At 40.9% G+C, this 144,179-nt stretch overlaps 2 protein-coding genes across 6 annotated transcripts; one reads left to right on the top strand and one right to left on the bottom strand.

Moving 5' to 3' along the window:
- The first annotated feature begins 19,766 nt into the window (after positions 1-19,766).
- On the top strand, positions 19,767-63,165 carry NUDT9 (nudix hydrolase 9). Of its 5 annotated transcripts, none has more exons than XM_075544042.1 (8): positions 19,767-20,127; positions 24,945-25,184; positions 28,537-28,632; positions 31,846-31,932; positions 39,969-40,080; positions 45,927-46,073; positions 49,530-49,614; positions 63,101-63,165. In XM_075544042.1, the coding sequence occupies exons 1-8, from the start codon at positions 20,021-20,023 to the stop codon at positions 63,148-63,150; spliced, it is 924 nt and encodes a 307-aa protein (XP_075400157.1). In that variant the 5' UTR covers positions 19,767-20,020; the 3' UTR covers positions 63,151-63,165. The 5 variants fall into 5 exon arrangements, with proteins under 5 accessions (XP_075400157.1, XP_075400155.1, XP_075400154.1 ...); XM_075544040.1 differs by lacking the exon at positions 63,101-63,165 and adding an exon at positions 51,948-52,338; XM_075544039.1 differs by lacking the exon at positions 63,101-63,165 and adding an exon at positions 51,945-52,338.
- Positions 63,166-71,580: 8,415 nt separating this feature from the next.
- SPARCL1 (SPARC like 1) lies at positions 71,581-132,481 on the bottom strand. Its single transcript, XM_075544038.1, has 11 exons — positions 132,062-132,481; positions 95,687-95,751; positions 85,986-86,162; positions 84,618-85,580; positions 83,231-83,279; positions 82,219-82,337; positions 79,850-79,970; positions 78,122-78,258; positions 75,213-75,361; positions 74,634-74,782; positions 71,581-71,971 (listed from the first exon to the last, which is right to left on the bottom strand). Exons 2-11 carry the CDS (start codon positions 95,738-95,740, stop codon positions 71,943-71,945), a joined length of 1,947 nt encoding a protein of 648 aa, XP_075400153.1. The 5' UTR covers positions 95,741-95,751; positions 132,062-132,481; the 3' UTR covers positions 71,581-71,942.
- Positions 132,482-144,179: the final 11,698 nt, after the last annotated feature.

Below are 144,179 nucleotides of genomic sequence, written 5' to 3'. Positions count from 1 at the left end.
TGATCTGGGCCAGTACACTCTTTGGCAAAAGAGAGTTATTCATCCTCCAATTGTTTGCCCTTGTATTCTTCATCTTCCTTTTGTCATTGTTGGTGTAAGGTGATATTGCATTCTGTTTTGATTTGTATCTCCTGGATGGCTAGTGAGCATGACCATTTTTTCAAGTATTTGCTAGCCATTGAATGTCACTTTTTTGTTTACTGGCTGTTCATGTCTTCTGCCTACTTTTTAATTAGATTATTTTGTTTTTCTTTTTAAAAATAATTTTATTGGGGGCTCTTACAGCTCTGATCACAATCCATCCATCCATGTGTCAAGTACATTTGAACATATGTTGCCATCATCATTTTCAAAACATTTTCTTTTCTATTTGAGCCCTTGGTATCAGCTCATCATTGTTTTCTTCCCTCCTTCATGACCCCTTGATAAGTTATTAATTATTAAGGTATTTTTTCATGTATAACACCAATTGCTGTCTCCTTTCACCCACTTTTCAGTTGTTTGTCCCTCTGGGGGTGGGGTCTATATGTCGATCATTGTGATTGTTTTTTTCCCTCTTATTGAAATGTTGTAGTATTCCATGGATATTAGAGATTAAATCTTAATATTTTGCCATTGCTAAGGATTTTATCTTAGTCAGTGAGGTCTCTTCTTGCCCTTCTAATGATGTGTTTTGTTGCACATGAATGTCTTCATTTTATTAGGCCGAATCACCTATTTTGTTTTCTGTGGTGTGTGCTTCCTTTGTTGTATTTGATAATGTGTCTGTGCCATGCAATAGGACCCTTACGTTTTCCCTATTTCTCATTGATGAACTTTGTGGCTCTGGGATTTACATTTGGTCATTAATTTCCTTTTGTACATGGAGCAAATATGGGTCCTGGTGTAGATGGAGGTTCCATTTTGCCAGCATTACTAATTGAAGGGCCCCCAGTAATTTAAAGGCAGTAAATTACTTTGCTTTTGAATTTATTTGATGGCAGTAGGTTAGTGGGTAAGGAGACTATGTTGGTTGAATCAAAGAAAAAAAATCTCAAGAAGGTATAAAAGTTAATCATTTTGAAAAATACTTTAGGTACAGTTGTTGGGAATTTCAGAATATGGCATTCTATGAATTCAATTACCAGTAAGGAATCAACCCATAAGAAAAATATCTGAAGTTTGCTGTCTGAGAAAAGCTTATCAACAAATTCATGAAAGGGATTATAAAATTGTTAGAATAGAATTAGACCAGATATAATAAAAGTAAAGTTTCTTTCTGCCTCTTAAGTGAAACTAGAATTTGAACCTGATGTCTAATCTAAGGACTCTATGTGGACCGTTCAAGCGAGATAACTTTAAAGCCAGATGGAAAGAGCTTGCCCTTATACTCTGCACCAGAACTCAAAAGCTGTTTTCATTTAGTCTGTTTACTGATTTGTGTTATCAGTGACTCATGGTAGAAGGTGTACCTTTGTACTGGGGGAAAGGTTCAGAACCTTTCCTAGATTCTCCATCTTGGTTAATTTTTTCCCCTCCTGCCAGGCTCCTGTGTATATTCATAATAATTTTATTTCATATGTAAACAGTCCCTTATAAGAATAAAAGGGCATGTGGGCTTTTTCTTGTTTCTAACATTTGGAGTTTGAATGAATTTGCTTAAACCAACTCCCCTTTCATACTATTGAGCAGCTAGCTTATCACATCAGCACAGCATTTTGCCATGTTGTTTGCAGCCTTCCCAAACACAAAGGAAGCCATCCCTTAATCTTTTCTGGAGCTTTATCAAGCTGCCAGGACCCTTTCCCTTGCAATCCCAGGTGGACTTAGGCTTATTTACTGTGCCTTAACTCTCTTCTTGAGAGCGACAACCTTTGAGAGTTCATTGCTCTTTCATAAATGTTGAGAACAGAGCCAAGTCCTCTGAGAACTGCCAAATCGACTGCTATTATATAATTGTTGGACCCGTTATGTGTTGGAGTTCAATGTGCAGAGAGGAGACAAGGATAAGGTCAAGACAGGATAGATGGATGTTTCTTTGACTTAGTACTCTTTATCATCCACTGCTGTGGCTGTGTCGTGTTCATGATCCCAGTATCCCCAGTTATTGCACCACATACGATGGCCTCCTGGCCTCTCACTCTAGACAGAGCTCTTCCAAGAGCAATAGCCTCACTGGTGTCCTCCAGTCACCAAACCTTCCACTTGTCACCATCAACTACTACCTGCCTCATTTCCTCTCTCCTCCCAAGTAGATTCCTGGTGACACAAATGATTTGAATACTGCCTAGTAAAGGTTGGTGTTCAAACCCACCTAGCAACACAGTGAAAGAAAAAGCCTGGTGATCTGCTTCTTTTAAGATTTCATCCAAGAACACTCCATTTGAAAAATGGGGTCACGATGAGTCATAATTGACTAAACAGCACAAGACAACTTCTTCCTAAGCTTACATCCCATAACTCCTCCTTGTAATCACTGATCTTCACTCTTTTTAAAAAATACACGAACTCAAAGAAATGAAAACATAAACTTTATTTTGAGAAGTTATTCTATATGCACCTAGCTGATCATGTTGTTCCTAAAAAGAAGCAAATGGTTGATGTAGCTTAGTTATAATGAAGCTTACAAGGGAAAAAGGAGGAAGAAGAAGAGGAGGTCAAGCATTGGCTAATCTTATTCTGATTGGCTGAACCATGCTGCTCCAAGATCAAGTGATATTTTGATTGGGTGATCAAAATAGTCTTTGACCTAAATGCTAAAAATTTGGTTTTGTGACTTAGAAAAACTCTTAAAATCAAAGTAAGGAGTCTGTAATTTTCTCTTTGACACTTCCTCCATTGCACTCACCTGGCAAGAATCCAGCCCTAGTTAACCACCCGCCACCCCATCACCCCTGTCCCCCGCCTCCCCTGCTAACTTCTGCTCTGTGCCTACACCAAGAAGTTGAGCATTCCTGAAGAAAACTAGCCAGCTGTCTGACTGATTTTGTATACACAAATCTAAATGGGTGGTAAATACTCCTTGGAAAGGAATCTTCTATTATACTTTATTTTCCACGGTGAAAAATATATCATGTAGCATGTCCTCTCTCCTCCCACTGCTGACACTCCCTTTTCTACGCTGCATATAGCTTGGTGATCTTGTCGCCACTGACGGAAAATAGAAGCAAAATAGAAACTCTAATCAACCAGCCACCAGATTGGTCAAACTCCCTGCGCAGGATGCCAGGCCCTCTGCCTTTTCTATTTCTATGTGAGACAGAGGCATGGGGGTGTTAACTGGTCTCCTCTAGCTTCACAAGGGGAGAGAAGATCTTTCCATCAGCATCCGCCAAGGCCAACTGCTATTATGCAAAGATCAAACATGCCTTCACCCCCTAAACTTTCTACTAATTCTGACATCAGTCATCCTTCCCATGGCACTGTCTCTGCTAAATTCAATAATTGCAATGGTTATACAAGCACACAGATGAAACTCATAGTTATGGAGTTTATTAAAGAAGTTACATGTTGTAATTCAGGTTCGTGAACAAAGTAGGATACAATTCTTTGATCAGAACAGCCTCTCTTCAGCAGTGGCCCTTTGCACTCCCAGACCTTATGACCATTTGGCCGGTACCCTGCTTAGGCAAGTTTTATCAAGTTCCTTTAACTATGATGAAATAAACCCAAAGACAACCCACTCTGCCAGTCAGCCAAGTCCCCAAGGCGCAGAGCTCTCGTTCGGTGGATCGACAGATCTAGTTCCCTTGATTTAGTGCCTTGTGGCACCCAGCTGTACCAGCAGGCTTCCTGGCTGAAGGCATCAGCTTTTTCCATTTGTGGCCTAGAAAGTCCACACGTCTGTCTCCTCCTGGGCTCCTGGTTCTGTTTTTTTGCTGCTGCTTCTCTGACACTCTTTCTCGTCTCTCTCATCTCACAGGTCTTTTTCTTGTACTGAGAACGTTCAGCACATGAATAGTCATTCCTAGCTATTTTTTTCTGGGTGGTTGTGAGGTCCCACAGTCGATCTCTGTATGGTCCATTTAAATCCTAGAGGGATGACCAAACTGACCAATGTCGATATCAGGGTTCCAAATACCTACTTGCACGGTCCTAACACTTTGGAATGTGCCTTATTTAAAATATTAGTGAGCTAGCCAATCTCTTTGGAGGATTATGAGCACCAATCACTTGGTGGGGTGGGAGCTACAAAGACAATAGCTGAAGAAGCATCATCAATTAACTGTGATTTATGATGGATGAAATGCTCTTGATCCTGATTCTGTATAACACCTTCACAAGGTTGCTGAATCTTACCCTTTCTTTCATTCCTGCTCCTTCTACCTTATGAAGAACTTCATTTTTTAATACACAGTTGACCCCCTGTGGGATACGCATCCAGGGATTCAGGCACCTTCAGGTTAAATTGATTGCAGATTGAAAATATTGGGAAGCAGTCCCAAAGCAAACCCACAAAGCACTGGACTGCTATCCACAAGATCAACAGTTTGAAACCACCATCAGCTCCATGGGAGAAAGATGAGGCTTCTTACTTTCATAAGGAATTAGAGTTTTGGAGACCCACAAGGGCAGTTCCAGTTTGTCCTACAGGGTCGCAATGAGTCGGAAGCGACTTGATGGCAGAAAGCTTGGCTCTTGAATTTGAATACCTCTTTAAAAGTATGTAAGAGTAAAGGTGTCATTTGAGGATTAAGGTGTGTCTGATCCAAGTCATAGTCTTTTCTGTCACCTCATATGCAAGTGAAAGCTGCACACTGAATAAGGAAGACCAGAGAAGAAGTTGTGCATTTGAATAATGGTGATGGCAAAGAATGCTGAAAGCATCATGAACTGTCAGAAGTTCCAACAGATCTGTCTTGGAGGAAGTACCACCAGAGTGTGCCTTGGAAGTGAGGATGAGCGACTTTGTTTTATATACTTTGGACATGCTATGAGGAGAGACCATCTTCTCCTCTATAAAGTAGAGGATCAGAAAAAAATAGGGAGACCGTCAAACAGACGGTTTGACACTGGTTGCAACAATGGGCTCAAACATAACAATAGTTGTAAGGATCGCATAGGGCTGCAGTGTTTCAGGCATAAGGTCACAATGAGTTGACCAATCTTCATGGGAACAGATAGCCTCAGTTTTGTCCCTCACAGTGGTTGGTAGGTTTAAACGGGAACTTTCAGCTGGCAACCAAATACTTAACCACCTACTCCATCAGGGCTCCTTCTCAAAGGCTAAAAGGTAGCATAAAGTGCTATTTACACAGTGTGTATATTGTACTAGGTATTATAAATAATATAGATATGACTTAAAGTGTATGGGAGAATATAGGTAAATTGTATGCCAATGCCACATCATTTAATATAAGTGACTTGAGCATCCTTGGGTTTGGGTATCCCTGGAAATCCTGGCAACAATCTCCCACAGATCCAACTGGCAACTGTAATTCTTGCTTCCCTCAGGAGAAACTTATTTTTTAAATAACAAATGGTTATCTGCTGTGGCAGGCAAGTTATGCTTCAGAGCCCTAAGGATTTCTCTGTGACAATTCTTGAATAATTTTTGACATCCCTGTGAATAATTTCATCAATGTCCGAACACACTCTATCTCCACAACAGAACCTATTTTGGCCCTACCTTTAGTTCTACTATGACTACAGTTCTCATCCTGTCACAGTAACCAGAAGCATATTTCTTAAGCAAAATCAGATACAAGCAGCTAAGAAACACATGGATGACTGCTTGTGATCATTAGCCATTAGAGAGCTGCAAATCAAAATAGCAGGGAGATATCTCACCCAGCATTGATCCCAAAGTCTAGTAAGATGGTTGACAATAAATGCCGGTGAAGATGTGGAGAAATTGGAACTCTCATGCAATGCTGGAAATAGGATGGTGCCTCCTTAAAAAGTTGAAAATAGAAATAAGATTTGATCAAGCTATCCTACTACTAGGTTGTGGAAGTTACATAATCTGGTATCAATGTGAGGATTCAGAGTGAAGGAGTAGAATCCAGTCTGTCCATCAGGTAGTAGCTTGATGACCTCCTTTAGAGGTGTTAAGGAGTCAAACCTGTCCATCAGGTAGTAATTTGATGACCTCGCTGGAGGGAGGACACATGTTCACTCCCTGTGAAACATTCCTGCGGAGAAGACACATGGAGAGAGGCCGATGGAGCCAGACCTCTGGAGCCAGAGAAGCCACCTAGAGACATCTGCCAGTGCTGAGATGCTGACAATGCCACTGGATCCACAAGAGTTCCCACTCACTGGCCTGTGATCTTCTTGCATTTGGCATCATTGTATGTGTTTCATGGGTCTGAAGAGGACTTTATCGATTGGTATTGGACATATAGACTATTATCAGACTTATGGACTTGATCTGGACTGGGCTAGGATGTTTTCTCAATATTCAATTGCCCTTGTATATAAAGCCCTTTCTTGTTTGTTTCTCTAGTCTAAGGTATCAACAGCCACCCCTGAAGTATTAGTCATTGTTATTATTGCATTCCAGGCGTTTCTCAAATTAAGCACACTAGCAACGAGATTCTTGTTGTCTGACTGATTCATGACCCAGATACAGAATCCTATCCTGAGCATCTCATTCTAAAGCAACTTCTGGTATGAACTGTCCTATCCTAGATATCCTTAGGAAAAGTGAGTCTGCAATAAAGGCTTGCATGCAGAGAGTTTGTGACATGGTGCCAGGAAATTGAGTGAGAACCTTTGAAGTATGAAACATGGAAAGCAAAAAAAAAACCCAACAAAAACCAACATGAGTGTGTTGCTTAGCTGGTCACTAATGTGGGTAACAATTCAGCAGGTAGCGTATGAGCAAGAACTAATGATGCTGAAGGAAGAAACTACACTGAATGCATTAGCCAAAAACAGGGCTCTAGGAGTTGATGGAACACCCATTGAAATGTCTCAGAAAGCTGAAGAAGCACTAGAAGCATTCAAGTGTCTATGCCAGGAGATTTGGAAGACAGCTACCTGGACTGGAATGGAAGAGATCCATTATTTGTGCCCATTGCACTTAAAGGTGACCCAACGGAATGGTCAAACTATAGAACTATATTACTTATAGCAAACACAAGCCAAATTTTACTTAAGATCATCCAACATCAGTTACAGCAGCATATTGACAGGGAACTGCCAGAAATTCAGGAGAGGACGTAGAGCAAGGGATATCATTGCTGATGTTTGCTTATGTCTCATTGGCTAAGCAAAGGCATCCATCTTTGTGGACCATAATAATGTGTGGGAGTTCTGAAATACTTCATTGTGTTTATTCATAACTTGTACATGGATCAAGAGGCATTTATGCGATCAGAACAAGGGAACACTGTATGGTTTAAAATCAAGGAAGGTGTGCATCAGGCTTGTAGCTTCTCACCATACTTGCTCAATCTATATGCTGAGTAAATCATCAGAGAAACTGGATTATATGAAGAATACTATGGATTGGAGGATTGGCTTTAATAACAACCAGAGGTATGCAGATGACATAGCCTTGCTTGCTGAAAGTCAGGTGGAATTGAAGCACTTACTGATGAAGATCAAGGGTAATAGTCTTCAATATGGATTACAACCCAATGAAAGGAAGACCAAAACCCTCACAACCGAATCAATGGGTAACATTTGATAAGTGAAGAACAGGTCAAAGTTGTCAAGGATTTTGTCTTACTTAGATTTACAATCAATGCTCATGGAAGTAGGAGTCAAGAGATCAAAAGATGCATTGCATTAGGTAAATCTACTATACAAAACTTTTTTAGCGTATTGAAGGTCAAATATTTTTCTTTGAGGACTAAGGTGTTCCTGACCCAAGCTTGGTATTCTCCATTGCATCACATGCATGTGAAAGTTGGACACTGAATAAAAAAGGTGGTAGAAAAATAGATGCTGTGGGAAACTAAGAACTTAGAAGAGAATATATGCTGACAAATTCTCTATGCTCATATTTAAAGAGTCTGGGAGGCAGACTCTAGTTGAGGAAGGTCTTCATACTCGTGAGTTGGAGATGAATAGCAGTCACATTCTCGTAACCAAAACTTATTTGCAACAATGTCCCCATAATAATGCCAGTCTTAAGATGCTCTTGCAAGCTTATGGTTACTTACTATTCACTTGAAAGATATCTGCCTGAAAGTTGTTTGCCACCAAGAGCATCATACCTTATTGTCCATCCCACTCCCATCTGATACTGATCACAGATTGTTCCCCTGGAGAAGAGCTCAGGGACACCTAAGGTCAAGTCAGTTCAGGGACGACCAAGCATCTTACCTCTAGGACCACCTGATCCTGTCACATTTGTGCCTTCCTTTCATGTGTATGCCCCTAGAACCTCTCCTTCCTATTACACATATGCCTCTAGTACATGCCCTTCCTGTTATGTATGTGTATGATATGACGTGCATGTCCGATGATTATATTAGCCTGTTAAAGAAAACACTCTCTCTGGTTCCAGATTCCATGGAAGAGGTGAGCCCTTGCATGTCTTGTCTGTTGTCCTTTATTTCTTTCCTTTGAATTACACAATCACTCCTTTGGATCCTATCAGTTGTGGAGGATGGTCCTCCCAAGATGCATTTCATTTGAGGTGCTGGAGAATATTGAAAATACCACAGTCTGCTGAAAGGACAACACCAGTCTGTATTGGAATTTGTAATGCCGGAGTGCTCCTTAGAGACAAGGATGGCCAAATGTCGTCTTCCATACTTTGGACATATCATCAGGAGAAATAAGTCTCTGGAGAAAGACATCGAGTTTGGTACAGCGGAGGGGTGGTGAAAAAGAGGAAGGCCCTCAACAAGATGGACGGACACAGTGGCTGCATCAATGGGCATAGGAATAATTGTGAAGATGATGCCGGATTGTGCAGTGCTTCATTCTGTTGTCCAGGGTCGCTCTTGGTTAAAGCCAACAACAACACCACTGTGGGCAATTCATTAGATTCATGGTCTTAATGAATCACATACAGTTTAAATTTTTTCCACCTGAAGGATGGAAGAGGAGAGCATTTATCTGAAGCGTTTGAGTACTCATTTGTTCAGTTGTTTGTTCCTTAGGGTTAAGACTGAAAGCAAAGGCTACTAGAAATGTTTGTCTTTTATTGATTGTGAAAAAATTTTTGAATCTGTGGATCATAACAAACTATAGATAACAATGCAGCAAATGAGACTTTTAGAATTTACTTGGGCTCATGTGAAATCTCGATATCGATTAGGAGGCAGTTGTCTGGATAGAAACAAAGAGATACTTGATGGTTCCAAATTAGGAATGGTGGGTGAAATGGTTGCATTCTTTCTTCATACTTATTCAATCTGCATGCTAAGCAAACATTTTCAAAACTGAACTATATGAATAAAAATATAGCGTTAGAATTCTAGGACAATTCTGATTTAACAATTCTCATTAGCAACCTGTAATGTACAGATAATACAACCTTGCTTGCTGAAAGTGAGGATGACTTGAAGCACTTAGTGATGTAAATCAGAGAATACAGCCTTCAGCATAGATTAAAACTCAATGTAAACAAAATAAAGACCCTCGAATCTGGATTAAATCCCCCCCAATTACATGATCAAAGTAAAAAATTTATCATGGGATATGATTTTTGAAGGATTACAGAGTGAACTTTTATTTAAATTAATACCTGTAAAGATTTAAAATGTTTTTTTTAATCTGCAATAAAAGGTTAAGTAAAAAAAAAAATATGGATACTAGGGATGTAGTTCACACAGGCACAAGTTTATTCCAAACAAGACATGTTCAAACATTTCTCTGTGATCATGTTTGGTACAGCAGAGGGTTGGTGAAAATAAGATGGATTGACACAGTGGTTGCAGACGAGTTCTCTCAGCAACATATTTGTCTTAGTCTCCTTAAGGTGCCTTGAGAAATGGGCAAAAGAAAACAGTGGCTTCTGAAGGAATCTGCTGGGCCCAGTCAATCTCACGTAGAGAATTCAGCTCAGAAGGCAATGGTGACTATATTTGTGTCATTCTTGCACACAGAGCAATCACAGCAGCTTATTATGAAGAATTTCTAAGAAAACTGAAAACACAAGTGGTGAGGAAAAAGTCCCAGGAAACCTGTACTGAGAATTACAAAGCCCCTGTTCAGGCGCCAATGAAGCAAAGGTTAACATCTCTTTCACAACAGAAGGCCTGGCATTTCAAAGTTGGGAGGACCCGCAGATGTGGGGACTTAGACTCTATCAATCTGGATATGATCATGGGTGCTTATTTAGCATTCGACTTAAAAATTCAGCTCCTTCTCGGTGACTTGTCTTGCCTATTGGCCCAATTAAGGCCCTGGGCAATGAGATGAACGTCCCTAATGATATAAAAACACCTGGCAAAAACACCACAAGTGTGTTAGCTAGAATATCTCACCCCCTTTGGGATGTGATGAAGGGAACTTTTCAGCTCCTTAATGCATCACACCCTGATATCACGGATTCCTGCTGGCTCTGTTATAGGGATCAACACCTTATTGTGAAGGAATAGCTGCTTTTGGGGAGTACCCTTCAGAGTAATGTGAGCTCTTGTCGTTGGAGCAAAACTACAGGAACTTTAAACTTGCAAGAGGTCCAAAGCCAAGGTACATGTATAGGTAACCCATCATCTCCATATTTACATCTTTGTAATAATACTTTGCCCGTAAACTCATGCGGGCAATTTTACGTCCCAGATGATGATGTGTGGCGGGCCCGCTCCACTGGACTGACCCCATGTGCTAATGCTCACATTTTAGAGCAGGAGCAAGGTTTTTGCATCCTTGTCAGATTGTGGCCCCATATAGTTCTTCGATCTAATAGAGAAATGATGCTGGCTTTTTCCAACAGTGGCCCCATCCTCAGACAGAAAAGAGAGGCCCTAACAGCCTTGACTGTTGCCCTTTTGTTAGGCTTGGGGGCCGCAGGTACCGGCACAGGCGTGGCCTCTTCGGTTTACCATGAAAACAATTCCAAGAGCTTGAGAATTGCTAATGATAATGATTTGAAGGATTTAACTGATTCTATCCAAGGTCTCCAGGAATCGGTGTCTTCTTTAGCCGAAGTGGTCCTCCAGAATAGAAGAGGACTGGATCTTTTGTTTCTTCAGCAGGGCGGCCTTTGTGCGGCCCTCAACGAAGAATGTTGTTTTTATGCTGATAAAACAGGCCTGGTTAAAGAATCTTTAGCAAAAGTACGGGAAGGACTGGCCAAAAGAGAGCGTGAACGACAGGCCAAACAAGGCTGGTTTGAGGGGTGGTTCACCCAGTCACCATGGCTTACTACGTTGGTGTCCAGCCTATTGGACCCTCTCATAATATATTTATTGATCATTTCATTAGGTCCTATAGTATTTAACAAGCTCATGTCTTTCATTAGACAATAGATTGAGGCCATCCAGGCAAAGCCTATACAGGTCCATTACCACCGCCTTGAAATGTGCGAACAGGGTGGCTCATACGAGTAGTTATGAGAAGACCCCCTGCCCTTGTGTGCTGAACTGGACAGTCAATGACAGGTAAGATTGGCACAAGACATACCAACCTAAGACAGGCTTTGGTTTGCTCCCATCCTCTATAAAGATGAAGGCATTCCATTGATCAATGACTGGTAAGGATGATTCTTGATGCCTGACGACCTAAGGCAGACACAGTTCCCGAAGGAATTTCTCTTGGCTTTGAAAAAATATATAAAAGGGGGACCTGTCCGGCACCATGAGGCCCGGCCATTACTTGGAATTTATTAGCCTGAGCTCTGGGTATTCTTCCAGCCCAGCCTACGCGACAGAGCACTGCAGCTGTCTTTGACATACTTAGCTTGCCAGAGATAGATAAGGAAGTCTCCATCTGTCTGCATGATTCTGTTCTGCGGTCACTATTCCCGGAATGAACTCTGCTCGCAACCTTGGGTAAACATGTGTGTAATGATTATATATAAGCACCTGCATCTTGCTTCCCCCATTATTGTTCTCAGGGAAACATCTGCATCTTGCTTCCCCCACTATTGTTTTCAGGGAAACACCTGCGACTTGTTTCCCTTTCCCTGGCCTATATAAGCTGTAACTTTCCACTCAATAAACAAGACTTGATCAGGATATTGTCTTGTCTCTATTCTCTGTGCCTCTTGTACCCCCTCAATTCCCAATCTCTCCTACAGGATCCACGTTGAATGTCCCGCGGGATGGGACAGAGAATTACTTTTCCCAAAAGAGCAATTCACCTGCTCATTATTTGAGGGTAGGAAAGGCTGTCTTATGAGAGTTTTGTTGGGAAATCTTACTCTGCCCTATGGCCCCGATCTTGCCCTTTCAAGTTTCTGTTCTTCCAAACTCAAATAACATTGAAGGGGTTCTTACAGAGGCCAAAACAGCAGTTTTGATGGGCTATAAACAGAAGTAAGCAGATTCTTCAGGGATGGGTTCAAGAGATATAAACCCAGTCTTTAGAAGTATATAGAGCTAAATGGCAGAGATGTCAAGAAACAATCACCCCACATTCTGACATTTTTGTTTCATAAAGGTTTTATGATCTTGTAACAATACTTTTTGATGTATTCTAATACTTTTAGATGTGTTTTTATATCTTGAATCTCATATTGCTGAGGCAGCACCCGCCTCTCTGAAACAATGGTTTCAGTGTTCCAGGGAAAAGGACAGATATGAATTAGAACAAAGAAGTGACTGTCAAATATGAGCGTTGAGTCTCTAGCACATGGATAATTTTGAAAGTCCAGCTTTGTCAAGGGAGAAAAAGGGTCTTAAAAATTCTTTTAGCATACCCTAACTTATCAAAAACTAGGCCAAGCTTTTGTGAAGATTCCCCTTATAGGAAAAACACAGATGTTATGGGGTGTGGGGGTGTGGAATTCCTTCCCATAAGAGAAGTCAGAGGGGGAAGCAGGTAACTTCTTATCCAGTGAATTGTGGGAAGAGGAAATTGATGACAGTAATGAAAGTAAGTTTTAAGAATGTAGCAACCCAAGTTACATACTTTGGACATGTTGTGAGGAGAGACCAATTCCTGGAGAAGGGCACCATGTTTGGTAAAGTAGAGGGACAGCAACAAAGGAAGGTCTCCAAGGAGATCGACTGAGACTTGGGCGCAACGAAAGGCTGAAGCATTGGAACAATTGTGAGGAGGGCAGAACAGAAGACAGGGCAGTGCTTTGTTCTGTGATGGCATAAGATCACTATGGGTAGGTATCACTATGTGGCCAGGTATCATCATGGCACCTAACCACAATAACCAACCTGTGCCCTCCCTTCACTTGTGACGCTAAGCTGCTCTATTTTCAACTTCTACAAAACTTGCCTGTGTTGTGTGAATAACGTTTGATGGCCTCTTTATGGCTTCCCACTACACTTGGCACATCATCTTAATTCCTTTTCATAATGCCAAGGAGCCGCAGTAGTAGTGTGAGTTAAATGTTAGGCTGTTGACTACAAGGTTGGTAGTTCAAACCCACCAGTACTCCTCAGTGGAAAGATGAGGCTGTTTTCTTCTGGGAAGATGTATAGTCTTCAAACTTTAAACAGAAGTCCTACTCAGCCATAGGTAGGATTATTATATATTGGAATTGACTCAATGATAGTGACTTTTTTCATGGCCTATAAGGCTGTCTTGATTTTGTTCCTGTGTTAAACTTTTTACATAAAATAGACCTCATCATAGTGGTTTTGCCAAGTAGAGTTTTAGGTCTCTCCTTAGTCCAAAGAGAGAGCTGGTACAATACCTTGGCAAAATTACGAAAGACTTCTTGCACTCTACTCTGTGGGTGTGTACTGTAGCCTTGATATGACATATGCCTTTACCTTAGATAAAAGTACAAACTGAGGTACGTCATGACATGGAATTGAGGCATTTGAGTGTACACCTGGTTGCAGCTGATTGGCGTAGCAATAGCTGCCATCGAAAGCATTTATGGTGTCAATGGGTGCTCTTTTCTAGGAATTGCCTCCTCTTCCTTTTCAAAGAATAAAGAAGAAGGTGAATGGCAAAGGGAAATAACCATTTGCTGTCAGATGGAATGCCACTCATGGGAACTCCTGTGTGCAAGGGTGAAATTGTGCTCCACAATGCTTCCAACGGTAGATCTTGGGGGAAGTAAATTACAAGGTCTTACTTTTGAGCCTCTTGGTGGATGTGAACGTCGGCATATTTTGGTTAGCACAGAAATGCATTAACCATTTACCTTGCCAATGGACTCCAATGGGTAAAACAAACAAACAAACAAACAAACAAACAAACAAACAAACCAAAAGCCATTGAATTCATTCTGACACATGATGACCTATATGGAGTTTCTGATACTACCCTTTTATGGAAGCAGACAGCCTCATCTTTTCCCCATGGAGTGAGCTGGTGGGTTTAAACTGCCAACCTCTGGGTAGCAGCCCCAGTGCTTACTCCACAGTGCTACCAGAGGGTGTCTGCCAAATGAGCGAACTTTTCAGAAGACTCGCAGATGAAATGTGCTAGGCTGGGTTCTCTAAAGAAGTAAACCACATGCACACGTGGTTCATAGAGATCTTACGCACAAATGAGTGAAGCGCTGAAGCTCCAAGCTCCCCCTTTTCCTATGCCGGTTTATTTATGATATGCTCTATCAAGTCACCAGCTTCCCTATGCTTCTCAGATGGAGGAAACTGTTGAAAAATATAAAGTACTCAATCACCCAGAGTCTCCCTTCTCAATACTGTATTTACTTGTGATATTTTGGGAATCACCATTGCCACCTCACACCAGTGGTTAACAGCACCTTCTTTACTAACTGGCAGATTGATTCACACTAACAGAGACAGAGGTAGAATTCTCAGTGCCTGGAAGTCTGTCTCCTCAGACTTGAGAATGAATTTAGACAGCTCATCCTTATGATTTTGTTTCTGTACAACCATTCTTGGTACCAAATGTGTTAGGCTGGGTTCTCTAGAACAAAGTTTCTTAAACTGTGGGTTGCAACCCCATAGGGGGTCATGTAAGTGAATGTAGAGTCACACACAAAAAATCAATTCAAAATCAGAAGAATAATGAATATGAGGTGTGTCCAGAAACACATACCTGTGTTGGAAACATCTTGAGCAAAAAAGGATCAATAGTGGAAGAAGTTAGACGCCCTCATATATATGGAATATATGGAGCTCTGGCGGCACAGTGGTTCCTGTTGGGCTGCTAACTGCACGGTCAGCAGTTCAAAACCACCAGTCCCTCTTCAGGAGGAAGATGGGGCTTTCTACTCCTGTGAAGAGTTACAGTCTTATAAACTCACAGGAGCAGTTCTACCCAGCCCTATACTGTTGCTGTGAGTTGTAACTGATATGGCAGTGGTGAGCATGCACGCGCGCGCGCGCACACACACACACACACACACACACACACACACACACCAGTGGTTTAGTGATTGGGTGTTGGGCTGTGATCTACATGGTCTGCAGTTCAAAACCACTAGCAGCTCCTTGGGAGAAAGAATGGGCTTTTTACTCCCCTAAATACTTAACAGTCTTAGACACCCAAGGGTGTTACTATAAGTCAGCAGTGACTTGATAATAGTGAGTTTGAGAGTTGAGATATAATATGTATGTATTATATATCACTATGTAGAGTAATATGTAATATGTAGAGTGATATATATATATATATCACTCTATTTACAAATAGACATACACTTGTAGAAGAGGGTAAATCTCCAGCTTGGTTTGTCTGTAGGTCAGATGTTTGGAGGCTCTTCCTGACTCACATAATTGGCTAACCAGGAGGTTGAAATACTATAGGCTGGCAGAGGCAGAGCCAAATGAATTCAAGGTTGAAAGGCAATACAGCAGGCTGCTGGTAGTCCCTGTGGTTGACAGGCAATATAGTGGGCCATTGGCTCCAAGAACCAGAGGTTGAGAAGACAGAGAAAGGGTCCGGATGCAGTAAGACTAATGAGGGAGACTTCCCCCAGAGTCTGCTTAAAGAGGCATAGGTTACACCCTCAAGGTAACTTTTTTCAATTATGTCCAGGCTGTGACCTGATTAAGGGGTAGCACTCCACCCTAATCTTCCCACATCTTCTTTGCTGCTCACAGAAGATCCCTTTGTGGAGATGAGTACATTATGGTTGTAGTGTCTACATCCTGGGAGAATCTTGGCCTTGCCAGGTTGACACAAAACATAGGCTTCTATTCTGATCTCATTGTCCAAGAGAGTTCGAACGGCCTCATTAGCTACAGGGCATAAGTCCACTGCTATTGAGCTTATTCTGACATGTGGAGACCCAATAGGACAGAATAGAGTTCACTGCTCCTTAGGGTGTCTAAGACTATAAATCTTCACAGGTGCTGAAAGCTGATTTTTCTTAGGCAGAGCAGCTGGTAATTTTGAATTACCAACCTTGTGATTGGTAGCCCAAGCTTATCCCACAGTAAATAACTATTTGTTGAATAATGAAAAAATGGAAAAAGAAGAGAGTTGGGATTCCGAATCCTCTTGCCCATTTATTTTTTAAAAACATTTTATTAGGGACTCATACAACTCTTATCACAATCCATACATACATCAATTGTATAAAGCACATCTGTACATGCTTTGCCCTAATCATTTTCAAAGCATTTGCTCTCCACTTAAGCCCTTTGCATCAAGTCCTCTTTTTTCCCCTCCCTCATGAGCCCTTGATAATTTATAAATTATTATTTTGTCATATCTTGCCCTATCCAGCATCTTCCTTTCCCCCCCTTTTCTGTTGTCTGTCCCCCAGGGAAGAGGTCACATGTAGATCCTTATAATAGGTTCCCTCTTTCCAACCCATTCACCCTCTACCCTCCCAGTATCGCCCCTCACACCCCTGGTCCTGAAGGTATCATCCACCCTGGATTCCCTGTGCCCCCAGCTCCTATCTGCCCCAGTGTACAACCTCTGCTCTATCCAGACTTGCAAGGTAGAATTCGGATCATGGTAGTGGTGGTGGCGGGGGTGGGGTGGGGAGTGGAAGGGGGAGGAAGCATTTAGGATCTGGGGGAAAGCTGTATTCTTCATCAGTGCTAAATCGCTCCCTGACTGACTCATCTCCTCCTCTAGATTCCTCTGTGAGGGGATCTCCAGTGGCCGACAAATGGGTTTTGGGTCTCCACTCTGCACTTCCCCCTCATTCACTCTGGTAAGGTTTTTTTTTTTTGATGATCCCTTCCACACCTCGTGATCGCACAGGCTGGTGTGTTTCCTCCATGTGGGCTTTGTTGCTTCTGAGCTAGATGGCCGCTTGTTCACCTTCAAGCCTTTAAGACCCCAGACACTATCTCTTTTGATAGCTAGGCACCATCAGCTTTCTTCGCCACATTTGCTTATGCACCCGTTTGTCCTCCACGATCGTATCATGGAGGTGTGCACCCAATGGTATGATTTTTTGTTTTTTGATGCCTGATAACTGATTCCTTTGGAACTATGTGATCACACAGGCTGGTGTGTTCTTCCATGTGGGCTTTGTTGCTTCTGAGTTAGATGGCCGCTTGTTTATCTTCAAGCCTTTAAGACCTCAGATGCTATCTCTTTTGATAGCCGGGCACCATCAGCTTTCTTTACCACATTTGCTTGTTCACCCGCTTTGGCTTCAGCAATTGTGTCGGGAGGGTGAGCATCAAAGAATGCCAATTTAATAGAAGAAAGTATCCATGCATTGAGGGAGTGCTTGAGTAGAGGCCCAAGGTCCTTCCACCATCTTAACACTAAACCTATAAATATAGGCACATAGATCTATTTCCCCATCCTCATATATATTTGCATATGTACATGTCTTTGTCTAGACCTCTATAAATGCCCTTTGCCTCTTAGCTCTTTCCTCTATTTCCCTCTATTTCCCTTGACTTAGTCCCACTATCATGCTCCATCCCCACCTGGGTTACAGCTATACCTCTTCCTTATGTTACCTTACCCTTGATTATTCCCTACCAGGCCTGCCACTTCCACTTCACCACCAATTTGGATCCCATGTTGTTCCCTTCTCCCTGGGCTTGGTAACACAACTTCCATACACCCCCCGCCCCCCATCCCAAGTCCTCCTGAAACTGTCGGTCCTGTCGTTTTTCCTCCAGATAGTTCATCCAGCCTGTCTTATTTAGACAGACCTCTGGAGATGATAGCATGCACAAAAACAAGACAGAGGAAAACAGAGCAACACTATACAACAAAACAACAAACCAGTGATAAAAAATAAAACAAAACACATCAAGAAAGAAAAGCTTGCAGTTAGTCCAAGGGTCTTGCCCATTTTAAAAGATGCTTTTCTCAGTGATTGTTGTTAGCTGCGCAGGAGTTGGTTCCCACTAACAGCCCTAGACGCACACTGTGAACAACATTAGGTAGACTTGCTCTAGCCTCACAAGTCTCCTGAGGTACCCTTAAAGTTATGTGCATTTCTTAAAAAAAAAAAAGTCATTTTGGTTAAATAATGGCGTGTCATATTCAGCTAGTTTGGCATGTGGTTTTCCACCAGTTCTGCTGGTATGCTTAGGACTCTCCAGTGGTTCCGGGAAAACAGGTCCTTAGAAGGGCGAGGCCCAGGCAACTGAGCCAAGAAGCAGAGTCCCTCCAGGTGACACGAGGGCTGCTGCGTGTCTTCTAAGTTGCAGTTCTTTAAATCAACTCCAACCTCCCCTTAGGGAACATGCAGCGGGAAGACGAGGACACAAGAGCTTCCTCTGAGGACTTCCTTGGGGACCTCCCTTTCTCTGATCACACGCTTTGAGACCATTGCTCTTCCTGTCTTCTTTCTTCATTTTAATCCTTTCTAACCACTAATTTGTCCTGTCTAAAGATTTGAATTAAGTCTCATACCAGACTGCTTACTATCTGTCCAGTTTAAGTAGACATGAAAAGCTGTCAACAACAGTGAGAGCAAAGTTTATCTCATCCAAAGAACAGGATTTAGATGTTCATTTTTAGGCTGCAAGGAGACATAAACAGCATTTAGCTACCCAGAAGAACAATAGTTTAAAATATTTTTATTATGGGTTTTAAAATAGTCAGTGTTAGAGTGTGTGCCTGAACCACGTGGCTAAAACAGCGGATTATACATTTAAAGGCCAACTATTTGCCATAGTAATAATGAAAATGAAAAATGGAAGTAAAGTTATAAATTGCTTTGGACAATCCAATGTTCAGTGTCCTGGCTTAGTTCGATTGCCAAAGGCGGGCACTCTAACGCAGGTTTCAGCCTTTTGGCGATTTCAGCTTCTTTTACCGCATCTGCTGGAAGGGCCACATCCGACGAAGTTAGGAGTATGGTAACAAAGCAACAAAATCTCAGATGGAGATTTTGATGAAAACTTCTTTCCGTCTTCTCCCAAAATCACTCTGATGAAGTCAATTTTCACAAATGGCAACCCTTTAGGGCAGGGTAGAACGGCCCCCGTGGGTTTCCGGGACTGTCACTCTTTACTAGAGTAGAAAGCCTCATATTTCTCCCGCAAAGCGGATGGTGGTTTCAAACTGCTGATCTCGCGGTTAGCGGCTCAACTCTTATGCACTACGCCTCAGGTTCATTACCACGGATTTATTCAGGTATGACCAAGACGCACCTCCAACAGTTGACTGTATCACTTTCTGTAGAAAAAAGAAATAGTAACAAATTTCTCTCAAATATCCTTCCTTTCTTCTTTCCCAGCTCCTCGTAATCTTCCACGTTTACGATTCTTTCCCATTTTCCTCCGCGTCAACGTACTCGCTCCTACAGGTACGCATGCGCAACGGCGTATCTCTAGACGACCGTGGGCACGGCGGATCCCGCCCAGCCTTTACGGCGTGTCGCGGCGCGGCCGTAAAGCGTCCATTTTGCCCCAGTGACGTGATAGGGCTTGGGTCGCCGCTTCCCTGCCGGTTAGCATAGGGGCTGTCGCACAGCGTAATTCGGTGGTCTTAATTTCCTTAGTCGCACTGGAAGACAAGCTGAGCTTGAGTTTATTCACGAGCTAAACGTTGCAAATCCCTCTGAGAAAGGAGAGAGCGGCCGGGTCCTAGTGCGCGATAAATGCTCGGCCTGTGAGGCTGCGGCCTAGCCGGCGAAGCCGTCCTTGGGTTGCTGATGGCCGGACGCATCCTGGGAAAGACATTAGCTACCGTGTCTGTCTCTGTGGCCTTGGCCTCTGTGGGTGTCTGGTTCTTGGGCAGCCGCAGCACCCCAGCATACAGGTATTCCTCTTCCGAGGGCCGGCCCCTCATCCGGCGACCTTGGAGTTAGTGAGAACCAACTTCTGGAAGACCGGTCTTGAGGCTTTGCTTGCGTCCCGAATTTTGAGTATCTATATACACATTTCGGGGAACCTAAATATTTTGCCGGCCGTTTGAGCGAAGCGACAACCCTGATAGTGTGATGGGTTATCCCACCAGCTACTTCGCGGTAGAAAGACGAGGCTTTTTGCTTCCTCGGAAACCCTAAGGGGCAGAGTCCATATCCACTCTGGGGCAGGAAGTTTTTAAGGAAAGAGTACATTTCTTGATTTCTAATAGTGAAATTTGTGCTCCATAAGCCACCAGCATTATTGGCCTCAGAGAGTTTAAATAGTTTCTGTTTGGGTGTGAAATCCCGTTTCATTTCTTCTTTTTGGTTATATTTCAACCATTCCTAATTACAATTTAAACATGGACATACTTCTATATGGACGTGTCCAAAGTGTAAACTGGAAAGTAAATGCCACTATTCAATTTTCCAGAGAAGATAGGTGTTTGTACCTCTTTTTCTCTCCTTGCCAAGACGGTAACTTACTGAGTTGTAGTTTATCACACTGCCTTTACCTTTTCTCCAGTTTTAATTATTTGTGCCAGTCTCGTTTTTAAGCATAGGCTAGATTCTAGGAAGCTGCCTATAGTAACACATATTTTCTTGCTTGGCCTCTCATCTTTACTTTTGGTGTACTTCAAGATTCTAATTTTTTTGTCCTCATTTTCTGGAAATCCTGTTACCCGTTGGACCTTTGATAGAGCTCCCTTCTCATTACCCATTGCCTTTTCCCTTTTTACTAGTTTTTAGAGATTTCCCTTTATCTTCATCTACCACATTACAAATTCAGATCAGTGCATTCCATTATCATTTCTTTCATTGAATTGAAAATTGAAAAAAGTTTAAAGACCCTTTTTACTCTGATTCTTTTTTGATACGAAAAAGGGGAAATCAAAATTATTGAAACAAAATAGTAGAGACCTCTGCTCCCATAAGATTTATCATTTGAGAAACCCTAAGGAGTTGGATTACCCTGCCCTATATAGTATTGTAGGAGCCCTGGTGGTGGAGTGGTTATGGGTTTGGCTGCCAACCCCAAGATCAGCAGTTTGAAACCACCAGCCAGCTCTTTACGCTCATAAAGAGAGTCTAGGAAACACCTGGCCAGTTCTACCCTGCCATCTAGGTCTTTACACTTCTGAAGGTAGGTCTTCATGTCTAATGCTTCTCCAAAGAATTTTGGGCTCTTTGATTTACATCATAACAAAGTGTTTGTTTTAGAGTCCTTGAGAGACTCAAATCATGCTTCTTTTAGGCATTTTTGGAGTTCTGTCTAGGGCCAAGATTAAGACCCTTTAAATTCTCCTAGTGTAGCCCTTGCTACTTTTGAAGAATGAGCAGGTGCATTATTGTGATGGAAAACGATTCTTAATTTAATTTTCTTGACCCTTTTCTCACGAATACAGTTTTCTTAAAATTTCATCATAAGTCTTTGTGATTGCTCTTCGCCCTTTGAGAAAGTTATCAAGATGACACCTTTGGAATTGCAAAAGTAAAAAACACAATCTTTTGAACTGACCTCTGTCTTGAATTTAACTGGCCTAGTAAATTCTCTCAGAAGCCACTGTTTTGTTTGGACTTTCTTTCTCCTCTTTTTCCAAGACTATGACAGGTATATTGCTGAGAGAACTTGGCTACAGCCATCCACTGATTATAGAGACATGTTTAAAGATAATGTATTTGGAATAAACTTGTACATGTATGAAATAGAGCCCTAGTAGCAATAATTTTTGTCTTACCCTTGAATTGTGAATATAAAAGGTATTTTGGATCTGTACAGGTGTTAGTGGAATAAAATTTATCACTTCTATTTCCTGCATAGCTTCACTATGAGTTGAAATCGACTTGTTGGCAGTGAGTTTTTGTTTGATTGGTTTCCTGAGTTACCTTTTTTAGCTCAGTGGTTCTGTTGCTTTTTGGGTGTTTTCCCTTCTGTGTTTCTCAAACATATGAAGGTTTTTGGTTGCCATTTAAAGTTTGACTAATGTAGGCAGAAGCATTTTTTCCCCTACATGGGATTGTTGATTGTGGATATGAGGTCAGTGTACTGGGAGGTTGCAGTGGATGGTGTATGAGCAGGCAGTTCTACCTTTGCGCAAGGATGTAACAGCTGTGGAACTGTCTACAAGTGAACGTAGCTGCCTAACTTTTATTTCCTCGGTGTCAACGGTAGTTGGAAGCCTAGATTTCTGCTATATTCTATAATGTAAGATTCCGAAGGAGGTCCTTCAGTTCCTTTGAGAATAAACGTTGGACTTGATTCTAGCGGGTAAATACAGCTATTGGCAACTTTGCTTTTGGAGGGTGTGGAGGAAGAAGGACTGAGTATTCTTCACAGTTCTGTCTTACAGCCCCACTTATAAGTGACTGAAGGCTTGAAACTTCTCAGGGCTTCTCAGTGAAAGGGCATGCTTGCATAGCCTTTTGTGCATGTTTTTAAGTTTTTTTGTTCTCGTGGTTTGTAGCGCAACATGATTTTATCCAACTTCCAATTCTCTGAAATTGTTTAAAATTTCTCTTTCACAGCGGTGTCCTGTGCTGTCTTTTCTGCTATGGCTTTGGTTACCTTTTGTACATCTGTACTTTCAGTGGGATTTGAGGGTTGAAAGAATAAATGTGTTTTCTTCAAGTCATGACAACATGATGTCTTTGACTGGGTTGGAAGAAACTAGGTCTTGAGTAACTGGTATTTTATATTTTAAACCTTCATCAGAAATTGCTTCAAGTCCTCTTTGCTTTCATATCTCAGATTGTTAATAAATCTTTCTCCAATCTTGATGCTACATTCTTCATACCAACCAGCTTTTCAGATTATTTGCTCAGCAAACAGATTGAATAAGTATGGGGGGGATATAACCCTGTTGCACACTTTTCCTAATTTTAAACCATTCAATATTCCAATATTCCCTTGTTCACATAACTGCCTGTTGATATGTGTACAAGTTCTGAATGAGGACAATGACGTATTCTGGAATTGCCATTCTTAAGGTTTCGCATGCTTTGTTATGATCCACCTAGTTGAATACCCTGGCATAGCTAATAAAACACAGGTAAACATCTTTCTGGTATTCTCTGCTTTCACACAAGATCCGTTGAATGTCAGCAATGATTTCCCTTGCTCCATGTCCTCTTTTGAATCTGGCCGGAACCTCTTGCAGCTTCCTGTCAGTGCACTATTGCAACTATTAGTTGCATGATCTTCAACACAATTTTACTCAAGTGCGATATCAGTGGTGATGTTCTATCTATACTTTGAACATTCTCTTGGGTCACCTTTCTTTGGAATGGGTACAAATATGGAACTCTTCTGGTCAGTTGACTAAGTAGCTGTCTTCCAAATCTCCTGGCATAGAAAAGGGAGTGCTTCTCTTGTTGCATCGGCTTGTTGGAACATTTCAATGGTAGGTAGTCCACCCATTCCTGGAGCCTTGATATTTTGTTAATTTACTTGTGGCAGTGAATTTCAGTTTGCTCCTTTTGAGACTCGCTTTTTAAGGAGCTCTGTTAGGTGGGTCTTGAGTAACTTTTTCTCTAGGGTTAGGTTAGCCCTCCCTGTACAGTAGTTACTAGGTTTGTCCAGTCTGCTTGGTCGGATAGCCAATGTCTTATTCTTGTGTAAGCTCCAGTAGTTTAGCTCAGTGGCTGTCCTGGTAGCTGTTGATTCATCGATAGTTATTCGTAAATAGTTGCTCCCCCCCACCCCCATCATGGTTATTCGTTGTTTACAGTCTCATGAAATTGAGTCTTCTGTGTGTGGAACTACTATTTGACCCCAAACTGAAAAATTCTAGGAAAGAAATGTATACCATCCTTTCTTTTTATTGTTTATTTTTCTTAGGTCTGCCCACACTGCCTTTGTTTCAGCAGTTCTAAAAACAGCTTCCAGGGCAACCATTGAGCCATTGATTGCTAGCTCTTTAGCTTAGAAAGAATACTAGGCCTGTTTTTATCACCACTTTCCAGAAAGTGTCTTTAGGAAAAAGTCAGATAATCAGTACTTAACTAATTTGGTTCCTTCTTCCAGGACAGTGCAGTCTCTTGCTTACCATCTGAAAGCAGCAATTTTATATATGCTGTTCAGTTTTTTCATTGTTTATGAGGATGGACTAATCTTCAGCTATGAACTCTGCAGTGGCCTGAAGTAGAAATCAATGAGTGTTTTTAGCAATATATCCCTTTGTGTAGAGTTAGACAGTCTCCTTTTGCATTTTTTTTGTGGTTGAATTCCATAACAAATTTTCCCATCTCAACAGTTAACACAAAACAAAAATCTGCCCCTTTTTCTAAATTAAAGTAAATTTAGTGAGTAGATTCCAATAAATAAGATTGAACTATTTGTAGAAAATTTTTATATTTGAAAATATTTTTTCACAGACTTTGAATCCTTATGTACATATGCATCAAATTTGAATTTTCTCAATTTTAAGTCTTTGAAAATTACTTTTGGATCCTTTGAAGCCCTTATAGAGTTGGAATCAATGGCGGTGGGTTTGGTTTTGGCATTTGAAACCGTGGTGACACTGTGAGCATTGGACTGCTAACCACAGTGTTTGCATTTAAAGCCTGCTGGTCACTCCTTGAAAGAAAGAGGCTCCATGCTTCTATAAAGATTGATATTCTCACTTGCTCTGAGTTGTAGTCAACTTGATGTCGGTGGAGTTTTTTTGAACTACATTGAATTTTTTTTCCATGTTTCTTTATAGAAAACATTTCCTTCTCTTTCCCACAGGAACTCATTTTTATCTAGTTGGTTTCATCTTAATTCCATCACCATGTCAGATTCTAATGATGCCAAAGAGAATTCCCACAACAAAGCTCGGACATCTCCTTACCCGGGATCAAAAGTTGAACGAAGCCAGGTTCCTAATGAGAAAGTAGGCTGGCTTGTTGAATGGCATGACTATAACCCTGTGGAGTACACTGCAGTTTCTGTCTTGGCTGGACCAAGATGGGCAGATCCACAGATCAGGTGAGCTACTTAGTCAGCGGTAGCTGACTAATATTAGTATGACTTAGAGAGAAGATACTGGTTGTATTTGTAGGCTAATATTTGGATAACTGAAAAATCATCGTATTTAGTGTTTAGATTTGTCATAATACTGTTTTCTCCTTGCTTAAATTCTCCTCAAAGCTAGAAGCTAGATAGGCAATATTTATGCAAAAGTGGTTTTATGGTTGTCCTAAATAGGTAAATCTTTTTTGATAAAGAGTTTTATGTTTGATGAAATAACAGGTGGTAGTATGTTTTGATTTGTTCTGTTTGAGTTGTCAGTAGAACATCTTTTGAGCTAATTTTCCAATAAAGCTAGATTTATTTTTGAAGTAGTGAAAACATGTAAAGGGATAGCGACCAAGTAAAAAGAAGAAAAAAATCTCAAAGGAAAATGCTTTGATTAAATTCACAGAAGTACTTTTATGTTTGTGTTCTGTTGATAATAAATATTAGTCTTTGTTGTTGTTGTTGCTATGTGATCGTGCACATACTAGACATCAGATAGCTCGATACCCCATACTGTACTTTGTAAGCATTATTTATTTTATTCCTACAGTCATAGCTGTTATCTTCATAAGAAAAGAAATTGGAGGCGCAGAAAGTTTGTCACAGTGGATGGTGTAACTTGGACTTCAGTTTACCCTGATTTCAGAGTATGTGCTGCTAAGCACCTTGCTAAATTGGACGCGAATTTTAGAATAATTTTACTTAGTGGACAAGTTTTTTCTAAATGTAGCCCTCTTAAGACATTATTTAGTCAGTTGAATAGAAAGTGTGCTGGTTGGATAGATCCAGTCTTAGTTCAATAAGTTGATCACTAATTTATTATGGGCTACAATTTTACCCAGAGATTTTACTTTCTATCCAAATATTTGTTCGTAACTTTATTAGAGTATTTAATTATTAATTAGTCATGAAAATAATGTATGAAGAAATTATTAGCTTTTAATGAACTTCGTTTCCTTTTATTTTAGATGGTATGTATACTAAATCATTTACGTATTATATATACATGTGTACAATTAAAACTCATGATGCTTGCAGGAGTTCTATGTAGCCTAAAGTTCGGGGATTTGGACCATTTTCTTATTTTTCAAATATTAAAGTGATATCAATGTCTGAATCAAACCACGCTGCTAATATTAATGTTTTGTTTACAGGTAGCTTCACAATGTTTTTCCCCTTATAATAAATTTTAGAGTCCCAAGAAGAACCCTGGTGGCTTGTGTATTACTAGTTAGGCTACTAACTACAAAGTCAGCAGTTCAAAACCGTCAACCACTCAGTGGGGGAAAGATGAGTTCCAGTCTCAGAAACCTACAGATGCAGCCCCATTTTGCTTTGTAGGGTTGCTGTGAGTCTCAGTTGACTCAAAGGCAGTGAGTTGGGTTTGAGTAAGAGCACTCTAACTGGTTTATACGTTGGTGATTTTTACAATTTATATTTATTAGATAGCAGAGTGGCTAGATAATTTGAGAAAATGTCTGAGTCATGCAAATTGGAAATTAGCCTCAAATCAAATATAGTTTTCATATTTTATTTTTTAAAAGCCTTATTGTGAAGGTTTACAGAGCAGATCAGTTTTCCACATATATACATATTATTTCATCTCATTCCATGCAGTTCCTTCAATGTACCATACTCAGCCATTTCCTCTCTATATCTCCTATTTCCATTTTTTCTTACTTCTCAACTCTTCTGAATTTTCTCCTTGGGTAAATGCTGTCCTTTTGATCTTAATGGCTGATTTTTGTAAGGTATGTGCCCCTCCTTTGTGTTACTGTTTTCTGTATAGACTTGTTTGGCTGAAAATTGAGCCTCAAGGATGAATCTTTACTACCATATCATAATCAAGGGGATCTACCTGTCTCAATCTGACTGGGAAACCCGACCTTTTTCTGATTTGAATTTTGTTCCACATTTTTCTCTTATTCTAACCAGGACCTTAGGATGGGCACAACTATGTTCTTCTGGTCTCATGGTTGTAGAGACTGATGTTTGCACAGCCCCTTCAATCTGTTGGACTAGTTGTGTCCATGTCATAGTATTTTCTCTACTACTCTTTCCCACAGATGGGTTGAGACCAGTAGTTAGACCTAAGATGGCCATTCGGGAGCTTGTAAGACCCTCATTGTTGTTCACCAAAGTAGGCTATTGACCATTATTTTTGGTGAAGCGTGTTAGGCCAATTGACTCTGGGATCCCCTAATACCATGGTCATGAGCCTTCAGGAACTGTGACTCATTCCCTAAATGTTTTTGGCTGTAATGTGCAGATGACACAACTTTGCTTGCTGAAAGTGAGGAGGACTGGAAACATGTGCTGATGAAGATCAAGGTCGGCAGCATTTAGTGGGGGTTGCAAATCAGTGTAAAGAAAACAAAAATCCTCATAACCAAGCCCATCAGCAACATCATGATAAATTGAGAAGATTGAAGTTGTCTGGGTCCACAATCAGTGCTCATTAAAGCAGTAGTCAGGAAACCAAACGATGTATTAGACTGGGCCACTCTGCTGCATAAGATCTCTTGAAAGTGTATGAGCAAAGATGGCCCTTGAAGGACAGTTGGGCCCCGACCCAAGCCATGTATATTCAGTGGACTCATGCATCTGTAAACTTGACAGTGAATAGAAAAGACAAGATGATTGAATTGCATTTGAATTATTGGGCTGGTGGCGAAAATTGAAAGTACCGTAGACTGCCACAGAACAAAGATATTTGTCTTAGAGGAAATATAGGCAGATTGGAAGTAAGGATGCCGACACTTTGTCTCATGTACTTGGGACATAATATTAAGAGGGAGCAGTCCCTGGGAAAGGACACATCATGTGTGGTGAAGTGGAGGACCGGTGAAAAAGAGGAAGAAGACCTTTTATGAGATGGATTGACCCAGTGGCTGCAACAATGGGCTCAAACATGGTAACAATTATGAAGATGGCACAGGACCCTGCGGCATTTTGGTTTGTTGTGTGTAGGGTTGCGGTGAGTTGTAACTTGCTCAATGCCACCTAACAACTACAGCAACAATAATCTGCACTTTTGTTTAGCATTTGAGAGGAGCTCCACTTCTGCTAGTGGTCATTCTCACGAGATACTGAAACGGACAGTAACACACAGTTTTGGAAATTGTAAGATGTTCTGGTGTTAAAAGAAACTTTTTTGTTGTTGTTAGGTCCTCTTGAAGGTGTAAGATAGATTTGTAAATGAAAATTAATTTTTAAATTACTACTACAGGAATATATTATTTTCAATAACAGATTGATTGGTATTATACTCTTGGTCATAATGAGTCATTATTTCTTATTTGCACTGGTATTCTCATTACAGTGAAACGAGCTTTTTTCCCAAGTTTAATGAAAAGGATGGACATGTTGAGAGAAAAAGCCAGAATGGCCTGTATGAAATTGAAAATGGACGACCTAGGTAGGTCCTATGAATCCAGCTTCTTATAACAGTGAGCCTTGATAAAATAGAAAAGATAATGAACATTAAAAAAAATCATTTTATTAGGGGCTCATACAATTGATGTATCCATACATACATCAGTCGTGTAAAGCACATTTGTACATTCTTTTCCCTCATCATTCTCCAAACATTAGCTCTCCACTTAAGCCCCTGCCATCAGCTCCTCATTCTTCCCCCTCCCTCCCCGCTCCCCGCCTCCTTCATGAACCCTTGATAATTTATAAGTTATTATTTTGTCATATCTTACACTGTCCGACATCTCCCTTCACCCACTTTTCTGTTGTCCATCCCCCAGGAAGGAGGTCACATGTAGATCCTTGTAATCGATTCCTCCTTTCCAATCCACCCTCCCTCCACGATAATGAACATTTCTTGAGAGTTAGTATGTGCCAGGTATTGTACAAAACTTCACGGTGTCTTGTGGGTGAATTTTTTTTATTCCATTTTACAAATAGAGAGTAAGCAATTGTAAACAGTTTAAGTGGCAGAGGCAGGGTTTGAATTTTTTTGTAACTTTACTTTTGAAGTGGTAAGTAATTAAAGGGTTGACAATTCTATCTTGGAACTTTCTTAATTAAATGAAATAGCACACCTGAAGGTGTCACTATCCATCTAGCAGTCAGTTGCATTAGGGTGGCTTTAAGTGTTGCTTTGAGGTTACATTCCAGCAGAGTTTCAGACGTGGACAAGTTTCAGACAGACTGAGAAAGAGATTAGTGATCTACTTCCAAAAATTAACCATGAAAACCTTATGGATAATAACAGAATGGTCTAAGATTGTTAAAATTAGAGGGTCAGCAAAAAGGAAGTAAATTCTCCATGAGATGGATTTGCTGCAGTAGTTGCAACAATGGGCTTGAACACAACCATTGTGAAGATGGTGCAGGACCAGGCAGTGCTTTGACTTGCTAGGCATAAGGTGGTCTTGTGTCTGTTCTTTGTCCATGGTACCAACAATATTTTTAACTGATTTAAACATGTAAAATAAAACCAAACAATATTTAGACATCAAAATTTTCTATACTTTAAGAATGATTTTCTGTAAAATTTTAAAATTATCTAAAAATTTCCTAAAGAAGACATTTTAATAGCTTGGAATAGAAATAAAAAAGTTAACTCATTCCTTAAGTTGTAGGGAAGAACAGAATAAAAAGATATATAATAAATTCATAGAGGTATAGCTACAGGTATGTGTATGTGTAAATACACTAATTTATAATGAGCAGGATGGAAGCCAGTGTACTTAGATGTTAAGTATTAAGGTAGTAGTCGAACTTTAAATAGTAGATGGACTTTGGGCCTCTACTCAAGGCCTCCCTTAACACAAGAACACTTCTAATAACCTGGCACTCCTTGATATTCTCCTTCCCGACATGCTTGCTAAAGACAAAATAGGAGCATAAGTAAATGTGGTGAAGAAAGCGATGGGCCTTGCTGTAAAAGGATCTATGTAGTGTCTGGGTCTTGAAGTTAAGTAAGCGGCCATCTAGCAGGGAAGCATAAGCCCACATGGAAGAAGCACACCAGCCTGTGTGTAAAAGAGTGGGGTTGGAGTGGAGATCCAAAGCCCATCTATAGACGATTGGACACTGCCCCCCTTCCCCCCAGAAAGGTTACAAGGAAGGGACAATTCAATTGGTGCAGTATAGCACTGATGAAACACACATCATTTCTCTATTTCCTGAATGCTTCCTTCCCTATTACCATGATTCAGTTCTACCTTACAAATCCCTAGACTGGAGTACACACATTGGTACAGACAAGCATTATCTGGCATTCCGAACAATCTGGCATTCCGAACAGATAAAACCTTCAGGAACAGTAGTAGGAGTAGCAATAATAAGAAGGTAGGGGAATGGTGGGGGTGGCTGGGCGAGGGAAGGGAGCTAAAGGGGGACTCATCATAAGGTTGGATATATAGTCCTCCCTTGGGGGGACAAATAACAGAAGGGAGACAATGGGCACTGTAAGACCCGAAATAACAATGCTTACTAATATATTTTGATCAAGGGAGGGAGGGAGGGAGGGAAAAAATGTGGCTGATACCAAGGGTTCAAGTAAAAAGAAATTGTTTGGGAAATGTTGATGGCAACATATGTACAGGTGTGCTTAATACTATTGAATGATGGATTGTTTTAAGATTTGTAAGACACCGCCCCAATAAAATGATTAATTTAAAAAACACCCAAAACAACACCTACTGCCATCAAGTGGATTCTGACACATAGCAACCTTATGGAGTGTTTCCAAGCCGTCAAGTTATTACAGGAACGGAAAGCCTCAACTTTCATCTGAGGAGTAGCTGGTGGATTGAACCAGCCTTGTACGTCCTTGTCCAATGCTCGCCCTACACAGCGCCAGCCAGGGCTCCAATGGACAAAACAAGATGGAGTCTAAATCATAGATCAGTGGGAATAAACTCAACCTGTAAGGATATCATAGACCAGTTATTTTCTTTCACAAAGTGGGAGGTCAAAATACAGTTTTAAAATAGGTAAGATTATCGATTAGGACAGCTAACTGGTATAAAAATTTAACATTTAAAGAGTATTAAATGAAAAAATTTAGGGCTAAATGTTGGTATGCTTATCTAGCAGCCTTTAGCATTAGATTAGATACTAAGTTGATATTTTAATAAAGTTACTTCCCTTACAATTTGTGTTTAAATGTACTTGAGACTCTGAAATATTAAATAATGTTAATATTTTATGTTATGCTATAACATATATATTCAGATAATAAAATTCAGTACCAACTGGAGAACGATAGAATTACAAATGTAACAAAACCTTTATCATTTGGGAGAATTAGTGAAACAAGAAAAGAAGGTGATCAGAAAGTGAAAAAATATGTGGGTGTCCTGAAAACTAAATTGTTAATATTGTAGAGTTAGATGCTGAGGGGCAAAGCATCCTTCAAGAATCCAATAAGGTTTAAGTATGGATTTAGAAAGGTAATAAATGTGAAACCAGTTCTTGGATTATGGGAGAATTTAAAAAATTGATTTAGGGGCAGATATGAGATAATACTAGTAGATTCTGGTAGATTTATGAGAAGATACTATTATTATTCTCTTACTATCCTTGCCGCAGTATTTTGTGGCATACTAAGTTGAGTTAAAAAACATGAACATATTGAGTTGATTTTTTTCTGCCCTCCCCCAACCCCCAGAAATCCTGCAGGACGGACAGGACTAGTTGGTCGAGGTCTTTTGGGGAGATGGGGCCCAAATCATGCTGCAGATCCTATCATAACCAGGTAAGAACCAAATGAAATATCAGGAGCAGAGAACTCAATCATCAGAAAAATGCACGCACACACACACACACACACACACACTATTTTTAAGAGATCTTATGTAAATAAGTTATAGTGCTGTAGTTATAAAGACTGTGATCTTATATTGTATGAGAATTAGAAATCATCAACCTAAGTTAATTCACCATATATTTATTGAGCCTCTTTCTATTTTTTCTGCCCTCAGCAATGATTTAAAAAAAAAGAAAAAAGAATCTTAAGTTTTGATTCTCTGTAATTAAATAGCCATGGTTTCATTTGAAAGTTGGAAACTATGAAATAAGAAATCATGTAATTAAGTGAGATGGGTGATACAGGATGCATTGGATGATTAGAAATGGAGACTGATAAATTGGAACATCCAAGAAAGGTATTATGAATTCTGTAAGCTGAGCATAGCTCTTCGATAGGGGAGTATTGAGTGATCGCAGAAAGAGGAACTTGGTTGAAACAGAAGATTCTTGTAGGAGAATACCAAAATCAAACTCTAGAGGGTGATAAATTTAAAATTAATCTTTGGAGAATGCTAAATGCCGAAGTGGTGGAATATGGATGCGAGTGAAAGTTGATTTCACAATAGGCAGCAGATAAAATTCTGTCGGTGAGCGTGCATCAGAATGACGAAAAGGTCGATGAAACGAATGTTTAGCTTGACTAGCCAGCTGTATAAAAAACAAGCGGCCATCTAGCTCAGAAGCAAATAAGCCCACATGGAAGAAGCACACCGGCCAGTGCGATCACGAGGTGCCCAAGGGACCAGGTATAAGGCATCATGCAAAAAAAAAAAAGATATAAGTGTGTGTATGTATGTGTATATATGTGTATATGTATATATGTATGTGTATATATGTATATGTATATCATATTAAATGAAGGGGGAAGTGCAGAGTGGAGACCCAAGGCCCAAGTGTCGACCAATGGAGATCCCCTCATAGAGGGGTTTAGGAGAGGAGATGGGTTAATTAGGGTGTGAGGTAGTATCGATGAAGAACACAGCTTTCCCCCAGATCCTGGATGCTTCCTCCCCGCAACTACCATGATCCGAATTCTACCTTGCAGGGCTGGATAGGACAGAGGCTGTACACTGGTGCATATGAGGGTTGGAGGTACAGGGAATCCAGGGTGGATGATACCTTCAGGACCAAGGGTGTGAGGGACGATGCTGGGAGAGTGGAGGGTGAGTGGGTTGGAAAGGGGGAACTGATTACAAGGATCCACATGTGACCTCTTCCCTGGGAGAGGGACAGCAGAGAAGGGGGGAAGGGAGACTCCGGATAGGGCAAGATATGACAAAACAACGATGTATAAATTACCAAGGGCATATGAGGGAGGGGGGAATGGGGAGGGAGGAGGGGAAAAAAAAGAGGACCTGATGCAAGGGGCTTAAGTGGAGAGCAAATGCCTTGAGAATGATTGGGGCAGGGAATGTCTGGATGTGCTTTATACAATTGATGTATGTGTATGTATGGATTGTGGTAAGAGTTGTATGAGTCCCTAATAAAATGTAAAAGAAGAAAAGAGAAAAAAATGATTAGGGCAAAGACTGTACAGATGTGCTTTATACAATTGATGTATGTATATATATGAACTGTGAAAAGAATTGTTTGAGCCCCAATAAATTGTTAAAATTAAAAAAAAAAATTACCAAGGGCATATGAGGGAGGGGGGAATGGCGAGGGAGGGGGGGGGCAAAAAAAAGAGGACCTGATGCAAGGGGCTTAAGTGGAGAGCAAATGCCTTGAGAATGATTGGGGCAGGGAATGTATGGGTGTGCTTTATACAATTGATGTATGTATATGTATGGATTGTGGTAAGAGTTGTATGAGTCCCTAATAAAATGTAAAAGAAGAAAAGAGAAAAAATGATTAGGGCAAAGACTGTACAGATGTGCTTTATACAATTGATGTATGTATATGTATGAACTGTGAAAAGAATTGTATGAGCCCCAATAAATTGTTAAAATAAAAAAAATCATCTTTCCAATGCATCTAGGATATTTTGCCTTTTTTAAAAGGATTATAAATATTTCTTCACTGACCAACTCCCTAAAAAGTCAAACTAAATTCGTTGCCGTTGAGTTGATCCTGACTCATAACAATCCTATGTTGTTGTTAGGTGCCATTGAGTCGGTTCTGACCCACAGTGACCCATGTACAACAGAACATGTACAACATTGCCCTTTCTGTGACGTGACATGCTCAGAGTTGTTCCTGTACTTGAGCCCATTTTTGCAACCGTGGTGTAAGTCTGTCTCATTGAGGGCCTTTCTCTTTTTTGTTGCCCCTCTGCTTTACAATGCATGATGTTCCTTCTCCAAGGACTGGTCTTGCCTCACAACATGTCCAAAGTATATTCGGTGAAGTCTTGCTCTCCTTACTTCTAAGGAGCACTGTGGCTGTACTCCTTCAAGACAGATTTGTTTGTTTGCATCTGTAGGACAGAATAAGATTGCTCCTAGAGCCTTTGAAACTGTAAATCTTTTTGGGAGTAGACAGCCTGCTCTTTCTCTTGTGGAGGGACTCGTGAGTTTGAACTGCTAACCTTTGCTTGGCAGCCCAATATTTGACCCACTGTGTCACTAGGTCTCTTTAACCAGTTCCTTACGTATATGTGATTATCACCTTTCAACTTTAGATCATAGAAATATTTTTAATACATATTTTTTAGTTGTAAAAATGTAGGGGCTGCTTTATTAAGAGACTATTTTTCCCTGATCTGATACATATTAATAATTTCACAGTTTAATTTTAGGAAGACAGTTTATTTCCCTTTTCATGTTATTGGGAGTGGTGGTGGTAATTTATTCTGTTTTATGCTAACAATTGTTTTGCCCAAAGGAATGCTTATCTTTTACATCCCAAGTGTCAACTTCCTCCTTTCCTCCTCTGTTTTCTTCCTTCTGTCCACTTACCTCCTGACCTCCTTATCTAGCCATCTAAATTCCTTTTTAACCTTAATTATTTAAATGTGATGAGAAGTAGTATATTGCTATAAATGACATTAAGTGTAAAATATTAATAGCATTATGAGAGGGCTTCAAAAATTTCTTGGAAAATGTAATGAAAACATAATGGAATTTTCCAACAAGCTTTTTGAAGCCTACTCATTTTCTTTCCCATTCTGATGAGACTGGCTAAAGAACAGAAAGGTGTGAAACAATTGAAGCAAGAATGCAAAGCCTGTGAACTGTAAACTCACTGCCCCTGAGTCAGTGCCAATAAGAGAACAGAATGCAGAAAAGGGAAGCCAGGCACTTCACAGTTAGCATTCCAATTGGTGGACAAAATAGTAGCTGGGAGTATGCATGATGGTTGTATGTGAGGTTGTTTAGAAATAGTAGACTTAGATTTTTAAGTCTGTCGGTATAGAGATAAGAATACTAAAGGTTAGAATGATCCAAAGCAGTTTGTAGAGTGTCAGAATCTGTTTTAAACTGTACTAATTAAGAGTCTGTTCTTTCTAGTAGGCTGCTATGTTGTTGACACGCATATTAATGGTGAGTTCTCCTAAGTAGGTGTGGGGCTCAAAAAAGGCAGGAAGAGAAGAATGAAGGGTACTGGAGACAGTCAAGAAGACTAAATGGAACTTTAAAAGTACTGACTCCAGGCACTCTTACTAGCTGTAATTTTTTCCCCCATTTGATTCTCTCAAAAACTTCTCTGATTTGAAAATTGAGATTCACTAGGGTTAAGTTACTTGTCCAAATTTTGTAGATCTGAAATTTGAGTCAGAGCTATGTTGCTCCAAATACTGTGTTTTTTCCATTATAACAGTATTTCACTTTTGAGTCATCTCAAGAAATCAAGTAGGTACTTTAAAAACAAAAGATTCGATTCCCCTTTCTTTCCAGTACTTTGTGCAGAGTTACACAAGCTTTCTTGCTTAGAATCTCTGAGGCAAATGTTAAATTTTTATATGTCCCATATCTCTCTTAGAGATTTCCCTTGAATGATTGATTATCTGAACTTCATTTAATCCTTTTAAGTCAAAATGAGGTGGGAAATATCAGTATATTACTGTGAATTAAACTTGGATTAAAAATGATTTCTTTTTCAGTTTTGGTTAGAGATCAGAAATTATGGCCATCAGAACAAGAGAGTAAATACCAGTACAAGTTAGGATGGATATCATCAAACCAAGAAAAACCCAGTTGATTTTGACTCAGTCCTGGTGGTGTGGTGGATTATACTTTGGCTGCTAATTGCAAGATGAGCAGTTTAAAACCACCAACTGTGGGAGGAAGATGATACTTTCTATTTCTATAAAAATTTCTAGCCTCGGAGACCTATAGATGCAGTTCTAATCTGTCATAGAGGGTCACTGTGAGGGTGTCATCAATGTTCAAGAAATAATTAAATGATGCATTACTTCTGATATGTGAAGAGCTTTGTTTTTAATCAGGCAATAGTATATTGGATACTAATGAAGAACAAAATAAATGAACTGCTTAAAATCCTTAAATACGGTAAGTTCCTTCGGGATAAACTGACCATCTAAGCATGTTAGTTAAGCTCTCAGCTTTTCTCACTCCTCTCTTCTTGCCCTGCTATGTGTCTGTTCTGCTTCTCACCCGTGCTCTTGCCATTATTAAGGGACTGATGAGCAAGGTGCTTTGTTAGTTTTAATTTTCACTGCTTTTTACATGTGCGGAGGTGCCAGTAAATGTATGGGAGTGAATGGAGCTGTCATTTGACTTCCCAACTCTCTGATTGTCTAGTAAAAGGATTCGGATTTGTTTGATTTGAATAAATAATACATCCACTCTGAACTTAGCGACATGGTAAGGCTCCCGAGACCAGGTTTTATGCGACAAATTGGAGTTTGGTAAAAATTGGCTTTGTGCGTTAATGGAGGTTGATGACATCAGATCACAAACGGGAAGGTGACTACATTAACTGCCAAACCTATGTGATCCATGGCTTAGCCACACAACCTTACCCTACACAGCCAGTGTTAGTTTAGCCTTGCACCTCACTGTTATTTAATGGAAGATATATGTCATTAAGGTGAGAAATAATAGGATAATAGATTTACTCATGTCATAAGTGAACCATGTTGCATAATAAGATAGTTGATAAGTCAGTAGTAGGTGTGTAGTGATTAAGAACACAGGTTTGGAACCAAATCACTTGGATTCACATCTTGCCTATATTATTAGCTATGCAATCTTGGGCAAGTTACTAAACTTACCTGTAAAATGAAGCTACTAAATACAACTACCTTCTAAGATTATTTTGAGGCTTAAATGGGCACATATTTGAAATTATGTAATGCCATTTACATAGTAAATGGAACATAAATCGATTTAAAAACATATAAGAATAAAACCTGTCCTCTCTCCATTCTCGCTGTCTTGCCTTCAGTCCTGCGCTCCTCATCTTTCACCCAGAACATAACAGCCTCCTAGCTGTCCTTCTAGCATCCGGTCTTGCTTCCCTCCAAACCAATTGCCACGCTTCTGTCCAAGGGAGGGAGTGCTCTGGCTTCACCCTGCTTCAGACTATTCTCCAGCATTCTGAGCAGATACATTTGATGAAGCAGACCTCAGATAAGCTCTTTCCCTGCTTCTCTAGCCTCACTGATGCCCACAAATCTTGTACATCCTATAATACTTGCAGTTTCTTTTTATTTTATCTTTTTATCTTTCTTGTCTTAGAACTGAACTTAAAACATTTTTAGGTTAAAATGTACACAGTAGAACATATACCAACTCATGTTTTCATCCAGTTCCGTGACAGCATTCTTGAGGTTGTACAGCCTTTTCTCAATCATTCCTCTCCTGTTAACATAAGTTCACTGCCCTCTCTGCTTCCTGTCTAGCCTTTGAATTGCGATCGTCAGTTTGGCCCCATGTCGAAAGTACTACAATGAGCAAAATACACAAGGCAGACATTCTTTACTTAAGTAAGCTTAACAGTTTGATTTACAGAAGCCATCTGGGGATATTATTGGTTTAAGGTATAAAGTTTATTTCAGGGCAATAGTTTCAGGGGCTCATCCAGCCTCCATGATTCCAAAACGTCTGGATTCCACGAGTCCCTGAAATTTTGCTGAGCACATTATCTTCTTTTATAACTTTGTCCCTTGCTATGATATTCCTTTGTTGGCATCCTTAAAAACAGATGTTGTCTTCTTGTATGAATTAATCTTTCATTTCTGTTTACTAATCAAGCTGCCATTCTATTTTATAATTTATTCACTTATATAATAGTTCCATTGCTACACTGAGAGATCCTTTGGGGGAGAAATTATGAATTAGATAATGTATCAGTTACTATATAAAGAAATTTAGAAGCTCATATCTAAGCCAGGAGACTGGGGCGGTGTGGTGGGTTACACATTGGATGCTAACTGCAAGATTCACTCCGTCAGTGGCTCCTCGGGAGAAAGATTAGATCTTCTGCTTTGCTGAAGAATTACAGCCTCAGAAGCCCAAAAGGGCAGGTCTAAAGTGTTCCTCTATCCTATAGGATTGTAGTGAGTTGGAATCAACTCAGTGACAGTGTGTTTTTGGTTTAGATCCAAATCAAATGGGGCTCTCATAGAGTGACAATTAGATCACAATTAAAATTAGATTTTATTTTATTGTTTAGTATTGAAAGTTTAGAATCTTTATCTTTGTCTAAGAGACCATTAGGACAATTCTTAAAATTGTGGAGAGGTCATTGTGCTGCTGCTGATGGTGCATACAGTGGGGAAGAGGTGAGGACAAGGGGAGGTTTATTAACACTTGGAAAAGAGGCAGCGGTTTAAAAAGTATATTGTAAAATTAACATTGTCATGGTACTTCAAAACACTCATGTATTGAAAACATAGAAGTATATGATAAGAAGTTTTTGGTTTATTTCTCAAAAAAGGTATAAAGATTGAGAGGCATTGCTTTTGAGATCAGTTGAACCTGTGCCATGTAATTTGCTTTTCCAATGATAAGACATGAACTCTTTTAAAAAAATCATTTTATTGGGGGCTCGTACGACTCTTATCACAATCCATACATACATCCGTTGTGTCAAGCACATTTGTATATTTTTTTGCCACCGTCATTCTCAAAATATTTGATTTCTCTTGAGCCCTTGGTATCAGCTCCTCATTTTTTTCCCTTCCGTCCCCACCCCTCCTCCTTCACAAACCCTTGATAATTTATAAATTACTATTATTTTGACATGTTACACTGTCCAATGTTTCCCTTTACCCACTTTCCTGTTGTACTTCCCCCAGGGAGGGGGTTACATGTAGATCCTTGTACTTAGTTCCCCCTTTTTATCCCACCTTCCCTCCACCCTCCTTGTATTGCCACTCTCACCACTGGTCCTGGGGTACTCATCTGTCCTGGATTTCTTGTGTTTCCAGTTCCTATCTGTACCAGTGTACACCCTCTGGTCTAGCCATATTTGTAGGGTAGAATTGGGATCATGATAGTGGGGGGGAAGAAACATTTAAGAACTGGAGGAAAGTTGTATGTTTCATCATTGTTACCCTGCACCCTGACTGGCTCGTCTCCTCCCTGCAACCCTTCTGTAAGGGATGTCTATTTGCCTACAGATGGGCTTTGGGTCTTTACTCCGCACTCTCCTTCATTCAGAATGATACGATTTTTAAGACATGAACCTTAAAAGTATGTAGCTGAAGATTTTTACTACCTTTAATTCTTAACGAAGACCTTGTGATTTAACTTTAAATGATTTTTAATTTGTTTTCTGCTTTCAAAATTCTTTTTCTTTGGACAGTACTTTGAGTAATAAAAACTGTTTATATTCTGAATTTTTGTTGCAGAGAAATATAAGAACCTTTATGTAAAATAGTTATTCTGGTTTGCAGTACTGTTCATATAGAACATGTCTAATAAAACATTATATACTATAAAACTACCTAGTTTTCAGTAACTTTATATATATTCTGTTAGAAATACAAATAGATCTTTGGATTTTTGTCTCACACTTAAGGTAGGGCCTTGATCTTTGTTCTAAATTGGTAATGATCGTACATTATTTGTACAGGTGGAAAAAGGATAGTAGTGGAAATAAAATGACCCATCCTGTTTCTGGAAAACACATACTACAGTTTGTTGCAATAAAAAGAAAGGACTGTGGAGAATGGGCAATCCCTGGGGTAAGCTTTAAGAAGAATAAGTCCATGTTTTAAGTTCTTACTTGGTTGATTTACTCCAAGAATACTATAAGTAGATTTTTCCTACTCTATTTATCATCTGTTTTTTCCCTACTTTAATATTTCTTTTGTCTTTCATTGTTGCAATGAAGTGTCATTGCCAGAAGCAAGTTTTGCATGATACAGATTTTTAGAATCCAAGCCTGATTCTAAAATCAAGCAGAAGAACATGGAGTTTAAGGTTAGGTCTAAATTTATGTGTTGGACTTTACATTTTCAGCTGGGTGGTATTGACCTCAGATCCTCATATTTAAAATAAAAGTGATCTTACTATCTCATAGGATTTTTAGACATAGCATCTGATGGCATCTGGTATGTAGTGTGTTTATTGAGCCCCTCGGAGGCACAAAAGTTTAAGGTCTTGGGTACTAGCAGAAAGGTTGGTGATTCAAATTCACTCATAGGCATCCTGGAAAAAAGGCCTAGTGATATACTTCCAAAAGCTTTCACAGCTGTTGAAAACCATCTGCAGCACAGTGGTGTTCTGATACATGTGGGCTTACTGTGACTTGGAATCACCTGGATGGCACCTGCCATTTTTGTTGTTGTTGTTATTATTTGTTTGATTGTGTACATAGTAGGTACTCATTGATGTTGGGTCCTCTCTTGGAACTCATTCCTCATATCTAGTCCTGGGTAAGATTTTTAGATTTTTTTTCTTGAATTCTGTTACCTTTATATGTAATGTTATTCTTTATAGTTTTGAAAAAACTAAATAATATTATTAAGAAAGTATTTTGTTAGCTGGATGTAGTTTGCATTTATGTTATACTTGGGATGGTTTTTAAAAATATGTGTGTGTGAAGTAGAAGGCCTTATCTATCTATCTATATATTTTTTAAAATACATTTTATTAGGGGCTCATACAACTCTTATCATAATCCATACATATACATACATCAATTGTATAAAGCACATCTGTACATTCTTTGCCCTAATCATTTTCAAACCATTTACTCTCTACTTAAGCCCTTTGCATCAAGTGCTCTTCCCCCCCCACCCCTGCTCCACCTTCCCTCATGAGCCCTTGATAATTTATAGATTGTTATTTTGTCATATCTTGTCCTATCCGGAGTCTCCCTTCACCCCCTTCTCTGTTGTCTGTCCTCCAGGGAGGAGGTCACATGTAGATCCTTGTAATCAGTTCCCCCTTTCCAACCCACTCACCCTCTACTCTCCCAGTATCGCCTCTCACCCCCTCGTTCTGATGGTATCATCCACCCTGGATTCCCTGTGCCTTCAGCTCCTATCTGCACCAGTGTACAACCGCTGCTCTAGCCAGACTTGCAAGGTAGAATTCAGATCATGGTAATTGTTGGGGAGGAAGCATCCAGGATCTGGGGAAGGCTGTATTCTTCATCGGTACTACATCACACCCTGACTGACTCATCTCCTCTAGACCCCTCTGTGAGGGGATCTCCAGTGGCCGACAAATGGGCTTTGGGTCTTCACTCTGCACTTCCCCCTTCATTCACTATGGTAAGATTTTTTTTTGTTGATGATGCCTTATCCCTGATCCCTTTGGTACCTCGTGATCGCACAGGGTGGTGTGCTTCTTCCATGTGGGCTTTGTTGCTTTTGAGCAAGATGGCCACTTGTTCACCTTCAAGCCTTTAAGACCCCAGACACTATCTCTTTTGTTAGCCGGGTACCATCAGCTTTCTTCACCTGCTTTGGCTTCAGCAGTTGTGTCAGGAGGGTGAGCATCATAAAATGCCAATTTAATAGAAGAAAGTATTCATGCGTTGAGGGTGTGGTTTAGTAGAGGTCCAAGGTCCTTCCACCACCTTAATACTAAACCTATAAATATAGACACAAAGATCTATTTCCCCATCCTCAGATATATATTTGCATGTACATGTCTTTGTTTAGACCTCTATAAATGCCTTTGCCTCCTAGCTCTTTCCTCTATTTCCCTTGACTTTCCTCCTGCCCCACTATCATGCTTTGTCCCCACCTGGGTTACAACTAGACCTCTTCTTTATGTAACCTTACCCTTGATCATTCCCTACCAGGCCTGCCACTCCCCACTCACCACCAATTTGGATCCCATGTTGTTCCCTTGTCCCTGGGTTTGTTAACACCACTTACTTAACCCCTACCACCTCCCCCTATCCCAAGTCCCCGCCGAACTGTCGGTTCCGTTGTTTTTCCTCCAGTTAGTTTATCCAGCCTGTCTTATTTAGACAGACCTGTGGAGATAATAACATGCACAAAAACAAGACAGAGGAAAAAAAAAGCAACAGTATACAACCAGACAACAAAACAGCAACAACAAACCACTGACAAAGAACAATACAAAACATATCAAGAAAGAAAAACTTGTAGTTAGTTCAAGGATCGTTTGTTGGCCTTTAGGAGTGTTTTCCAGTCCAGTCTGTTAGGCCACCATGCCCTGCCCCCAAAGTCCACTTTCAGCATTCCCTGGGGACCTTGCCACTCCATTCCCTTGCTGTTCCACTGCACTCCCCCAGTGCTTTGCCTCGGTGTGGTGGGATCAGGTCAGGTGCCATTCCCACACTGTGTCTCCGGTGCAGTCCCCTGTATCGCCCTTAGTCACTGAGGGGCATCATTTCTCATAGTGAGGCCAGCCGTGTTGTTCTCTCTTTGGACTGGCTGCTCTACTCAGGAACATCATCCTCACGGCCTGGTGGGCCAGGCTGTGCTCCACTGTCTCCTCCCCATTCATCTGCTCCCATGTGCTCTGATCAGATATGTCCCTCTCCGGGAGCTGCAGAATCAATGTCGTCCTTTGAAACAAATTCTTCTCGGGGTAGGGGCAGGAATCCACTTAATTTTTGGTGCTGGGGCCAGCCTCCCAGACCTCTCCACTGGTTCCCTACTCCACGGCGGAATGTTGCATTCACACCTTGGGGCACTGGGTTGAAGTCTGGTCTCTCTTTCCCTGTCGAGATATAAACAATACCCTCACCTTGGGTGGGTTAGTGCCCCATGTCCCCGCTCCCCTTTTCTTCCTTATATTCATCCTTTTATTTTCCTTTCCCAACTCCTCCCCAGTTGTCTACCATGTACATCCCCGCTTTTGATCTGGTCTCTGCCATACTACACAGGTTTCACCCCAAAAATGTTTGTATACAGTAGCTTTTTCCCTATGCTCCTTTTGCATTTTTAAAATTTTATTTATTTTTTAATACTTACCTCAGTGGGCTCATGTTGTACTTGTCCTTTTGTGCCTGACTTGCTTCACTTAGCATGGTTTCTTCCAGTTCTTCCCATGCTGCTATGTAAGGCCTTATATTTTATACTGTTTTGTGAAATACAGAGATTATTTGTGGGTGACTCTGCACATGCTGCTATCTTGAAGAATGCTTTTGTATTTCTCTCTCTGTAGGATAAAAAGGGAGTGGAAATAAAGATCTAAGCTGACTAAAAGCTTAGGCTAATTAAATTAGTATGAGCCAAATAATCAAACTTGAATTGAGTGCAGTATTACTGATTTCATCACCAGAACACACATGTATGTATGTATATGTATAAATATATGTATATATTTGACTTTCATTGTGAACTAGGTGAAAGTTTGCATAGCTGATCAGTGTTCCATCTAACAATTCCTTTACGCTTCGTATCAATGTTTCGTATCATTGGTTTCAGTGCCTTCAATGTAATATCAGTTATCCACTTATTCCTTGTGTTTTCTGTTTCCTTCTCCTCTCCTAGCCTTTCTGACCTTTATGTTGGTTAAATGTTGCCCTTTTGATCTAAATGACTGATTTTTAAAGACGTGTGTACTTCAGGAGTGTTAGTATTCACCATATAGACTCTTGTTTATTGTTTAGCTTCATATTGAGTCGTGAGGTTGAATTCATTTCCAGACCTTTAGTTGAATAAGGGCCATTGCCCAAGGGGTTTGTTTCATCAGTAATTATGTAATCAGTAAGCCTAGTTATCTTTTATGATTTTAAGTTTTATCCTTATTTCCTTCCACTCTCTCTGGAACTTTCTAATGTGATCCCTCTCATTGCAGTTGGTAATGCTAGCCGGGTACCATCTAGTTCTTTTTTTACCTCATGGTCAAGGACTATATTTTCAGTGTCTGCCCTGTGTCATCCAATATTTTGTACATTGAAGGTGTAATAAAGCAACATAAAATTTTTCCCTCATATTTCAGTGGAGGAAGTAATATGATAAATAAGTAAAATATATTGTATGTTAGAAGATACCATATATACTCAAGTATAAACTGGGTTTTTCAGCACATTAAAATTTTATTGGGGGCTCATACAACTCATCACAATCTATACATCCATCCATTGTGTTAGGCATATTCGTACATCTGTTGTCCTCATCACTCTCAAAATTTCTACTTTTTACTTGAACCCCTGGTATTAGCTCTTCATTTTTCCCTCCCTCCCTGGACCCCCATCCCTCATGAATTCTTGATAATTTATAAATTATTATTATTTTGTCATGTCTTACACTGTCCGATATCTCCCTTCACCCACTTTTCTGATGTCCATCCCCCAGAGAGGAGGTTACATGTAGATCCTTGTAATCAGTTCCCCCTTTCTACCCTACCTTCTCTCCACCCTCCCGGTATTGCCACTCTTACCACTGGTCCTAGATTTCCTGTGTTTCCAGTTCCTATCTGTACCAGTGTACATGCCCTGTCTAGTCGGATTTGTAAGGTAGAATTGGGATCATGCGGGGAGGAAGCATTTAAGAACTAGAGGAAAGTTATGTTTCATTGTTGCTACCCTGCATCCTGACTGGTTTGTGTCCTCCCTGCAACCCTTCTGTAGGAGGACGTCCAGTTGCCTACAGATGGGCTTTGGGTCTCCACTCCACTCTCCCCCTCATTCACAATGATATGATTTTTTGTTCATTGATGCCTGATAACCTATTCCTTTGACACCTCATGATCACAGAGGCTGGTTTTCAGCACATTTGTTTTTTGCATGCTTAACTTTAAAAAATTTTTTATTAATACATCTTTTTATTGGGGCTCATACAACTCTTATCACAATCCATACATACATCAATTGAGCAAAGCACCCTTATACATTCGTTGCACTCGTCATTCTCAAAATTCACCTTCCACTTGGGTTCCTGGAATCAGCTCGGTTTCTCTTTTCCCCCCCTTCCCCTCCCTCCCCGCACATTTTTAATGCAGTTTTTGTGGTAAAATTAGGTGCCTCGGCTGATATTCGGGTCGGCATATACTCTAAGTATGTATGGTAATAAGGACTTTGAAAACCACTGAAACAGGGTAGATAAATATGGAGTGTTTTGTAAATTTGGACAGGGTGATGAGAGAAAACCTCCCTGAAAAAGTGACATTTGGGGTAAGATCTGAACGAGGTGAGTGCATGAACCATATGGGCATCTGGGCAAGAACAGTTGTGCAGGAGTAATAGCAGATGCAAAGGCCCTACACGAGGAAAAGGACAGGAGGACATGTGGCCTGCCCTAGGAACAGTGTTGTGGAATGAATTATGGAGAGAGGGTCAACTTGCAGAGTTCTTTCTTTCCTCCGGGCCTTGATCCTTAAGCAGAGTTTAAAAAATGCCTGGAAAGGAGTTGGATTAATCAGGCTCAGCTTGTCATAGGCTAATCTTGTACCTCACGTTGATTAAATGTATGAGGTACATTGGCTGCTTCCACTAGAGACAAATGGTTTAAAGGAGACCAGTTCCAGAGGACAAGGGATCACTACAGTGGGGCAAAAAGAGAACGTATTCTATGTCCACCGTATCAGTCAATCAGTAACTTTTTGAATGAATTACAGATAATGAGTGTTTTCTTCTGTTTTTCAATGTGACTATCAGGGCATGGTGGACCCCGGAGAGAAAATTAGTGCCACACTGAAAAGAGAGTTTGGTGAGGAAGCTCTCAACTCCTTACAGAAATCCAGCGCCGAAAAGAGAGAAATAGAGGAGCAATTGCACAAGCTCTTCAGCCAAGAACATCTAGTGGTAAGAACTGGTAGTATCTGGAAGGAAGTTGGTCTGTGGGGTTCATGAAAATGCCTTCAGTCACCCGGAAATCTGTTGGATCCCTTCTCTACATAAAATATTTATACATGTGAAGCACATGTGAGGGAGGGAAGTCAGAAGTAGTGCTGTTGGATTGCGAGTGCATCCGTGGGTGGTTGTTTTCCACACGTGGATAGCTACGTGCAGCTTCTCTCAGTTACCCACTTGGTTTAGTCTCATTAACAGCCTTCTCTCCTCTTTGGTTTTCTTCAGACTAAGTCTGAGCTATTTTGATGAACAGGAAGGTTTTTTATACATTTTTTTTTTTTGTTGTTGTTGCATGGTTTCAGCTCTTGTAAAGAACACGCGCATTTTGAATTACTTTATACTGAGTTCTTGTACTTGATAACCATTATCAGATAATTCATATCTGCTTTGTGTACACATGCTTGCTGATTTTTCAAACTGTCTTATAAACTACACTAGTTATACGGAAAAGGACAGGATCCCCTTCTCCTCTCCCTTTTCTTTTGTGTCCTGGCTTTTGTTTAGATTACTTTGTTTTCTTTACAGAATGGGGATTCTTATTTATTTATGCTGGATAGCTGTATTTTGTGTTGCTGTCACTTTTGTGTTAGATGTGATATTAAAATACTTTTATCTTTGGCCTGGAACTCTTTGTAGGCTTTAAAAAAAGATTTATTTATTTATTTCTCTAGTTTCTATCCATGTATGATAGGCAGGATAAACAACCCGAGGATAAAACAACAGGGGTGACAATTCTGGGGGGACATGGGAAAGGAGGAGGGGGGATGGAGGAAGGAGGGAGCCAACAAACTCTGTGACAAGGAAACAACAAGAGATCTAAAATTGATGGTGAGGAGGGTGTCGAATGCCTGGTTGGGTCTAATCAAGCGCATTGTAGCTGAGAGGAATTATGAGAGCCAAATTAAAGTAGAACATGACAGTGGGACAAGAGGAAAGTATAAGGAAAGAACCAGGAGGCAAAAGGACATTTGTAGAGGTCTAAATGCAGGCATGTACATATGTAAAATAGTTTCACAATGATAGGGATGTCATATAATGATATACTGTTATATCATTATAAATTTAAATGTTAAGTATTAAGGTAGCAGATAGACATTGAGTCTCTACTTAAGAACTTCCTCAAGAACACTTTATTCTGATAACCTGACATTCTGTTATGCTCACCTTCCCGACACAATTGAAGACAAAATGGGTGCATAAGCAGATGTGAAGAAAGCTGATGGTGCCCATTTCTTAAATGATACAGCATCTGGGGTCTTAAAGGCTTGAAGTTAAACAATTGGCCATCTCGCTGGGAAGCAACAAAACTCACATGGCAGAAGCCACCAGCCTGTGTGATGATGGGATCAGGTGTCAGGCATCAGAAAATCCCAAACAAGCAATTATATCAATGTTTATGATGGGTCTGGGGGTGGGGGGGGGGTGGGTCGGAATGGAGGCCCAAAGCCCATCTGTAGACAATTGGACATCCCCCTCATAGAAGGGTCACAAGGAAGGAGTGAGTCAGCCAGGGTACAGCATCTTACTGACGAAACATATAACATTCCTCTAGCTCTTTACTGCTTCCACCCCCCACCCTACTATCAGGATCCCCAGTTCTGTCTTATAAACCCAGTTAACCAGAGTATGTACACTGGTACAGATAAGAAGTCTAGATACACAGAATCCAGGACAGATAAACCCCTCAGGAAAAATAACGTGGGTAGTGATACCATGAGGGTAGGGGGAAGATAAGGGGAGAAGGGGGAGAAAGAGGGAACTGATTGTAGTGATTAACATGTAAACCCCCTACCCCAAGGGGAACAACTAATAGAAATGTGGGTGGAGACAGCAGATGGTGTAAAATATGAAAACAATAATTTATAATTTATCAAGGCTTCATGAGGGTGGGAGAGTGCAGGAGGGAGGGAAAAAGCTGATACCAAGGGCTCAAGTAGAAAGAAAATGTTTGGAAAATGATGATGGCAACATATGTACAAATGTGCTTGATGCATGGATTGTTATAAGAGCTGTAAGAGCCACTGATAAAAATGATTTATTAAATATATATATTTGTCTTTAGTGACTTAAGTTTAAAATATTGTGTTTAAAAAAACTATTGTGTTTATTTGTAGGTCTTTGTTCAAAATAGGACTTTACCCTTGTGTATCTGAAATGATAATCACAGGATTTATTTTAAAAAGCAATTTTTAAATCATGACCCTTGTTTATCTTCAAGCCTTTAAGAGCCCAGAAGGTATATCTTTTGATAGCTAGGCACCATCAGCTTTCTTTACCACATTTGCCTATGCACCTGCTTTGTCTTCTGCTATCTTGTTGGGAAGGTGAGCATCATGGAATACCAGTTTAATAGAACAAAGTGTTCTTGCATTGAGGGAGTACTTGAGTGGAGGCCCAATATCCATCTGCTACCTTAATACTGAGCGTATAAGTATATGCATATAGATCTATTTCCCCATCGTCATATATAAATGTATTTACATATATACATGCCTGTATTTTGAGCCCTATAACTGCCCTTTGACTCTTAGTTACTTCCTCTATTTCCTTTTACTTTCCTCTTGTCCCACTATCATGCTCAGCCTTCATTTGGGTTTCAGTAATTCCCCTCGGTTACATTGGCCTTGATCAAGCCCGACCAGGCCTCTTACACCCTCCTCACCACTGATTTTGGATCACTTGTTGTTCCCTTGTCCGTGAGTTTGTTAACACCACTTCCTTTCCCCAACATCCCCATTTCACATGTCCCCCCGGAACTGTCAGTCCCGTTGTTTTCTCCTTCAGATTATTTTTCCAGCCTATCGTATCTGGATAAACCTGCAGAGATAATAATATGCACAAAAACAAGACAGAGCAAAACAAAGGAACAACAACAACCAAAAAAATCCAAAACATTAACAAAAACCAAAAACCAATGACAAAAAAAAAAAAAAAGAAAGAAAAGAAAAGCCTGTAAATCGGTCCATGTCTGCTTGTTGACCTTTAGGAATATTTTCCTGTCGAGTCTGATGGGGTGCCATGCCCTGGCCCCAAAGTCTGTTTTTGGTACTTCCTCGGCAAATCCTTGCTCTTCCCCCCTTGCTGTTCTATTGCACGTCCTTAGTATTTTGCCTCGGTGTGTTGGGGTCAAATCAGGCGAAATTCCCACACTGTGTCTCCAGTGTTGTCCCCCGTAGTACTATGGGTCAGTGAGGGATCTCATGTCTCTTCGTGGGGCTGGCCATATGGTCTTGTAAGCTGCTTCAAAAGCTAGGGAATATTGTTCTTGGCCTATTTAAAACAAGCAAATGTAATATTGTACTAGAGGTTTTATGATGGTTACCGTTTCTGGTTCTAGTGAAGGTAACATGTTTCTGTGCTACCTGTCTCATCCTTGACTTTCTTTGATCTTCTTTCTTTTAAATACAGATATATAGGGGATATGTTGATGACCCTCGAAACACTGATAATGCATGGATGGAGACAGAAGCAGTAAACTATCATGATGAAACAGGTAATTTAACGGTTAATTACTCAACTAAGGTTAACTCAAAATCACTGTCTTTGAGTTGATGCTGACTCAGTGACCTTAGAGAGCAGGGCAGAACTGCCCCTGTAATTTTTTTGAGACTGTAACTCTTTACTAGAGTAGAAAACTCTGTTTTTTTAAACTACAGAAGGGCTGGTGGTTTTGAACTGCTGATCTTGCAGTTAACAGCCTAACTCGTAATCACTGAATCACGAGGACTGAGGCAGAACATGTCAGCTTCAGTTGTTTAATATTATAACAACCATTTCTGGAAATCCTAGTTTGCTGCAGCACCAGACCCTGAAGATAGCTAACCCACCCTTGCTGACTGCAGCCTAACCTGTACCCACTATGCTGCCACCAGGGCTCCTTCAACTGAGATTGGCGGGTTAATTTAAGTAAACTAGCAATAAGGACCTGAGAAGAACTGTACCGTTTCAGCATCCTAAGCCAATTAGCTATATACAGACTGTAAGAATGTATGCCAGCTATAGATGTTAAGAATTTATTGTTTAATGTTAAACAGTCATACATGATCTCTGTAAATATATACAAAATGAATACATGATCTCTGACTGCTTCTAAGGAATGAGATTTTATATTTATGTAAAACCCAAAGGGAAGAACACAAAGAAGGGAGCCTCAAAACTGCTATCAGGGACTACATTTCTTTAATGTGTTGGTGGCATATGGAATGAAGGTTGAATTTCTGCATGAGAATTATGTGCTTTTTGGTTGTCACATTGTATAAAATGCCCAAAGTAACAGCCACTGGGCATTTGTTTAGGAGATATGGCAATGATAAGAGAATTGGGGATTTATTTCTGAATTATTTTTATAAGGATTCATTATTGAAAAACAAGCCCCCCCCCCTCCTTTCAATCCCAAAACTGAAGTAACTTAAATAGAATATATATTCTGCTTCTTGGGTATCAAAAATGGTCAGGATAAAATCTGCTATAAAAATCAAGAAGGAAATCTATTGTAAGAGTATTGATGGTCTCTCATTTACACATTGAATGACTTCACTTGCAACAGAAATATTACTGCTAAGTTGGGATGACATTTTTAATCTTTATCTGTACCTTAATGAAGTGTAGACGTTATATCAGAGAACTGAATGTTTTACTCATGGCTCTTTTATGAACCTGTAACTTATTTCAGCATCTGCCCTCTTGGACTTAGATTTATAAAATGTGAGCTGGACCTAGCTGATCTGCTATTTTCACAGTGGGAGCTTTTGTCTGTTGAATTTGGAGGAAAGTATTAGCACATTTCCATTCCTTTCTAACCAAAGTTGTGGAAAATAAAAGTATCAAAAGTTATGGAACAGTTGATCTTTCTAGTATTGAGAACTTTGTAATATTTTTGAGGAAACAATATGCAAATAACATGTAACTTAGAAGTGGGACTGTAAGACTTAAGTGCTGACGAATTCACCTCTTCCCTCCTCCCTTTCCCCTTTGGACCCAATGGCTCTGGAGAACAGAGGTTGTTTGTTTATATACAATTTATGCATTGCTCAAATCACTATCTTCACTTGTCCTCTCTCTACATCTTAAACAGTTTTATAAAATTAGATAATCAGAGAGGGGAGGAATAGAACTTTCTCAGACTACATTAATGCTAATATTCTTCTCTAGAAATATCCCACCTACAACAGTGATTGAAAATCATTTATTTTTAAGTTTTTAATAGTATTATTTACAAATGTTTTCTTGTTTAGTGTCATATTTAGAAAAGTCCACTGACCTCAAAACTATAAAACAAACCAAACCCCCTACCATTGAATCAACTACCACTCCTAGTGACCCTGTAAGTGGAATAAGACTGCCCCATAGGGTTTCCAAGGCAGTCAGTGTTTGCAGGACCAGAAAGCCTTGTCTTTCTCCATCGGAGTGTTGGTGGGTTTGAACTGTTGACCATGTGGTTTGTAGCCCAACATGTAACCGCTACAACACCAGGGCAACTTGCTATAAAAATAATTACCAATAACTTATTTTGTTTCATTTTTTCTATTATATTTAAATCTTTAAACACTCTAGAATTAATTTTGATGTAAAGTTTCATGTTCATTTAATATCAACTGTCTTTTAAAGAAAATCTCACTTTTTAGGGATAAAAATTTCCCTATCAATGCTGCTGCCTAAAATTAAGAATCTTGGTTAAAATTTGGGCATTTGGAAGTATTCTAGTTTTTAGCTCACTTGGTTGCCTAATATAATCATACATTTGTGATTTAAGATTCTTTTTAGTTGAACAAGGCATGAATAAATTGAGTTACTTTTTCTTGGTGGTGGTTTTTCTCTGGTAAGCAGGTGAGGTGATGGATAATCTAACTCTAGAAGCTGGAGATGATGCTGGAAAAGTGAAATGGGTGGACATCAGTGATAAACTCAAGCTCTATGCCAGTCACTTACAATTCATCAAACTTGTGGCAGAGAAACGGGAAGCGCACTGGAGCGAGGACACCGGCCCTGGCTGCCCTAGATTATAGCTTGATGTGTCCACATAAGCTAAAGGCCACTGAAGGAGCAAGTATTGGCAAGAGTACCGCGGAACTCATTCTAGAAGAAGATCAGGGGAGATCACCTGGGAATTATTTTATTTCTTTTCAAAACAATTTGCACTTGGAAGGTTTTTCACCATAATAATAGTAAATGTGTCTTGACCTAGAACTCAACTTTCCATTCACAAGAAGAGTACCAATAGTCATATATTTTATATATTCTACTTAAGCATGACTTAAACCAAATAAAATAACTAATGCTCTTTGGAGAACTGTAATCAGAATACAGAGAAATTTCTGAATATCTATGGTTCCCGTACTTTCCTCTAGTTCTTGTCAATTCTTTTCCCCCACTGACCTTTTGGGATCTGAAGGCTATTTTTGCCACATCAAGTACTTTGGAAGGAGCAGCATCATTGGATATGTTGATTAATGTATAGTTGAATTCATCTTCATATTTGCTTTCCATTTTACATTATATGATCTTGTTGAAACTCCTTTCAAGCTCCTATGTATCCATAATTTTAGGCTTATCAGTTTAATGAAGAAATTTCAGCATTTTTTTCAGTCAATAAAGATTAAGATTGGTGAAGCGAATTTGTTGTCTTATTTAAAATAATTTAGATCAATGTACTTATTTTAATCTCATTGGAAATGAATTAAAAATAGATGTTTAGAAAGGAATTGAGAGTAGGCAGAGACGAGGAGGTCTTGGGGAGTATTGTTTTTGTTGGGAAGGGAATGTCAAGGATTGAAATAGAGTTGTGAAATGTTCTGTTCATACAGATATTCAAAAGGACAGTATTAGCCGGGAGCTCTCGGAAACAGGGAGGGGGAAAGAAAATGAACACTGCCTTGACACCGCCATTTGAGATGGTGTCTTTGTGGGCATGCACGTCACAGAATTGGCCAAGGATGCCAGGCAGTAATATACACTGTGAAAGTTCCTTGATATTAATGCCTGGCGACCCCAAGTAAGGACTGTCAAATCATTCCAGCTGGATGGCATTCGAAAAAGCTGTTAGTGAGAGGGCAGAGCTAGGGCTAAAGTAAAAGTGATTGTGTGTGTGTGTGTGTGTGTGTGTGTGTGTGTGTGTGTGTGTGTGAGAGAGAGAGAGAGAGAGAGAGAGAGAGAGAGAGAGAGAGAGAGAGAGAGAGAGAGAGAGAGAGAAGGAGTGAGTGAGTATAGTGGCAAAATACTTTTAGTGTTAAAATCTTAGCTTTATTCAGCTAAGACTGGATTATACATTTTGTTGCGGAAACATTTAAATCGTTTGTTTTTACGATGCTACCTCAAACCTGGCAGAGTGGATGTACGGGTCTAATTTTCTAAAATCCTGGTCTTTAGCATGTATCTGTAATAAGATTTCAAGGACTTGCACTTACCATTAGGTAAGAGACTGCAGCAAGAAGCGTCTTGATTTGCCCTTTACTGCTGGGAAGGAAGACATTGCTGCTACTTGGCACTGCATCGAACTCTCTTAAAAGTAGAACTACTTTAAAGTTTGAGCACTTCTTTGAAGAATGACATTTACATTTTCATATATGTAAGCTGCCATTAATACATTTAAAATTTTTTATTTAAAAAATGAGTAGAGTGTACAGGGTCTATGGGTAATACAGGCTTTCATTTTTCTTTTTAAAACTTTATTGTGAAGTTGGTGTTTTACAAGGCAGATAATCAATTTTATATTCAACAGTCCATCAAACCTCCCAGTAATGCCTTGTTTCCATCATATTTTTGTTGCCTATTTCCCCTCTGGTTGAAAATTGCTCAGGAGCCCTGGTGTATATTGGTTAGACATTGGGGTTTCATCCACATGGTCCGCAGTTAGAAACTACCAGCGCTCAGGGGTAAAAGATTGGGACTTTATGCAAACACTCTCAGTTTCAGAAACTCAATAGGTCCTGCTCTAGCCTGTCTCATAGGGTCACTATGAGTTGGCATCACCTCAATGCCAGTGAGTTTGGTTTGGTTTTGACCCTCTGTCCTGTGACTTCCTCTTTCCACCCTTTCCCACCCCTGACAACCAGCAAAGTCTTGTTTGTTTGTTTTTATTGTGAAGACAATTTTTTGAGTTTTCACTGGAATCTTTATGAAGTATGCAAAAGATTATAACTAATGTAAACTAGAGGTAAGAGTAGGCAATCTTCTCAGAAGAGGAATTTCCAGCACCAGCTGTAGTAGAGAAAAACCAGATTAGACAGTTAAGATACTTTTTGAGAACTAATGTCTATCACTAAATAACTTTGCCTTCATATTTGCTTTTTTATACTTTTGAAGTGTAAGTAACATAAGGGCAAGCCCAAAAGTATTGCTTATAAAGTCAGACACCTTTAAAATACCAAATTTGAAGCTATGGTTTCTTACTATATTACCATGTACATCTATACATTTCTGAACATGGTATTCTTTAAACTTTCCTCAAAGAATTCTTGAGTTAGTCAGTTTACATTGGGTTCAAATGGCAGTTTTGACACCCTTGAAGAACTGCTATTATGTTCCTTTTTGGTCTTCGATGAGTTTGGGGTACAAAAGTCTGAAGGGGCAAAATCAGGGCTATCGGGTGGATGAGGTAAGACTTCCCAATAAAATCCTAAGGGTAGTTTTTGTTATCCCTGCAGATGAGTAGGTGCATTGTTGGAATGAAAGAAAATTTCTCAGACCAACTTTGCTTAGAAGATGAAAGTAAAGATCAGCTCTTTGAGCTAGCCAATCGTCATGCAGTGACTTTAACACCTATTAAGCTGAAAACTTGGAAAGGCTAAGATGTTTGCTAAGCTTAAAAATGCTGAACGACAGGAGGTGCTGACTTCAGTAGATATTAGACCAAAGGTAGTTTCATGGGCTTCTTCCAGACACTGTGCCTGTTAATGTTGATGGCCTGACCTCTGGGCTAACTTTGGAGGTCTTCCTAATCTCTTCACAACACTCAGCCTATCCAAACACCTTTTTATGTGGGGCAACATTGCCATAGACTTGTTGCAAAACTTCAGTCATTTGGGAAGACGTCCACTCAAGTTTTGTTAAAAAATCGATAATAGTTCTGACCTGTACTGTTTGAGTCCATGGCACAAAAAAATACACCGAATTTTGAAGGTACCCCATCAAGACTAAGACTAATGGAGACTAAGACTAATGGATTACTGTGAGAGCTGTCTGTAGCCATTCACTGTTCATAAAGACATGTTGAACGGGTTTTGTTTGGAAGAAACCTCTGTATGCATAAACTGGAATCTTAATAGTTTTGCTATGAACTTAAAAGCATCAGCCCCTCCTCCCACATATTTACTAGAATAAGGAGTAAAAAAATTTTGAATGTGTACATTATATCTCAATCTTCACAATAATCTTGAGAAATTTCCAACTTACAAATGAATAAAACAGATGGGCAGTAATTCATTCTCTAGGGACCAGAGCTGCAATTTGAATTCCTATCTGCCTGGTTCCCACACCTGTCCTTTGTCTATTGCATTCCCTACTAAGTTTATGAACCTTGTGCTTTGTATAGTTTGAGAAATTATGTGTTACATAAGCTGTGCTCAGGTCCATAGTAACATGAAAGATACGAGCCAGACCTGATTGCTTGCATAATTTTGGCCCAAAGACTTTTTGAGGTGGGGTGGGGTGGAGGGATAAGATCTTAATCCAAGGACAGGTAGACACTATCAGAACTTGTTTTGCCAGGGGGTGTTCTCAAGCTTTGGAAAGCATTTCTCAGGCAAACAGAAGGATATGGTAAATAAAGCTAAGCAGGTGGAAGTTGAAAAGGGCAGAAGAACCCTGGTGGCAGACTGGTATAAAGTACTCAGCTGCTGACTGAGAGGCCAGCAGTTTGAACCCACTAGCTGCTCTGTGGCAGAAAGATGTGGGTGGTGGGCTAGTTTAGTAAGGATTTACAGATTTGGAAATCCTTTGGGACAATTCTACTCTGTTGTATCTGGTCATTGAGTGCTATTTTAGGATTTCTGGTGGTTGGCATTCCTTTGCGGAAAGCATTTGTAATTAATTTCTCTGGTTTATTGTTCATTTCACCAGTACTAGTTGTCATTGAGTCGATTTGTTTTCTTGGTGAGCCCATGGGTCAGAGTAGAACTGTTCTCCATAGGGTCTTCAATCATTAAGTTTTTGGAAATACATCCTTATGCCAGATCTTTCTTCCTGGGGTACCTATGAGGAATGCTTGATCCTCCCAACTTTCATGTTAACAGCCAAGCATGGTAACCATGTGCACATGACCCAGGGACTCCGTGTTCACATACAGTAGTGCTTGAAGGATGAGATTTTTTTACTAACCGTATAGAAAGAATACTTCTGAGACAGTCATTTGTAAATTATCACTGTTAGAAAGACAAAAACATTTATGGAGTTAAAAAATGATCAAAATTCAATAGAAATTCAAGTATAAGGCTTATTTTGAGCAGTTTCGTACGTGTATACATAGGCCGACCACTCTGGTGGAAAAGCAAATGTTTCCAAGTAGACTAGTTAAAATGAGGCTTACAAAGAGGAAGGAAGATAAAAGATCATCCGTTTTCAAATCTTGACTGTTTGAATCTTTTACTGAGGTCAACTAATAGCACATGATTAGGTGTTCTCTGGCTTGGCAGCTAAAAATGTGGTTCTTTACCCATCTGCAGCTGTATAACCTTTAGAAAGTTGAGTCTAGAGACCACTTTTCCTTGAACCATGATGTAATGGTTTTGTCCATGTAGAAGAGCTCCAGGTGGAGCGGGAAGAGCAGGATCAGTACCTTCTTTCTTTGGATCAGGCTTTTTTTTTCTTTCAAAGTTAATATTTGGTTTTGTTGGTAATCCTCAATATCAAAAACCCATGTCTGCTATTAATTTTTCTCTTTGATAATAATTTTGTGGAGGTATAAATTCTCTAGCCTGTCCTCAGGAAGCTCGTGGGTTAATGTTGGGAGGTTTAAAAGATGCGGTTACTGCATTCTGGTAAATTAGATTCTCAAATGCCTCTCTTTTACTATGACAATGAGCATGATTTCCCCCATTTGGCTTGTGGTGGCCTGATCAGAAAATTTGAACTGATAAGAAGTGTTAAGTCAGCACTAGTCAATGAAACTTGCCAGAAGGAAAACCGATGGTGAAACTCTTAAGTTCGTTCTAGCTGGGATTTGAGGATATTTTGATACCAGCTGAATATTTTGATTCAGCGTCTCTCAAGGTAGACGAAGATTAATACATACATATAGTTGCAGTCTCAAGCCACTGGGGCCATTTGACTCTGCTTTATAGGGGAGTATGAGTCTGAATTGACCTGAAGGCAATGAGTTTTGCGTTTGGTACGTAATTGCAATTGACTTTACAATTCAAATACAAGGTATACACCTCTTAGGTCTCTCTAGTTGTTTTTATTTTAAAAGCAAATTTGGGTGAGATTCAAAAGAGAAGTCACACCGTTTTGTAGCCTTTCCACCAAGTGAGCCGATAGATGACTTTGCAATGTGTCTGTTTCCATGGTTAGGAATCAGGACACCTTTGTTAAGCTGCTTACAATTTTCTCTTTCCGGTTACTGCAAATTGTCCATAGGGCAAAAGAAGCCAGAGGTAAAATTCACTGTTTGAATTGTGTTCAGCGTAATATTGAGAAATTTCATGGGCCTTGTGAATTTAAAAGAACGGCAGGCATTCTGATCTCAAGCTGTTGGAGAAATGTAGTTTGTAATTCCTTAGTAGATCAGTTGAGTATACTTCTACCATGTGTTTGGGACACTTATTCTTACCTTTCCTGAAGTTAAATGTCACTTTATCTATATGTTTAGGGAAAAAAAACTTACCCCAAAGAAGCCCTAAAAAAAGAAAAGAGAAAAAGACATTATTTTCAGTCTGTTAAACGGGCATGCAGAATGTGTTATAATGGCATAAAAATATAGACTTACCCCCAGTTGATTCAAAATAGAAGAGATCAACTGGAAGAACAAAATTCAGTGATTACTGCTGTCAATAGGTTTATTTTTAAACTTATTTTTGATTCATCTGATACATCTGAAGTTATATTTTGTGTGCCAAACTGTTTTTGTTGAAGAATTAATTCTACGTTGCTGTGTGTTTGTTTGTTTACATGATATACTATAGATTCTAAAATGACTCCATTTCTAGGTTTAAACTTCCTTCACAGAAATGTTTCCTTGTAACTGTGTTGTAAAGTTGTGCTTTATTTCATTTCCAAATTCACTGGCCTCGCAAATTTTTCCAGATTGTTGGGCTAGGAATTTGCATGATGAACTAAGTAGGGTCTTGAACAAGTATTTTTAGTAGAATTTATGGATTTACTTACTGCAATAAGGTCATTAAGTGTCAGGACCTAAAGGAAAAACAATCAAGCAGCTGTAATTCAACATTTATCTGTTCTCTCTTATACATTTTATTTTAGCTTGATTAATGAAAACATAAGGGGCCTTGATGGTTTAATGGTTGTACTGTGATAGGCAAGGTCAGCAGTTTGAAACCACTAGCTTCTCTACCAGCACAAAGATGGGAGTTTCTATTCCTGTCCTATAGGGTTGCTATGAGTTGGCATTGAACTCGCTGGCAGTGAGTCAGTGAAAACCTGCTTTTTAGATTAATAGCATTTATTTGCCAGTAAGATACATATTCAGTAATATTTTAACACCCTCCATAATGCCTCCTCTAAGCCTGCTGTATATGAAACATCTTTTCTTTCGTAAGCTTCAAACACAGCAGGAATTTTCTGGAAAGATTGTTAAATGTATGCTCACCAGGTAGGGGGGTAGGGGTGGGGATCTTGACCTGGGGATCACTTTTTTTATGAAAGAAAAGTTCAAATTAATTTTGAATAATTGCAATCATGGCATGATTTAAAAGTTTGAATTAATATGCTATCCTCACTGCCTTCTAGCTAATTCCAACTCATGGGAATCCTGTCACAGGTTCTGAAGCTATAAATCTTTACGGGACCAGATAGCTTCAACAGTCTCTCAGGGGTGGCCTCTGGGTTTGGACTGCCAGCTCATGGGAAGCAATCAAACTCTTATTTGACATTGCCACCAGAGCACCTCAGATGCTATAATCTGTAGGAATGTTTGGTTTGTTTCTGATTCAATCTTGTATATAATTATCACCCACTGGGTTAAATCCTGTCCAAAGTAATAGTAAAACAATTATACTATGACTAATTATATTTTAATAGTGGTGGATTTTCCTTCAATAATGAGAGATGCAAAGCTGACTTTATGAATTACCTGTTTTAATTTTTAAAATTATCATAGCAGAAAAAGAAATCATAGCAGAAAGTTTAAAGGTAGCTCCACAGTAGCAGAGCCATCCGGGCACAGCTGGAACCTGCATCCTCAAATATTTGGATTTAAAGCATGTTTTATTTCCTCCTGATTCCTTGGGTTTCTTCCACAAAATCAAGGAAGATTTCAATTCTCAGTCCAGTTTCAGGGGTATTTAAAGTGAAATTTGCACTTTAAGTTGCTTTAAAGGAGATATCAATAATGATTTCCCAATTAATTAACCTTTCATTAATTTTTTTCTTTCCCCTTTCATTCGTGGTATTAAATCCCTCTCCAGTTAAATCTAAAGACTTTTCCAAGTTCTTAGTTTGGATTTATTTAAATCACTTCTTGAGAAAGGCATAAGTATCATTACCTGATTTGGATTATAGGGAAAAGGAAAGGGGATCGGAATCTACAAAAATTAAAATGAAAGAGAAGAAAAGAAAATTAATTGTGAATATTGAAAAAAAAATCCAACCATCCATCCCAACCCCAACCCAAAATCTAAGTGTGTTTCTATCATGTGGCAGACTCTAGTGACCCTACAGGGCGGGTAGAACTGCCCCGCTAGAATTTCTAAGGCTGTAAGTCCATCCCTTATTTATTTAGTCGTTAAGTGTCAGGCCCCTCTCAGCTCCCTGCCAGCACTTTGCTGCAAAACCCTTTTCCTGCTTTGTAATACGGTTCTGCCATCTGGTGGTAGGAAGAGCTCCTGTATCAACTATTTCTGCTTCTTTTTAAGGTGATTCTTAAATTCCAGTGATAAACAGACACCTAACATGTGTACCATTTTAAAATAAGTTTTACTCAATTTCTACAATTGAGCTAGTCATGATAAATTTAGGTACTTAAAATTTAGCAACGAAGACATTGTAAGAATATCTTGTGAAAACATTAAAGAGAAATAAATGTTTTTATAACTTGACTGTCAAATTTCCAAATGCCTATCCAAAGAAAGACAAACAGTTGGAAAGGAAATATAAGCAAAGGGAGAGTGTTTATTGCATTTAGATATCAAAACAAAAACTACAAGAATCATGTTTGTGTTTTCAAAGTATATAGGAAATTTACATATGCTGTGAGCTTTTCAAGACATGATTGCTTAACTCTTGTCCACATTTAACGTGGCTCTGACCTGCACTGCAGTGCAGCCTCGTTGCCTCCGTCAACATTGCCTTGCCCTTTTCCTATCTGTGCTCAGGTGCTGCTGTCTACTCTGCCTGCCATGCTCCGTCCTATTCCTCCTCCGCTAGGACCTAGCTCTGATCAAGGCACCTTTGGGAAGTTGTCTTCAGCTTGCAAACAAAGTCCACTTTGTTTCTAGAAGCACATTCCATAGCATTTTTAATCTATGGATATCTCTCCATCTATCAAAGAGCCCCGGTGATATAGTGGTTGTGTGTTGGCCTGCTGAGTAATATTAAAACAATTATACAGTTACACAAGGTCAGCAGTTCAAAATCACCAGGGAGAAAGATGAGACTCTGAGGGAGAAAGATGAGGCTTTCTAGTCCTGTAAAGAATTACAGTCTTAGAAACCTACAGGGGAAGTTCTATCCTGCCCTATCTTCTACGTTCTCTTATAAGGTCAGTATGAGTCAGAGTCAACTCAATGGCAGTAAGAGAGCGTCAATCATCAGAATTTGTTTCAGTTTTTTACATTCTTGTCACTCATCATGGAGCCATGGGTAGCATTTTGGGCTAAGCATTTGACTGCTAACTGCAAGGTTTGAGGTTCAAATCCACCAGCCACTCCATGGGAGAAATATGTGGTTATCTGCTCTCAGAATGATTCACAACCTTAGAAACCCAGTTCTCCTCTGTTGTATAGGGTCACTATGAGTCCGAATTGACAGGGTGGCAGCAGATAACACTCAACTTAGATTCTGTTACATATCGGACACTTAGTACACGTGAACAGAGTGAGCATTGTCTGGCTGTACCAACAGAAATGTTTTATAAAGAACCTAGAATAAAGGTAATTGCTCTACATCCAACATTGTCTTGCCTTTGTTGAAGAAATGCTGTAAGAATACAAGTATTAGGAGAGCTTGGAAAGGGTCCAACACGAAGAGCTAAGTAATTACATTGTTTACCCCAAACTATTAGGGAAGAGGAAGCAGTAATGTGGTTTAGCAAAAACAAGCAAGAATACTCTAGAAAGAGATTCATATTCTCTTTCCAAAGAGTAACTAGGCTCAACTTATCAAAGTCATCAGTTGAACAATAACACCTTTTCTGATGACAGTTGTAGAAAGACATTGGGAATATTCAGGGAAATTTGAGGGGAAATTTGCTAGCCCCTTGTCACACTCCACCACAGGGATGGGTATGTGAACAACTAATGCCTAGGGCCGGAAACCTCCCAATTCTGTATCCATATTTGGAGGGTGTCATAACTATCAACCAACTAATATATATATTTGGAAACTTGAGATTCCGTGTGCCCGTACTTACCAGGGGCAATTGTGGAGGCGGAGGGAATGGGACCTGAGGGAGATATGGTGATACTTGTGGTGGGTAAAACTTAAATCTCTGTAGAAAAGAAATGTCATGTCAGTCATCACAGGCAGTTACAAACTTCCAGAGGATGAATGTGATATTTAGAAATATAACTAGAAGCTTACCTCTTCACTGGAACTTCCTCCAGATTGCCCAAACTTGTAAAACAAAAACAGCAGCAAGGCCAAGCAATATATGTCAATACAGTATTCATCAAAAAGAAAGTTTGCACTAAGTGAGAGTAGATAACAAGCCACCAGCATATCCATCAGCGATCGTTTTTCACCTCTAAAAAGCAATTGAGTAATGGGGGAATGATGGGGACATTTTGTCCAATGATTTAGAACACCAAACACATTGTGCCTTTGAAGTTAGGGCCAAAGAGTGCTTTAACTCACATTCCTCGAGATTAATTATATTCCTTTTAATCTTTGGATCAGCAGTGTTCTCTGTTTTCAGTATTTATAAACCTAAAGTGAAAGGAGTATGGAAGTAGAAATGTAAATTTTCTCTGTCTCCAAATGCCACACTTGAAAGTTCCTTTACTTCTTGGAAAACGGCTTTGCTATAAATATGCAGAGGAGATAGTTTCTTGTCTACTTGGTGCCTTTCATGCTTGGATGATGATAAACACCAATTAGACTCATAGAGCTTGTGTAGCTGCAGGAGGTATGGAGCTAGTCAACTGATGATGAAAGTGAAGTTAATGACTTTCTGTGTCCCATATATTCTGAGACCACCATTATAAGATGCACTATTATATCATTAAAAAAGTGATGGCGGGGGTTGGCAGAAAAATAACCACATATAGAGAGGGTGTAATAGAATTCTGTTGATTTCATGTCTTGAGTTGAGCTGTGTAATTATGTATAGTATGTTTCATTAAAAAGCAAACAAACACAAAATTCTTCCAGATTCTTTATCCTTCAAACCTATATAGTGGTCTGAGTGTCTTAAAAAAAAAAAAAAAGAGGAGGAAAAGTAAAATGGAAATTAACTAGAATCTTTACTGACAACTTTATCTTGAACAAAGAAATAAAAAATGCTGGTGTCAAACTGGTGTAGTGGTTGCATGGTGGCCTGAGGTCTGCAAGGTCGTCAGTTGGAAACCACCAGCCACTCCATGGGAGAAAGACAGGGCTTTCCACTCAGGTAAAGAGTTAAACTCACGGGGGCACTTCTACCTGTCTTACAGGGTCTCTACAAGTCAACCTAGACTCCATGGCAGTGAATTGTCATTTATAGTCAAACTGAAAGACTATCGCAAGGTGTTTGTAAGACACATCTCAGTGTCAGAGATGGTAAAACATGAAAAAAGTATATACTAGAATTCATGACATGTGTGCCACAGTGCTTTCAGGAGCATATTAATCTAAAGAAACAGGTAATAAAAATGTTTTCAACTTTCAACAATACAAGTTACCTTTGAGCCACAGTTTTGTGCTGTAAAGTAGTACGTTGAGTTTGTTACTTACTGGCTCTGTATATGAATGTAATTGCTAATCCAATTTTTCAAACACTGGACTTAAGGGAATTTATCTGTATTCTGGATCCATATATAATTCACACAGGAGTGTTGTTTTTGCATCCCTTCACTCAGAAACTAACCTAGTTAGCTTGTTTTTTTTTGGTGTGTGAAATTAAATAAATAATGAAATGGATAGTCCATTATGTCAGAGCATTTTCACAGAAAAGCCTTTTATGAAAGCATGAGATAATTTGGAGTTAAGATACTATCACTTCAAAGTTAACTTCCTTATCTAAGATCTGGGCCACTGAGAAATACTCAGGGCCAGAACAGTGGTTGTGTCTGAGGACTCTGTATGTTCCAGGTCTGACTCTTTAGTGCTTTGGTCACTCACTGCCTTCAAGTTGATGCCAACCTTATAGGACAGGGTAGAACAGCCTCTGAGTTTCCGAGACTGTAACTCTTTATGGGAGTAGAAAGCCGTCTTCCTCCCTCGAAGCCACTGGTGGTTTTGAACTGCTGATCTTGAAAGTTAGCTGCCCACTAGGTCTGCCACCAGGGCTCCTTCTACTTTAGTTACGTGAGGATCATAAATGCCCTTAGTGCTTGGGGTGTGTTTGATCATCCTCACACAATGAAAGCATTTTTTTTTTAAGACAGGAAAGCCATGAGTTAGTTCCTTGCTCGAGGTGACGCAGCTTATGGTTAGGATGTGGAATGGGCATCTGTCCTTGAAAGAGCCCCGGGCTGAGGAAGAGTGGTGAAGTCCTCGTCCCACACCTGTGCTGGCGCCCACATTCCTCTGATGTGAAAGAGAACGGCATAGGGAATGTCTCCCCGTGCCCAGTTCCAGCTCTCATCACTAGCCCTGCGTCGACAGCTCAGACTGGGTGTACTCACAGGGATGGGCAGAGCAACGGCAGTGCTCAACAGGCAGGCCAGGACAAAGCGTTTCATTCTGAAGGAGGAGCCTGGAATTGAAGAATGACGAAATCACCGTAGGTGTTTTTCTACCTCAGGCTCCTATTTTAAAGGGCTTAGTTGGAGAAGGTGAAACAATAGCTACATTCTGCTCCCAGATACAGGCTTCTGGGCCAGAACAGTGGCTTTAAAACGTAGAATGCTCAGAACTCTCTAGCTCCTGACATTGCCTGCCGCTTCCCTTCCTCTCTGTGTTCAGCCTGGATGTGCTTGGTTCCTGAAGTTATTCTTAGGCACGAATCTTCAGACACCAGGATCTATCTCGATTGGTTCAATGGAAAGCAGATTTTTATATGATATGCCAAGAAATCCAGCTTGTACCCTATGAGCTTGACTAGTTTTTCATATGTCCCGCGGGTGGTTCCTGAAAGCTGGAGGTATATGAGAAGAATCTCACAAACACTAATCAATGGCTAGGTAATAAGCACAGCAGGGCAGATGCGGCAAAGCAAAAGAGCATGGTCTGAAAACAAAAAGAGACCATGGTCTTCACTGGTCTGTTGGTCTGAAACCAGGTCTTTGTTTTGGAAATCCTATTTCTTTCAAATTGACTTACCTTGTGGGTTTCACATCAAATCACTGCACTTTAGAATTGAATGCAGGGAGATAAAAACCAACAACATTTCATCACATTCTTATCAAGACTTGCCTCCATCTTCTGAAGCAAGTTCGATTTCTTTATGTAGATTGCTCTCCAACTGTCCTATATATGCACCACATTTGAAATACAACTCATTTATTTTAGTGTCCAAACGTACCCAATGTATCCCCTTTTCTGTTCCTTTTTCATATTTCTCTGTGTATCTCCCCACCCACCGCCTCACTTCCCATCAGGACTCACCCTTGAATTTCTGTCTTTGTTAAGTAGGCTTATTAGAAATTATTAAATTATCCAACACAAGACTATATCACATTCCTTTACGCAGGGCACGAGAATCAGTTCAAGTTATATTGCATACCTCTTCAATTACCTGGGCTTTCTGTGACCCTCCGGATATAGAATTCAGGAAGCAGTGTGATCACTGAGAACCTCGGTGCACATCTATTTAAACCCTATTACTAACGCCTTTATGGCCATGGGGTATTATGAGTCACAAAACTCAAAGCTAAATTGAATAATTGGCTCTAGACTAGGAAGTCCTACTTCTAAAATGTCAGCAATTATATAGAGAGATAAGCTTAGCGACTGATCATTGAGATCATAATTTCATCTCCTGACTTGGGATGAACATAGAAGTGTTATACCACAAATAACTCATAATTAAAAACTGTCACTTCCAAGAATATTAAAGTGCTTCTACAATAGCTCATGCAGACAGCTGTCAACACAGGAGGCTTAACTGATGCCGAAATGTCAGGTGTGGAATTTTATTCAGTATTAAGTAGTATTTTTCATTTAAAAGAAAAATTATATTTTCTTTTTTTTAAATTTATTTATTTTTAATTTTTAATTTTTTAAATTTTAACAATTTATTAGGGGCTCATACAATTCTTATCACAGTTCATACATATACATACATCAATTGTATAAAGCACATCTGTACAGTCCCTGCCCTAATCATTTTTTCTCCTCTTTTCTTATTTTACATTTTATTAGGGACCCATCCAACTCTTATCACCATCCATACATATACATACATCAATTGTATAAAGCACATCCATACATTCCCTGCCCCAATCATTCTCAAAGCATTTGCTCTCCACTTAAGCCCCTTGTATCAGGTCCTCTTTTGAAAAATTATATTTTCAAAGAAAATACTTTTAGCCAATGGTTTGGTGGTGTCTTTAGCATTAAAATAATTAAAAATATATTTTATTTTTAATGTCTCAATTTTTTTTTAAAAAAAGGTTGCTTTCAGGTAAAATGGTAAGTTAGGCCTATATAATACCCATGAACATAATTTCATAGTTCCTAACAAGTTGGGTTTTCATTAATTAATACTTCTCTTCTTTGTAGCTACACATGAAACCATTCTGAAATTTGGAATGATTTGTAGAATTACCTACTGAGTGGGGAAAAATATAAATTATGCTTAATTTGATTTTGATTAATCAAATTGTACTGAAACATTTAGAAAGACCTAATGTGATATGCTTTTGGTAAAGGACAAGGAATTCATTGAGCCAAGAAAAGCAATAATGCATACAAATTTGAAGATAATCATTCTGCTAAAAATTTTTTTTCTTAAAAAAAAAAGAATGCATAAGCAAATGTGGTCAAGAAAGCTGATGGTGCCCAGCTGTTATAAGGTATAGTGCCTGGGGTCTTAAGGCTTGAAGTTAAGTATGCGGCCATCTAGCAGGGAAACAACAAAGCCCACATGGAAGAAGCACAGCAACCTGTAAGATCCTGAGGTGTCAATGGGAATAGGTATCAGGCGTTCAAAAACAAGCAATCAAATTGATATGAAGAAGCATGGACAAAGTGGAGACCCTAAACCCACTTTTAAGATTGGAGAAATGATATATCCAGAGTGCAGTACAGCACTGATGAAACGTATAACTATCCTCTAGTTCTTTAATATTTCCTACCCCCACTATTATGGCCTTAGTTTTACCTCACTAATCTTGCTAGACCTGAGTATGTACACGTGTACAATCAATATCTTTTGTTGCATGAAAACCAAGATAGGTAAACCCCTGAGAAACAGTAATGGAAGTAACGATTTCCTGAGGGCACAGGAAGAGGGAGTAGGGAAGGGGAACTGATAGCAGTGATCAATACATAACCCCACTCGAGGGAAACAAACAACAGACGTGTAGGTGGATGGATACATTGGGTGGTATAAGATATGGCAAACATAGTAATAATATATAATATATTAAGGGTCATGGAGGTGATAGGGTGAAGGAGGTGGGGTTAAGGGGAGCTGATATCAAATAGTTCAATAAGAAAAAAATTATTGAAAATGATGACAGCAATTGTACGATTATGCTTGATTTACTAGAACTATAGATTGTAATATTAATCTGTAACAGCTAATAAAATATTAAAAAATTACTTTCCTTTAGTCTCATTTAGATACATTTTATGGTGGTGCATTCTTTCGGTAACCACCACAGCTAAAGCTCCTAACAATGCCAACATCATCAATTACTTCCTTATTAAAAAATGAAACCCAGCCGCATCGATACTCCCTATCATCGATGATAGCAAAATATGTTAAAATGACTTATTTTCTTTCAGCTATTGGAAGTGGACTAAAGGGATGGGCTCTTTTTAAAAAAAATCATTTTATTGGGGCCTTGTACAAATCTTATTACAATCCATCCATCCATCCATTGTGTCAAGCACATTTGTTGCCCCCATCATTCTCAAAACATTTTCTTTCTACTTGAATCCTTGGTATCAGCTCCTCATTTTTCCCCTCCCTTCCCACCCCACTCCCTCATGAACCCTTGATAATTTATTAATTATTATTATTATTTTGTCATGTCTTAGACTGTCTGATGTCTCTCTTCACCCACTTTTCTGTTTTCTGTACCCCAGGGAGGGGGTTATATGTAGATTCCTGTAATTGGTTTCCCCTTTCTACCCAACCTTCCCTCCATCCTCCTGGTATCACCACTCTCACCACTGGTCCTGAAGGGATCATCTGTCCTGAATTCCCTGTGTTTCCATTTTCTATGTGTACCAGTCAGTATACATCCTCTGGTCTAGCTGGGTTTGTAAGGTAGAATTGGGATCATGATAGTCGGGGAGAGGAAGCATTAAAGAACAAGAGGAAAGTTGTATGTTTCATCATTGCTACATTGCACCCTGACTGGCTTGTCACCTCCCTGCGACCTTTCTGTAAGGGGATGTCCAGTTGCCTACAGATGGGCTTTGGGTCCCCAGTCTGCACTCTCCATCAATTGCAATGATATAATTTTTTGTTCTTTGATGTCTGATACCTGATCCCATCGATACCTCATGATCACACAGGCTGGTGTGATTCTTCCATGTGGGCTTTGTTGCTTCTGAGCTAGATGGCCCCTTGCTTACCTTCAAGCCTTTAAGACTCCAGTCGCTATGTCTTTTGATAGCTGGGCACCATCAGCTTTCTTCACCACATTCGCTTATGTACCTGCTTTGCCTTCAGCGATCGTGTCGGGAAGGTGAGCATCATGGAATGTCAGTTTAATAGAACAAAGTGTTCTTGCATGGAGGGAGTACTTGAGTGGAGGCCCAATGTCCATTTGATACCTTAATTCTAAACCTATAAATATATGCACATAGATTCATTTCCCCATCACCATATATAAATATATTTACATATGTACATGCCTCTATTTAGACCTCTATAAATGCCCTTTGCCTCCTAGTTCTTTCCTCTATATTTCCTTTTACTTTCCTCTTGTCCCACTATCATGTTCAGCCTTCATGTGGGTTTCAGTAATTCCTCTCAGTTACATTGCCCTTGATTAAACCCTACCAGGCCTTCTACACCCTCCTTGCCATTAATTTTGGATCACTTGTTCCTTTGCCCCTGGGTTTGTTAACACCCACTTCCTTTCCCCCACTGCCCCCCTCTCAATGGGCTATTTTTAATTTTTGTTTTATCTTGCTTCAGATCCCAGAAAGCTCTATTATGATGCTTCTTATATTTTTCAATCTAGCTTCTACTTCAGTAGCTATCAAGGCAGATCTTAAATAAAAACACATGTTCTCTTAAGACATATTTTCTTGTTATCATGATATAACAGTAATATTGATCTCAGACTATATTTGGCATTAAGAAATGTCAAGACGCAAAAAAAAAAAAAAAAAGAAATGTCAAGACGCTCTAGTATCGGCCTCATTTTCACAATACAGTTATTTTGAGAAGAGGAAACATGTAAAATTTTTTACAAAGCCTCCCTCTCTCCTGACACACATGCGTAGCTGCACAGAAGCTAAGATTTATTTGATCAAATAATGTGTAAGCATCCACATTTTTAATTAAATTTGGTTAAGAAGCATCTGACACTATCTGGGGTCTTAAAGGCTTGAAGGTGAACAAGCGGCCATCTAGCTCAGAAGCAAAAAAGCCCACATTGGAAGAAGCACACCGGCCAGTGCGATCACAAGGTGCCAAGGGACCAGGTATAAGGCATCATACAAAAAAAAAAAAGATATAAATGTGTGTATGTATGTGTATATGTTTGTATATGTATATATGTATATATATACCATATTAAATGAAGGGGGAAGTGCAGAGTGGAGACCCAAGGCCCAAGTGTCGGCCAATGGAGATCCCCTCATAGAGGGGTTTAGGAGAGGAGATCGGTTAATTAGGGTGCGAGGTAGTACCGATGAAGAACACAGCTTTCCCCCAGATCCTGGATGCTTCCTCCCCCCAACTACCATGATCCGAATTCTACCTTGCAGGGCTGGATAGGGCAGAGGCTGTACACTGGTACATATGAGGGCTGGAGGTACAGGGAATCCAGGGTGGATGATACCTTCAGGACCAAGGGTGTGAGGGACAATGCTGGGAGAGTGGAGGGTGAGTGGGTTGGAAAAGGGGAACTGATTACAAGGATCCACATGTGACCTCTTCCCTGGGAGAGGGACGGCAGAGAAGGGGGGGAAGGGAGACTCCGGATAGGGCAAGATATGACAAAATAACGATGTATAAATTACCAAGGGCACATGAGGGAGGCGGGAACGGGGAGGGAGGGGAAAAAAAAAAGAGGACCTGATGCAAGGGGCTTAAGTGGAGAGCAAATGCTTTGCGAATGATTGGGGCAGGGAATGTATGGATGTGCTTTATACAATTGATGTATGTATATGTATGGGTGGTGATAAGAGTTGTATGAGTCCCTAATAAAATGTAAAAAAAGAAAAGAGGAGAAAAAATGATTAGGGCAAAGACTGTACAGATGTGCTTTATACAATTGATGTATGTATATGTATGAACTGTGATAAGAATTGTATGAGCCCCAATAAATTGTTAAAAAAAACAATATGTAATTTGTGAAATATTTATTTCTAATGACAAATAAATGAAATTTTGTCTTGAAAAAAAAAAGAAGCATCTGACATAGATTTCTTTCTTTCCTCTTTAAATGTAATGAAAGAACGTTTTGAGCAACTACCATTTGCAGCTGGCTATTTGCTTTCCACGGTAGCAAAAGAGCTAGCAACTGTTGTCTTCCCCAACCACACACTTCTTATTTTCAAAGGAAAAATCTAAAACCCTCCCACCCACCACTGTTCAGTTGGCTTCAACTCACGTCGATCCTATAGGACGGAGTGGAACTGCTCCTTCGGGTTTCTGAGGCTGTAAGTGTTTAGAGAAGTAGAGACCTTTCTCGTTCTCCATGCAGATCTGCTGTGTGGTGGGGGCGTTCGCCTTTCTGTTTGCACCCCAACTCAGCATTTAACCCCCTGCATCCCCGGGGCTCCTTAGAAGAGTCTTTCTCCCTGCCATCGAGTTGATGCCAACTCATAGTGACCCTATAGGACAGGGTAAAACTACCCCTGCCAGTTTCTGGGGCTGTAACTCTGTGGGTATAGAAAGCAGTGGGTGGTTTTGAACTGCTCACCTTGCAGTTAGCAGCCCAGTGGATAACCATGACACTCCCAGGGCCCATCCTTAACAATACTATATATAAATTATTCTCTTTTTACATTTGAGGTGACTGAAGACCATTCCAAGTCATAAAAAGTCATTTGATAGGAAGTAATTGAGCTCTGGTTGGTTTCTATTACTCTATTAAAAACCAAACAACCAATTTTTTACTGCAATTTGGGTGAAAGTTTACAGAGCAAATTTGCTTTCCCTTTAACAACTCATGCCCATTTTGTTCTGTGGCAGTGGTTGCAACCCTCACACTGGAATAGCACTCTTCGCCCTTCCTTTCTGCCGTTGCGTTTCCACTGGTTCTCCCTTCCTATCACTTTGGCCTTAGGAGGCACATCTGCCGTTTGGTCTCCGTGGTTAACTGTTCTAAGGAGGGCACCTTCCTGGGACTGTTGTTGGCCTAACAGACTGTGTATTGTTTGACTGAGAGTTGCGCTTCCAGGCTAAGTTCACTTCTAGGCCTGAAGGGTGTCTAAGGGTCATAGTCTCAGGGGTTCCACTACTTTGAAAACATAAAAGGCATCTTGATGGAAGACAGTATAGAGAAACAGAGAAATTAAAGAAAACCAGACTAATTTTCAATCCATATTTTAGCCTCTCATAAACAGCCATATGGTTGTTTAAATAAACAAAGATAAGCATTTGGGTTTTTATGGATACTTTATTAGGATATTAAGACTTTGAAAATAATACACACAATTCACAAAAGAACATTATTCCATTCACTTGAAGTGCACATATCATAAGCAATATAAATGTATTAATTTTTTTAATAATTAGTGATTATCTCACAAACTGATGGAGTAAAATTTCTATTAATTAAATGGTTTACATCAAACTGTATATAACATTTTGCATATGTTGGCTTGACTTTTATCCAGGAGTTAATGTTAAGTGCCTGGTGCATACTCCATTATAATTCAATTACTGTCATTGTCTTCTCATCCATGCAAATATTTGTTACACATAAATCTACAAGGCTGACAGTTGCATATAGGTCAGAGTGGGAAGGACAGAGGAGGTTACTGGACCGCTTGAATTCAAAATAGGAGATTTTCATCTATGTCTTCTGTGAAAAACAAAAGAAAAAACCCTTTCAGAAAAGAGTCATATAGTAGTTAGATTGGGGCATGTCAAAACCATTGACTGCGGTAGTTTGGATATGCTTCTGCACTGGTGTTTCTCAGGCCAGGACCTTAGGTGTCATTTGAGGAGGCTTCCCCAGGATATAGAGTGTGGGTAGACGTCACAACCCTAATTCAAGCTCTCATTGTCTCGTCTGCATTAACCACCACAGTCACCTTACGTGTTCTTTAACTAACCCCCCCCCCCAACAAAGTCACTTCCTCCTTTAACTATTTTATGATCCCTTGCTTGGTGCTCTTAGGATAATGCCTTTGACGGACTTAGTTAGACCTGCAGGATCTGATTGATTTTCTCTTTAAACGTTTGTCTTATGGTGAGGATAGACACACTGGAGCACTGGCCACTTCAGCGATCTCCCCTATGGTTCAGTGATGCTCCTTACATGCTTCACGCCGGCAGTGGTTGCCATTGATCCTGCCCAACGCAGTCAGTCCTCTTGTTTACATTTTACTTCCCTCGTGGAGAACAGTTTTAGGGATCACTGAGAATATATGTCCATACGTGACACGTAGTGGGCATTAAATGATAGACTCTGCTATCCCTAATTGAAGCCCATGTTTGTAGATATGGAAAATGAGACTCATTCCGAATGAATGACATGCTCTCGTTCAGATAGCTAGTTGCTGAGAAACTAGAATGTTCAGATCAAATGCTGTTAAAATTCAGGAAGAAGCTGACTAAAATGTGCTTTTTCTCCGGCTGAAGGGAAGGGTGTACTTTCAAACGGAGAGTATTCTCCTTTCCCTGGCTACATCTAAAAGCAATAACTTGTTTACTTACTCTGACTGATATCTGCTTTGCTGGCTTAATTATGTGCTAATTCTTTCCCTACTTCAAAATAACATAATGACAGGCCAAACCACAGTGCACAAACAAGATCATCAGGAGCTTTGCGACTCCCTGGACTCGTAGCTCTTCTTGCTCCTCCCAGACAACCGCCCAGAGCACAGCCTGAATGAGTCGACATGCTGGGCAGGTACCAGAATCCCAGCAAAAGACACAGCCATTTTCTTTAACTAAATGGTCACAATTCTCATTTGCCTTTTGACCAGTCCTTACAGTAACATGTCATACAATAGGGTATCTCCATACATGCCCTGTTCCAGCTGACTTTCCCCCTTTTGGACCACAGAGGGAAGAAGGGGTGGGGGCAGAGCACAGCTGCCCTGGCTACCTTTTGTCTTGTTGACACAGGCGTTAGAGCAGACAGTTTGAACCATTTTAGGGGGATATTTATAGCTACTGTGTGTGTAAATATAGATGCTAGAAAGGAAATCAGCATCATTTCTATAGATCTGAGTCTTAACTCTTTTATTTGCATAGAATGTAGACAGTATATTGGAGACAGCGTCTAAGCTGGCTCCCTTCTTGCTTCAGCTCTGCTGGATCCCTGTTGTGCCAGGGTTTTTCTGTGTGGCCCACAGACTATGGCGGAACATAATGAAAATCACTTCTGAGATTAAGTTATAAAAGACATCGCAGGTTCAGTCTCTCCTCTCTCTCGTTGGTTCTGGAGGGAACCAGCTGCCAGGATGGGAGCATCTCTATGGGTGCCCCCACAGGGTGAGGAACCAAAGCCTCCTCTCAACAACCTCATGAGAAGGCTTGGGCGCAGATGCTCCTGCTCTGCAAGATTTTTTTGCTCCTTGAGTTGTGTTTATTTTATAGAAAAATATTATATATCTGCTATTTATCAATAACTGTAGCCTCATACTCTTTGCCCCTTCTCATTTCAAAGCATTGAAATGTGCATGAAGATATTTTTCAAGTGAAGGTCACACAGGTTACCCTTTTTGCGGGATAACTGGACCTTTGACAAATCAATGTTTTCTTACTGCTTAGGTGGATATTCATCTTACATGCATGTTTTAAACAGGCGTACGCCTTCTGCCTTAGAGATTCGATGTTTGCTCCGTATTTGCATTTGTGAGCAGTCTTGATTATTTTTGGAACATCTTTCAAATCTTGATTATTAAAAAACATGTTTGCACATAAAAATGAACTCTCGTGTAGGAAATGGAAAGAAATAACCCAGAAAAATGAATGTCTAAATTTAAATTCCTCTAGTGGAGAGAGAACTTTTTGTTGTTGTCGCTGAAGATGCAGCGATGGGGAAGTTCAGAATTAAAGAAATAATTGCTAATGATAACCGAGAGCAACTTGTTGTATCAGATCCAACCTTTAGTGGGTGGGTAATGAATTCTAATTTTGTTTCTCATCCCAATGTTCAGAATCAGGCTTGTTATTTCACCTCTCACATATGAGTTTTAAATATTTCTGTCCAATATCTATACCAGGGAGAAGTATAAAATTAAAGGAATGTAGAAAGCCTTCTGATGCATACTGGATTCACACTCCCTTCTTAGGTTTAACCTCCTCCCTAGATCTCAGTGCCTTTACTATCCGTCCAAAACAGAGGGTCAGAGGCAAAGAATGAACAGCGTGCATGGAGGGAGCCCTATCTGGAATGCTTCATGCATGCCGTTCATGGTAATCTTATTGACTTTAGGTTTCCATGCAACCACATAGCAGGACCTCTTCATGGAGAGGAGGACACCTCTCCCTATTAGGTTTGATGACCTTACCTTCTTTAATTCCAAAGCAGTGGCCCCATTCCTTCAGGGTGATGTGCTTGTCTTTGTTGGGATCACACTCCTCAAAGAAACGGGTTATACAGTGTTCCATGGGCACCAAAGAGGCTCGCAAAGGAGCAAGCTCTGAGTGTGTCAAGACTCTGCAATGAGATAAACAGTTGCCCGTTAACCTAGGAGCATGTGTGTGAAAAGATGCAGATGAAAGAAACTGTTTTGGGCCGAGGTAGACAACTTTGGGATGCCAGTACACAATGATTTGGTCATCACTGGGAGCTATTTGTACAATTGGGTGCATACTCTGAGTCAAGTAGATTATCTTGAGCATCTAGAATCAAAGATGAGAAAGAAGAATTGGAGCCTTTGAGTCAGGTTCAACCTATGGCATGTAAAATTGGTGCTGTGACATGGTCATATTCTGTCTGTTCTTTTTTTTTAAGTTTTGTGCTAAGATTCCTAACCACATTTGTTGGGCATTTCTGTGTTCCAAAATGGAACTGGGAAAGTTCCTGATCTGGCTAGGTCTTTCTTCCATATGGAAAAGTAGACAGTGTGACAGGAAAACATATTTACCTATCCATGGGATGTTGGTCGAGTTCACTAAATTGCCAGTGGACAGGATACACATACATGTGGTAGTTTTTCTTAAAATCTCTTAAGAGCAGGTCAATGGGATGATCCCCAGCCAAAAGCCTCTTTTCATCCAGGTAAATTTTCTTGACCTGGGATTAGGAAGGGAGAAGATTATTAAAGAATGAGACAAATGTAATATACTGCTCATTTGCTAAACATTAAGGTTTCTAGATGGTGTAAACAGTTTGCACCAGCTGCTTAATTGCTAACTTTGAAGGTTCAAACCTTGAAGCTCAGGAGTTCTCAACCTGTGGGTTGCGACCCGTTTGGGGGTCGAACGACCCTTTCACAGGGTTTGCCTGATTCATAACAGTAGCAAAATTACAGTTATGAAGTAGCCACAAAAATAATTTTATGGTTGGGGTCACCACAACATGAACTGTATTAAAGGGCCGCGGCATTGGGAAGGTTGAGAACCACTGTAGCTTCAAACCCATCCAATGCTCCAGTGGAAGATAGTTCTGGTGATCTGATTCCATTGAGATTACAGCCAAGAAACTCCTATTGAGGAGCTTATTCTGTAACACGTGGGATCGCCAGGAGTTAGAATTGAGTTGATGAAACCCAGCAACAACAACCACTTGAAGGGTACCAGCACCATGACCACCGTAAGCAAGCCCAGGCCATCATGTGAGACCAGTGTAAATGCCTCCTATTCAATGTGACAGACTTTTAAATTTCCACATCATATAACAGCTGAGGTTAAAAGTCTGGGGTTTTCAGAAGAAATGTAAGTCTATTTGCTTTTAAATGTAAGTCTATTTGTTCACCACACGCCTCAATATAATGAGAAGGTTTTAATAAAGAGGGCTGAATGGATCCAGACAAAGTGATTAGTGAAATTCCTGTTCCTCCCTCCATGGACATACTTGATTCTAAATTGTCTGTCTTTCCACCCAATGCTGGTTTGGTCTCGGCTTAGCCCTAATATGTATCCATTCTGTCTCTCCACTCCCACTGAAATACCCCTACATCAGAACTAATGTTCTCAAGGCTCTCCATGACAATGCATTAAAGAGAGAGGACAGAAATAATTTTGGGGCAGTACATACACATCTTTCAACTTACAATATTGCCAATTCTTTTTCTGAGAAAATGGAAGTGATCTGAGTAGAGCATCCACCCATTCCCATGACCACATCCACCAGCTAGCGTCCCTGTTACAGTGGTTGAACAAACTTCTTGTGCTTCCATCTAAGCCTAACCCCTCCTCTGTGCTCCAAAATCTATGCCTTTGAATCAAGAATACATTTTTGGCAGTTGAGTATCTTGTCTGCTCTTCAGTAAATTTTCCTTCTTCACCAGGCTGTTTCCAAAAGCATACAAACGTCTTCCATCATCTCCTAGTGGTTGCTGGGACTCCTGAACTCCTCCTCTTGCTACCACTCTCACTGTCTTTTGGCAGCACAATTCCATGGAGGTCTTTTCTGTACTTGTTGCTTCCATAGTCCTCCTTCTATTATCTTTTGAACCCCTTTCACTAAGCCATTTTTTTCCTTCACCACACCACAGAAATAGCCCTGCCAAAGCCAGCTATAATCTCCACATAGCGAATCAGTGGTCAGCTCTGTCCTGGGCTTACTACATATATTTGACACTGCTATTGCATGCGAACCCCTTGTTTTGTCTTCATCCCACATACCTTACACAGCCTTTTGTTTGCATACTTCCACATTTGACATGATGCATATATTTGTACATGCTTATATATTTGCACTCATATAGTTAGTTGTATAGATGTATATGGGTATATGTATCAATATATGTATCAGTGTGTACATATACACATATATGTATATATATATAAATGTATGTATGTGTGAATATATAAATACAAAGGGTCTTCAAAAGTTAATGGGAAAATTCCATGATCTCGTAGTTCTGTTTGTCCACGAACCTCTTTAAGGACTCTGGGGTGCAATGGGAAGCACTTGCTTGCTAGCTGAAAGTCTGAAAATTCAAACCCACCCAAAGGCTCTCTGGGAGAAAGACCCGGTGATCTACTTCAGTCTGGAAAAGCCTATGGGGCAATCCTACTCTGTCACATGGGGTCATTGTGTGTTGAAAGGGACTCAATGGCACGGAACAGCAATAAACATACACATACATGTATCTTGCTTATTTATAGTCTGTCTCTTCTCCTGGAATGTAAGTTCATGAAGGCAAAGGTTTTGTCCTTCGTTGTATCTATAGCACTTCAGTCAATTCCAGTCACGTCGGAACTGGTCTGCACTTGTCTGGTAAGCAAAGCATTGGCAGTTTGAAGCCAGCCAGGAGCCCTGCAGAAAAGACCTGGCCCTTCGCTTCTGGAAAGAGTATAGCCAAGAAAACCCGATGAAGAAGTTCCTCTCCTACACAGGGGTTGGCCATGAGTTGAAATCAGCTGGCACAAAACTGCAGGATGCCTTCAATAAGAAGCTGTACTGAGGGGAAAAATAATACATCTTACTATCTTACTGTCCTTGTGAATGATGGACTCCCTTCATAAGGAACATCTTTGACCTAAAAAGGGTGGGGGCGGGGGAAATTTAGATGTAAATACCATGTTTGGGCCTGGTTTTGTCAAGGCAGACTTTATGTTCCCTTTGCTCAGCCAGAGTGTGTTCTAGGTGGAGATGGACAGCCCTGCTTGGGCCACACTGCCCTTTAGGAAGGGATGGGATGGCTTGGTGATGTCCCGCACCTTGGGGGATGAACAGTGACCACTGTTCTATCAATCCACATGAGCTAGCCCGGAGCAGAAAGGAAACGGGCTTGTGAAGGTATGCGGGGCCAGGCAGCCCTCTGCCCACCTGCTTCCCTCAGCTCCTATCGACAGACTCTAGGGCAGCCGACCACCGGGAGCTTACTTTATTCCTCTGCTTCTCGTTCAGATATCCAGCATGTTCAGGGTTCTTTTCATAAAGCTGTATGAGAATATTCTTGAGCCAGTCCCTCATCCGCAGAGGAAATTGAGTCACTTCAAAGTCCGTACAGGCAGGAATAGCTGTTCCAAGCAGAAAGTAAATATGCGGTAATCTTTGGTCTTAGTCCCGCCCTCTGCCAAATCCTCATTCAGGGGAACGTAACCACACCTGGTGATTTGTAGAGCCTCCTCTCCCCGTGCCACTGCTCTTGACAGCAGTGCCTACAACCTGGCTGCACCCCAGAATTGTCTGAGGGGGTTGCCAAAAGATGCCAGAGGTCCACATCTATCCCAAGACATTTTGATTTGATTGGTCTGGAGAGGAACTGAGGCATTAGGCTGTTTTGAAACTTCCACATGGAATTTGCACGGGCAACCAGGGTTTAGAGCGATCTCTCCAGAAACAGGGTGTTAGAATTCAGATGGAGGAGGTACAAAGAGGGAAAAGCCGGGGCTGGATTCCACGGTGGTTACAAAGGACGGTGAGTCTCAGAGACTTTAAGAAATAAGAGTGCATTTTTTGATATATCACTGCAAGTCTACCACAGGATGGCTGTGTAGTTGCCCCGAGGTGAAAGATGATGGGCGATTCCATCATCCTATGAGGTGACCATCTGAATACAAGGCCTCAAGGTGTGAAGTGACAGGCAAGTGGACATGGGGAATCATGCCCACCTCTTACATGTGTTGACTCTGACACACATGGCTGCCTCGTGCTCATGCTTTATCTCACAGAGCAAATCGTCTGGTCAGACCTAGCGTAGAGAGGGCGGAGGAAGTTAGCCCTCCCACCGATGTGGAACGGGAACCTCGGTGCCACAGTGGGTTATTGCTGGGCTGCTAGCAGCAAGATCTGCAGCTGGACCCCACCAGTCCCTCGGGAGAAACATGAGGATTTCTGTTCCTCTAAAGCAGCAGTTCTCAACCTGTGGGTCACGACTGGGGTCGAGCGACCCTTTTGCAGGGGTCACCAATTCATAATAATAGCAAAATTACAGTTATGAAGTAGCAACGAAAATAATTTTATGTTTGGGGGGTCACCACAATACGAGGAACTGTATGAAAGGGTCGTGGCATCAGGAAGGTTGCGAACCACTGCTGTAAAGAGTTGTGGCCTCAGAAACCTCTAGGGGCAGCTCTACTGTGGCAGTGAGTTAATGTGGAAAGAGAGGAGACCCAGACATATTAGTGGGCCCTGCTAAGGTGGAGAAACATTGATTGGAGAGGGGATCCAAGCACAATTGAGAGTTTCCTGTGGGAGGAAGACAATGTAAAAAAAGCCGGCAAGAAAATGTTGTCATAAAAGTTCTTGGCAGAGGCTTAACTTAAATAGGAAAGAGGACAAACAAACTGGTCAAAGTCCTATGATTCATCTCAATTATTAAGGGGATTACATATCCTATCATAGTGCTTCTGAACCCTGGCTGCACATTGAGATCGTCTAGGTTACTTTAAAAAACAAACCTCCAAACAATGCCTGGGCCCCCACCCAATCTGATTAGGTCCATGCTCTTAGGGTTGAACCTGGGCATTAGTCCTCTTATTTTTGGACGCCCCCAGTCGGTTTTAATGCACTGCAGTAGCTATTTCCCATTGAACTATGATTCGGGTATTCACAGACTGCCCCCAAACCCTCTCAGCTACCGGTGTGATAGTCACGATGAAGCCTTACATTTGCAGGCTCCAAAATAATCCAGCTGCAGTTGGTGTCCCTTTTTGGTTCCTTCCAGGCTGCACTTGGTTGCAAACAGATGACAGGAGCTGGCATAGGTTTGATTGTCAGTTCCACACACCTGGGGAAGAGCAGAGAACAACGGGCTAAACTGAAGGCTCATTGAAACCCACCCCCCAAGGGACAGCGAGACTAGGAGGTATGACACCTTAGAATCACCAGCCCTTTGCACAGTGGACAGCATTCATCCAAGGACAAAATTGCGAAGGGCCCGGAGAGGAGGAGGAGGAAGGAGAACCAGAAACCCAGGGAGGAAGCCGGGTAAGTGGTGCTGCTTCCCAGGGACTGGTGAGTGAAATGAAACCAAATGTGTGCGCCTTGTCCACGGTGAAGTTGGTGATCCTCTCTGTGAACCTTCTCCCAATTCACAATCAAAAGTTAAAAAAGAAAAACAGCCGTCCTTGTAGCTCATAGCCTTAAAGGTCCTTAACGTCCTCATCCTGTCTGATAAATTGTACTTTGTCCAAGCTGTGGTGGGTAGGTGAGTTGATGAAAGCCATACATTTGCTTAGTTTTCTTATTTCATAGAAATGACATTATACAACATTTGCCCCCTTTTGCTTGATTTATTTCACTCAGCACAATATTCTCAGGCTTCAGCCACATTGTAACATGTATCAAAACTTCAGTTCTAAAATCATACCAATAGGGGTGGGAGGCCCATCTGTAGACAATTGGACATCCCCTCACAGAGGGATCACAGGGAAGGAGACAAGCCAGTCAGGGTACAGTATAGCACCGATGAAACACACAACTTTCCTCTAGTTATTTGGCACTTCCTTCCCCACACTATTGTGACCTCAATTCTACCTTACAAATTGGATTAGACCAGAACATGCACACTGCTGCAGATAAAAGCCCACAACACAGGGAATCCAGGTTAGATAGAGCCCTCAGGATTAGGGAAAGATGGGAGGGGGTGGCAAGAAAGGTGGAATTGATCACAAGGATCAATCTGTAACCCCCTCCCAGCGGGACAAATAATGGAAAAGTGGGTAAGGGACGAAGGAGGATGATGTAAGATATGAAAATAATAATCTATAACTTATCAAGGGTTTGTGAGGGAGGGGGAAAATGAGGAGGTGATACCAAGGGCTCAAATAGAAAGAATATATTTTGGTAATATGATGGCAACAAATGTACAAATGTGATTGGCACAAAGGATGGATGTATGGATTGTGATAAGAGTTGTTTGAGCCCCCAATAAAATGATTTAAAAAACCAAAAAACTCCTACTGAAACATGCTTACCGCTCCCCCCCCCACCCCAAACTTCAGTTTTGCTAGGGCGATGGGGAAACTAGTGATGAGTAGGGGGATAGTTGCACAGTGTAACGGCTGGAACAATGCACTGCATAGGGCAGACAGGACAAACGCTATGCTATTTTTGTTTTTGCAGCAGTGGAAAGCAAAAACTCGTAACTCTCCCATTTGGCACATGCATGTGCTCCCACATGCACACATTGACCCCACACCCACACACATGAGTGGCATTCAAATAGTTTAACAACTGATTTGCTGTCCTAAGGACTGATTTAAGGATAAAAATATATATAATTGAAGTTGGTTACTTCATAAGTTAATCCTTGAAAAAGAACAATAAACACAGTACACATTTAAAAAGAGTTAGGCATGTGAATTTGTGAGTTCCACATTGGGTGACTGCCCAGCCAACCTACCCGAGAGAGAACCCTGATTATACATGTCATGTTAACAAGCAGTTTTCTGAACTCAACAAAAAACTAGGTACTAGTTCTACGGAGCTGATGTGAACCAGCTGAATCCTACCACTGTACACACACACACACACACACACACACACACACACACACACACACACACTCAACCAAGCTATACCAGTAACTATGACAGTAAATTTCTGAACAAGGTCAGTAGAATAAAAACTTCAGATGTTTCAAGGAGAAAATGAATTTTAAAGTTAACTGTACAGATTAACTGGTATTGCCTTCTTAGGGCCCAATCTTGGTGAGGATCTTTGGGTTGTACAAATGATCAAGTGCTGATAGTAGTAGCTGTAGAATTGGAGGTTTGAATCCATTCAGGGCACTGCTGAACATGAACCTGGTATTTTACAGACTGAATGTATTTTGCACACATGGTTGCATGAGTTCGAATCAACATGACACTAACCAACAGCAACAACAACACGAGGACACCATGGTAACAAATAGTTTGATTTTGCACATACCTGCCTTTTTGTTTCCAACAAAAATTTCAAGTTGTAAACTCTTTTCCTTCAAATCATTAATTTTTTGGTGCCTCTTAGAGACCATTTTGTAGAATACGTACTTGGTCAAGGAGTTTGGTAGGAGGGCAAGTCACTGGATCTTGACAAACGCAATGGGGTCTTCCCTGTAGGTCAGCCTTGCAAACATGTCCTCTTTTACACTGGAAACTCATACAAGAATCTACAAGAATGAAGGGAACAATTAGAAGGCCATCAACATAAGGAAACACATTGCGAAGAAGAAGAGGAGGAGGAGGAGGAGGAGGAGCGGAAAAAGAGGAAGGAGGAAAAGAAAGAGAAGAACACTTATAATAAAAATAAGAGTCAGGAAGAACTATCAGAAAAGAGGAGCCAGGAAATGTGGCCAAAGATAAGCTGAGTATGTAAACCTCAAATTCAACCAGATAACTAGTTTCATTTTAGCTAATAATGGGGAAAATTTGGGAAAACAACAGAAGCCACTTTAATTCAGTTCATTCCCAGATGGGGCCTTCTGGCATTAAGGTAATCTTACACAACAGTCTAGATTTTGGCGGGCACCAGTTTGGGTTGGATTTTTGTGAAGAAGAAATGGTTCTTCCTGGCCTCACTGAGACTGTGTAAGTCTGAAGTCAATAGTAGATTATTGTGTAAATGGTCAGAAGTTAAACCCTGAGGATTTTATTGTCTTCAAATTAAAAATGTTTGGGGTATAATAAGTAGACCTTTAATTAAATGCGGGATTTAGATTTACTAGTAAATCAAGGATTTGAGAATAAATAAGGCTGCATTAAGTATTTTTGTTAGATTCAAAAGAATTTAGGAAGGAAGAATTCTAGTGCAAAAGAATTCAAATGCTTGCATTCATTAGCTCAACAGGACTTTCAGTTTATAAACACATTTCTGCATAGTTGCATATTATATCTATAAGAAAAATGTCAGCAGGTGATGGAAGTAATTCCTTAGGAAGGATTGGGAATGGCAAAAATTGTAGGTCCAGGTGGCAGATCCTCTCTCTTTCCTGACAGAGTCCTTGAACAGAGCCATAGCCGTTGACCTTGGTAGCAGCAACAGCACCCTCCACCCTCAGGTTACCTTCGCTTGAGTCTGCATCTTCATGTGGCGAGCTCTCTGCTTTCTTGGCCTTTGTGACAGTGAGAACAGAAATTAAAGTCAGTTAAGGGAATGCCACTGCTTCATTTAAATCCCCATTGAGCATGCGTTCACAGAGATTTTGAGAGCCAGGAAATTGCAGATATCAAAAAAGAGCAACCAGTCCATACTTCGGGGTGGACAATAACCTCTGAGAACAAGACCTAGCCTAATTTCATCAACCGGACTCAGTGCTCTATCTTTGAGGATCACTCTATAACATTTGGGCTTGTCATTTTGGATTAGGGAAAACACTAAAAATGTGGTGCTAACCTGCGGTTCAGTAGTGAAGACAGTTTACCTTGATGTGTTTGTGAAACTGTTAAACTGTTGGTTCAGGTTTCTTACTTGGTTTTCACAATGTAAGGAACTTCTACCTTAGAATGGCAGCAGAGTTCCCAATAACTGAATTTACTATTGACCTTGCCCATCAGAAGTTATGCCAAATACTCTCAGTGGGTGGCTGCGAGGTCTGCATGGAAGCTCCAAATAGCCAACAGCAATAGCTCCCCCAGTAATAACAAGCTTTCCCAGTTTTAGTGTGCCTTTACTTAGCCAAGCTGTAGTTCTAGTCTTTGTTCTTGATCTTAATAGCGAATTCGATAAACACGACTGAATCTTATATGATGCTAAAGGCACTGGTGACTCAACTTACATAGGAGGCGGCACTGGCTTTCTAGGCCTGATAACAGCAGGTGCCACTGCCTTCTGTCCCTCATATTCATCAGAAGGTATCATTTCTACAATGGATGTATGGATTGTTATAAGAGATGTAAGAGCCCCCAATAAAATGATTTATTAAAATAATAATAAAAAGAATATCATTTCCGTGAGCTCCAGGAACTTTGCATCACCGGTGTCTGTATTTCCATGCCTGGGAAACCAGGAAATTCTATTCTAAAAGGATGAGGTGAACGTTTTAAGGGGATTAAGGTACCCTTCATCTCCACCTGCAATGAGCCAGTATAAGCACCCCAGCTCCCTAAACTCCACAGGTGGGATGACTCTGAGCAATGCGATTTACATGGTTTGAATAATGTTTCTTTTATTCGGTTCTCCCCTGCAGCTCTTTTCCACGCCTTTAACTTTGATCTCTGCACTTCTCAAATACACTGCATCCAAATCCAGGGTCTGCTTCTACTGTAACCATAATAAAAGACATTCTCAGATTACTGCAGATGCATGGAAGAATAAATAATTATAATATATCGCAGCCGCGTGTGTATAAAGTTTATGTTCAAGAAACAATGAGAATGTAGAAAAAGTTCAGAACTGTTTACTGAGAAAATGAATTGCTCTCTGGGACGAGCGTCACTGGAAATCATCTTACCGCTTGGGCTTCTCCAGCTCGAGGGCTATCAACGCTCTCATTCTCAAGTGCTCTTCCTTTCACCTCTTCATTGTTGACGTGATAATAATTGGATTGAGCTCTTTCGCTTTCTAAGAAGTCCTGACTTGGGATGAAGTAATCGTCACTAGCATTTTTCTTGGGACCGAAATCACCATCGTCAGCCTCATGATTTCTGGGCATGCCATTACCATCATCAGTAGACGCCATGAGCAAAGCTTCAGGAGCAACCTTTTTATCCATCTCCCTGTGGGGGCTGATCATTTCAAGCCCTGCGTTTCCTCCTTGGCTTTGCCTTTCGGTGTTTTGAATGTGCTTATTGATTTTTGAGGCATTTTCCTCTTCCCTTTCCGTGTTGGGATTATCTTCTTCTTGCTCTTGGTTGTCCTGCTCAAATTCTTCTTTCTGCACCTGGCTGACTTGAGTTGGTTGAGTGGACTCTTCCAAAAGACCGTCAAGTTGGGTACGGTCTTCCTCCTGATCGCTGTTCGAATGCTCGTTGTTGGGAAAATCCTCTTCCCTTTCTTGGCTGTCATTGTGAGTACCCGTGGCATCTGGCTGCTCTTCCTCTTCCTCTTCCTCTCCTTGGGGACTAATTGGATCCTGCTCTTGGTCTCCTTGATCACCTGGGTCTTTGCTACTCATGTTCAACTGTTGATCATGGCTTTTTTCTGTGACACTTTCTTGTTGGCTATAATCCACAGTGGAACTAGCATCAGGAGCAAGGACGTCAATGTTTTCTGGGAGATTTTTCTTTTGAGGATCACTCTTATCTTCTTTTAGGTCCAAGGTTCCTTCAGTTGGTTTATATTCTAAATCCACACCAAAGCCACCATCACTGTCCCCTTGATCCTTCAGGTCCAGCTCTGGGCTATAATTCTGCTCCTGATCTTCTGATTGTTCATCATTTTCCACTTTTGACTTTGGCATGGAAGATTTTTCAGCCTTAAGAGAAAGAGAAGTTTATTCTTGAAACAAATGATAGTACACCTGCATTGTACTTGCAATTCCTAAGGCAGTATTTAATATTCATTATTCATTTTCTTTAAGTTAATGATTGTCATATAAATTTATTTATGATGTTACTATCATATAAACTTATTTACGATGTTGCTCATTTTCTATAATCTAAGTTTTAACCTGAACTAGAATTTAGTTAAATGAATTGCAGACCACCTCAGCTCAAAGAGTACAACTCACGCATCCATACAACTTGTTTGGTGATGGGAGGCAGTTGATATAATCATCTTAGAAATGTAAAACATGAATAAACAAATCTTTTGACCATGCTTGGAAATGGAGACATCAGAGAATTTAAACATCACATGAGGGTAATCATATTACTTTTACCTCTTGGTTGAGGTGGTCCTCTGCCAGGGCTGTGGTTTCTTTTTCATTTTCTATATCTTCAATCTCTAAAATGGGAATGGCAGTGTTGCCTGGTGTTACTGACGCTGCAGCTTCTTGGCTGGCACTTAGAGAATCAGTAGTTGGCTTGGAATGATCAGATAAGAACCTTGTACTTGTCTGAAAAAATAAATAATTGGTTTGCCTCAAAATTTCTAGTTATTTTATCATCATCATTGGTTACTTGTAGCAATATGCTAAATGCATAAATTAAGTTGATAATCTCTAGGATTTTCATGAATACCAGAAAATCTCCGTATTATAAAGTTAACTGAAAACAGAACCTTCATAATCAGTAATAAAAAGTGACCTATGCAAAGGAAAGGTTAAAATAGAGCAAAAAAGATTTCAATAATGGTTATCTTTGAATTTTGGAATTATTGCTTGTGTTTTTCAAACTTTTGCAAAGCATCAATGCTTTCTAATTTTGAAAAGTAAGTGTGTGTGTATGTGTGTTTAATGGAAAGTTGAAGCTAAATGAAATTAACCATAGATGTAACATAGAACATTTTTTTTAGCTTCTCATTTAAGTACTCACTGATAGCGAGCAGAAAAGGTTATAAACCTTTTACTCAGCGTTTGTTTACTTATGATTCCCTACTTGATCATGCGATTTAAAAGTCTGAAGTATTTCAATAAAAAGTTAACCTAGAATTAATTCAAAGACTGTGAAACTAGACTCTGAACCTAGTGAGGTAAAGCAGCGGCAGCTCTGGAGTACTTTTTCACCTGAAGGGACGGCTCTACTTCTAGCAAGGAGACAAACTTCCTAAGGAGCTGGGATGTGAAGGATGGGGAAATTGAACAACTGCAGTTGGAGGTAGGAGGTCCTGCTTTAAATTTTAACTTTGCTATTGTTTACCCATTGGCTGCCAACCTAAAGCCAGCAGGTCAAAACCACCAGCTCCTCTAAGGGAGAAAGACAGAGTTTTCTACTTCTGGAAAGCGTTACAGTCTTTATTATGCTGGATCAAACTTGATAATTGGCAGGTTGGCCTCTCTCTGTAGACCCAACCTGAATCTGTTCTAGGTGCCAGTGTCTGTTACTGGTTACTTGACAAAAATTTCTTCCCTGGCTTTTAAAAATTTGATGGGGGTGTGTTAGTCTGGGCTGACTAGAGAAACAATTTTATAGACACTTTTATGTGTATAAGAAAGCTTTATATAAAGAGTAATTGTATATTAATAAAATATCCCAGTCCAGTCCAGATCAAGTCTATAATTCCAACATTAGCCCATTTGTCCAATACCAGTCTATAATTTCCTCTTCCGAGTCACACAACACATGAATGACACCAAGTGCAGGAAGATCACAGGCCAGTGGGTAGAGAGTCTTGTGGATCCAGTGGTGGTGGAAGCATCTCTGCACTGGTGTGGGTCCCCACAGGGCTCCTCCAGCTCCAGGGCTCTTGCTTTTTCAGTATAGCTCTATGTGGCTTGTCAACAGGAATGTCTTTCAGGAAAGATGCGTGTCCCACCTCTTGGGAGGAAGACAGGAGTTCCCAGACTCCTCAGGAGAAGGTCATGCCCAAACAGAGGCTTCATTGGCTATGACCTGATTGACAGGCTAGACTCCACCCCTTCACTCAAGTTGACTGTAGATTATGTAACTGCCACAGGGGATTTTTCCTTTTTCATTCATTATTTGACTTTTTATCTTTATATTATTATTATTTTTTCCTTACCACCTATTTTGATTTTGTTTTTTATTGTTTCTGTTGGGTTTGTGACTCATGGGAGGAGTGGATGCATAGTGATAATAACTGATGTAAGAATTTTAGGTGTGTGGGGGTGATAGGGAGTAAACAATCAAGACAGGAGGGGTGAGGGAGCACTAGAACTGATTGTGATCACACAACTCATTTTAAATACGATTTCACCATGGGGAGGGGGGGAGGTCATGTTCTAAAAGGGATGTGATAATGATTGTACAATTCTTCTTGATATGATTGAACACTTGAACTACTGAATTGTATGATATGTAAATTATGTGCCAATAAAACTGTTGGGGGAAAAATAGTTACAATCTTGGAAACTCACAAGGGCAGTTCTACCCTGTGCTATCCAGTGGCTCCAAGTTGGCATTGACTTGATGGTAGTGAGCTTTGGCTTATTTACCATCTATCTGTGGTTTGACCAGTCACTAATGTCTACCCTGCCATCTCACAAGTTGATGTGCGTGGAAGTGCCCAGGTAAGATTATGTATTTAAAATATTTTTTAAATTTTAAGGAGCTACCCAAATGACAATTACTATCACTACTAAGAATATAAACAACAATTAAAGTGGTACTATTACAAACTTTCTAATACCAGAGATAGGTATTAACCATGGATATTTATCCTATAGATGCTGTGGACACCATAAAGATCTAGGTATAAAACACATTCCATTTGGATTGGCTCATCCTGACTTCATCAGGAGGTCCTTTAGAGCTGACTGTGCAGTATGAAGATAGTCGTAGAGTACAGGATGTGTTTTAAATTGGTTTGTTCTTTTCCTTATCTACTTTCCAACTAAAAGGAGCAGCAATATTATTTTTGAAAGTTTCAAAAGAAGTCATTTTTAAGAGAAAAATGGGAAAAGAATGATGACCAGTTGGCAAGTGGCTGGAGACATCATGAAAGACAATGGGCGGGCAGGATTTCAGGGCAGAGAATGAATAACCGTTCTCTCTCTCTGCTACCTTGCCACTCCACTTCTCACAGACCAGCATGGAGAAATGAACAAAAAACATGGCAGGAATACGCTGAAATAAAAAGTTTGTTTTATCAATAGGCCAATAGGCACACGTCTATATTTGTAACAACATAATGCCCACTAGAAATTGGTTTGCATCTTTGAATCAAACCAAATTGCTATACTTTTGGAGAATTTAAGCAGATGAGGAAAATAATATTGTTGTTGAGTCTGTTACGACTCACAGTAACCACACATACAACAGAATGAAACACTGTCTGGTCCTGTACCAGCCTCACAATCATTGCTATGTTTGAGTATATTGTTGTAGCCACTGTCTGTAATCCATTGAGGTTACTCTCCCTTTTTTTGTGTGTGTGCTGAATCTCAACTTTACCTTCTTCAGGGACTGGTCTCTTCTGGTAATATGTCCAAGGCACTATGTCTCACCATTCCCACTTCTAAGGAGCATTTTGGTTTTACTTCTTCCAAGACAGATTTGTTCATTTTTCTAATAGTCTATGATATAATCAATTTTTACCAATATCATAATTCAAAGGCATCAATTTTTCTCCCATCCTTATTCATTGTCGAGCTTTCACATACATATGAAAATACCATGGTTTGGGTTAGGTGCACCTTAGTCTACAAGGTGACATTTTTGTTTTTAACACTCTAACGAGGTCTTTTCCACATATTTTCCCAGAGATATGCCCATGTTATATGATTTTTTTTACTTCTGCTTCCATGGGTGCTGGTTGTGGATCCAAGTAAAATTAAATTCTTAAAAAGAAGATTTCATTGACAGTCTTTGTGTACAATCCAACTCGATGGTATAAACATGTTAAAAGAGTTGTGCAATCATCATCAAAATACATTTTAAATCATTTTTCTCATTCTTGAATCCATTGATATTAGCTCCCCTGTCATACTGTTAATTATCTATTAATATCATTACTGTCTCTATAGGTTTACCTATTCTGGATTTCATACTAAGAAAGTCATCCAAAACCAAACCAAAACAAAACGCCCAAACAAAGAAATAACTTATCAGCGACAACAAAATAAAACACATGAAAAACTTCAGTCCAAATGAAAGCAGAATATAATATATACTAGAACAAATTAAAAATGGGTCAGAAGGGGAAACAAATGGTAAGATTTAAATATTAAGTTAACTATATCTACAGTAATCCATTTTCCAATCTACTCCAAGGACAAAACTATTCACATATATGGTCAGTGGTCTCAGGGAATGCAATAGAGACTTAGTCAATGTAGGGACTCTGAAAATTGATTTTGGGCTTTCATTGTCATCCAGAGCCTTCTGCAAACTGGATGCTCAGAATTTAAGCTCTAATACAATTCCCTCCTCTGATCTTGGATTTTATAAAGTGAAATTCTTGACAATGTCAATCTTTTCTCCATTTATCATGGCATCTGTTGGTTCAGTTATGAGGTATAACATCTCTATGTTGAGATGTTATACATATGAAGTCTTTGATCGTCATCACTAAGTACTTAAGTCATCTTTGCCTTCAGCAAGCAAGATTGTTATTTACATATTTCATGTTGTTAATGATCCTTCCTTCGATACTGATATGGCATTCTTTTCCAAAGTTCAGTTTATCAGATTATGTGCTCAGCAAACAGATTGAATAAATGTGGTGAAATGATCCAACCCTGAAACACATCTTTCCTGATTTTAAGTCCTATAATTTGAATGATTGCTTCTTGGTGTAGGTACAGGTTCTATAGGAGCACAATGAAGTGTTCTGGGATTCTCATTCTTCATAATGTTATTTATATTTATTATTATCCACAGTTTAATGACTTTTCACAGTCAATGAAACCCAGGCACACATATTTCTGGTATTCTCTGTTTTCAGGCAGGATCCATCTGACATGATCAATGTTATCCCTTGCTCTACATCCTCTTCTGAATCCAGTTTTAATTTCTGGCTACTGTACCTAATTTTGAAGTATCTTCAGAAAAACTTTACTTGCATGTGATATTAATGATATTGTTTAATAATTTTTATATTCCATTTAACCACTTTTTTTTCTGGAATGAGCATATATGTGGACCTCTTTTTGACAGTTGCCCAGGTAGTTGTCTTCCAAATTTTGTAGTGTAAGTTAGTGTGTATTTCCAGCATTGCATTCATTTACTGAAATATCTCAACTCTATCCATCAATTCCTGGAACTGTGTTTTTCAACAATGTCTTCAATGCAGCCTGAAATACTTCCTTCTATAGCTTCTTGTTTTGATCATATGCTGCTTCTTGAAATCAATGAATGTAGACTAATTCTTTTGGTACAATGAGTCTATGTATTCCTTCTATCTTCTTTGATGCTTTCTGCATCATCTAATATCTTGCACACAGAATCCTTCACTATTACAACTTGGGGCTTGACTTTTTTCCCCCTCAGTTATTTTAGTTTGATTGTATTCTTCCTTTTTTTTAAACACCAGGTTTTTTGACATTTCATGATAATATTTGGTTTGTCTTCTTGAGCTGACCTTTGACATCTTTTGTTCATCTCTTTTACTTCATTATACTTTTGTCTGTCAGTTTATTGTATTGTGGTGGCCTGTGATGCTGGAAGTTGTCACTGGCCTTTCAAATTCCAGCAGGGTAACACAAAGTAAACAGGTTTCAGCAGCACTTCCAGACTAAGGACAGACAGTGAAGAAAGAATTGGCTGCCCACCTCAGAGGAAGGAGCCACTGAAAACCATGTGCACCGCTTCTAAAACATTGTCAAATATTGATGGCTTAATGAATGTAAGCAGAACATTGTCAGAGATTGTGCCAGAAGATGGGCCTCTCAGGTCAGAGGGCACTCAAAATGTGACTGAAGAGAAGCTGCTTTCTCCAAGTGGAGTTGATGATAGTGATATGAGTGGGTAACGTCTTTGAGAGTGGAACCTTCAGGATCTTATTTTCTGATGAGGCATGACACAGGGTATGGAAAAACAGCTACAAAAACCTGCTAATGATCAGAACTTGAAATGTGCAAAGTAGAATCTAAGAAAGTTGGAAGGCATCAAAAATGAAATGGATCACAGAAAGATAGATATAGTAGGAACTGATGTGTAGAAATGGACTAATATTGACCATTTTGAATCAGAAAATGATTTACTATGCCAGGAATGCCACAATCAAGGGAATGAGGCTGTATTCATTGTCTAAAGGAGATTTCACAATCAAGTACATTGTGGTCTGTGTTAGAATTATATCTATTTTCCTTCAAGGAAATTAATTCTATATAACTATGATTCAAATTTATGCACCAACAATGGCATCTAGTGATGAAGAAATGGAAGAAATGTTACCAATGTTTTCAGACTAAAATTGATCAAACATGCAATCAGGATGCATTCATAATTACTGGCAATTGAGATGTAAAATTAGGAAATAAATAGGAAGGAAAATACCTGGAAAATATTATCTTGGGGATAGAGGTGTTAGAGGATATGATAGAATTTCACAAGATCAATAACTTGTTCATGGTAAATACATTTCCTCAACACAAAAGATAACTATACACATGGATTTCTCCAGAGAGAAAATATAGAAATCGATTTGACTACATCTGTGGGAAGAGACACTTGAGAAACTCATTATCAACAGATAATACCAGGACAGGGGCTGACTGAAGAACAGATTATCAAGTGCTCATATGTACGTTCAGGTTAAAGCTGAAAACAATTAAAACAAGTCCACAAGTACCAAAATACAATCTTGAGTTTATCTCACCTAAATTTTGAGAACATCTCATGGATAAATTTGCTGCATTGAATACTAATGCCTGAAGACCTGATGAGCTGTGAGATGAACATCAAGCCAGTCCTTCACAAAGAAAGCAAAGGGTCATTAAAAAAGCAGGAAAGAAAGAAAAGATCAAAGTGGATGTCAGAAGAGACTGTGAATTGTAGAGTACCTAAACCCAGTGGAGGAAAGGGTGAAGTCAAGGAGCTGATTAGTAAATTTCAAAGGGAAGTTCTAAAAGATACAGCTAAATATTATAATGAAACGTGCACGGCCCTAGAGTTAGAAAACTAAAAAGGAAGAAGACACTCAGCAAAAAAACACTAGTTTCAAGAATAAATTCTGGTGTCAAGTTGCAATATTGAAATATCCCATGGGCAAAATATTCAATGATGCAGGAGACTTCAAAAGAAGATGTAAAAAATGCTCAGTCACTGTACCAAAAGAATTAGTTGACATCCCACCATTTCTAGAGGTAGCATATGAGCAAGAACCAATGGTGTTGAAGGAAGGAACTTCAAGTTGCACTCAAAGCATTAGCCAAAATCAATGCTTCAGGAATTGATGGACTACAAATTGAGATGTGTCAACAGGCTGACGAAGCACTGTAAGCACTTTCTCTTCTATGCCAAGAAATTTGGAAGATAGCTACGTGGTAAACTGAAGAAGTCTGGATTACAGCTCAATGTGAAGACCCACATCCTTACAACTGGGCCATTAGGTAACTTCATGATAAATGGAAAAAAGTTTGATACTGTCAAAAATTTTATCTTATTTGCATTCACAATCAATGCTCATGGAAGCAGCAGTCAAGAGATTAAAAGACATGTTTCATTAGGTAAATCTGCTGCACAAGACCCATTTTAAGTGTTGAAAAGCAAGTATGTTACTGTGAGGACCAAGGTGTGTCTGACTCAAGCCATGGTATTTTCCATTGCATCGTATGTATGTGAAAGTTGGACATTGAACAAGGAAGACCGAAGAAGAATCAACCATTTGAATTGTGGTGCTGGAGAAGGATCGTGGAAACACTATGGACTGCTAAAAGACAAATCAACCTGCCTTTGAAGAAGTACGGCCAGAGCCTTCCTTAGAGCAAAGATGGCAAGACTTTGTCTCACGTACTTTGTACCTGCTGTTAGGAGAGACCAGTCCCTGGAGAAATGACATCACGCTTGGTTAAGTGGAGGGGGAGTGAAAAAGAGGAAGGCCTTCAAGGAGATGGATTGACACAGCGGCTGCAACAATGGGCTGAAGCATAGGAGCAATTATGAAGATGGTGCAGGATTGGCAGTGTTTCATTCTGTTGTGCCTAAGAATGCTATGTGTCAGAACCTATGGTACCTAACAACAACAGCAGCAACAACAACAACAACAACAGACTGTTCTGGTATTTGCAGAAGCAGTAGCATAATTTCCAGCATCACACCGTCACACAAGTCCTCACAGCATAACAAACTGACAGAGGAGTAGTGGCGGGCGGACATTGAAACACGTCCTTGACTAGACACATACATCATATAAGAAGCTGTTTTAGTTTCTCGCTTGTGGCTGGGTCTGCATGATAACAAATTGTCATAGAAAAACCACATCTGGGCTGTGTCTATATACAGATGTCTCACTCAAACATGTGATTTGAAGTCTTTTTTGATGTCTGTTTATGCAGCAGCAACAGCTGTAAGGGAAAAACACATTTCCAGGATGAAAAGAATGGGTCTATGAAAGTGGATTTCTTTTGTTCTTTTTTGCCTTCAGTTTCATGGACATATAATTCGCACACCATACATTTTAATGATTTTAAACATATTTAAAAGAGTTGTACAATGATCAGCACAATTTTGGAATTTTACTTCATTTCTGTGCTCATTATTATTAGCTCCCACTTCCCTCACCCTAACGTCTCATGCCACAACTCCAAGAAACTATTGACAATTACTGTCTCTATAGATTTACATATCCTGGATTTTATATAACGGAAAATATACAGCCCCCACCCAACAAAAATTACAAAATGAAATACAGAAAGACATTGATTCAAAAGAAAGCAGAAAATATTAAACTAGGACAAATTTAAAATGGGTCCAAAAAGGAGAACAAATACTGTGTTGAATTTTAACCTAACTACACCTGTCTGAATCTACTCTCCAGTTCACTGTGTCTGGTAGCGGGGCTATTCACAATAGTCAGAGGGTGTTCTCCAGTCTTAATCCACATGGGTCGCTGCCCACGGATGTAGGGCTTTTACTGTCATCCACGGCCTTCTGCAAGACTGGTGGGGAGCTTCTTTCTGTGCTGAACATGAATTTATCTTGTGTTTTGGACACTGTGTGGTTTTAGTTGGAGGAGCTTTAGACACTTAGTAGTGGTCATAGATTCTATTTTCCAAGAACTGCTTCATGTGAGTGGCGTGAAGTTCATCTTTGCTGACACATCTATCTACCAGAGATAACCACTGGTATCCAAAAGCAAGGTCAGAATTTAGACTCGTGGTGGGCAGAGAGGGAAAAGGCAATTCGTAATAAGGGAGGCTGATTATTCCCTTTGGCAAAAAAGAAAATATTGCACAAATTGGCTTGATTAATGATGACACGGATGATGTGGGAGACATCAAGCAAATGAAGGCTGCCCGTTCTCCCTTCCCTTGTACTGTTTGAGACTGCAGATGTGCTCCCAACAACCTGACGCTACAAGCTGCTTGCTTGCTGTGTGAAGGGTGGAGCCAGTGTATCTGGGCCACTGTGGAGACGATAATGACCTAGCACTGCGTGTGGCGTGCTTGCTTGGACAGCTGCTGTAGAAAGGGTTAGCACCCCGTCAGTGGCTGCTACACCCTGTCTCATCTCTTCCTGTCTTTTTATTATAGATTTCTTATACCTGTATGATAAGCTTCTAGAGAATAGCTTCTTTCTTTCTGTTCTTTTTGGTATTTGGAAATATTCTATGGCCAAACTACCAACTAAGAATCTTTGGCTTCACATTTTGTTGAATCTGGTGGAATCTGATAAAATAAATGATATATTTTTTAAGAAAGAACTTTTTCTCAATGTTCTTGGTTATGTTTTCCCTGCTTGGGCAACACATATAATTAAAAGAAAAAGAACTTAAACCAGAACATAATGACTTTAAAAAATTGGATTTGTAAATTATATGTCAGGAGGGAGGGATGTAACAACAGAAAAGAAAACTGACCGGGATTGCAGCTGCAGCTCCCAAGAAGTACAGGAAAAATACCACCGTCTTCATGTTTTCCAGACCTGCGAACCAACAAGATCATGAACAGCGGTGGGTGAAATGTTCCTTAGCAACTGTGAAGCTTGATGTTGAACTAACTGTGACGCTGTCCATTGTCATTAAAGGCAATGGCTATTTTTGTGGAAGAATTTGACAAGAGTGGCCTCATGAAAATTAGTCCTTTACGGTTTTTATCTCAAATGCCTTCTGCAGAGCCTATCTCTGTGACTGCTTCCCTGAGTCCAGCCTTTCCACAGGTCACAAAATGAAGTAGGCTGAGATGGCAGATTTGGATAAGCTGTATCTTTGGTGGAGAAAAAATTTCATGTTGCTGTTAGTTGCTTTCAGGTCAATGTTCAGTTCACAGAGACCCCATGAACAGATGGAACTTCTCCATAGGAGATCTAGGCTGCAATCTATACAGAAACTGATGGCCAGGCCCTTCTCCCACAGAGTCACTGGGTGAACTCAAACTGACAACCTTTAGGTTAACAACCAAGCAGTGACCCGGTGTGCCCCCGGGGCAACCGTGTAGAAATGCACATTCAGCGAGAACGTTTAGGAATGAGACATTGCTCTGGCAACACTCCACTCATGTCAAAGATTCACGGCCGCACTCTGGGAGCTGGATGTGGCCTGCAGTTGTGCGGTTTGGGAGGCACTGTGCATTTTAAACCATCGTTTTAAAACCCGGAACTTGAACATGAAATTCTAGGTTTCTCAGCTTCCCTTGACGCACTGGTCCTCCCGGCTGACAACAGTTAGTCAGATCCGAGTAGAGGGCGGGTACCCTCTCAAAGAGCGTTGGCATTTGTGCAGGCTCTGCCTCACGCTCCTTATTTATTTATCTTACATTAGAGTTTAGTTGTTTTCAAAGTAAGTTTCTGTTTGCAAATGAGACAAGTGTGAGTCAGAGACACTAAGTGACTTGCTCTTCAGATGCATTCCTGGTCCAAGGTATTTTCTACCACACCAATTATACTTGGAGTGCTTCAGGGTTGTGGTCCACTTCCCGTTCCCTGTTGAGCGCCCTTAAGCCTGACTGGGAAAAGGGTATCGTTTCTAGTCTTGGACCGTTCTTTTTGTTTTGTTTCTTTATACCCAGAAATAGTAAATGACTCTTTTAAATTATTATTAATATTTGCAATCATAGTTTTGATTATCGTTCTGAAATAACTGTCAGAACAATGAAGTTGTAAAGCAATGAAGTGTAAAAGTGTAAAAATCTGCATTTGTATGGACATGTCAAAATTTATTTTAGTCATTCATTAGTCCCTTAAAAATTGTAAATGAATATATGTTTTGTTCTGAGAGATATTTACTCTTTAGATCTTTGAAGATTTTGTCCCTACATTTCCTTTACCTTTTTCATTCTGGAATTCATATTAGTTAGATGAAAGAATTCTTAGAGTGATTCTTTTAATTTATTTACCTTATTTGCTCTTTTTCAGCCTCATTTTTATTATCCTGGGAAATTTGTTTAATTGCGCCTTTCATATCTCATATTTCTTTTTCCCCCTTTTATTTATTTATTTATAATCATTTTATTAGGGGCTCATCCAACTCTTATCACAATCCATACATATATCAATTGTGTAAAGCACATCTGTACATTCATTGCCCTCATCATTCTCAAAACATTTGCTCTCCACTTAAGCCCTTGACATCAGGTCCTCATTTTCCCCCTCCCTCCCCACTACCCCCTCTCTCATGAGCACTTGATAATTTATAAATTATTAGCTCCCTTCACCCCTTTCTCTGTTGTCCATCCCCCAGGGCGGAGGACACATGTAGATCCTTGTAATAGATTCCCTCTTTCCAACCCACTCTCCCTCTATCCTCCCAGTATCACCACTCAAACCACTGGTCCTGATGGTATCATCCGCCCTATTCCCTGTATTTCCAGTTCCTATCTGTACCAGTGATCATCCTCTGGTCTAGCCGGACTTGCAAGATAGAATTCGGATCATGATAGTGGGGGTGGGGTGGGGGAGGAAGCATTTAGAACTAGAGGAAAGTTGTATTTTTCATCAATGCTACATCGCACCTTGACTGGTTCGTCTCTTCCCCTAGACCCCTCTGCAAGGGGATCTCCAGTGGCCCACAAATGGACTTTGGGTCTGCACTCAGCACTCCCACCCCCTCATTCACTATGGTAATATTTTCTTGTTCTGATGATACCTTATACCTGATCTCTTCGACACCTCGTGATTGCACAGGCTGGTGTGCTTCTTCCATGTGGGCTTTGCTGCTTCTGAGCTAGTTAGCCACTTGTTTACCTTCAAGCCTTTAAGACTCCAGACGTTACACCTTTTGATAGCCGGGCACCATCAGCTTTCTTTGCCACATTTATGTACCCATTTATCCTCAGCGATTGTATCATGGAGGTGTGCACCCAATGATATGATTTTTCTGTTCTTTGATGTCTGATAACTGATCCCTTCGGCACCTCATGATCACACAGCCTGGTGTGTTCTTCCATGTGGGCTTTGTTGCTTCTGAGCTAGATGGCCGCTTGTTTACCCTCAAGCTTTTAAGACCCCAGATGCTATATCTTTTGATAGCTGGGCACCATCAGCTTTCTTCACCACATTTGCTTATTCACCCACTTTGTCTTCAGTGGTTGTGTCGGGAAGGTGAGCATCATAGAATGCCAATTTAATAGAAGAAAGTATTCTTGCATTGAGGGAGTACTTGAGTAGTGGCCTAATGTCCTTCTGCTACCTTAATACTAAACCTATAAATATAGGCACATAGATCTATTTCACCATCCTCATACATAAATATATTTGCATATGTATATGTCTTTATCTAGACCTCTATAAATGCCCTTTGCCTCTCAGCTCTTTCCTCTATTTCCCTTGACTTTCCTCCTGTCCCACTATCATGCTCAGTTCCCACCTGGGTTTTAGTGATTCCTCTTGGTTACATTACCCTTGACCATGCCCTACTAGGCCTCCCACACCCACCTCACCACCAGTTTGGATCACTTGTTGTTCACTTGTCCCTGGGTTTGTTAACACCACTTCCTTTCCCCCCACCTCCCACTAACCCATGTCCCCCCCGGAACTGTCGGTCCCGTTGTTTTCTCCTCCAGATTGTTCATCCAGCCTATCCCATTTAGACAGACCTGCAGAGATAATAACATGCACAAAAACAAGACAGAGGAAAACCAAGCAACATTATACAACAAAACAACAATGACAAACCACTGACAAAGAACAAAACAAAACACAACAAGAAAGAAAACTTGTCGTTAGTTCAAGGATCATTTGTTGGCCTTTAGGGGTGTTTTCCAGTCCAGTCTGTTGGGGCACCACGCCCTGGCCCCAAGGTCCACCTTCAGCATTCCCTGGGGACCTTGCCACTCCATTCCCTTGCTGTTCCGCTGCACTCCTACTTAATTTTAATTTCCAGAGCTATTTCTTATTTTCTGATGTTTCCCCATTTTAATGTTACTCTCATCTTTTTCTCATGAGTGTGATTTTTACCCTTATCTCTCTGAAGATGATCAAATATATAAAAAATTTCTTCTACAGCCTATATTTTCCTTCTTTTGATTTTGCTTGCTTTGGATTTTCTTTCTCATGTTGAACCCTTCCTTCAATCTTTCTCTGCTGTACTCAGTCAATCACCCAACGTGGCCCATCTTCTAGGTATTTATTAATACCTTTATCTTCTCTTTTCTTTGGGAGTTTATATCTTATTGTTTCTTTCCTGTCATGCTAGTAATATGTTGTAAATGGGTAATAAATGCATGTGTGTGTTGAGCAGCCATTGGGCTGACATCTGAGGCTGTCATTCTTTACCAGAGCAGACAGCCTGATATTGCTCCTGTGGGTTTGAACCAATACTTACACAAAGTGCCACCAGGATCGTACTTAAACGTCTAGTGCCAATTGATTAACCATTAATATTCAAAACTGATTGGAAGATTCATGTGCATGGGTGAGGCCTTGGGCGGCTCCCCTGGAGGCAGTGAGGAAGGGTCTAATGGTGTCGATGTTTGCCTTGCTGGTGCCGTTGAGTCGTTTCCAACTGCTCGTAGCCCTCACTACCACAGAAGGAAACGCTGCCTGGTCCTGTGCCAGCCTCATCGTTATGCTGGTGTTTGAGCCCCTCTATATGCCAATCCATCTTGTCGACGGTGTCCCTCTTTTTCTCTGCCTCAGTCCTTCTGGAGGGACCCGTTCCTTCTGAGAACATGTCCAAAGTCCTTGAGACAAAGTCTCGCCATCTTTGCCTGTAGGAAGCATTGTGGCTGTACGTCTTCCAAGCCAGGTCTGTTGGTTCTTTTAGCAGCCCATGGCCCTTTCCATAGAAACTTGTGAGGATGGCACAGGACCCGGCAGTATTTCCTTCTGTTGTGCTTGGGACTGCTGTGAGTCAGAACCCACTTGGCGACAGCACCTAACAACAACAACACAAACACTACTCTGTTCTTCCTCAATTCCTCCAAGGAACTCCTCCAAGGCCCCGTCCATGCACATGAATCATGTTGGTGGAACACCTAAATGCCAGTATCATGCCCTACCTCTACCCTCGCGCGCAGAGTTTCTCTAGTGGAGATCTTCTTATCTCCTGCCTTGGGGGAGGAAGAGAAAAGGCTGTTGCCAGTATCATAGGAGATTAATGAATGATCGTCTCTCCACGGCCCCCAGGTCTCTCTAAGGCTCCACATCCTATCTTCAAACAACTGAGTTATCAATGGTTGGGTTTGGGAAATTGATAGCTACGGTTTTCTTTCAAGGCACTCCTGGGAGGAAGTGACGACAACTTTTCAGTTTGTGTCCAAGCTCACTAACCATTTATACCAGTTAGGCACTACATCTCAAGTCTAGGATCAGTGGACAACCACTATCTCCTGTTTGAGGATGGAGAAGTCCTTGGCTGTGTTGGCATGAGGAAGGATGCCTATTGTCCAATCATTTATTTAATAAGCGTTCAATCATTCATCTTGACTCCAGCTTTTAATCTCACCATGCCTCCCCAGTTAGCTGCTACTTCCAATGCGTGAACATTCCCAGCATTCTGCAGGGTGAATTGCCTTCTTTGTCTAGGATGCTGCTCGGTGCAAACCCTTCCGTTGATACCTTTATCTTCCTTTTCCTTTGTGAGTTTATACCTTATTGTTTCTTTCCTGCCATGCAAGTAATTTGTTGGAAACGGGTAATATATGCATGTTCGTCACCTACCCCATTCAACCAACACTTGACTATCCTTATTTATCTATTTATTTATTTATTTATAAGTCATTTTATTGGGGGCTCATACAGCTCTTATCACAATACATGCATATATACATACATTGTGTCAAGCACATTTGTAAATTTGTTGCCATCATCATTTTAAAAACCTTTTCTTTGTACTTTAGCCCTTGGTATCAGCAACTCATTTTTCCCCTCTCTCCCTCTGTCACCCTCCCTCCCTCACGACCCTTGATCATTTATAAATTATTATTTCATGTCTTACACTGACCTGTTTCCCTACTTTTCTGCTTTCTTCCCCCCAGGGAGGGGGTTATATGTAGATCATTGTGATCGATTCCCCCTTTCTCCCACCCCACCCCCCACACCTTCCCTTTACCCTCCTGGTATCTTAAATGGTTGATTATCCTAACACAAACTGATGATTTGCTCTGTAAACCTTCACCTAATTAATCTTTTAAAACTCTGTTTATAGACCTCTTGTTTTTCAGTGTCATTCTTTCTTTTTTTTTAGTATGACACATAGGGATTGCTCCGGGCCTTTTGTTCTAACTCAGCAAATACAGATGTTTTATCACATCCTCATGTTAGGAACAAGAAAGACACATTTTCCCCTTTATCCCACTCCTCAAACCCAACAGGGTGGACCATCTGGACTAAGAGACAGTGAGTTGGAAGGAGGGAGAATAAAGCAACACACATTCCACATTCTCTCTCTCTCTCTCTCTCACACACACACACACACACACACACACACACACACACACACACCAAACCTTAAGTCATTTACAACTTTAAATAAACTGTTCTGGACTAATCAATTCCAAGTCTCAACAGAAATAACATTTACTCAGCGTGAAGTTCAAGTACAAGTTCCTCTAAGGAATATTTCTGAAAATGACCAGACATCATCTAAGTTGAAATACCTAGTTCAAAGTGTGGAATGCCTGTTTACATCATTATATCTTTAAAATAAATATTTGGATTTGACAATGATGTCTAAAACACACTCCAAGCCTGTGTTGTCATGGTATTTCTGTTTTACTAAACCAATCTGCAGATGGAGTAGCATCTCATTTGATCTTTGTTACAGTTACACGAAGTGGGCAGATGAAGAAATAGGCTCATTCGGAGACAAGTTCGAGGTCTCAGTGCTTTTTAGGAAAAAAGCTGCACTTCCCCCAGGTTTGCTGACTCCTAGTCCCACACTCTCCCAGCTGCTTTGTCGAAAGATGCCCATTTTCCTCTAACACAAAGGTGCAGGGAGGAGGTAAGCCAAGCAAACTAAAACCACAAATCAAAAACAAAACCCTCAGCATCTGGGACACATTCAGAATTTACTTGGAGTTTTTAAACAGAGTTCCAAGTATTTTAATGTGTAAGATTTTGCATGCTTGGCAAAATATAGTTTCCTAAGCTGAGAAAAATATATAAAGGTTTATAACAGAAGACGCTGGTCTGTTGACATGAAAAGGCTCTTTCAGGAATGTGCTTGGAAAGTCAAAACAAAAGTATAAGGACTCAATTTCTCTTGACTAAAGAATGTGTTTAAATAAAAACACAAAATACACGTGAAAATAAGTTTCCAAAGCTTCAGTCATATGGTAAAGAAACACCCTAATGTAAAAAACTGTGATGGGAACTGGGTTCTGGCTCCCATGCTGCTCATAACCAGCCGTGAGACCTCGGCAAGTCACTGACCCTTTCTTAGATAGGGTTTCCTCAAGTGATGGCAGTGACAGCAGTAACCTCGATACTTTATGATTCTAAATCAAAATAATCCTATGGATATCCCTAACCCCACACTGCCAACTATGTCTTTTCCTTAAATGGTGCAACCCACCAACTAGATATGCTATGGTTTTTTGCTTCAATACCAAAACATTTTGTGTACATTTAGTGCTTAGAGTAAATAAATAGAATCCATTTCCTATCTCGATTATTGATGATAATTTAAAAAATACAAGTCTTAGTGAATTAAAAAATATAGATGTATTTTTCTTAGTTCTTGTAGAGAGTCATTGAAAAATGCAGTCCCCTCCACCTGTCTTCTGGGATTTAACATTCATGTATGAGCTCATTCCACAAGTGTTTTTGAACACTTAAAGCTCAATTTAGTGAGCTAAAGTTATAGATGCTGTGGGTCTCGGGGTGTCACAACTGGTTTGCCATTGATGAGCCAATTAATGGTGGTAGTTCAGATCTACCCAGTGCCACCACAGAAGAAAGGCCTGGTGATTTGCTTCAATAGAGATTACAGCCAAGAACACCCTAGGGAGAAATTCCATTCCTGTAGCACATCAGCTACCATGAGTCTGACTGGGCCGCAACCGGATAATTGTGTACCTGATGATTATTCTACTGTTTACAAATACTTCAAAAACCAAATGAAACCTCCAGACATCAGTCAACTCTGGCCCCAGAGGGACAGAATAATACCGAGGCTTTGGGTTTCCAAGACTGTGAGTCTTTATGGGAGCAGAAAGCCTCATCCTTCCCCTTAGGAGCAACTAGTGGATTTGAACGACTAAACTTTCAGGTAGCAGCCCAACTTGTAACCCACTACACCAACAGGCATTCCTTGGAAAATCATAGAACTACCAAATAGCTTAACATGGGGTTTTGGAACCTTGAACCTGACAGTTCTTTATTTGGGGGTACGGTCTTGTACATAAGGAGACTGGTGGCATCACCAAGATGAGGCTTTCTGCTCCCAGAAAGATGTACAATCTCTGAAACCCACCAGGGCAGTTCTTCTGCAGTTTCTCTTCTGTCTGATGGGGTTGCTATGATATGATGGCAGTGGGTGGTGGTGATGGGTCGCGTGCGTTGTAGCATGTTTAACAGCATCCGGGGCCTCTTCCTATTAGGTCGTCGTTAGGAAACACTCTGTACTCCCTGACCCCCGTCACCTACCAGTGTGCTATCTAAAAACCTGTCTGGAGATTGCCGAGTCCTCTGGAATGCTGAATCATTTGGAACCCACAGGAAGCAGTATCGTGCGCTGGCGTTAGAGCAATGTATACCTGCACTCTTGCCATCTACGTTATCTTTAGCAAATTAACCCTCGGAACCTCAGATTGCCATCTCAAAGTAGGTGTAACATTTAACTCAGTTTTGTGATGATTAAAAGAAACATTTGTAAGAGATCCGATACCTAGGAGAAGGCCAATACATTTTATTTCTCTATTCTGCCATCTTCCACAGGTGTGACTCTTGAATTAACAATGAAGAATCTCAGAAATACAAAGACTTAAGGTTTGCTCTGATATCAGAGTAATAATTTTCATGTGAGATAGTTAAAGTCCAGTTTGACCACATGTTCGTTAGACCTCCCTTTATCTTGAGAATCTTTTCCCATTCACAAATAATGATTGAATTAGACTAAGAGAAAGTTTTCATTTTATAAATCATAGCGCATAATGAGGAAGCCAGTGGCACGAAAATTATCCGAGGTGTGGACACAAAGGGCACCGTTTATTTACTCAGGGGCCCAGTTCAGGGGTAGGGAAAGAAGGAATGGAAATAGGAAACCCAGGAAGGGATCGTGGGCTCAGCGATGCAGCATCACCGAGGGGATTGCCACGGATGAGTCGAAACAAAATGTGCATCTCTCATTGAGCGTAAAACTGATGATCTGCTCTGTACACCTTCAGCTAATATAGAACCAAAAAGGCTTTAAAAAGTGTCACAGTACATAAGAGTGATTATATTCTGAGCTTTGGAGTATAACTTTTAAGTTAAGCATGAGAAAATATTTCCCTTTTAATTCTACCGTATGATCTCAGAAGTTCCCTGTGCTCTCCTAGATCTAAAGACTGTTGAATGAGACAGTCTTAGAAACAAAGAATTTGTCCAGTTGGTTAAAGCTTGCATCATGTAGTCACTCTTTTACTCATGTATTACTTCCCATGCAGTCACATTAATTCCAATTCATCGTGACTTTATAGTGAGATTTATATTTATATTTGCAGGCGCTGAAAATTTCCACCTCATCTTTCTCCTGGGGAATGGCTGCTGGGTTGGAATTGCTGAAACTGCTTTTAGCAGCCCAACTCATACGCCACTGCACTTCTGTTGCTTAACTGTTGATTACCGATGTGGAAAGGAAAGAGACCCAGGACAAGTAAAATACTACTAATGAAGAGGAACAAAATAAGAGGCCGCCTACTACCCAATCTCAACATCTACTACACAGCTACGGTAGTTAAAAAAGCCTGGCACTGGTACAATGAGAGATACATAGACCAATGGAATATAATAGAGAACCCAGAAATAAGTCCATCCACCTACAGATAACTACTTTTTTGACCAAGAATTGGAACACATTAACTGAGAATGAGTCTCTTAAAAAAATGATGCTGGCAAAATTGAATATCCATTTGCAGAAGAATGAACGAGGACCCATATATAAAAACAAATTCAAGATGGAGTAAAAACCCAAATGTGAACCGAAGAATTATAAAAGTCACCAATGAAACAATAAGGACAAATTTAGGGCCCATAATACATGGCATAAATACACTGTAAAATATAATGAAAAACCATCCACAGTGTAAAAGACAGAGTCGATGACTGGGACTTCCTAAAAACAGAAACTTAAGTACGTTAAGAGTTTTCACCAAAAGAGGACAAAAGAACCGCCAGACTGGGGAAAGAAGTTGGCAATGACATATCGAACATAGATTAATCCCTGAAACGTACAGAAAGCTTCAACACACCAATAAGAAAACAATGACCAACCCCAACTCTAAAGATGGGCAGAGAACATGAAGAGTTTACCAAGAAGACATTCAGAAATGCTCTCAATCACTAGCCATCTGAGAGATACAAATCAAAACAACAATTGCTTCACAGCAGAATTGATAGCTAAGTTGAACAAAACAGCAGAAAAGAGGAAATGCCAGAGGGGCTGTGGAGAGATGGGACCCCCATGCACTTCTGGTGGGACTGTACAACTGCCAACATGATGGAGACCAGTATGGTGCGTCCTCAACAATTCTGAATAGAACTCCCGCATGACCCAGCAAACGGGCTACGTAATATAGCCTCCACCCGGTGCCGAGAGATCGAGGCACGGCCACATCCATCTTCACACTAGTCACAATAGCTAGAAGATGCAAACAAGCTAAATTCCTATTTAATGATTTTAACATTGGTAAAGCGGGACACCAGCGGGACACCATTGATAAAACTCAGATCCTGGCGAAATAGCCACATGGCAGCCGAAAACCATATACCCTAGCTTGTCGTGCATTCTTTCCAAAAATCAGGACCTTTAAAAAATGCCGCAGGATGCGGAAAAAATTGTTAAAAATCGGGACTGTCCCGCCAAAAGCGGGACGTCTGGTCACCCAATAGGAGGATGAATAAATGTTGGTATATTGGTTTACTGAGTGATGTACTCAAAAACCAAACTCACTGCCATTGAGTCAATGAAGACTCACAGAGCCCCTCTGTGGTTTTACTGAGACTGTGTTTATGGGAGTAGAAAGCCCAGTCTTTCTCCTGAGGAGCTGCTGGTGGTTTTGAACTGCTGTCCATGCAGATCACAGCCCAATGCCTAAGAACTACACCACAAGGGATCCTGCGGTGGGACACTAGATCACATTAATGAATCATGATGAAACTGAAACCTCCCATGATCTGGATGGGTTTGGGGCCGTTATGCTGAGTGAAAGTCAGTCAAACACAAAAGGACAAATACCGAAGGAGGCCACATCTATACAGATATCAAGACAAAAGTTTCATCCCAAAGAAACAGACTGATGGTTATGGGGTAGGGGGTGTGGAAAGGAAGGGGACGCCGCAATAGGTTAGAGGGCAGACAGATGGTAAGTTGGATAAAGGGGAAGATAATATATTTCAAGAGGGAGATCAGGAAAGCGGTGGGGGTTGCGGGGAACCGGGTAAGACATTGTGCTCACCTTCCCAACACGCTTGCTGAAGACAAAGGGGGCACATAAGCAAATGTGGTGAAGAAAGCTGATGGAGCCCTGTGTCTGGGGTCGTGAAGGCCTGAAGGTAAACAAGCGGCCATCTAGCTCGGAAGCAACAAAGCCCACTTGGAAGAAGCACACCAGTCTGTGTGATCATGAGGTGTCGAAGGGATCAGGTACCAGGCATCAAAGAACAAAAAAATCAAAACATTGTGAATGAGGAGGAGTACAGATTGGGGATCCAAGACCCATCTGTAGGCAACTGGACATCCCTTTACAAAAGGGTCGTGGGGAGGAGACAAGCCAGTCGGTGTAGTATAGCAACAGTGAAACATACAACTTTCTTCTAGTTCCTAAATGCTTCCCCCCACTATCATGATACCAAATCTAACTTACAAATCTAGCTAGACCAGAGGATGTACACTGGTACAGATAGGAACTGGAAACACAGGGAATCCAGGGTGGATGATCCCTTCAGGACCAGTGGTGAGAGTGGCAATAACAGGAGGGTGGAGGGAGGCTGGGGTGGAAAGGGGAACCAATTACAAGTATCTGCATATAACCTCCTCCGTGGGAGATAGACAACAGAAAAGAGGGTGAAGGGAGTGGATAAGATATGACAAAATAATAATAATTTATAAATTATCAAGGGTTCATGAGAGATGGGGAGATTGGGCGGGGAGGGGGAAATTGAGGAGCTGATAACAAGTGCTCAAGCAGAAAGCAAATGTTTTGAGGATGATGATGGCAACAAATATACAAATGTGTTTGACACAATGGATTTATGTATGGATTGTGATAAGAGTTGTATGAGACCCCAATAAAATGATTAAAAATACCCCCAAAATGATTATCTGACATGTAAACCCTCACTTCATTCACAATAAAAGTTTGAAGAAAAAGGAATAAGAAGCAAAATGGTCATGCCATTTAGGATGCTTCAAACAGGAAACAGCCTTAAAGTTTTCAATGATAATGAAGATGCCTGTGTTGTATGGTGTAAAGAGGGGATTTTGTGGGAAAACTATAAGGCCGTGGGTTCCTCGATTGTGTCTGTATTGATCTGATTGTATCCACCACATATTGATAAAAAATATTTCATGGCCTTTAGAGTTTTATTTTAAGGTCTGAACAACTGGGCAGGGCTTGAGTTACGGTTGCAACCACTGTGTCAATCCATTTCCTCACAGGTCTTCAGGTTTCTCACTCACCCTGCACTTGACCATGCTTGATGCCCTCTTCCAGGAACTGTCGCCCCCAATGTGCCTGAAGGTGTGAGAGCAAGTCCTGCCATCCTTGTTTCTAGGGAGCATGCTGGCTGTCCATCTTCCAGATGGGTCTGTGTGTTCTTAAGCCATCATGATATGTTCACTATTGCTTGCCACACCATCATTTAAAGGCACACGTTCTCCTTCAGTCTTCCTTGTTCATTGGCTTGCTTTCAGACGATTATGTGGCATTGAAAACAACATGGCTTGGGTCAGGCTCGCTTAGTCCTCAAGGTGATGTATTTGCTTTTCAATACATTAGAGGGGTCTTAATTCCTTCATCAGTGTTGATTATGGAAATAAGTAAAAGTAAATTAAATCCTTGACAGTTTCAATCTTTTCCTCATTTACTATGATGTTGTATATTGGTCCAATCGTGAGGATTTTTGTTCCTTGGTGTTGAGGTTTAATCCATACAGATTTTGATGCCTTCAATCCTCATCAGTAAGCATTTCAAGTTCTTATCTTTCAGTAAGACAAGGCTGTGCCATCTGCATATGACAATGTGTGAATAAATATCCCTCCCATATTGATGCCGCATTTTTCCTTTAGCATAGAGTTTGAAGAAATATGGTGAAAGGGTACAATTCTGACACAAATCTCTCCTGATTGTAAATAATGCAGCATTGTCTTGTTCAGGTCTGATTGCTACTTCTGCACTAGCACAATTAAGTGTTCTGAAATACCTCCCCAACGCCCCCCCCCTTTTTTTTTTTTACAATTATAGCCACAATTTGTTATGATACGCACAGTAAAATGTCTTTGTATAGTCAATAAAATTCAGGTGAACATCTTTCTGGTATCCTCTGGTAATTTTTGGGGGCTGTTCTCTGATATTCTTATTGGATACCTAGAGGGCCTGGGCTATATTTAATTCAGGGATTGAAAATGTGTTCTATTTTAAATTGTAACCAAAGATAGGCTAAGATTCAATACAAAGATTCTAGAAGAAATGACATGCACTGCTTGCTTATTGGGTAAAAGCAACACTTTCAGGGCTTCTATTTGTGTTGACTCAAGTTGTCCTTACTACCCTATTATTACTAAACTTTACCAAGAAACACTTTCATGGTCCAGATGGATTAACTGAGATACAGACACATTAGGGAGCTTGCCCAAACTCATTGAACCTGTTCGTGCAGAGACAGGATTTGTGCTTAGGCTTCAGTCTAAGTGTTTAACCCCCTCTTCTACACGGTTGCTGTTATTGTTTACCTTGGAACGGGATGAACTATTGCTCAGTGCTCCATCCTCTTCCATCTTCGGTATGTTTGGGTCTGTTGCTGCCTGTTGCAGAGCCTTCTGACCTGGGGGTGCTCATCTTCCCGCACTGTAGCTCACAATGTTCTGTTGTGACCTGTAAGGTCTTATGGACTACTTTCCCACAACGCTTAAATCCAAGGTCTGTGATTCAAACTCACCAGCTGCTGAGTGGGAGGACAGACTTGCTGACCTGCTCCCATCAATATGACAGCCCAGCAAATCTTACGTTTCTGCTCACAGTTCTGCTCTGTCTTCCGGGGCCACTTTGGATCGGGATCAGCTAGGTGGCACACTACAGCAAGAATGCGTTTTAGAAGTAGAATGCCAGACATCCTTTCTCAGGATATCTTAGAATATTCCACGGAAACCTGTCCTCGCTGGCTGATCATATGTGACCCGCATGCATGTTTATGTGCGGTATAACACAAAAGCCAATCCAAGGGGAGTGAATAAGGAGGCAGACACGGATTCAATCCCTTGGGCACCAGCAAGGAAGCAGGTGGCTTCAGCACTCCCCAGTGTTTACTGTTGGGTCTGAAACGGCTGAAGGTGGGCAAGCACGTGGTCAAAGATTAAGAGCTCCAAGGTCTGAAAAGTATTTAACGGGAGGCCTGGAGCTTTCTTATGAGTCACAAGTTAACCTCTTTTTTTGATCACAGACTTTCCGTGCAAGTCAATTGTGGGCATAAATATTTTTCAGGGATCATTATGACTCATCACTGGTGTCAGCAAACCTGTCTGTTGTTTCTCCAAAAGTTACATTTGTTTCTTTTTTTAGAATAAAAAACACTTGGCATTGTGATTCCTTCAATGAGTTTTCATTGCTTCTAGGGATGAAATGCAAGCAGTTAAAGACTTCCAAAGATTTTAACGATTTGTCCCTGTTTAGAATTGCTATGAGTTGGAATTGACTGAATGGCTGTGTCTTTTTCTGAGGTATCTCTTGATGGCTTAAATATTGAAAGGGTGTGATCTGAAACCCCCTAGAAACCCTTCCGTGGAAATACATAGCATCTTGGATTTGAAAGGTCAGAGCCATGCAAGACCTGCGGAGTTCTACTCTGTAACACATGGAGTCTCCTGGAGTCAAAACTGACTTGGCAGCAACTAGTTGGTTGCTTGACCTCTTCAGCAACGTGTCTTGCGATCTCATTTCTCAGTGTTACATTCTTGACATATTTAGCTTTTTTCAGTTTTAAAATATTTACAAAATTTATTACTGCTGAGGTTTTCTTAGCTCACATCATTTCACCTAATTGCAATATTATATATCACATCACATCATATTATATTATGTCCATGATGCTTAGGAGAGCTACTAGATTTTTTAAAAAAATCGTTAAGTATTTGTTCAGAGTGTACTGAATTAGTGCTTATCCTTCTAACACCACTAATTCATGTGGCAATATGGTGTCTAGTCCTCTCCCAAGGAGCTTTGTTATTAAGCAAATTGCTGTACTACATTCTCAAAGGTTCTGTGTAGGGGAAAGCAGAACCTCTAACAGAAACACAGCATTATCCTTTGAACATCAGAGCCCTGGCAGTGCAGTGGTGGTGAGTTGGCCTGTTCACTGCAAGGCCAGCAGTTTGAAATCACCAGTCACTTCTCAAAAGAAAGATGGGATTTTCTACTCCTATAAAGAGTTACGGCAGTGGTTCTCAACCTGTGAGTCGTGACCCCTTTGGACCCTTTCACAGGGGTCACTCAATTCATAACAGTAGCAAAATTAAAGTTATGAAGTAACAAAGAAAATCATTTTATGGTTGGGGGGGGGGGTCACCATAACATGAGGAATTGTGTTAAAGGGTGGCAGCATTAGGAAGGTTGAGAACCACTGATAGTCTTAGAAATCTCCAGGGGGCAGTTCTACCCTGTCCTATCTATGGGTTGCTACGAGTCAGCATGACTCTGATGTTAGTGAGTTTTGAGTTTGAGTGGGTTTCTAACACTAACCCACCATAATTCTTTCAAAAATATGGAATGCCTCGAGAATTTACACGAAGGCTCTGCTAATCTCTGCACTGTTCCCATTGTGTTATAAGTGTAGCCAAAGGGAACATTTCACCATGTTTTTTTAAAAACTGATTTCTACATTAAAAAAATCTTTTCTTTTTTTTAATCTTTATTTTTGAGGAAAAATAATCCTTTACTCTTTAATATTTCTTCATCATAATTATTTCCTGATCTTTTATCCAGTTTCATGGCATTTCATTGACATTCTTAAAGAACTACCCTTTTCTCTACCATGGGAAAAATTAGACTTTTCCCTTCCTATAACATACAATTGAAGGGCTACTTTAATTACATTTAAGGATCTCCATAGGCATATGTTAGGCAAAATTCCTTTTAGAATTCCTCATCTTCCTCTACCACTCCTGAACCTTAGTGCGTCTCACTGCAGACACCCTTCAGGGATGGATCCACAAAGGCAATTCTCTATTCCTTTTCTTAAAAATTTTCTTAAAAATTAAGCAAGCCCCTACCTAGGTCCCCTCCATGAAGAAGTGGGAAAAATTATTTGATTAGCTGAATTGATCTTTGCTCCTCTTTATCTATGAGTGCCAACTTTTTCTTGCTTATTTACATTAAAATTTTTTCATTTTCTGCGTGACCTTTGAGGTATAGACATTTGAGTATGATCAGACATGATAGTATCACAAAGCTAAGAAGTTTAAGCTTCAGTGGTCACCCACACAGACGACTTACTAAACTGCATAGGGGGGCATGTCTTGGGTTGCTAACCACAAGGTTAGCAGTTCAAAACCACTAACCAGTCCTAGAGAGAGAGAGAGATGAGGCTTTCTACTCCCGTAAAGAGTTACAGTCTCAGAAATGCACAGGAGCACTTCTACCCTGTATTGTTCCTGTGAGGTTGTGAGTTGAAACTGACTCAATAGCAGTGATTTTGGTTTAGTGATTAAAAAAAAAATCATTTTATTGGGGGCTCTTACAGCTCTTATCACAAACCATACATATATCCATTTTGTTAAACACATCTGTACATATGTTGCCATCATCTCTTTGAAAACATTTTCTTTCTACTTGGGCCCCCGGCATCAGCTACTCATTTTCCCTCCTCCCTTCTCCACCATCCTTTCCCCATGCCCCCTTGATAATTTATAGATCATCTTCATTATTACACCAACTGCTATCTCATTTCACCTACTTTTCTGCTGTTCATCCCTTGGGATAGGGGCCATATGTCCATTATTGTGATCGGTTCCCCTTTACTGCCACCTCCCCAATCCTTACCCTCCTAGTATCCACTGCTCCCCTTATTGGTTCTGAGGGGTTTACCTGTTCTGGATTCCCTGTGTTGTGAGCTCTTCTCTGTATTAGTATACGTGTTCTAGTCTAGCCAGATTGGTAAGATAGAATTGGGGCCTTGGTAGTTGAGGGTGGGGGGAGGAAGCATTAAAGAACCCGAGGAAGGTTGTGTGGTTCATCCGTGCTATAATGCATGCTGACTGGCTCTTCTCTTCCTTTCGCCATTCTGACAGGGGGCGTCCAACTGACTACTGATGGCCTTTGGGTCTCCACTCTATCCTCCCCCTCACTCACATTGATATGTTTTTTTGTTTGTTTTGTTGGGTCTTTGATGGCTGAGACTTGATCCCATTGACCCATGATCACATAGGCTGGTGTGCTTCTTCCATGTGGGCTTTGTTGCTTCTCAGCTAGATGGCTGCTTATTTATCTTCAAACCTTTAAGATCCCAGACACTATATCTTTTGATAGCTGGTACCATCAGCTTTCTTTACCACATTTGTGTGTGCACCCATTTTGTCTTCAGCGATTGTGTTGGTTTAGTGTTTTTATGTGTAATTTTGTTTTTCTATTTTTTAAGATGAAGGCCCCACATGTTACATACATTTCTGTATTTGAATTGATTTCAGAGATGGCTCACCTGAAGACCTGTGGTAATTGTGATACTGCAGGACATACTAATATCTGAATGAGTTACTTCATCCTGTTCACCATAGCACAACAATTCACATTTTAAAGCCTAGTCTCTGAAATGATAGAATTGACTAATCATATTTTCCTTTCTTTGCCTATAGCTCTGTTTTTAATCCCCTAATTTATCTTACTCTGCAACTCCCTAGACTCTCTTTCCCCTGAATGCCATGCTCTTGGCTTTCTCCTCTGAGAAACATGAAATGCTACCAGCAGAATACAAAGTCTCTGTGGATTCAAAGGAAATGTCTTCTCTTATTTTGTTAGTAGAGTAAGTTGGTTGTTAAATTCTGTTAGTTGGCAGAGGAATTTCAAGTTCTTTCAATTCTGTGGATGAACTAAGAATTATTCATTGGGATAGTTCTTTTCCAGGATTAAGAAAAACAGCAAGTAATACCTAAGTGCAGTTCCAAGTAGGCCAATTCTCATGGTGTTGAGGCCCACTGGGGAACAATGGCACCCTTTGATGAGTATTGAGTTCTTGTGTGAATCGCTATTGAAAACACTCACTCGCAGCAGCAGTCCCTCCAGGATCCAGGATTCATGCTTACAGCTTCTCATGTACCTTGGAGAAGGCCGACAAATTACACTTAAAAGGGAAAATGATGGCTGACTCCAATGGTGCAATGAATGCTATTCATGATCTGTTTTCTCTGAAAAAATCACATGAAATATGCCTCATGGATTTTATGGTTGGGGTTTGAGAATTCTTGAAAGAAGACAGATGAAAAACCTTAGCTGCTCTATGTCTTCAGAAGTGAAGCTCTAGGAAGATGCATCTAAGGAGAGAGAGGTCACAGCTGGTCCACAGCTGTGAATTCATCATTTCCCACTCTCGAAAGGAATTTATTATCCTATTCATCGAGATGTCGTCCATTTGCTCCTCCAGATCCAGGTCACATTGCCTCTCCACCCTTCCTCACCCTAAACTATAGGAGTTACATTAGCAGACACTTTTGCCAACAATCTCTGTTGGCTTCAGTCAATGCTGTGAGAGATGTCAGGGAAGGTGGAGAGTACGGTGGATGTATATCTTTTCACAGTTCCCTCTCTGTGACTATATCTTTCCCACAGGTCACAGCTGTCTCAGAGTCACCCTCTTCACACAGTATTGTTTGCTGGGATTCAGATACTGTTCCCTTTGTTTGTACATACAGACTGAGCTCTTACTAGTTGGTTCTTGGAGTCTTGGGTGGTGCAAATTCATAACGAGCTCAGCTGCTCATTGAAAAAATGGGAGGTTTGAGTCTGCTCAGAGACATCCCAGGTTAATGGCCTGGCAATCTGAAACCTCACCCCTTGGACAGTCTCTAGAGTCTGGCTCTACTCTGACCCAAATAGGGTCACCAACTATGGGAAGTGGCTCTGTGGCAGCTTGTCCCTACTCTGCCTTTTGATTTCTGCATACCCTGCCCGCATCATTAGAATAAAATGTTCCCAGATTTATATTGTCTCCAAAGCTCCAAATTTGAAGTTCCGGTCGGCTTCCCTAAATTCCTTACATGGGTTTGAAAGATTTCATGCCCTCTGCCAACCTAAGTGCCTCCTGTTTTCCAGGGCTGCCTGATTTGAATTCTTTCTACACGCTCCACAGCTGGCACACACTCTTCTCTTTGAACTGAGCACAGTAGTCCTCATCTTGTGAGAGAATCAGAAGCTATCAAGCACTCCCATGCAATCAGCACCCAATAAAGACCACTTTGTTGTAATAATCACAAGAATGGAAGATGCTGTGGAAGGAGAGAGCTTTAGAAAGGAATATGGCAGCTGGCCCTGGAAGCATTTTGTGGTGAGAAATGGCATATACATTTTCACGGTACAGCATTCTCCCATTTCTCGATTTCATGTAATCGCTGGAATGGTAGGGCATCAAGATCAGTCCAGGACCTTGGGGATAAATTAGTCCTTTTGTTCTTTTTACTATGGTTTCAAACCCCTTCCTGCCCACAGAGACTCTTAGTTTAGTCTGATGAAACCTTTTAAACATTGTTCAAAAAATATGGTGGGTGTTCAGAAACATAGAAATGTGCCTTGTGAAAGCACATTTGGATGAGTAAAAAAAAAAACACTTGTATTTTGGGTAATACCATACAAATGAATCTGTTGTTAGTTCTTTCTGGACAATGGATTTTCTTGTTTGTTTGTTATGTGGCAAATATACTTAAAGTATGACCCCTAGGACATTACTTTGGCAAGATGCTGGGAAGCAATAAGTTAATCACTTACCTTCACCTTGACCATAAATTTGTACTTTATTTGACTACCACCCAAAAACGTTGGGTTAAACAAATAAGATTACAATGGTCAAACGTAGAGAAAACCTAGGCTGGATTTTTGCTTGCACCTTTTGGGAAAGAAAATAAGTTAATCATATATGGCTCAAGCATCCTTATGTAAATATATTAATTCATAAAAATAGAGGTATTGGCCTATATACATATATTTATATGGCAATGCATTGAGGAAGTGGGCAGACTTTGGACCTTGGCTCAAACCCTCTCTAACAAACTGGCATTCTGTAATGCTTATTACACTCCCTGCCCCTGGTCTCTGCCTGCGCCCCCCCCCCCCCGCCCCCCAACACACACACACACATACAATCACGGAAGACAAAATGGGTACATAAGCAATATGGTGAAGAAAGCTGGTGGTGCCTACTTATCCAGATATATAGTGTCTGGGGTCTTAAATACTTGAAGTTAAACAAGCGGCTATCTTTCAGGGAAGCAACAAGCCCACATGGAAGAAGCACACCAGCCTGTGTGATCATGAGGTTTCGACAGGATCAGGTATCAGGCGTCAAAGACCCAGAAGAAAAATCATGTCAATGTGAATGGGGGTGGGGTGGGTGGGAATGCAGAGTGGAAGCCAAAAGCCAATCTGTAGGCAATTGGACATCCCCTTACAGAAGTGCAGGGAGAAGACTGGACAGTCAGGGTGTAGTATAGCACCAATGAAACACAACTTTTCTCTGGTTCTTTAATGCTTCCTCACCCCCACTATCATGAACCCAATTCTACCTTACAAATATGGATAGACCAGAACATGTACATGGATACAGAAAAGAGCTGGAAATACAGGGAATACAGGCCAGATAAACTCCTTGGGACCACTATTGAGCGTAGCCATAAGGAGGGGAAGGGGAAGGTGGGGGGAGATAGGGAGAATCTATCACAATGACCTATGTATAACCCCCTCCCAAGGGAATGGACAATAGATAAGGGGTAAAGAGAGACATAAGACAGTGCAGGACATGGAAACATAATAATAATTTATAAATTATCAAGAGTTCAGGAGGGAGGGAGAGAAGGAGGGAGGGGAGCAAATGAGGAGCTGGCCTCAAGTAGTAAAAAAATGTTTTGAAAATGATGATGGCAACAAATGTGCTTGACACAATGGGTGTATGTATGGATTGTGATAAGAGTTGCACAAGCCCCCAATGAAAGAATTTATTATAATATGTAATCAATAAATGAATATTAAAGTAGGTTTGGGGGAAGAAGGAGGAGACATTTAATACATACAAGTCATCAACATTATGAGATTATAGATTTATACTTAGATAATCAAAATTTTACTTCATGTGAAATAAATGACAAAATTTTAAAAACATTTTCCTTTGAAGTGGATTATTTAAAATTTTTTTCAAATCACATGAAAGACAGGAAGCAGCTGTCTTAATCAATGAGTTGGTGCCGGTACATCTCTAACCCTTCCCCTCTGCCTATCTAAAATGCCAGTGAACGCAAGATCCCTGTCAATACCAATGTATAAGCCAAAATTTTCCCTAGTTTAAACAAAGCATTTCTAGTGCTTTCTTGTCTCCATATTTTAGGAAAATACCAAAATGTTTTCCTAGAACGGGGTCAATCTGCCTCTTACTCTGAGGTCCTCCAAGTCCAGTGTTGTGTGCGGGAGTTGGTGATCGGGAAAGAAAAGCAGATGCTCAGGGTTCAGCATTTGTATTTTGTGTCTTCAGAGCTTCAGCACAGTGCTGTGTTGCTTTAGAGAGGTTTCTCTCAGAGTTGTTTGGCCCCAGTTAAAAGGCTTGGGCACGCACTGAATGAATGCTTTGAGAGTTAAAAATGTTTCCAATGCAGTAGAATGAAAGCATAACACATGAGCATCTGATCGAACACAGTGTCTTGAAACCAATTACAGGTTCTTATTGACCAATGGACCAACTCCTGGTGGTGCTGTGAGTCAGGCATTGAACTAAGGTCAGTGGTCCCAAACCATCAGTTGGTCTGCAGGAGGAAGACGAGGACGTCTGCTCCCATGAACATTTACAGTTACAGAAGCCCTATGTAGGGTCACTATGAGTTGGAATTGGTGACATTTTGAAATTTTATTTTTTACAGCCTTAAAGGACCTCGATGGTTCTATGGATTACTTAAAGTAAGTTAGGCATTGGGCTGCTAACCAGAAAATTTGTGGTTCAAACCCACCAGTTACTAACTATATTACTATAGTCAAGTCTTCTGGTTTTTGGAGATATGAGTCCACCTTTTCAGTTGGCAGTTAACAAATTACATAGAAGTTTAGGTAATTTAAGATTCTTAGATAACTCAAATTGAATCAAGTGTAGGAAAAGCGATTGCTTTCAGAGCTATTTGAGCATAGAACAAGGCAATGATAATTCAGTGTTAAAATTCTTGCCTTCCACATGGGAGTCCCAAGATGGATTCCTGGCCAATGCACAGGTACAGCTACCACCTGTCTGTCAGTGGAGACCTGTGCATTGTTATGATGCGGAGCAGGTTTCAGCACAGCTTGCAGACTAAGACAGAGTAGGAAGCAGGGCCTGATGATCTATTTTTAAAATATCAGTCACTGAAAGCCATAAGGAGTAAGGTTCTACTCTGACACACCTGGAGTTGCCATGCATGAAACTGATTCAATGGAACCAACAACAGCAGGTGGCCGGATGCTGCTGTAGACTTCGCCCCTTTATTGGAGAGATGTGGCAAATCTGGGTTTTATGCTTATTCAGTGTGCTGTAGTGATTGTGCGCTAGTGACAGAAACTTGATTAGAATGCAATGTGCAATTTCACTCTAGCTACAATTATAGATTTATGCCAGGTGCTTGTAAAATATGGTTTACCAAACATGAATAGCTTGAGAGTTGTCTCCATCTCTCTAACCTAAATTAGGTTTTGGAAATGTGAGGTGGGCTCTCTCCACACACTGTTGCTGTTTCTCTCTGCCTTCAAGCCAATGGGTTGGCAGAAAGGAGAGCGCCTGGCAGGAGCACATCATTTATTGACCTAAATAACTCACTACTTTTCTTCTCATTTAACAGGACTTTTCAGGTTCAACAGCAAGAGTTATCTTGAGAAGTAAAATAAATGTGTGTGTGTGTGTTGAGAGTAGATGGTGACTCAAAATTGATTTATCTAACTAAGGGTCCTTGAGAAAATCAAGGATTCCTGAATACCAGAATCTCCTGGTATTAATATGAAAAACCTTCTTCCTATTTTAAAGGGATGAGGGTAGTATTTGATTATGGTGTCAGATAAGAAAACAATTTTCCTTTTGATAGGAATGGGGATAGTACTAGGTCATGGCCACTGTTACTAAACAAAGCAGGCCAAGGTCATTGCCACCTTTCCACAGGCACCTGCAGAGTTGCCCAAGAGAGAAGGCACAGCAGACACTTGCCCTGCTTAAGGCCCCTTTGTTTGGCTTCCTTTTGTGTCAAAGGACTGGCTTTCACCATGGAAGAGGTTGTAATTGGCTTTCACCATGGAAGAAGGTTGTAATTAGATTTCCCAGCAGGTCTACAAAATCTGTCCTTGGAAAATCAACTGCAAGGGCATGGAGATCCCTTGTTTGAACTGCAAAGAGCTCAGCCAAGCATGCAGAGATTGCTGTGAAGGGCATGCGTGGCATGCTGTCAGCCAGCCCTGATCTCTGGTGGAGCAATGCCATCTCTGTCCTCTACGACCACTGTCCTTCCTGTAGAGCAGTGGCTGTCAGCCTTCCTAATGCCGTGACCCTTTCATACAGTTCTTCATGTTGTGGTGACCCCCAACCATAAAATGATTTTCATTGCTACTTCATAATTGTAATTTTGCTACTGTTATGAATCAGGCAACCCCTGTGAAAGGGTCTTTTGACCCCCAAAGGGGTCATGACCCACAAGTTGAGAACCGGTGTAGAGGGTAGAAAGTGTCTAATTACTAAATATTATTTGGGCACTGAATTTGCTAGGGAACATAATAGCATTTCTCACAATGAAACCTGCTGACTGCTCTCTATCTCTAGGTGCACTAGAATTTCCAGAGAAGGGAAGGAGTTCTACAGTGTGACACACTTTATAACACTATTTATCTAGATATAGGAGTGAACTTGTAAAGACAACTGTAATTCATTCTGGATATGGTGTTTCGTTTGGAGTTTGCATTGATAAATGGTTTATTTTCAGCTTCTGTAGAGTTTTCTAGAGGTTCAGATCAGAGTAGGGTTAGACTGGGAGTCTTTGGGTGGTGCACACAGTTATCTGTGCTTGGCTGTTGACCTAAAGACGGGAGATCCAAATGTATCCTTGGAAGAAAAGCCTGGGATGGGGGTACTACTCACTACTACTACTCACTGCCATCACGTCCCTGCTGAGTCAGAGCGGCCCTGCGCAGGGTAGAACTGCCCCTGTGAGGTTCTGGCACTGTGACTCTTTACAGGAGTAGAAAGCCCTCTCCTCCTGACGAGTGGCTGGTGGTTTTGCACTGCTGACCTTGCGGTTCGCAGGCCAATGCCTAGCTGCTACGCCACCAGGGCTCCTGGGGAAGAGGGTGGTTTTCAATTATGATATCAGATATGGAAATGATTTTCCTTTTCATGAGAACAGAGTATAACCATAGTTACTAAGCAAAGCAAGCCAAGGTCACTGCAACCTTCTCATAAGGTACCTTGGAAGGACACTCTCCTGATCTGCCTCAGAAAAACCAGTGGTTAAAGGCCTATGGAGAAAAGTTTGACTGTGACAGGCATGGGTGGCCATGAGCCAACATTGATTTTGACTGCAACTGGTATGACTCAGTCAGGGTAGATGTTTGTATTTGACTTCTTTTCACTATGTACAGCTTTTTGGAATGCTAGTGTAGAGTTAAGAAGCTGGGGTACTGTAGTGGGTTATATATTGGATGCCTAACCACAAGGTCAACAGTTCCAGACTACCAGCTGCTTTGAGGGGAAAAAATGAGGCTTTTTATTATCATAAAGATCCACAGTCTTGGAAAACCACAGGGCAGTTCTATTCTGTCTAACAGGGCCAATATGAGTCAGAATGGACTCGCTGGCATTGGGTTTGGAGTTTTAATTTAGAAGTAAGGTAAATTTTACTTTTGAAGACCTGCATATTGCTTTCTTACTTAAATGCACATTGTCAGCATGTCTATCTGAAGATGACTCTGCCCTTTCTCTTTACCCTCCACTCCCTTTTCTTTTCCCCTAAAACCCCTGAAACCCAACCTTCCATACCTCTGGAGGAGAAACAAGTATGGTGTTTCTTCTTCTCCATCCCATATTGTCCACATCAACGACATCTTGGAATTGCTAATAGGGTTAGTTATTGCTTATGGAGTCCTTGTGATGCAACTGGTTAAGCATTCCATTTCTAACCGCAAGGTTGATAGTTTGAACCCACTCTGCAGGGCACATGTACTCCCTGCACCTAACAACAACAGTTGTTGCTTAAAACCTTTCTAAAGGACATTTCCACGTTCCATGTGTTGTCTTGACTTTTCCCAGCAACAGTCAAACCACTCAGCCTGTTGGCTCATTGGCTGCTCAACCCACTGCCGCGGAAGCAATTCTGACTCAGTGACCCTATTGGAGAGGGCAGAACTGCTCCACAGGGCTTCTCAGGCTGTGAGTCCTTATAGAAGTAGACTGTCTTATCTTTCTCACTCAGGGTGGGAGGTGGGTTCAAATTGCCCACCTTTTGGTTAGAGCCCAGTACCTGACCTGTGACAAGACCAGGGCTACGTGTTTCCTGACAGCCTTAGCCAAATGGACATGTCCCCTCCTTCCCTTCTAAGTGGAGTTTTTGCTTTTCAAGCAGATGATCATTTCTTAATGTGTTCATCCTTTGCCTAAAGCAGTGGTTCTCAGCCTTCCTGATGCCGTGACCCTTTAATGCAGTTCCTCATGTGTGGTGACCCCAGCCATAATATTATTATTTTTGTTGCTACTTCATAACTGTAATTTTGCTACTGTATGATTTGGGTGACCCCTCTGAAAGGGTCATTCGACCCCCAAAGGGGTTGTGACCTACAGGTGGAGAACCGCTGGCCTAAAGCCATACAAACTGAGGAGGATATACCCTAAGCCCTGAGGGAAAAAGAAGAGGTTTACATCAACTATTTGCCTGGTGATTTTATCTTTCTTATTACTCTTGAAATGCCCTTTCCTGGGTTATGTACATCCACACATCCAAATAAGGCCAGGTATCTTCTGTCGACTTTGTTTATACCAGAGGAAGCCTAGAGGCTGCTATTTTTGGTAATTATTATAACTATGGAGAAATTCCCTTTCTGGGAAATGTAGTCACCAAACGATCACTCCAGGTACTTCATAGTCAGCCTCAGACAGTACATTTTCTTTTCTACTGCCTTTCCATGATAGACAATGACTTTGCTACCAGAGAACAAATCCTTTAGTCACATTTTGGCTAGCAGACATGTATTGGTACCTGATCCAGAGTTAACATTGACCCTTTAGGGCTTTTAAAACGGTAATGAGTCTCTGGAGAGAGCTCCATAGCTTGGCGGTAAAGTCATCTGAAGGAGTCAAAGGATGCTGTTCTATTTGGAGTTCTCTGCTGATTCATCAGCTGACATCAAGGTGCCCCTGCCCTGGGGACACATCTGATATGCTCAGAGTTGATGATGCAGAGTCTCCTGACCTTCAGCTTCCCACATCCTTCCTAAGGACACCTACCACCATGCGGGTCCAAGCTAGGAGTAGACATAGCATGTGCCTGTCTGGCTTTCAAAACTACAGAGATTTCAATAGCAACACTAAATATATCCATCACACATTAGTCCAGCAAAGGGTCAAGGCAGTTAGTGATCTGGTAAGGGGACCCTGTGGGGAGGTGTAGGATTCGCATATCACATGGCTCTGCCCTTGCTCTCAGAGGAGCTGGGCTTTGCCCTGTTTTTTCAAATAACAGGCCAGCAGCCCATCTGCTCTGAGGCCTTTGCACAGGTTGTTAGCACTCTCATCAGTCTCTTGCCAGCACCCAAATCCCTACCCATCATTACTGTCCAACACACCCTACATACACACATACACAACAGCACACCCATCACGCCCACATTGCAACCCACATAGACACAGTACACATGCCATCCACACTACACTCACACCCTCCTCACCACATATAGATACACACGTGTTATCCACAACAAGCACGTCCTACACATACATAGTACACATGCCATGCACACCACACACACTCCCCACAACACACATACATACACATATGCTACACATACACACACAACACATGCCACACTCACAATGCAAATCACGCACTGCATACAGGCACTCACTGCACACATACTGTACACACATACATACAACTGCTACACACAACACATATGCCACACCTACACCTATAAAACATTCACAATGCACTACACGCAATATACACAACACACACACATTAGAGTAAAACTATCAACTTTTGGGCCCCCGAAAGTCTTTCATCGGCCATATGTGCAGGTCAGGTTTATCATCTCTTAGAACAAAGATTCTTCACCTTATAACAGTATATCAGCATTAAATTATATATCCTAAATGCCAAATATAATAGGAGATTTTCACCTCCCCAAATCATTCTGTAAAAATAGAAGATTTGTTTTATAATTTAGTGCTTTCAAAATTGCTTCCTATCTGCCAAGGGGCCATGGAGAGGGTGGTGGAAGGATAAGAAGAGGAGCTGACACCAAGGACTCAATAGAAAGTAATTGTCTAGAAAAGAATGATGGCAACGAATGTACAAAATACCTGATACAATTGAGGTATGGATTGTAATAAGATTTGTAAGAGCCCCCAATAAAATGTCCTTTTAATAATACTAATAATACTAATAAAACCATTGCTTCCATTAAAGGGAAATTTTCAATTATTTAATTTTAAAAACAACTTAATTTTAGAAGTGCCATTTTAGGAGCACCACCTGACCTGACCTCAGGCAAAGCTTTGTTTTTTGTCGTTGTTCTTAGGAGGGTCACATTGGCAGAAAGGAGAAAAGGTGAGAAGGATATTTAAAGTAGATTTAGCCATGATTCTTGAGGGTATGACTTCATTACTGTGAGTGTTAGAATTGCCCAATCTGACAAGACCACACCATGAAGATTCAATTGGTTTGAAATAAGCCCTTTAAGGAGCACCGAAAAATAATTAATACGCTGAGTTCACCATCATAGAAAGAGTCTTTAGGCCTCAGCCCAGCTTGCAACCGTAGCATGCTTCTGACAAGTGTGCTATAAACAGCTCGCAGAAGGCTTGATGGTGCACGCTGACAGAGACAACTGTGCTAGGAAAGGAGTCCTTCACAGCCGTCGAGGCCATTCGGACTCCTAGTGACAAGCTTCCCAAACTGAAACCTTGCAGGAAGCACTTGACTCCTACACAAAATTTTGGCAGCTCTAACTCACCCCGAGGGATATCCAAAGAAAGGCCTTAAGATTCGTTCCCCAAGGTCACAAGCTGGACAATTCTAAGGAGTGAAGTTGCACCTTGCACATGTGCGATTGTCAAAAGTTGGAATCAACTTGGCAAGTGGTCTGTTTCTTTTGGTTTTATAAGATAACTGGAGTGTGAATTCAGGGAAGACAGGCAGTGTTATTAAAGATGTATCTGGATCATTTTAATAGAATTTCTTTCTGGAAGATGAGGCGATCACAAGTAATATTTATAAGACTAAAACACTTTAAATACAATAAGATTTAAAATTTGGATGTATTAACAATAGCTTGGATAGCCTAGGTATCGATTACAATAGACAGTCTATTTGTCCATTTATGTTGGCCCCCAAATTTGAATACAACGCAGCTTTGTATTCAAGGTCACCTTTTTGCATGAGCATCTGCACTTGTCTTTAACATTATGATTTGATTAATCACCCCCTTCTGACTGCATTGTAAGCTCCCCAAAGCACAGTCCCTGTCCATTTGTGCTTCACATTGGCATTTAGCAAGACACAGATCAATGAATACATTAGTCATTGGAGATATGCGATAAAATATGACTTATTTGCATACTTCATGACCTAGAAAACCTTGAATGATATGAAACTTTTAATAAGAAGTATTTCAGTGAAAGAGATCTTTTAGTACCTTTCTCCCTCATGTTAATTACAATGAGAGGTTTTATTGTTTACAGATATAAAAACATAGTTACTTACCTCTCTATATAAGTTTAATAATTCATTAAAATGTACTCCCTGGGTGATTTCAAGTTCAAAAAGGCCAATTCCTATTAGAGTTAGAACGTTAAAAAACTGCACGATTAGTTCTAAAAAGACTGAGAAATATAATGATCACAATAGCTGTTGGTGTCAAATAAGCCCTGACTCATGATGTCCCCATGGGGGCCGGAGTAGAACTACATTCCCGTAACACAGAGGCAGAGCATGTCTGACTTCCAGAGAAGGGTTGAAATGACAAGAATCGGCACAAAGCTGGCTCCGGTGAGCTGAAGGTCACACACACCTCCACTCTCCACTTTCTCTTTCCCCCTTGAGTCACTCACAACACTCTACTCGCAGGCCATTCCAATGGCCACAGTGGACGCACAAGCCAGACTCCTCATTGCGTGGTTCATGAGGGAAGCACTGGGCTACAAAGGAGCCCTGGCCGCCCAGACAACCCTACACGTGCGTGCAGGTTAACAGTGTCAAGTGCTTGGCTGCTAACCCCAAAGGTGGAATTGACCATGGACTCTGTGGGAGGGAGGTGGAGCCGTCTGCTTCTTTGGAAACCCTATAAATTGGTTCTACTTTCCCCTATAGAGTGGCTCTGCCTTGGGATTAACATAACAGGGGAGTTTTTTAGTTTTGATTTGAGCAGGCTCCAAGTCAGGATCACAATCTTATTGATCCAGGTAGATTCCAACCAAGATAACGCTCAGCTGCTTCTTGGGGTGCCCACAGGCAGGCCCTGCTCTTGTCTGTGCCAGCTGGGCCCTCCAGGCCTCTTCCTCCCGCCAGCATTACAGCTCTTTTAACTCCATCAGCAAGTGCCCCGGGGCACTTCACTCTGAAAGTGAGCCTTTTGCCTGAAGACCCTCAGCTTTCTCTTCCCATAGGCAGCAAGTTCGCTATAGCGGCCTGCCAGTCCTGTGGTTCCTGCCAGTCATACTGCTGCCGGCCTCTTGCATAGTCTCGCGCTGCTTTCTGTCGTCTTCAGTGTTACAGCTCTTCATCTGTGTTGCAGCTCTTTGAGGAGCCTCCTTCCCCCGCTGCTTCTCTCTAGACCACCGTTCCGCTCACAGTTTATCAAAGAAGCAAGCTCCTTATCAACTTCACGTTTGCTCTTCCTCGACCTCCCTGACTGACCAACCGCCTCAAGGTCACTTAATCTTTAGTGGGTAGTTATTTACCCTATTTGCTATGACCTGGAATCAACAAGGTATGCAAAATAGACTAATCACAGGGCAGTCTGTGGCCCAACCAGTCACGGCTTGGCAGAATGATAAACCCAAAGCCAGAAAGGCCACCCAGAAAGAAAACCCCACTGCACAGTCATGCTATGGAGCTTTCTTTGACGGTGGCCTTTCGGATGTAGATGTCCAGGCCTTGCTTCTGAGGCACCTCCGGGTGGATTTAAACCATGGTAGCTGAACACTTAATGCTTTGTAGCACCCAAGGAATCCATTACAACACTAACAACTCGTACCTAAGGTAGCATTTATCACACGCCAGGACTTGTACTGCGTCTGCTCTTTATCCGTTGTTTCAGTTAATACAACAACCTTATGGAGTTGCGGGCATCCCCATTTAACAAATGGGGAAACCTGGGGTCAAACTTTACCGCTGGGGCAGGCGAGTGTACTTGACCTCACTCATTCTCCACAACAATCCTATGACCAATATGGCATCTATTGTACAGATGAGAAGACAGAGGCACAGAGTGAGTAAAACCAAAAGGCTAGAGACCCAGATTTCCAAGGTTTGATCTATGGTCTCCCGTCTGTCCTAGAGCAGTTCACCGCATCACACCACACCATACGGATGGAAGGAGGGTGGGCCTGTGGCTTCGCACGCCGCACGCCCATGCACTGTCAGGCCAGGTGTTCACACGCCCCGTCCTTCACCTTCCTGGTTCTTTCCCCCAGAGGCTGCATTCAGCTGGTCACGACTTCAGCGGCTTTCTTGTTTTTATGTGTAGCGCCTATTCATGGAATCTTTAAAGGAAACATTTAGCTACTGCAACGGGTGTACATCATCTTGCATAATAGGAAGGAAGCAAGCCAGCACTGGAGACTTCATTTCTAAAGGAGGATTGTCAAGCAGACGAAGAGTTATTTCACAGAGCAGGTCATGAAACTCAAGCCCCTCTATACCCTTTCATTGCTATGGCGACAGGCGGCTCCAGCTCTGTGCAGCCAGAAAAAGCAGCTGACATTTCAGAGCTAGAAACAGAGGACGCACACACACACACACACACACACAAATCCCAAGGAACTAAACAGAACAAAAACCCCTCTCTATTTCTTTTCTTTTGAATTTCATTTAGAGAGGAAGAAATACCCCCCGAGAGCAAGTCAAAACCACTCTTTTTGCCTTCAGAAGCGAAAAGAAAGGGTGTGTGTTGGGGGCCTCCTTCCCTGTGCAAGCAGGCCAATAAAACAGAAGGACGGCACAGCACTGTTTCTTTCCCTTGCTTAACGGCCGCCTGATGCAGAAAAGCCCCCTGGGTTTCCTTTGACTTGGCCATTAAGGACCTATTAACTGATGAAGTGGTAGAGACTCCCCATAATAATACTCCATGCCAAAGCCCCCAGGGAGAAGAAATAGTGACAGATGAATTTTTTTCTATTTCTTCGGATTGTTCATAAAAAAGACAATTCACAGAATAGACCCTTCTCGATTTCAAATATCCCCAAGTGCTGCACAATGCACACCTCTTCTCACCTATAGGGGAGGCTTCTATCACCAATGAATCCATTTCCATCACCAGGTGCTGCACTTGGCATTTAAGGAAATCTCATTTTACTCCGTTAACAATCCTTTGTGGGTGTTGTTATTGTGTTCTTACTTAACAGGTGGGTAAAGAGAGTGCTGGAGATGTGAAAGCCAAGCTCACCAAGTGGTATGTGTGTGTGTGTGTGTGTGTGTGTGTGTATGTGTGTGTTTGAGTGACTGAGCCAGGATGGAAAGGCAGACATGCTTGACTTGGAAGCTCATGCCATTGTGCTTGTTCTGAGGACCCGATCTGCCCTTGGCATCTTATGATTTAGCCAAAGGTAGACTTCTAAAGAGAAACCTCATCACAGAGAGGGACCAAGAGGAAATTCCCTTTCCATAGCATTCCAGTAAGGAGATCGACGGGTCACTACTGTAATATTAGCTATGATTGAGCGAGTTAGACTCATCGTGCTAGCAACTGACACAACAGCACGATGGAAGGCTCACTGTGTTCGAGACACACCTGCTTTCTGCTTTAATTCTCACAGGTAGTTGCCCATCTTATGGACCCGATTCTACAAGCGAGAGGGCTGAGCTGGAGGGGCTCTAGTAATTCTCCTCAAGGTACAGAGCTCTTTGGCGATGCAGCTGAATCTACACTAACAAAAGAAAACGGAACCCTCCAACAGGGTTGAGAGGATCTTCGTCCATGTGCTACAAATACATCCATGATGTGGTGGGGCCAACAGGGGGAAAAGCATGGACACTTCTTATACATGACCAAACACCCTCAGGGAATGAGGCGCTAGGCCTGGGGGTCAGGACTGTAGTCTTTGGGAGCACCAAGATCAGTTAACGTAACATAGTCCAGACACTGTTCTTCATTTGACAAAACACAGTCCACAAAAACAATGCTTCACACCCGACTTTGTTGAATAACAACTGGGATCTTAAACTCTCCTGAACGGCCATCTGAGGGGACTATTAATGTGAAGAAAATGGCACGCTCACAGGAACAATCAGTCCAGGGGAGTAGTGGATCATGTGACCCTCAGTATCCAGGGCCCAGAAACTAGCACGACAGCAGCGGTTCTCAACCTGTGGGTCGTGACCCCTTTGGGGGTTGAATAACCCTTTGATAGGGGCCGCCCAATTCATGACAGTTATGAAGTAGCAGTGAATTTTATGGTTGGGGGAGGAGTCACCACAACATGAGGACTGTATTAAAGCGTCACAGCATGAGGAAGCTTGAGAACCAGTGTGATGGTGTCTGACTACCCCTAGCAAATGCTCAGGAAGGAACGAGGTACTGGGAAGCACAGGAGAAAATGTGGAACAAAACTAAAAAGTATTAAAAAATACCAGGCTTCCTGGTTGGTCAGAGGCGAGTGGGACCCTCGAGACTATGGCCTTTAGTAGACACTCTTCAGGTTTGGAAATGGACTCACCTCGATAGCTCAGTTTTAACTAGGCGACAGACAGGCCCATCAGAGAAATAATCAACCATTTGAGATCCAAGGGGCAGCATTTGTCCAAGGACAAATTCAGAAAGGTTACGAGAGAAGGAGGAATGGAGACAGGCAACGGAGGAAGTGAGAGATATGATGTTACATTGAGGGGATCACAATGAATAAGGGGAAACAAAATGTGCATGCATTTTTGAATACGAACGTAACGAACTGCTCTCTGTACACTGTCACCTAATTTACAATAAAAAATTAAGCCCAGTGTGGTGAAGTCAATTCTGACTCATGGAGACCCTCTGTGTTTCATGGTACAGTTATGTGTCCCTTGACATTTAGGATACACTCTGTGATGTGGGACGGTATGTTATTTGGGTGTTGCAGGAACATCATGTTATATACAGTCAATCCTTGGATTACTAAATCTGTCTGTAAGGTGAAGTTGTACACAAGTTTGAACGGATAGATGTGGTCATATCTGGTATCAGTTAAATGCTTGTCTTAGCACGTGGTTTACAATGGACTCATTCAATGCATAAAAACATTAAGGACACACTTCCAGGTGCCTGCACTAAAACACCGTTACTACAAAAATACCGCAACCATGATCATACTATTCTGAAGTGCTGCATCACAAAATAGTGCCCATTTGTGCTACAAACTACTTTCTATACTTCATAGCTTTAGTACAACCGGTTTGCTGAGTTGGGTCAATGGCTGTACAATATGCTGTAGGATGTTGTCCAAATGGACATGATGTGGTGTGTGAATGACTGGACAGACGTGAATAAAGTTCCCAAAGTCGGTGACCTTTTGGGATTAGATCACTAGGCTTTTCTTCTGAGGCATCTCTGGGGTGGAATGCTTAATCATTTGTGCCAGTCATCCAGGGGCTCCTGGGCATATACCTGCTTTACAATATTCCAGAAACCATCGTCTTATATACATTATTATATTATCTCCGTATCTCTTGGACACTCAGTCAAGGCCACACACCCACTCTCTGCATTCTGTCCATCTTTTCTTGCCCAAGGCAAAAGTCAGGTGAGCCTCAGGTGGTCTGACCAGTGTGAGCTTAGCCTTTGGTGGAAGATGGTCTGTGGTTGCTAGCTGGGCATTTTTCAGAAGCCCAGTCCATTAGGGATAATCTTCTGATGTTAGGAGGGTTCCCTCTGGTGGTGGAATGCTTACTTATTGGGCTGTTAACTGCAAGGTCAGAAGTTTGAAACCACCAGTAGGCTTTGAGGGAGAAAGAGAAGTCTTTCTACTCCCATAAAGAGCTATAGTCTCAGAAACTCACAGGGGTAGTTCAACTCTGCCCTATCGGCAGGCTATGAGTCAGCATCGACTCGATGGCAGTGAGTTTGCTTTGGCTTCTCTCCCCCCCATCCCTCCCCCCCCCACTGAAGGTAGTTCCAGAATAGAATAGAATGTGGGGGCAAAGAGCACTTCAAGATTTTTCACAGAAGTTGTTGATGCTGTTCTTGATATATATATATAAAAGGTTCTCAGCATGTTCTGGACATTTTGCTAAACTTAACTAAAATAGTGAGTTCATGTACGGATACAAATCAAATAAGGAAAACAAATACTAAATGGTCCAGGAGAAATGAAAGGAAACGGAGTTGGGCTGATAGCGCACCATTCACTTCATTTCTGTCATCACTACTTATTATTTCTACTTCCTTGATATGGGAAACTGTGCTGAAAGAGAAGCTTTGGGGATTGAATCCCAAAGGACCTTGAAAGGAAACTCTAGCAGCAGTCAGATTACTCAAAGTCTGCACAAAAATGTCCTGAAAGAAAAAGGCAAGATTCATCAATGGCACGGACACGGCTTTCCTCCTAACGGAGAAAGTGCATTAGGCGTTGGGATGATGCGTACGTGAAAGAGACAGCTCTGCTTTGCTAGAGGTTGGGCAGATGATAAACTGAAATATCGGTCCTCAGGGAGAATGTCCTCTTTAAAATGTTTAATAATAACCATAACCATCAAGGTCTGGCTAAATAAGTCGCTAACTGAAATTTAGGGACCCATGAGAAATGGATGTTTTGTTTTGTTTCTTAAGATTTCTGCTGAGTTTTGGACTGAGTGGATATTTCTATTCAGTGTCCCTAGGCTTTGGGTCAGATGAGAACTCAGATACAATGCCAAGGTGACATGTTTAACTTCTTTGGCAGAAAAAAGAGGGGCAAAAGATACCCTTACTGCAGGGCCTTTTGGCATACAATTTCTACAGCATTGACCTGCAGTTGAACATCTGGTTGCTTCCTGCACGGCCAGCTTTCATACCTAGGAGGAATGAGTGAGCAAGTCTTGCAATATAGAATCATTACCTTAATCCCTTTAGCTCTTCAATTCCCCCACCTAGTTTTTTTTTTATTTAAATAGGACATCATTAGCAAATAGAAAACAATTATGTATGTGGATGTGCATCTTAAACAAAATGAGAGGAGACAAGAAACAATTGACCATAAAGCTTTCAAAGAGAATTGGAGGAAGGACAATAAAATTGCTTAAAAATCATCAAACAAGACTATAGTATTCAAGGAATTTCACAGTTGTTTTTTGAAAAGCAAAATGACTAATTTCAACATTATTGCTTATATATATATTGAAACTATGGGTGATTGACCAACCTTAGATAAATTAAAAATGGAAAACTTAATGAATTACTTTGATTTGAGATAAAAGGAAAATCCTACTTTCCATATGACTTGCTTCATCTATTATAAATCTAATATCAATCTAATATCTATTACATAAATAAAATATATTTTAGAATTTAGCTTTCCCCATAAACTGAATGCTATTCTGACCAACAGCATTTCTGCCTTTGTATACTTGATCTATGCTGAAACGACCCTCACTTAGTATTAATTGCTATTTTATTGTTGGAGGGGAAAAGGGAACATGAATACCGGTGTTAAAAACTCTCTATTAAGTAGCTTTCCAACAAATCATGCAAATATCTCTCCCCCAAGTATATGATTTTGTATCATTTAGGCAAAAGTATGAGGCAGCTTCACATGAGTCATGCAGATTGGTTTGATAAGAACAATTAGATAATATAGTAAATAGATGAAAATTTACCTTCAGGGAGGTGACTGGACCCAGAGCCTCAGCAGCAAATTGAAGTTGGATTCCTTCTGTGGCCACAGCCCAGGGGGAAAAGTTTGGCAAATACCCAACAGCAACTCTAAATCTCTTCTCTCTTTACCACTGCTTCTTTGCCCAGAAACACGGTCCGGGCGATTGGATTTGAAATTGTACTGCTCTGTTAACACCTAGGGACTGAAGTGATAGGACAATTTGGAGCTTGGTATCCGAGAGGGCTTTTAGCCCGTCATTGTTTTTGCTGCAGATCTCTGCATCTCCCTAGCAGGCTGGCCTCTCCCTCCGCGGAGCACGCGCTGTGCTTTCAAGCCCAAAAGGGAAGGAGCGGAGTATGCCAGCATCCAAGGGGTTAAGGGCCCTCCCCTCAGACGCTCATAACTTGGCCAGAATATAAGCGCTTGGCTCTTTATGCATTGTTTTACTTTTCCTTTTCCAGCGACTCTAAAAGGCTTTTATAAGCAGGGTTCCTTTTAGGGGGGATTTTAAGACTTGGAAAAGAAATTCCACGCTGTTGTTCCTTCCTAAAGGAAATTGGGGGCGGGTGGGGGGCGGGGGTGGAGCAGAGTCAAGAAGGCAAGATGAATTTCAGCAGCTGCTTCTTTACAATTTTCCAGTCAGAAATGTTTCTCATGAATATAGTCCAGATGTTAGCTACAGCAGGAACTTCAGCTACCTTTCTGTGAGTGGCTGTGGGAATTGACATATGTACAAGCTAGAAGCATCAGGCCTTTCCCTTCCAGATCACGTACAGGTCTATTTAGAAATGGTGCAGTTCAGACTGTTCTCGTCCCCTCAACAGCTCCCTACCCCGATAACCTCATGGTTGGGCCCTAAGGAATCTTCTGGGAGGCATGCATTTATTTTGGGCCTAGCACTCTGGTTATTTACATATGCATCCCACCTCTTTTCCCACACCACACCTTTCTTATGTGTGAAATGCTGTGCTGACAGTTGAGCTTCACAAGTCCACATGAGGTCAGGTCTACTGTGTTCCCATTTGTGAGGCCACAGGGGGCTTTGGGGGCAGGTAGCTTGGGGTTTCACCCTGGCTACACGAGTTTTTAACATTAAAACCTTGTTCAGGCAGGAATACAAATGTGGGAACGGACCATAATGACATCTCTCTCAGATGATCCTTCTGAGTTTTCGAGCTGCCCCGAGTCGGAACCAAGTGAATGCATGAGCATTGGTGCCTTTGAGAGGGTCCCTTGCTTTTCACGACCTGTCAGAAAGCAGAAGGAGGCGCAGCCAGTCCTGCGCCATACTCACAATGGTTGCTATGTTTCAGTCTATTGTTGCAACTGCAGTGTCCATCCATCTGGCCAAAGAGGGTCTTCCTCTTTTTGTCCCTGACCTTATACTCAATCAAGACTAATGTCCTTTTGAGCTATGATTTGCATGGGGGGACACTGAGGCTGGGCAAGGTTGAGTTTATCTAGTATCTTAGGGCTCCTAAGCCAGACACTGGGATTCAAACCCAAGTACCTTGGCTGACTGCCAGGCTCATGCTACTCACTCTTAAGACCCCAACAAGCAAGCCACAAGCTCTTTAAGGGTAGGGAACGTGCCCTCTCCCTCTATATTTTACAAGGGCTTAGGACAGTGCTTGTTGCACCATAAATGCACCATCTAACATTAGATAAATGGTTGCAATTTAAGTTAACTGGCTGTCTAAATTTATGGCAAAATCAGGCCAAAAGCCAAAGAGACAAATTAAAGCAAAACCACATAAAGAAAACCCAATTCTGTATTTCAAGGCAAATATGCCCTTAGATGATTCTCTGGAAGCACATTAGAAACATTGTCCTATTTATTTTCACATCGCCCAGAGAGGAAGGTAAAAAGAATTATCTTTATGTTGCATTTGGGGAGGTTTGGGCCCAGAGGAAACTGGGCAACATGCCTGGATCTGAGAGCCAGTCAGTGGCGCAGCTGGGAACTGTCTTACATCCCTGGAATCAGGATTACTTGCTCCAGACTGCCTTTCCAGGGACGTGACATCCTTGTGCTTCAGACAATGGGGTGTTTTTCCTTCGGCAACGTCTGTGGCGTGAGTGGTCTCGTCAGGGAAAGGATAAAAGGGGTGGGCTGAGAATGACTTTGCTTCCCCCTGCTCCTTTGCACACGTGGGTCTTAGACGTACGGAAGGCACAGTCTCCATTTCCCGAGCACCTGCGTCCCCTTCCTCACCCTCCCCACGATGCTTCTGAGGGGCACTGAGTGGGGCTGCTGCAGGATATGGGGAGAAACATTTCTGAAGATTTTGGCCCTGTTGGTTAAGGAACATTTCCTCAAAGACTCACAATAATAACTATCTTCACAAGAACTCTCATTTATTGGGAATACCTTGATGTGCTTGATTTTAGGTAATTATATCAGTGTAGCAAAAATTTCACTGAGAGGGATATGGATAACAGATTGTCACTGCCATAGAATCGATTCCCACTTAGAGCGATGTTATAGGACAGGGTAGAATTACCCTTACAGGCTTCTGAGACCGAAGTTGTTCACATGAGTAGAAAGACTCATCTTTCTCCCCACGAGCGGCTGGTAGCTTTGAACTGCTGACCTGATGTTAGTGGGCCAATGTGTAATCTACTCTTCCACCAGGAAAAAAATATCAGAGGGACTGAAGTATCTTTTCTAACATATTGCTATTTTATGTTTCTATGAGATGTTCAAAATCAAATTTATTATATAAATATGTTACCTGAAAGCATCCTTTGGTTAGAGCAGATTAGATCCATCTCTTTAATGTAAATGTGTGCCTATGGGGTTCATTTATAGGAGACCAACCTTGAGAATTTTCATGGCCTTTTATAGGGTAGCTCTTCTAGAGCTTATTAATCTATAATGCTTGAAAAGCTGACTGTATTGATTTTAATGAAATAAAAGAGAAGAATGATTTTCAAAAGGACCTTGAATTCACAATGTTTTTAAATGTGGTGCTATTTTGGGAATGTTCATTGGCAGAAATTCAGATTCTCATTGTTTCTGAAGCTGTTGTTTCTAAAATAGTTGACAACATATGAAACTGAGAACAATAAACACTCAACAATAGCCACCAAACAGATGGAACTGTGTGTCAGATTGAGAAAAGTTATTCCACTAAATGTGATAGGAAAACTTTTGGAAAATAGAGTGATTATTACCTTATTGTATATGTACTGGTCTAGGTAACAATCAACCTCGGTGTTCAGCCAATATCAACAACCAAGTTGGAGCATTTATTTTTAACCCTTTAGGATTAGGATTCCCTTTGAGAATCTGATGAAAGCCACAGGCAAGCTAATCAAGAGTTCAGAATTAGCATCAAGTGTGTCTGAGCCATAAGAAGAGTCCCACTTACAGGCACTCTAGAGCAGGTGAGAGGTTCCTGGGCAGCACAATGGTTTACACTTGACCACTGACCTAAATGGAGTCACAAACCTTTAAGCACTGGACAACCAATGGAGAGTTTGGTGGTTCAGACCACCCAGACTTGCCTCAGAAGTCAGGACTGGTATCTATCATTGTCTGCAAAGCCCGTGGAGTGGACGCATCTGTACTTGGGACACATATCCCACCATGAGTTGACTTTTACCCGACGGCAGCCAAGAAGCCCCACAACAATTCATCTCCAGACGGCGATTGGGAGCCACCAGCAGCTCCCCAGAATGCAGTCTGCTGATTCCTAAGGAGTGGTTCTACTCCATAACACACCGAATCACTGAGTCGGAATCCACTTGATGGCAGTGACTTTCTTTTTCTTCTTTATTATTGTTGCTGTTCGGGTGAAGGACTAGAGAATATACTACTCCATCCTCCAGAGCACAATAAGGGTCTTGCTATTCACATCATATAGTTTTGCGGGAAATGAGAGCAATATCTTACTCTCCGTGCATTCTGAGTTGAAGAGACCAGTCATATGTCATATACATTGGTTGCCAGAAGGTAGCAACATTCCCTTGGGTGGTGGAGAGCCTCAGGTAGGAAGTGAATATGGAGAAAGAGCAGCTGCAGTGAAAACAGAATATCTCTACTTATATTGGCCAGGACCTGGCCTGTCCATATCCTCCCTCCAAATTTACCCAATTTGCCTTTTGGACCTTGATTAGTTCCGTCTCCATGGGCCTTACTTTTGGACTCGATATCTCAGTTCTCAATTCTGACATCATTACTAACCTCAGTCTGCTTCTGGTTATGACATCCGCTCTTGGCACTGAACCACCTCAGGTTGCTGGCCTGATCACTCAGCTATGTGTTAAGCTTTGGTTACCTTTGGGGTTAATTTCTAACAACTGATTCTTGTAGGATTTTATTCTAGTCATTTTTTCCTGAGCCAAGACCTACGGATAAAAGCTGTGGTCAAGGTAAGCCATACTCTTGATCAGGCTCTAAGCAAAAGCTAGACACACAGGAAGTGAACTGAACTTACTGTCATTGAGTTAATTCTGGACTCTATAGGATAGGATAGAACAGCCTCCGTGGGTTCTTATCCTTCAAGTCCTAAATAAAGAAAGATAATAGGAAATGGTCCCTAGGAGTTTATCCTGAGTACAAGACTAAACCAACAACAACAACAAAAACCAAAAAAAAAATCAAACTTACAGTCATTGACGTCTTTGTCAACTCATAGCAATGCCATGGGTCAGGGTGGAACTGGCCCTGTGGGTTTCCACGACTGTACCTCTCTATGGGAGTAGAAAGCCTCATTTCCCTCCCTTGTGGCTAGCAGCCCAACATGCAACTACGAAGAGAATAGCAAAATGTGCAAAGCGTTTTGTTAACTGTAGCATGGCTCATATAATTGACTGATCATTTTAGGGCTGGCGGACTTCGGATGCCGAGAAGTTTGGCCTTTCCTCAGGAAAGGGAGCTCTGGGAGGTTTCCTGTCCCAGGTTGGAAGACTCGGGGAGGGAAGAATCTGCACGGTGGTCTTCTGCTGGATGGTTCTGTTACATTCCACTCACAGACAGCCCCAACGAAAGTCCCAGAAGTCTAGCAGTAACAGAAGCTTAATTTTTATTCATGCTACATGTTCACTGCAGGTCTGCTGCAATTCCGCCCCAGGCTTTCTTCACTCTGGGATTCTGACAGACTGAGCTACTCTCTTGCCAGAAGAGAATGAGAGAGCACATTGTGTGACTTTCTTAAAGCTCCTGTTTGGGTATGATGAACATGGCTTCTGCCCACAGCAAGTCACATAAACATACCTGGATTCAACAAGGTGGGGAGCTAATCTTCCCATGAGAGAAGGAACCATGCATTTTTAAGAGAACATGAAGACAAATTTTAACCAAGAATGGAAGCATTGGGCAGTCTGTTGGAAAATAAGGTATTAGGAAAAAGAACAGACAAGGAGGAGAAAAGGTTGTAAGAACAAAAGCAAAATTAAAAGAAGAGAGGATTAAAGGATAAGAGAGAGAGGAGCAAAGGATACAAAGAAGACCCAATTCCACAGAATATTTTTAACAATGGAAGAACTGGGACAATAGAAATAGTCACAGGTGGAATTATGTAACAGAGCCCTGCCAGTCATATATTCCTTTACCAGTGTTTCTCAAAGTGGGTGATACCACCCCTGGGGTGTGGGGGAACTAGAACTATCCAGTGGAGTGGCAAAAGCAGATACCTACACTTCTTTATCCAGGAGTATGGGATATAGTACAAACAATGTTAATTGCTAGAGGAGCACTAAGTAATTTTTTTCTGAAAATGGAGTGATAGGCCAAATAAGATTGAGAATCTATGTTTTATATAGTTGAAAGAGATGAGTTACTAATTTAACTCTAAAGTTATGATTGGCCAAAGGGAAGAGAAAGTCATCATTGGAGATGGATTTCATAATATCCCATAATGCAAAGACATCTATAAAAAGCAAGTAAGAGGCTGTGAAAAAATGTATAAATAGCAGAGGATACCCCTTCAGCATTTCTTTTTTGAACAACTATTTCTGACAACATCCCTTAGTAGGTGCATGATGAAATAGGAATAAAGTTCTGTGCAGGAAAAGAAACCCTGTGAGCTACTATCACATGATCTCTTATTCTTCAATCCGAGATTGACATTAGTAAACTTCCAAACAATGGAACTGCTATTGGTGATTAAATTGTGTATCCGTTCTGTGGTTCCATTTTAAGCCCAGCTTAATGCACCACTGCACAAATATGGACATGTCAAAGCTCAGAATGAATGCCTTTGAGTTATGGTGTTGGTGAAGAATATTGAACAAACCATGAACTGTTAGAAGAATGAGCAAATTCATTTTGGAAGTGCAGCCAGAATGCTCCTTGGAAGCGAGGATGGTGAGACACTGTCTTCTATACACTGAATAAGCTATTAGGAAGAAACTTTCACCGGAGACGCACATCATGCCTGATGTTTTAGTCATCTACTGTTGCAATAAGAGAAACACCATATGTGGATGGCTTTAGCAAACCAAAGTTCATTCTCTCCGATTTGGGATGTCTACATTAAGGGCATCAGTTCTAGAGGAACGCTTTTTTTCTCTGCTGGCTCACAGTTCAGGATGCAGGTCCTGCTCTCCTTTCAGAATCTGTGTGCATGACATCCCTGGGAATCTCCACATTTCTGGGCATCAATCTTCTCCTGGGTCTACTTGGTTCTCAGTGTAGGGAACACCGGTCCTAGGGACATAACCCCTATTATTTTTTTATGGTGGGATTGAGATCCCTCTGATCTCTGCTCATTTATTTAATATCCTTTATGTATCAAGACAATATAATCCTGTAAATTGTATTCTTCCTCACAAACATAGCTGCGGCTCGTCCTGCCTCATCAATGTAATAGACATGAGACTATACAACATGTAGGATAATCATTTCATATCACACAATGGAGGGTGATTACATAATATGGAGATTCATGGGTCTAGTCAAGGGGACCCATATTCAGGGGAGGACACGATTCAACCCATAGCATGTCAGTGAAAAGGAAGAAGACCTTCACCGAGGATTAACATAGTGGCTGCAACAATAGGCTCCAATTTAGCAATGATTGTGAGAATGGCGTAGGGCTGGACAATGTGTCATTCCAGTGCTTAACAATAACAAACAGGGTATTTTTCTTTCTTTTTTTTTTTTTTAACAATTTATTGGGGCTCATACAATTCTTATCATAGTTCATACATATACATACATCAATTGTATAAAGCACATCTGTACAGTCTTTGCCCTAATCATTTTTTTCTCCTCTTTTCTTTTTTTACATTTTATTAGGGACTCATACAACTCTTACCATAATCCATACATATACATACATCAATTGTATAAAGCACATCCATACATTCCCTGCCCCAATCATTCTCAAAGCATTTGCTCTCCACTTAAGCCCCTTGTATCAGGTCCTCTTTTCCCCCCCCCCCCTCCCCTTTCCCCCCTCCCTCATGTGCCCTTGGTGATTTATACATCGTTATTTTGTCATATCTTGCCCTACCCGGAGTCTCCCTTCCCCCCTTCTCTGCTGTCCCTCTCCCAGGGAAGAGATCACATGTGGATCCTTGTAATCAGTTCCCCCTTTCCAACCCACTCTCCCTCCACTCTCCCAGCATCGTCCCTCACACCCTTGGTCCTAAAGGTATCATCCACCCTGGATTCCCTGTACCTCCAGCCCTCAAATGTACTAGTGTACAGCCTCTGTCCTATCCATCCCTGCAAGGTAGAATTCGGATCATGATAATTGGGGGGAGGAAGCATCCAGGATCTGGGGGAAAGCTGTGTTCTTCATCGGTACTACCTTGCACCTTACTTAACCCATCTCCTCTCCTAAACCCCTCTATGAGGGGAATCTTCATTGGCCGACACTTGGGCCTTGGGTCTCCACTCTGCACTTCCCCCTTCATTTAATATGGTATATATATACACATACACATATATACACATACATACACACGCTTATATCGTTGTGTTTTTTTTTTTGCATGATGCCTTATACCTGGTCCCTTGGGCACCTCGTGATCGCACTGGCCGGTGTGCTTCTTCCATGTGGGCTCTTTTGCTTCTGAGCTTGATGGCCGCTTGTTCACCTTCAAGCCTTTAAGACCCCAGACACTATCTCTTTTGATAGCCGGGCACCATCAACTTTCTTCACCACATTTGCTTATGCACCCATTTGTCTTCAGTGATCCTATCATGGAGGTGTGCAGTCAATGATATGATTTTTTGTTCTTTGATGCCTGGTAACTGATCCCTTTGGGACCACTCGATCACACAGGCTGGTGTGTTCTTCCATGTGGACTTTGCTGCTTCTGAGCTAGATGGCCATTTGTTTATCTTCAAGCCTTTAAGACCCCAGTCACTATCTCTTTTGATAGCCGGGCACCATCAGCTTTCTTCACCACATTTACTTGTTCACCCACTTTGGCTCCAGCCGTTGTGTCGGGAGAGTGAGCATCATAGAGTTCCAATTTAATAAAAGAAGGTATTCATGCATTGAGGGAGTGTTAGAGTAGAGGCCCAAGGTCCTTCCGCCACCTTAATACTTGACCTATAAATATAGACACATAGATCTATTTCCCCATCCTCCTATATATATTTGCATGTACATGTCTTTGTCTAGACCTCCATGAATGCCCTTTGACTCCTAGCTCTTTCCTCCATCTCCCTTGACTTTCCTCCTGCCCTACTACCATGCTTCGTTGCCACCTGGGCTAGAGTATACCTCTTCTCTAAGCAACCTTACCCTTGATCATTTCCCACCAGGCCTGCCACTCCCCCTTCTCTACCATTTGGGGTCCCATGTTTTTCCAAACAGGGTATTTTTCATAGCATCATATGCATGTGCAAGTTGAGCATTGGATAAGGAAGACCGAAGAAGAACCAATTATGGTGCTGGCAAAGGGTATGGAAATTACCACGGACTGCCGGCAGAACAAACATCTGTCTCTGAAGAAGTGCAGCCAGAAGGTTTCTTCAAGGCAAGCATGGCAAACCTTCATCGTATTTACTTTGCACATGTTATCAGGAGACACTGGTCCCTGGAGAAGGCCATCGTGTTTGGTAAAGTAGAGGGACACCGACAGGGAAGAAGGCCCTCAACAAGATGGACTGACACAGTGGCTGCAACAACGGCTCAAACAGAGGAATGATTGGGAGAACAGCGCAGGACTGAGTGGGGTTGCTTCTGTTGTCCACATAGGGGCACTGTGAGTTGGAACTGACTCGATGGCACCTACCAAAACCACCACAGCAACAAAGCATGAGAGGGACCGCTCCTTCAGGAGGAGCCAAGGGCTGCTTGGGAAGCACTCATTCTAAGGAAGCAGGAAGACGGACAAAATTAGCTAAGCCATGTATTCAATGGAGTGACCGAATATTTTTCTCAGACCTGACCCAGTCCAACTATTCCTGAGGGTTTAAGTGGAATGAAACATTTTATTAAAACCCTTGGCAAGCAGTAGGGCATAAAATGACCTACTTCATACTCAGGGGATGGGAGGGTCAGTGTCATGAAAAGCACTGCAAGCTTTGATGTATTAGTCTGGGTTGATGTGTTAGTCTGGGTTGACTAGAGAAACCAATCCAGAGACACCAATATATGTATAAGAGAGAGCTTCATATAAAAGAGCAATTGTATGTTGAGAAAACATCCCAGCCCATTCCAGATCAAGTCCATAAGTCCGATAATAGCCCATATGTCTGATACCATTCTATAAATTCCTCTTCAGATTCATGTGACACATGCAATGACACTGAATGCAGGAAGATCACAGGACAGTGGGTGGGAAGTCTTGTGGATCCAGTGGCGGTGGAAGCATCTCAGCGCTGGCAGGGGTCTTCATGTGGCTCCTCCAGCTCCAGGGCTCTAGTTCCATCAGTGTAGTTCCAACTGTCTTGTCAGCAGGAAGACAACACAGAGAGAGTGTGTCCCACTTCCCAGGAGGAAGACAGGGATGTCCAGAATCCTCAGGAGAAGTTCATGCCCACACAGAGTCATGATTGACTATGACCTGATGGACAGGCTAGACTACTCCTTCACAAGTTGACAGGAGTTTATGTAACTGCCACAGTGATTTTAACGATGGCTAAGGATTCACAGTAGAGCCTTTCAGGTTGATGACTGCCAGAGGCAAGGCGAAGCAGTCTCAGGACCTGGTGGTTTCTGGTGGTGGCAATGGTTTCCAGTGGAGGAGCAGGTGCCTGACAAGTACAGTGAAACTCAGTGGGAAGTAGCCTCCCTGAATTTTAATTAAGTGCAGGCTTCAGAAGAGGACCAACTCATGCACCTTGCCAGCATGTGGATATCCCCAAAGGAACCAGGATAAGAGATTGTGAAACGTGAGACATTATATGATATTTGGGGACCTGAGGAAATGTGAGAAACCTCTGAGGATATCTAGAAAATAATGATTGAGCATGACCTTGAGGTGGAGGACTGAGTTACAAAGTAAAGATGGGGTCAAAGAAGTAAGGCAGCAGAGGGCTGAGAAAGGAAACTGGAGACTTTAATGTACCATCTTATCCTGGACTTGGTGAAATTCAGTCCCAGATTTATCTAAATCCACAGCTGCTTTTATGGGACTGAGTTCATAATGGTACTTTGCACCTGTATAGATTTAATAGCAAAGAGTTACATCTACTTTTATGAATTCCTGCCTTCATCCCAATAGCAAGAAATCATACTCAATTTTTTTTGCCTTTGAGAAGTTTTATTCAGCTTTACTAGATTGTAAATGATCCTACACACGATTAAGAATTTGTCAATCCTGAGCTGAAGTCCATTTGACGTTGAAGCTCATTCTCTGTAGTTTTCTTGTTCCATCAGTTCTTTGTGCTACCTTCCTATCAGGTGTGTCTGATTAGCAAAGGACATCACAAACTCCTTAGCAGCAAGGATGGCAAGATTTTTGTCTTGCATACTTTGGACATGTTGTTAGGAAAGACCAGTCCCTGGAGAAGGACATCATGTTGGTGAGGTCGAGGGACAGGGAAAGAGTGGAAGGCTTTCACGCAGATTCGACACAGTGGCTGCAATAGTGAAGAGGAACACCATGTGAGGACAGGGCAGGACCAGGCAGGCTTTCCTTCTTTTGTGCAGAGGGTCACAATAGCTTGGAACTGACTGGATGGCACCTCACAACAACAGCTTTGTTGGTTGGTGTACAAATCTTAATAATAGTTGTATTGACTAGATTCCTTTGTATTTGTATAGATATTATCCTATCACAGACTGCATTGTACTTCAAGAAAAATCTTGAAATGTCCCTTTTTAAAAAAAATAAATGTTTCTTTTGACTATGTCTTGTCAGCTGCTATATCTCCCAGCGTGTGTGCAGTCTCTCACCTCCAAGGAGGAAGTACCAGATTTCCCAGAATTCTCAGGAGAAGGCCATGCCCACACAGAGACCACATTGACTATCTCCAGATTGACAGTCTAGACTCCACCCCTAAACTCTTAATCCTCAAATTGACACCAGATTAGGTGACTACCACAGAATGCAATACTATTCCGCTTGAATCTGTCAATTCTGGCATAGTGAACTATGTGCCTACCTGATTCAAAATGGCCAATTTAATTCCCTAATACCTAAGTTATCAATCTTTATGTGTTCCATTTCATTTTTGACAACTTCTAATTTTCCTAGATTCATGCTTCATACACCGCAAACTTCAATTATGAAGAGATACTTGCAGCTGCTTTTCATTTTGAGTCCTGCCCCAGTGGCCAATCCAGGTCCCCAAGGCTTTATTCCCAAAGGCTGCGTGTGGGCTGTTCTTTGAGAAGGGAGTTCTTCCTCAGCCATATTTTGAGTGCCTTCCAACATAAGGGGCTCACCTTCTGGTACTATTTCTGACAATGTTCTGCTGTTCTTCATGAGGTTCTTAATATCTGATAATATTTTACTGCTATCTAGAAGGCTTTCAGGGACTAGTTCCTCATAAATGATCAGTCTATCCCTTCTTTGTAGTCTGTTCTTAGTCTAGAAGCTCTTCTGAGACCTTTTTCACTTAAGGTGAGCCTACTGGTGCTTGAAATAGCACTTACAGAGATTGCACCATCAGAGTCACACACAAGCCACCAGAGTACAGCAAACAGACAGAACGTCACCATCTCAGTCAGCAGAGGACCAGCGCCCTTTCCGGATCCTTATTT

This window comes from Tenrec ecaudatus, chromosome 3, assembly GCF_050624435.1.
Source record: "Tenrec ecaudatus isolate mTenEca1 chromosome 3, mTenEca1.hap1, whole genome shotgun sequence".
Lineage (NCBI taxonomy): Eukaryota > Metazoa > Chordata > Mammalia > Afrosoricida > Tenrecidae > Tenrec > Tenrec ecaudatus.
This window is presented reverse-complemented; position numbering and strand designations above follow the sequence as displayed.

Excerpts from the sequence above, each read along its gene's own strand:
- NUDT9 (XM_075544039.1), top strand. The coding sequence starts at position 20,021 with ATGGCCGGACGCATCCTGGGAAAGACATTAGCTACCGTGTCTGTCTCT. Across the intron at positions 31,933-39,968 it reads GCAGATCCTATCATAACCAG|GTGGAAAAAGGATAGTAGTG; the intron begins GTAAGAACCAAA and ends TTATTTGTACAG. Across the intron at positions 40,081-45,926 it reads GAGAATGGGCAATCCCTGGG|GGCATGGTGGACCCCGGAGA; the intron begins GTAAGCTTTAAG and ends TGTGACTATCAG.
- SPARCL1 (XM_075544038.1), bottom strand. The coding sequence starts at position 95,740 with ATGAAGACGGTGGTATTTTTCCTGTACTTCTTGGGAGCTGCAGCTGCA. Across the intron at positions 78,259-79,849 it reads TTATTTTGGAGCCTGCAAAT|CTATTCCTGCCTGTACGGAC; the intron begins GTAAGGCTTCAT and ends TGCTTGGAACAG. Across the intron at positions 74,783-75,212 it reads GACCAACATCCCATGGATAG|AGTCTTGACACACTCAGAGC; the intron begins GTAAATATGTTT and ends ATCTCATTGCAG.